The 144,179-nt window shown below is 47.6% G+C and overlaps 1 protein-coding gene across 2 annotated transcripts; it reads right to left on the minus strand.

The window, feature by feature from the left end:
• Positions 1–47,195: 47,195 nt before the first annotated feature.
• Ice1 (interactor of little elongation complex ELL subunit 1) lies at positions 47,196–95,551 on the minus strand. Of its 2 annotated transcripts, XM_042695222.1 has the most exons (19): positions 95,352–95,551; positions 85,066–85,124; positions 84,008–84,042; positions 81,836–81,854; positions 80,636–80,747; positions 78,434–78,510; positions 77,610–77,647; positions 75,043–75,125; positions 74,796–74,835; positions 74,658–74,714; positions 68,932–69,018; positions 65,038–65,438; positions 58,635–63,638; positions 57,371–57,539; positions 54,800–54,960; positions 52,519–52,709; positions 50,511–50,617; positions 49,533–49,631; positions 47,196–47,483 (listed from the first exon to the last, which is right to left on the minus strand). In XM_042695222.1, exons 1-19 carry the CDS (start codon positions 95,433–95,435, stop codon positions 47,290–47,292), a joined length of 7,017 nt encoding a protein of 2,338 aa, XP_042551156.1. In that variant the 5' UTR covers positions 95,436–95,551; the 3' UTR covers positions 47,196–47,289. The 2 variants fall into 2 exon arrangements, with proteins under 2 accessions (XP_042551156.1, XP_042551157.1); XM_042695223.1 differs by lacking the exons at positions 68,932–69,018; positions 74,658–74,714; positions 74,796–74,835; ... (6 more) ...; positions 85,066–85,124; positions 95,352–95,551 and adding an exon at positions 67,551–68,019.
• Between the last annotated feature and the right edge of the window lie 48,628 nt (positions 95,552–144,179).

Consider the following 144,179-nt stretch of genomic DNA (forward strand, 5'->3'; position numbering starts at 1 on the left):
GTTCTCACTTCCTGTGACCTTGAACCCTGCTCAGGGGTGCAGTACACTTGGCATTTTCTTTACCAGGATGGTAAAGAAATGGCGGGCCATCTCCCAAGGAATCTCTAGGTTAAGTCATCTTTAGGTAAAAATGTGGATTCTTCTCGCCATTGTGCTCAGCCTAAAAACCAGTGAGGAGCTGCAATACATGCAGGAATTTGGAAACCGATTCAAGGCCCTCGCTTTGTTACCTCGGCAGTTAACATTTGAACGAGGCCTGGAAAGTCACCCTTCACACAAGGAACGCATTGCAGGGTCAAGTCTGCGCTGGGGCCCCTGGGGTGCTGTGCACCTGTAGAAGAAGGCCCTGGGCATAGGTGGCCTTCGCTACAGCAGAAGGTACCGACCCCATGTGCATGTGGGTCCCCATAGTGACCGAATGGCTCACAACGCTGGGACACAAATGCTGCGGCAATTTCAATAAACATTAGTATGACAAATGTGCAGGAGCCTTATCTCTGAAGGGGCAGTGCAAGAAAAATGGTGAATCCTACATCAGGCTGACGCCTCTGTGTTCCAAGGACATTCAACGCGGTCAACAAAATGACTTGTAGGAGAGACGCCAGGAGCACAGTCCTCCTCTCTGCCTCGATGGAGCCAGCCCAGTCAATGCCCTCATCATCCAGCCTCTCGAGCTCACACCTTGCTCACACCAGCAAGGCAGGCTTCCTGAGAAAGGCGGGCCCAGCAGAGACGATGGAGCATCGTCAACTGACGACATCAAGACTCAAGTGGGGCCTTATCCGTGTAGCTTACACCTTACCCAGGCTCTTCTCAGGGGAGGTCTGGCAGCTTCATTATGGGCGACTTGACATCTGGAGAAGCAGCCAGGAGGTCAATGTCCCAGCACATCTGCAGTCAAGAGTCTCCACCAGCCACAGAGTGAAAGTCATGTCCGAAAGGACAGGAGGAGAGCAAGTCCCCTGCCCACCGGCCTCTGGGGAGTCTAGGGGGGTGGTGTGGTCTTGAGGAGCAGTAGCTTCTGCAGATGGTCCACCGGCAGATGAAGAGCAGCCGTGAGGGCTTCTTCCACCAGCCAGACCACAGGCGGCTGCTGGACCAGAGGCCAGTCCCTCTGGCAAGCTACCTAAGCACCTAACTGTACCCAGGGATCTCCCTGGTCTGGAGCCTCTGAGCCTTCAGGACTGTGAGGGAGGAGGAAGTGTTAAGGAAATTGCTCAGCAGGCCGTGGGTCCCAGCCCACCGCCCTTCGTGGCAGTGCCCAGCTCAGAGTCAGAAGGGGGACAGCCTCTGAAGCTGACCTTCACTGCGCTGGTGCCCGAGACCCAGCACAAAGTCATCACCTCAGCAACCCACGACCCTGCCAACGCTCCCAGTGCCACCCATGCAGTTAGGCCATGTGGGACGTTTGAGTGCATCGGAAATGTTCAAAATCTGCAGCCTTTGAAATGGTGGTGTCAGTCCTCCAAGTTGGGCTGTCCTTCACAGAGCTTGGAGAAAGCATGAAAAGCTGAGATCCATCCTCACCGCCTAACACTCTTTCCCTAACACACGCTGTCTCAGCCTACAGTGTTCCTACCCGCCATCTGCCCAGACCTCAGATGCGGATCCATGCAGGATGCAAGACATGGAAACGACCTTCCTTCCCCTCACGGGAGACCACGGGACTGTAACGCAGGGCTGCCTTGACATTTCACCTTGAGGCGACCTTGGTGCGGTGCCATCTGCAGGCTGGAAGGGGAACTGTGTGCAGCTGCTTGCTTGGAGCAAATGTGGCTTCTTTGTATTCACACCTAAGCACTCTCAATATTCTAATGACGTTTAAATATGCATAATCATTTCTGAGCTAAGCGTTCCACACCTTGTAATCACTTGCATCAACCAGCCCATTTGGGAACTCGCTCCTGGAAGGGGGCATGAGGAGCTGTAAATTTAATTTATTCTCGCATCTGCTGCCATTACCACAGGCCTCCTGGGTTCAGAAACTGTCCGGGACTCATATGTTTCAACGCCTCTTTTTGGTTGTGGCTGTTTTTAATTATAAGCATTTCCGCCAAAATGAATCACTGTTCAAAATTCCAACAGGGAAGCAAATTCTTTTTTTTCTACTCAGCTAAACTGAAGTGAAGCACATTAGGATCAGAAACGCAGAGACCTGAGGGTGATCCATTAGGAGAGAGCAGCCGCGGCTCCCTGCTGTCAGGCACGGCCTGCCCTCAGTGAGGGAGAGGGCGGGACATGCCGACCAGCATGGCCAGCTTCCTCTGAAATGGGCGCAGACCCAGGCTGGCAGAGCCCGCAGCCTATGGCTATCAGTTTCCAGAAACCAAAATACCTCCCACGGACACAAGGCCTGCCTCTTTGCTCACAGAACAAGTGGCCCTTCCTGCTTTCCTCTGCACTGTTCTGCAGTTGGTGTGTCAACAAGTATGCCAGTGCCTAGCATAATTCATGCCCACCTACTCACATACCTCCACCTGCCGCCAGCCACTGTCTGTGGCTGCCACGTGATTTCAGGGCCTTGCAGGACTCTGGAGGTATCATCATGTTTGGACCCTCGAGAATCTCAGTCAAAGGAAAACCAAGGTAGAGGAGAAAACCCATTGTGTGAGCCTTGGGAGGGGATGGAAGATGGCCACCGATAGAGATGTGGCCAGAGGAGTATTTGACAGCAAGCAGTAGAAAAGCATTTTCCAGACAGCAACCAAGACTACAGTCAGGCATGAAAGAAAGCGTTCATGTGTCATCACGCAAGAAGGAACAGGCAGGAGGGGATGCCGACACGAGGACCCCAAATCCAGAGCTGAGTGCTGGGTGAGGGGTGAGCACACACAGCCCTTGTGGAGGTCATGGGAAGGCCGGTGCGGGACAGCGCTGCTGGTGATCAGGGAGAGAACAGTCTTTCCAGAAGGAAGGGGCAGCCGTCGTACCACATGACAGCGCTCAGTAAAATATTTAAATGCAGTATTCTTTACTTGGCATGTTTTTCTTTCATGTGAGATGAAAGAGTCTATTACTGATCAACCAAAGTTCATTAAAAGTAGATGTGTATTCTTCAGAGAAAACCAAAACAGAAAAGGGTTCCCAGGACGCCGCTGTCAACTCACACATTGAGTTTGGCCCGCACTTCATCACTGTGTTTGAACAAGGTGCCGTCCAGCGACTCACTGCCAAAATGGAGTGTGGAAGGGCCCAGCAAGCCCCAAGAGTCTTAAGTGCCCCTTTGTCTCCCCTTAACTTAGGGCATGCTTCCACATGAAGGGACAGTGTGCCCTGGGTGACAGCCACGTGGTCGGGCCACGTGGAACCTGACTCCGTGCCTCGCCCCTCCCCAGTGGAGCACCTTGTGGGATCGGTGCTCTGGGGACTGAGGACACACAGAGCAGTGCAGCCCCAGCTGAGCGTCACTGAACTACGACCACACAAACAAGAGCACGCCGGCAAAAACACAGAGGGCTCCTAAGCGGTGCTGGGCTGCAGGAACTCTTCCGACCCCAGTCAGGGAACCAAAACCAAAGAAGGTGTCTGGGCAGCATCCCCGAAGGCAAGGAAATTCCATCTCCTGACATTGACAGATCGGCTCCACCTTTCATCCTGCTACAGTCCACTGCAGTGCTGTCAGCAGACGGCAAGAGAAGGTCTCAACTCCGTCACCTGTGTTCAACTGCAGCCGTTCACTGAGACCGGGTTCAACTCTACAAATTCTAGTGACCTTTTAAGGGCTGCCTTTAAAAACAACAGCAACAACAACAACAAAACCTTACCCATAACTGCACTGAATCCTTCCCTTGGAAACACCCCATTCCACAGGAGCATGAGCAAGCAAAACCACTAAAACTTTTAGCAAGTGATTCTTGGCCTGCTTTTCTAGGACCCTCTTTCTATTTGCCCAAGAAAATGAGGTGCAGCAATGATTTCATTGGCGTTTAACACACGGGGTGGGTGTTGTAGGCAAGTTTGTCACCGTGCACGCCCTAGCTGAGCTGGAGCCTGACTGAGATGACCTGACTATTTCAGCTCCTCACCAAAGAGGAGGTCAAATGGCATTCGAGGCTCTTCCAGATTCTCTACCTCCTTGCATGTGGAAGAGTCAGTGCAGGCATGCCTACACGCCCATCCTTTTTTCCAGTGGTCCTAGGAGGAGAGGCTATAGAGAAGTCTAGAAAGGAGCCAGAAGACTGACCTGCAGTACCAGTGACAAGATTCCGTTCTATCCGTGAGGAGATCCCACCATACCCACAACAAGATCTTATCATACCCACAAGATCTTATCACACCCTTGACAAGACCCCAGCACTACCACAACAAGATCTTATCATGCCCCAGACTAGAAGTCTTTACTCCAGTGACAAGTGACAAGATCTTATCATACCCAAGACTTTCCCAACTCTCCTACTTGGAGATCTTATCATGCCCACAATGCCCTTGACTGGAACCCTTTACACTTACAAGATCTTATCATACCCTTGACCAGATCCTAGCACACCTACAACAATATTTTATCATACCCTTGACAAGACTTCTAAGATCCAAAAATATCTTGCTGATTAGCCCTTTCCTTTGTGCAAATGTTTTTTGACTTGCCCGAAGGTGAGTATGAGCTGGGAAAGCTTTTATAAGTTCAAGATCCCACTCCACCATGACAGCCCATGACTAAGTCTGGCAGTGTCATGAGGAAGCACCTCCTGTAGCAGTCTGCAGTGAACTGCGGCCTCAGATCTGGAGGGACGGTGTTATAGCAGTCTGCAGTGAACTGCGGCCTCGGATCTGGAGGGACGGTGTTGTAGCTGAGATGCGTACTTGCAATCTCAGGGTAATTCTGTCTTGTTTTTTAATTCTTTCTCTTCACTTCTCACCGTTTTAAAATATATCACACCGTGGGAGTTATAATGTTTTTTGTTTCCTTTCTTGACCCAAAGCTTCTTAAAAAAAAAAAATCCAGTTTCTCTGAAAAGGCAAGAGAAAATGTACTCCTAGTATAAATGGTGTGTCCTTGATGCTCACTCCCCCAGCACAGCCAAGGTGAGAGTCTGGCACCCGAGTGATCAAGTCTCATAGTCATTACTTTTAGAATAGATGTGATGCCACAGTTCAGAATGGCCGAAACCTAGTATAAATGAAATTACTAGCCTTCGAACGGATTCCAGCTGGTAAGCCAGGTCCAGGAAGCATGGAAGGAAGGAGGCTGTCCTCAGCCTAGGAGCCAGCCTTCCTCTCGTCCTCTGTGCTGGAAAGAAGCAATTCCAGGCTGATGCGTCCGTGGAGTCACCTGATCTGCGCGGTGTCATGGAGACCCCGTTTGCCAGTGAGCACAGAGGCTGGGTGCTGAGCAGAGCGAGGGGAAGGCGCAGAGACAGCAACTCCACTGATACGCAGCAGACAAAGGACGATGAAGTCACTTGGTTTGGGGACATATCCTGCAGTTCTGGGCTACCAAAGAGTTTTCTCCCCAGCATCTTTTCACCGAATAGGAGCACTTCAAAAGTCTTCTCTTTATAAACCATAGAGACCTAAGGGGTGCCGGGAAGTGAGTCGTGTAGCTGAATGGAACAACCCCAGTGAGGTTGGGCTGCGCTTGGACGCAGATTTGGGCATGCTTCCTGCTACCTTCCAACCGCATGGGCAGAGAGCGCCAGCGTACACGGGAATCATTTTTGCTGCTGAACCAGTGCTGTGCCAGGGTCCTCGGGGAATTGCTTCTGTCATTCTGAGTGGACGAAGGAGAAGAGCCCTTCGCCTTGCTCAAGCAAATGCTGCCTCTCCAGGTCAGACAGGCACGAAGCTCTTCTTTTCTCCTCTTGTCCTCTCCTCTCATGTTCTTTTTTTTTTTTTTTCCAAATAGGAATACGTGAGAATGGGAGGCAGGAGGATTAGAGAACTGCGGGAACACTTGCTATAACTTCTTGGCCTGATGAGATCGTGGGAAGGAAGGGCAGGAGGACAGATAGAGATAAAATGGATTTTCACTTTTGCTTGCACAGCACTGGTTCTAGCTAAGCCATTCACATCAGGGACATGCAGAGGAAAGGAACCGACAGTTTACAGATACTGCACACCTGTTAAAGGCTATTACACAGAACACACAGAAAGTAGACATCAGGACGGAGGCAAACTGTTCTAGGACCAAACAGGATGAGGACAGCAGGCCAGAAAATGCAATAGAAGGAGCAATCCATCATGAACAAGCACAGAGGTTAAGTAGAAAGATGCAAACGTTTCATTATACTTTGGCTTCACAAGGCACTTAGAGACTCTCTGCTGATCATCTGAGTGTGCTCAGTCAGCGAAGACCCAGCCAGCGGCCTGAGAAAAGTGAGAAGCGCATTGGTGTTAGAAGCTAAACCTCAATCAAGACCTCTGACTCCTGATGTCTCGTTGGTCAAGGCACAAGCAAAGCAAAGGAAAGAAGGAGCACAAAGTAAACCGTGTGGAAGAGCCCAAACATGACTCAAAGCAGAAGGGAGCTGGTAGAATACGTTGGAGCAGAGGCAAACATGGAAACACGGGGGAAAAATTAAACTGGAAAGATTCCAAAGGAGGAAGGCCAGGCCAGGGTGGGGTGGGCGGGAAAGCTGACCTTGTTCTCCAAAGTGAATGTCACCTCTAGCTGGTGGAAGGAACCAGAGCCAAATGTTCAAAAGGAAAATAGCAAACGCAGCCGGGAGGAGGGAAACTCTCAATCAGCCTCAGGATGGCTCTGCAGGAGGCCTGGGCAGAAGCCCCCCTCACCCCTCACCTGCCCTGGTGGGTCCTAAAAGCCAGCAGAGCAGCCTGAAGGCCCGAGTGACTGCCTCTGAGTGTGGGGAAAGCTTCAGTATTTGAGCTAAAAGATTCTGCTGACACAAGCTTTCATCATAGCCTCTCTCTCTCTCTCTCTCTCTGTCTCTCCCTCTCTCTCTCTCTCTCTCTCTCTCTCTCTCTGTCTCTTACCTCTTTGTCAGTTGCCTGCCAAGGGTAGTTTGAAAAGGGGACACAGAAGTTAATAGATATATTTCCACATAGACTCTTTGATTGGCAAGATCTGCTCCCTCCCTCCTCATCTTTGTCTGGGAGTTCTGCATTCAGAAAACATGGTGGTTAGTTTTCCTTAGAGAAATGTTGGCATAGAATTGCTTTTAGTAGCCATTAATCCCTATGACCCCATTCACTCTTCTCTTCCAAGAGGCCAAAACCCAGAAACAGATTTCAGATGAGAGCTTTTTAATAAGCAGTGGCAGAGGGGCCATAGGGGAGGCGGGAGCTCTGAACCGCAATCAGCTGCTCAATCCTCAGATAAGACTGAGGAGGAGGGGTCTAAGGAACAGTGCGTTCACCTAGGCTTCCTGCCACCTAACCGTCACACCTGTAATTCCTTTGTGATGGAGCTCTTCCCTGTTTCCATCCAGCACAGACGTGTGTAGAATAATTGAGTCTGACCCACCGGCTTTCAGAGAGGGATGATTTTGCCTCTCCGGGGAACATTTAGAAGTGTCTGCAGAGGTTTTTGATTTTCCTGAGTGGAGCGATCAAAGCAGCACTATTAACATCTGCCACACAGAGGCCAAGGCTACTGTTAAACCTCCTCTGCGCACAGGAGAGCCCAGGGAGTTACCTGGGCCCAATGTCATTCACAGGGGCAGAGGCTGAGCCCCCTTGTTTAACTGGGAGACTTGAATCAATCAGAACTCAGAACTATCCTACACCACTTCTGAAACAAGAGCCATTTCCCACGGAGATCCTGGGATCCGTCTTCTGAAAGTACAAAATGCCAACGCGGGAGGGATGGTGGGCAGAGAAGTCAGCCACAGTTACAGTGGTGTGGGACAGGGGATCTGCACAGAACACGAGACACGAGGATGGCTGCGTCCCAGGACCTCCGCAGAGTGGATTCACTAGGCCCAATCGCCCCTGTCTCATGGGCCGCAGGATTTGATAGGTCAGCTACAACCTGGCTCACTAACCAACTCCCTGGGATAGGAATGGACCCGAAAGGACGGTGAAAATATAAAGGGCATTCTTTAATCCTGCAAAGAAAGTGGATTCTGGTATGCATTTAGAAGAGTAAGTTGTGGCAAAAGTACCAAAAACTCAACGGCGATTAAAAAAAAAATAGCCACAGGATGACAACAATCTAAAATGTTCACCAATCAGTGGATAGAGAAACACAAAACAAACTGTGTCCATTTAGTGGACACAGCTCATGCCTATAATCCTAGATACTGAGAAGGCTGAGCTCTAAGGATGGTAATTCAAAGCCAGCCCAGGCAGGAAAGTCTGTGAGACTCTTATCTCTAATAAACTACTCAGAAAAAGCCAAAAGTGGCACTGTGCCTCAAGTGCTATCCCTGAGCACATAGGGGCTCAGGGAAAGCTTCCAGGCCCTGAGTTCAAGCCCCAGGACCAGCAAAAAAATACAAATAAGAAGAAAAAAGAACTTGGTGCTTGGTGCACTATGGGAACATAAACAGCCCACTTCCCTTGGAGTGGGTCACACTGTCCTGAACAGACGTACATGGATACGGGTCAGCCAGTCTGGGCAGGGAGCCTGCACACTGGCCAGGATGGTGCCCTTGCGTCCGTGCGTCAGCCGTCTGTGACCCGGTGAGACTGGAAGACAGCTGTGGCCGGGCCACCTCCAGCACAGGCCTCTGTGACCCTCCCGCCAAGCAAGCACCTTCTGCGGATGGCACCCGCAGGGTGGATCCAGCCCTGGGGCCTTACAGAGGCACAGAGGGCAGTAAGAGGTGGCCAAATCCTCACAGCACTCAGCAAAGTGAGCAGCACACAGGATACGTGTCCAGCCCTGAGTTACCTGAGCCAAAACATTCTTCCTACAAAAGGCTTGGCTGAGCTGCGGGATTCTCAGGCCTGGAATGACCAGAAAGCCAAAAGGAAAAACCATTCCAGAAGGAAGCTAGGTTTCTTTTTGTTTGTTTTCTGGTCCTAGGGCTTAAATTCAGGGCCTGGGTGCGTCCCTGAGCTGCTTCTGCTCAAGCCCTCTACCACTTGAGTCACAGTTCCACTTCTGGCTTTTTTAGTCATTTATTGGAGGTAAGAGTCTCATGAACTTTCCTTCCCTGGCTGGCTTTGAACCACAATCCTCAGATCTTAATCCTCCTGAGTACCTGGGATACAGATGCGAACCACCAGGGACTGGCAAAGGAGATAGTTTTAAACAGAAGGAAGGTAGGAAGGAAGTAATAAGTATTTCCCAACAAGAGATGGCAGAGCCCTGAGCTCAGCTTTGTTGATTCACCCACTCACAACATACCAGTGTGTCTTTGTCCTCTATGAAACTTTGATCTTTGAACACATTTTCCCTCTTTTCTGGTGCTGCTAGGAAGGTTCAGGCTTCCAGAATGTTCCAGCTTCTCTCCAAATCCACAATTATAATTACAGGGTGAACTCTCTGACATTATCCACAAGATTTCAAAGGACCATAAAGACATCTGCACACCCAGCTCATCACTGTACTTCCACAATAACCAAAGTATGGAAATGGCACTGACACGTAGCCTACAACTGACAAATGGATCAAGGACACATGAGGTTTCAACAACCGAATTTCATTCACCCATCAGGAAGAGTAATATTATGTCACTTTCCAGGAAACGGATAGGCCCAGAAAGGACCTTACTGGATGAAATGAATCAGGCTTAGAGAGTAAAAGAGCTCATATTTTCTTCATATGTGAAAGGTAGATCTACAACATACACCCACAGTGGGCCTTTGGCAAATATATCTGAGCAAACTTACTGAAGTATGGAATACGCGGGAGGGAGGGAAGGAGGTTCCATGGTGTAACCCCTTAAAACAATCAGCAGCCTCAAGGAATGAATTCCAGAAAGGTGAAACCTGTCTTCCCTGAGGGGGCTGAGGGGCCGAGGGGAGGAGATGGGAGGTGGGGCAGGAGGAAGGTGGGAGAGCACATCCACAGTGTTCAGTGCACGTACGGGATGCAGATGCGGATGCGGAGGAGATGGCGGACCCGGGAGCGGTGGGAAGGGAGATGTGGGGAGGGATGACGGGTCAGGATGCATTGTGCTCGTAAATTCATACATTGGACTGAAATCTCTTTGTACAACCACTTGAATATAATTTAAAAAAAAACAAAGTAAAATGAATGTAGAACAGAAACCCTGAATCACAGAGCCAGGCAGCGGCAGAGACTGGACCAAGCTGTTCTCTGCATCTCAGCCCAGGTGTGCTCAGCGAAGGACAGACGTGGGTCCGAGGCCCCAAGCCAGCGCCTCCCACCATTGTGACCCACGTTCACCTGTGGCTGCTCTGAGCTTGTAGCAGACTGCCTTATTTCCTTGTATAGTTTGAGCAGGATCTGGAAGTCACCACAGCCAACTTGTCGGTTTCCAGGCATAGGGAAAAAGAAAAACATCAGTTTCCATCCTAAGATGATTTTATTTGTTTAAACAGGTTTGGCTTTGTCTTTATTTTTTCTAACAATAACTACTATCCCGTGTCATTATTTCTTTATTTCTTGCCTGTCCTGAACTTAGGGCCTGGGCTCTGTACCTGAGCCTCTTGGTGTTCATGGCGAGTGTTCTTCCACTTGAGTCACACCACCATTTCTGGTTTGTTCTGAGTAGCTTACTGGAGATAAGCGTCTCATGAACTTTCCTGCCTGGACTGGCTTCGAAACACAATCCTCAGATCTCAGCCTCCTGAGTAGCTAGGATGGCAGCTCCATCTGGAGCCTGGCCCATTTATGTATTTTTACTGATAGTTGTATTATCTTCAAGTAGTTGTACAAAGGGGTTACCACTCAACCAATCAGTTTATCAGTACAGTGTGTCATAACGATGTCATCCTTTTGTCCTCCTCATTCGACCCACCCCCTCTCGAGGTTCTTAACTTCATGGGATGTGGAGTGAATTTGATGACTGCTTCCTCTCTCCATTAGTCCCCTTCTCCCCTCGACTCCTCCACAGCTGCAAGTGCAGGATCCTGGCATCCATTTTGTTGAATGTGAGCTCATTTTTCTAAGGAATTACACCATTGGAATTCTCCCCTGCAGATACCATACTTCAGTGAATACTTTTGTGTTTTAATGTTCAAACACAACTGGCGTGGGAGAAGAAAAGCAGCCGACTAGTGCATCAAGATCCGAATAACAAACTGCTTCTTGACTTGTCTGCATACAGCAGCGTGTAGTCCTTCTCTGTGAGTGTGCATGCGCCCTCGTACACACACCTATGCACACCCACACACAGTTTAGAAAGGCACTGCGGTTGGCTGTGCTGGTGGTGAGGGTTCCAGAGACGGGCGCTGGTTTATCAATTCTCCTCATTCTCTCCCTCCACACACCGGGCTCCGGAGGACACAGCGGGAGCTCTGCGCTGTGTGTGTCCTCTGCGCTCCCTTCACCAGAAGATCAAAGCCCTCCAGGACTGGGACTTTCTTCCCAGATAAAGGAATTGCTCTAAGACTCCCCGACGGAGACAGTGGACAGAGGTGCCTTGCAAAGACAGGATGCACAGCTTGGGGCCTGAGAGCCCTTCCCTCCCTCCCGGGGGCCCTCACCCACCCATCTCCAGGCTGGGCCACACAGCAGGCATCATCCCTGGGAAGACTCAGTGGGGTCTACACATAGGTTGGGGAGCCCGGTGACCCAGAATTCCCAGGTCTAGGCAGGGAGAGCCGTGAAGGACCGTGGCCGGGTCATGGTGGGGTTCCTCGTGCATTTGGAGGATGTTCTCATTGTGGCGCTCACGTGTGTGTATGCATGTACACTCAAGCACACATGGACACTCGCGCACAGAGATGGACATAGAGCACACAGCACCCCTGGGAGACAGCCAGCGCTGTGGTAACAAGGCCCTGCAGATTGGGGCCTTGGGCTGCCGCTCCGCTCCGGGCCTTGCTCCAGGAAGCCGGCCAGCTGAGACCCCGCAGTGGAAGGGCAGGTGTGCTTCCTGCTGAGGCCTGTGCCGGAGACGCCGAGCCAGGCCTCCCTCCCAGGCCCTGATTGTGCCGGAGATAATCTGCACCCCCCACCCATGACCGCACACCATCTGTACGGTATTCGCTCACTGTTCACGAGTACCCACATCCGAACCTCTCTGCTGTAAGACAACGGTTAAGTAAGATGAGGACCACCCTAGTCCTCTATCACCTTGGCTTAACCCCATGAATCTGTAGTGACCCTAGGCCCAAACAGGGGTATATTCTGAGGTTTGTGAGACATCATCCACCACACAGTCACTCCCAAAACATATACCAGTGCATGCCTGTACCCAGGCACAAGCGCTCCAGCCTGCCTTCCATTGGCCACGGACCCTGCATCTAATTCTGCACAGCCGTGTGGAGCTCACCAATTACCATCTGCTCCTGATATTACTATTAAACCAGAATCTGAAAACTCTCTGAACTCCAGAAGGCAATCTCCTTCCACATGGAAGGCTTTGAAAGGTGAGTGCATCTCTGTGATGAACAACCTGTTGTCCGGGTCTCTGTGAACAGAAAGATTATCGCTGCCAGTGCCACGACCGAAAACAAGCTTCATCTCACATCAGAGAATTCCAACCGCAGAGAGCAGAGTGAGGCACAATCAGACCCAAAAAGGGATTGGCAGGCCAGCTCCCCTGGAGGGGGCCGGCAGTGCTCTTCCTCTGCTGACCGGCCCTCGCTCCCTTCCACACAGCAGGCCCTCCTCCCCCGGCCTCTTTTTGTCACCATGACAATGAGTACCTGTGAACTCCCATGAGGGAGACCTGCCTTCTCTTGCTCCAAAGGACCATCCTGAGGCACAGGATAGAGAAACTGGAGTTTGACTAGAAAGTGGAGATGCTTTCTAGTATTTTCAAACCCAAAGAATGACAACCTTCTTCTATTTATGACTTTCTTGTCTGACTCCAAAGAGACCAAAAATGGCTGAATGAATGAAAATACATCATCATCATTGTCATCATCATCATCATCATCATCATCATCATCATCATCATCGTTAATTAATGCCTGCCCACAGCCTGCATCTCCTATGCACATGCCCTGGAGAAGGACCATGCCCAGTAATGTCTCCATTTTCCTCTGTGAGCCAAGAGCTCGGGCAAGAGCCTAAGTCTGCTCTCCACTTCAGGTTTCCATGATTGCAAGAGTGACTCACTACCTTCGAGACTGCTTCACACACCGTCATGCTGCACACGTGCTGGCAAACCATCTGTGGAGTGCTTTCAACCATTTTAATAGAATAGCTGGCCCTGGGATTTAGGGAAATTCTTCTAGGGTCCAATAAGACACTGTTGGAGTAATGCTTGCAGAAGGGAAAGATATACTATGCATTTAAAACCAAGCGCTGAACATTTCATGCCACTCTTGGTGTAGATACTGTTCCAAGGATGTGATCTGCTAGCCATGGTGGCCAGACAGGGCAGTGCCTGCCTGTAATCTCGCACCTGGCTGGCTGAGACAGGAGGATTGCAAATCAGAGACCTCTATCTAGATAATGAGATCCACACCAGAGTGGACTGCTTAGTAAGATGTGTCTCAAAATCAAATGAATCTGAGCTATGGAACAATGGGATAATCTGCTTGCACTGAAAACTCTCCTATACACTGCATGTGTATATGCACACATACATGTATGGTCATCTGTATGAAAAAGAGTTCAGGCATTGGTTCAACAGCTGTGGGAGGGCAAGTCTTAGCTGTGAGGACTGGCAGGTGTTTAAGGTTGTTTTGAGTCTGACTCCCAGGTCTGGGGGTGGGGTGGGCATCAGTCTCTGCCCACATTAAGGAGAACAATCTCTAACTAAATCCTTCTGCTTTCATTTCTTTGGTTGATACAACTTTTTGCTAATAAATTTCAAATTGCACACATTCGAGGGCAATGTGTACAATGTGAAATAATTATATTAAGGCCACCAACATGAAGATCACATCAATGCTTAATTTTTTTTCTATTAAGAATCTATTCTATTTAGAATCTCCTCTCTCTAAACTACTTTGAAATACATTGCTACTGGCATTAGATACCTTATTGTGCAATAAACCTCAGTAATTGATTCCTCTTAAAAAGCTAAAACTTTGTGCCTTTTGACCAATAGCTTGTATCATCTTATGCTTTCCTTACCTAGTCTCTGGAGATCAACATCAACTCTACTTCTATGAGTCCAGACTTTTTAGGTTCCATACATCAGTGGGACTATGCAGTTTGTCTATCTGTGGTTGGCTTGTTAATATAATTTATGCCAAATGGCAGAATTTTTATCCTTTTAAAAGTTGAATAGTATTCCATAATGCATATATATAGCATACTTCTGTTCATTCATATGTTAAGGAATACTCAATTTCATATCTTAGCTATTGTGAATAGTGCTAAAGATAAACATAGTACAAATCATTTCCATGATTTCATTTCCATTAGCCACATGCCCAAAAGTGTTCCCCCCCCCCAAATGACTCTATTTTTAATTTGTTGAGGAATCTCTATACTGATCTCCATAATGGCTATGCTAATTTATCTTTCCTTCAGCAGTGGGAAGGATACGGAAGGGGACCCCCCCACCCTCCATTATCCATCTTCTTCTGGTAATAGTTGATCTGACATTTAAGAGGTCATATCTCATTCATGCATATTTTCATTAATGATTTGTGGTGATAAGTATTCTGTTGAGATCGCTACTTCTCATTTGAGAACTAGTATTCAGGGGAGTTTACCTCATTTTTAATTCAGTTACTTGCTTTCTTGTTATTGAGTTGGGTTCCTAACATTGTTTGGTTACTAACTCCTTGCCAAATGTATGGTTTGCAAATAATTCTCTCCCATTCTGTGTGATGTCTCTACCTCATTTAACTGTTTATTCTAATAGGTAGAAGCTTTTGATTTGGCATGATTTTCTTTGTTTATTTTACTTTTTTGGGGGGGGGAGGTCCGGTTGTGGGGCCTGAACTCTGGGCCTGGGCACTGTCCCTCAGCTCTTCAGCTCAAGGCTAGCACTCTACCACTTGAGCCACTTCCAGCTTTTTCTGTTTATGTGGTGCTGAGGAATCAAACCCAGGGCCTCATGCATGCTAGGCAAGAACTCTACCACTGAGCCACCTTCCCAGCCCCTGATTTTGTCATTCTTAAATGCATGCAATGTTACAATTTTGTCCAGTGAAAATTATTAAAAGTTTGTAGGTCGGAATTTCCATTACAATTGAAAAGCAAAGGTCTGATCAGGAATCAGGGGGCCAAATGAGCCCTCAGAAGCCACTGCCCACCACGCACGCACGTCTGCGGCTTTGGATGAGGGTACGAGCCCACCCACGCGAGGCTTCTCCCCGGGCCCTGCGCGCCCGGGCTCTGGAGTGGGAGTGAGCAAAGTGCATTCTGTGAAGGAGAGCCATTGTCTGCGCTCACACCGCTCCCACCCTGGCCTGCTGGGGGAGCTCTTCCGAGTTCCAGAAATGGGGAGGCAACCTGCAGTGCCTTCCTGTGCCAATCTTCCCCAAGCTCTCTGACAGTGCGACCTCGTCTGGGATGTCATAAGCCATGATGGTTCTTCTGATGAAGCCTAGCCTGAGTCCAACCATTCACGCACCTCTAAGCACCTTTGTGTCCCACCCCCGCCCTCGGAACCCCATGGGTCATAGGAGAGGCATTGCATCTCTGCTTCACAGGATGTGAGAGCGTCTCCAAGGGACCGGCCATAGGGTGTGTTTGCCCAAAGAACTGTGTCCAACGAGCGGAGGAAGATGCCAACTAGAACATGGAATCTAGCTAATATTAGTAACCAGCCCCAGGGCTTCACGGTTAGAGGCGAGGTAGGTGCTGAACAGAGGAAGCTCTCTCACCTCACCAACGCTGCCTCCGTCACCATCACCATCTCCGTCACTGCTTCATCACCGTGATGGTCACCGTCACCATCATTCTCCTCTACCCCTGACTGCCATCCATACGTCACCAGCATCAGCACCCAGAACAACCTCTCATCAGTTCTGTTGTGAAATCGGTCCGCTGCTCCTACCTCTTAAGTTCATTTCCCTTCCCTGTGTGCTGCACCTCATGTTTCTAGCGCGCCTTCACCCTAACGTATGCCCAGCCCAGAGGCACCAGGAAAGTCTTCTCTTCTCCTTCATCACCATGGCAAGGGGACAGGACTTCTTGTCCACAGCCATCCACGTGCTTCAGGGTTCTGACAGCCATGGAAAAGCCGGGACGCACGGCTACGTGAGCTGCAGACACAGCCCAGGTGTCTCCGGCCCGAGGGATGGTCTGACCCAGAAGCTGGCTGTCTATGATCTAGAAAGCCCAGCCTGCTCTTGGCTGTAGGGAGCCTTTCTGAAATGCTTCTGCCTTGATGTTCCCAATAAGGTTCATTGTGATGCGTGCCTGGTCCATTTACGAAGAGTCGGGAGATGAAAGGAGAGGAAGCCTCGGTGAACTCTTCAGCTGCTGATTTTAATCAAAGCAAATAAAAAGACAAGTTTTCTATTGAAAGATATATATCCTGGAGGCCTCTAACAGGCTTGGGTTGTATGCACCTTAACCTTACATTCCTTTCAAAAGAGAACATTCTTAAAAAGGAATCTGTATGCTTCTAATTTCACAATAAAGTACTTGAATAGTTCTGTCTTTCTGAATCAGAAAGGAAAGCTACCAGGAAGCCATTAGAACACAGAAAGCACAGCAAGGATTCAGGCTCTGGGAAGGCCGGCTGGGAACACTAGCCCCAAGCCATGGAGAGGTAAACTTGTTTCTATAATATAAACATGCAAGATCCAGGCAATTACCACCATGAGCAGACACAGAATGATGAAGAGCATAGCAACCCCTACTGTGGCTGAGGACAGCCAAACCTTACACTGACCTTCTGCCAGATAAAGCCAGTATCACCCAAGATATCTGGCTCATCATCTTGGAAGTGAGGGGGAAGTTAGCAATCCTGTTTACACAACACGTAAGAAACATGCCCCCTCCAACTGGCTGGTCTTGGGAAGAATCCTACTGCAAACCAACGCATGCCACAGAGGAAGTTCATTCTGTACAGAGGCATCTGGGAGAGAGCCCATTTGTCACGCCGCCAGAGGTGATTGCACTAAGGAAAAGCGTTTTGTTGGGGCTGGGAAGATGGCTCAGTGGTAGAGCCCTTGCCTTGCATGCCTGAGGCCCTGGGTTCGATTCCTCAGCATCACATAAGCAAAAAAAGAAAAAAAGCCGGAAGTGGCGCTGTGGCTCAAGTGGTAGAGCGCTAGCCTTGAGCTGAAGAGCTGAGGGACAGCGCCCAGGCCCAGAGTTCAGGCCCCACGACCGAACTCAAAAAAAAAAAAGAAAAGCGTTTTGTTACTGTGGGCAGGTAGACTACAGGATGGCCCGACAGCCTGGACTACAGGATGGCCCGACAGCCTGGGCTACAGGATGGCCCGACAGCCTGGCCCAGTGGCCAGGAGGATGGCCCTGTATGTCCCTTATGAGACCCATGGTCCCTATCAAGGGGCGTGTGCAGGTAGACTCATGCAGACATCCTGGCCCAGTGACCAGGAGGATGGCCCTGTATGTCCCTTATGAGACCCATGGTCCCTATCAAGGGGCCTGCGCTTCTTGAGGGATCATGACTGCTCTATTTACTGGCAGTGCTAAACCAGGTAGGAGGAAGCCAATGCACAGATGCCTGTCTGACCTCCACAAAAGCGCAGGTGCAGGACTTCCCACCTTGAGACAGCATCGCCTCATGGTCATCAAATGATGTAAGGAAGGGCTCAGTGTATTCCACCTGGCAAGCCCACCCACTGGCTAGTAAAACCCGCGCTCTGAACTCAAATGCTCCTTCAGCCCTTATCCCAGCTGCCCGCCTCTCATCTCGAGGTGTCATTCCGCTTTGTGAATCAATCATGATTTTTCTGTCTTCCTACTAATGGGGACTCCTTGCCTTTACCAGAGCAGTGTTCTGGTCTTGATACGACACGCAAAGAACCAAGCAGTGTCTCTCCCGCATTAAGGTGCCTTCCACTGGCAGTGTGAGTGCGATCAACATTGAAGTAGACTAAAACTAAACGTACGTCTCCTTCCACATCAGACTTCGGTCATACATTTTTTGCTTCAGTCTCATCTCCATGTGCGCATTACTGTCACCGTCTATAGATCTCAGAGCAGCAGAAAACAGGCTTGATAGCTCTGTCCGATGTCAGCCAAGTGACCTGCACAGTCTGCCCCCATTCCATTTCTCCAGATGGGAAACTGAGGCACCACACATCTTCAACCAAAACAGTCAAGGAGGCAGACTTCAGGGAGGTTGAATCCGAGTCACTCTGGGGCCTCTTCACCCAGGAGGTCACACGAACACACTGTAAAGAGAGAGGAAAACCAGCCACGGCCCCAGTTCCTGAGGTCTGCGGCCTCACCTCAAACTGGAAAGCTTTATGGACACTGCATTGGGGCAGCTGGCAACAGTTCTGTCTTACAGATGAGATGATACAGGTTTCGATGCTGTTTCAAAACTGGCTTGTGTGGATGCAGGTCTAACTTTATCATCTCTGATTGTTTCTACCATCCTCAGTCATTTTACTTGTACCAACAATCTCAGTAGTGCCTGAGAAAGTCTTCACCACCCATGGACGAGTGAGCTGAGTGGAAGGGAGGGAAAGAAGGATGGAGGGTGAGGAGAGGAAAGGAGGGAGAGCGGCCAGGGAGATGGAAGAGAGAGGAGCAGGATCCAGGACCTGAGCTTGAAATAAATGGCTTCTTCTAAGGCAAAGAGCAGCGGGAAGAACCGTGACGCCGAGGCTCACACCCAGGTGGGGGAGAAGAAGGGATGGGGCTTGGACGTGGGGGAGGGGCTGGGGACCCGGGGAGAAGAAGGGATGGGGCTTGGACGTGGGGGAGGGGCTGGGGACGCAGGACTGTCGGGATTGGCTGAGACAACAGGATGTGAGAAAGGGGAGACTGATCGGCCGTGGGCTGGAGCAGCTGGGCAGATGGGCTTCAGCTCCTGGGGTAAGGGCGAGGTGGCGGGGTGCCGGGCTGGCCAGGGAGGAACGTTCTGGACATGACTTTGCGATGCCCACCCGACTTAAGGGGCTGTAGAGAAAGTCAGACATAAAATCTAGAGTTTAGGATATCAACCAAGGCTAGAGAAAGGCGTGGGAACCAGTAGTGGAGGAAGAGCTTTGAGAACCCCAGACAGGACAAAGCTGGAGGGTAAAAGCCACCATGCACCAAGGCTGGGAGAGCAGGGAGGAGAGGGAAGTCGTTGGGGGACATGCAGGGAATCCTGGAGGAACACCAACTATGGCTCGGGAAGTGAGCGAAGGGGGCGTTTCGCAAGGAAAGAGCCTGGCTGAGGATCAGCTTAAGAGGAACAAGCTCTGGACCGTCAGAACCAAGCCCTGAGACGCCCTGAAGCCCTCGCAGGACCAGTGGGAGCAGACAAACGCCTGAGCGGAGGCATTTCCAGAACAAAACAGTGGCAGCAGCTGGAGGGAAATGTGGGCTGAAGGGAAGGTCATTTCTGAACAACGCCATAGGCTATGGGATGCTTTTTTGCTGATGGAGATGACCCAACAGGGAATGAAAAAGAGATCATGAAAGGGAGAAAGGGGCCTCACACAGGCAGTGCCCTTGGGAGCCAGAGGGCAGATTCTAAGAACCAGGACAGGGAGCAGGGGCCACGGGCTCTGCTTGTGGTGTGTGGGTCATACAGAATTTGTGCCGAGTCTTTGCTGATTGCTGTCTTCTCTCCATGAAATCAAGGAAGGAAGGAAGGAAGGAAGGAAGGAAGGAAGGAAGGAAGGAAGGAGTAAAAGCTCCTTGGGTGTGGCGTATCATTCCCTGTTTAAAATAAGATAAAAGTGGTTTGTTTTGAAGGTTGGGCCTCCCAGGACCTCTCCTCCTTCCTGCTTTCTGATGCGCCATTTCCTCCTCTCGGGACTCAGATGTTTCAGAGAGCTGTGTTCAGATCTTGCGGATACCACAGGTGTCCTCTGTGGGGAGGGTGGCTCCCAGGCTCAAGGAGTCTCCAATGCAGCCCTGTTCTCCCAGCACCCTGGCCATTGCAGCGTGGGCGTGCTGGGAGCTCTTTGATGGCTTCACGGCAGGCTGCCTTTGCATGGGGCATGCTCAGTGCCTCATGAACTTCCCAGGGAGGCTGCTTGCATGACCTGCGGGTCCTCCATGGGCAGGACTAGTGCATAGAGCAGGCCACATAGATGCTCAGACACCTTAGTGATGGGTGCGCCACGGGGGAGGCATTTGTACTGAGACACAGGACTAGCACAGAGAATTAGCAGTTATTTATTCCTCTTCTAGTTATCTCCTTCCTTTCCCCTTTTGCTGTCTACTTCTGCATGCCAGAAAGGATGTAAAATTTAATTTAATTTTTAAGAATTAACCTAGCAAGTACCTCTCGGGATCCCTCATCCCTCATGTTCTTTGAACATTCCCAGCTCTCATTAAAGCACGCCACATTACTTGGTGACAACTTTCCAAGTGGTTGGGCCGGGATGGGGGGTTTGCAAGACACAAAGCCAGCCTCAAGGCTAAAACTGTTCTCAGGAAACACAAACAACTTAAATTCCAAAGCAAAATAACAGAGTGGCCGGGTGTAATGGCGCAAGCCAGTCTCACAGAGGCTCATTTACTGTCCATCTTCTCGCGGGATCCCTGTGGAGAAGGAGAGCTGGGGTGAGCGTCGCGATGGCTTTGCTCAGAATCACCTGTAGGCTGAGCCACAGTCTAGATCACACATGCGCTTGGCCCTTGGGATTCCACCCATTGGAGGGTGTCGGGAGAGCACAGAGACAGGAAAGGAGAGCTCACCCTGGAACACGCGTAGGGCTCAGAGGGTTCGCAGGTGTGCTCCGGCCCAGGAAGGCCACGAGCGCCAACCTAAAGACTATTTAGCTACAGGGTGACCCATTGTAACAACAGGATGTACAAGACACTAGGTTGAAAACGAACTTCACAACTTCGGGGGGTGGGAGGGAGGAGGTGGAGAGGCGGGGAGGGTGGGGAGGGGAGGGGAAAAGCAAAGGAGGAGGTAACAACGCTCGATAGGAAGTGTACTCATCACTTTACTGTCACCCCTCTGTACAGCATTCTTACAATCAAAATATATATATAAAAGAATATTTTAGCTCTAACCTATTGGCTAACTCCATGCCACTTAAAGGAAATGTGTCTCTAAGGCAAATGTATCTGTCTGCCAAATTCAAGGCACCCCTTGGCATTTGAGGACACTACCAAGGCCGAAGGACAGGACTGCGGGAGTGGATGGACAGAGCGCAAGCACAGGCGGCAGCCCAGCAAGAGTGCAGCCACACCTCTCATTAACCATCACGGTGCTATTACTCTAGAAAGTCCTGTGGGAGGTCAAGACACATCAGTGGTGTTTTCCCTTGTGTCTAAACAACCTCACGGTGCAGGTATTACTAACCCCACTTGGCACTCAAGAAAATGGCAGTAAAGAAAGAAACAGGCTTTGGCCACATTGTTCTCCACTCGTGATTAGCCATTCTTCCCACTTTGACTCAGCTTCTTGTAGTTGGGAGGAAGTCAAGTAGGTAGCCAATAGCCAGGGAACTGTGTCAAAAAAGAGATCAGCCTTACTCTCAAAGAATGGAAACAATACTCCCTGAAAAACAGTAAATGAGTTAACTTTTAACTCATGCTAAAAGTTAAGCCCATATTCAAAGTCCTTTAAACTTTGATAAAACCTGAAAAGTATGAGTTCTCATGAATATAGACTTACTGCATAGTAGAAATGGAACAACACAATTGGGCATCCATGGCTTACTCCTATAATCCAGCTATTTCAGAGGCTGAAGTTGGGCACGAGGAGGATTCTTGTTCAAGGCAAGTCCAAGCAAAGGAGTGAGACACCTCCTCAGTCAAGAGCTGCCATAGAGGCATGCACCTATTATCCCAACTGTAATCAGACGTTGATACAGGTGCATTGTGCCCACGTGTTCATTCAGCCAAGGAACAAGACCTACTCTCAAAAGATAACCACAAAACAAAAACAGGTCTGGAGACTTGACACAGTGGTAGGAGGGTCTGCCTAGCAAGTGTGGAGCACCAGGTTCAACCTCTGACACTTCCAAAAAATAAAAGAAAAAAAGAAATAACATAGTGACTTCTATAAACATAGAAGAGAATATATAAGGTAATAACTTCATGATAGACAACTGCAGCAATTGATCATATCATGTGATCTATGCAGAGCTGTGCTAGCAATACTCTAGCATGGGCTACAGAAGTGTTGCAACTTTGGGGGGGAAGGGAGGGAGGAGTTGAGGAGAGAGGGAAGGGATGGTAGGGGAAAGATAAAGGAAAGTGTAACACTGCTGGATAGGAAATGGATTCATTACCTTGCTCACATAACTGTAACCCCTCTGTACAGTATCTTTACAATATAAAACAATTATATATATGTATATAAAGAATAAAAAAATAAGTGTTGCAAAAATCCAAGACAGCATGTGATGTGTGGCGTTGAAAAAAACACATAAAGAACAGACCATTGGGTGCTGGAAAAATCATTCAATACTTCATGAGTATAAAATTCATGATTTAAATATTTAAAATGTACTCATAAATTCAGAAAGACAAAAAGAGGGAGAGCGAGATAGATGAGTACCTGCTTTGTATCCATGAGTTTCACATCATATGTATAAGTTGTAACAATTTTACATCTACCATGTCACTGTTTTTCTTGTCACTATGTGTTAAAATACAGTATAACAACTCTTTATTATATTAGGCTCCATAACAATCTAAGGGTGATCTGAACTGTGCAGGAAGATGTGCATAGGTTATTTGCAAACACTTGGCCATTTTTATGTGAGGACTTGCGGATCCACACTCCCCCCAGACAGTTTCGCTTTTCAGTTCTGCAACATTGCCCATACCCTGCATATTCAATGTTTTGCCTTGAGTACAGCCTGCATATTATGTGTTGTGTATAGCTATACCTTGCATAGTAAAGCTTGCGTATTGAGTGTACCCTGAACATTATTATGTGGTTTGCATTGAGTATATCCTGCATATTATTTGTTTTCTGTAATCCCAAGATGGATACAAGCAAATCTTATATTTGTGTCCATTTCATGGAACCTTCCTAGGATTGGGTATAATAAGCATCCATAGCGAACCAGTTCATCTCAGGACTCATCATGAGGATTTTTAATTACTACTTATAACTCTTCAAAGACTAAAAGAAAACATTTTCCATAAATGTAGCATGGACACCAAGAGTATGATGGAATTCTGCCTTTAAATGGGAAGCAGCAGCCTCCCCTGTGAGCTGTGCCCTGTCTGGCTGAGGGGTCTGGCTGTAGGGAAGCCCGCGGCCTTGCCCCCTGGTGCGGGGTCTTCTCTCCTCCTCAGTGCGAGTAGGAGAGCACCATGTGGCAGAGGCCCAGGCTGCATGTCCACAGGCTCGGGCTTGTGGACACTCTTAACAGCGAGCCTTCCTCCAATTGCCCCTGGTTACATGCTTCGCTCCCCTCCCCGCTGCGGTGCTGCCGTGAACAGGGCCCACGGTTCTGCACACTCCCCCCCCCTCCCCCACTGAAACACTGGGCCGCTGTGCCTGCTGATGCCCCTCAGTGGGCGTGACCCTTGTGACCTCTGGACCCCTATCACAGCCGCCCGCTGTGGCCCCTGTGTGGTCTCAGACACTGACCTCTCAAGGGTCCCTTTCAACGCTGTGCAGAGAGGGGCTTGAGCCCAAGGTGAGGTGGCACAGGTCCTTGCCCAGCCATCCCCAGGGAGCCACCCAGGCCTAGCCTGGTTCTAGCCCCCAGCCCCAGGACAACCAGCCATTCCAGGCTTCCCAAATTACACCCCAAAACTCCCTCCCATGCTCTGTACAACCTTCTCACCTGCAGAACTCATGCGCATAACAAGTTCTGCTGTGTGTCACTGAGGCCAGACTGCGTGTTGTGCTGCACTGTTCAACCACAGCATCACGTGCATCCAGTTCCACTGCCCAGCCCTTTGTGTCTCCATGGTCCTTAAAGCAAAACCGTCCATCTCACCACCCATAGAATCTGACACTGGTATTTATCTCATAGTAGTTTAGTGCATTTACTTCCATTGTTGAAAACATTTTACACACCTGAGACAATCTGGGGACATTCCGGAACTTTTCCATTATTCCATTATGAATGATGCTATCTTGAATATCTTTGTGTGTAATTTTGTGCTTCAGTTTGGAATTCATTTTGCAGGATGGATTTTCAGAAGTTCAATTACTGGGTTAAAGAGGATTAATGACTTAAGGCTCTTGAGGCATTCACCACATTTATTTTCAAAGAGTTGTAAGAATTCAATTCAAAGGACACCCATAATAGATGAGCAGGCCTGCATTGCTGCAGCCTCTCCAGCTAAATTTAGTTTTGTAATTAAGAAAACTATTAATTTCAAGCATAAAAATCGTAGTTCAATTTATCTCACAAGCATATGTAAATGCAGAATGACAAGAAAGGTAGCTAGAATAATTGGCATATTATAGCACAGGATGACAAAGCAGATGAAGGGAGCTTTCAAAAGAAGAGGGGATGGAGAAAGGGGATGGAAAACTCAGAGACCCTGGCCAGGCTCCAAGATCCTTGGGATAAATGGAACTACCCAAGTTTGAGGGCTGAGACATGCTCAATGTGCCTTACATTAAATGGTTTTGTACGATAGCTAGATCTTGGATTAGCTGAAGTATGAAGACACCAGACAAGATTCAGCAATATGGAAGTTCCGCAAAAGACTAAATATAGAGCTCCCCTATGACCCAGCAATCCCACTCCTGGGCATTTACCCAATGACCACAAACAAGGCCATACTAAAGCTACCACCACAACCATGTTCATTGCAGCATTTTTTACCACAGCTAAGATATGGAACCAACCTAAATGCCCCTCAGTAGATGAATGGATGAAAAAAATATGGAATATATATATATATATATATATGTATGTATTATACACAATGGAGTTCATGCTTCCATTAGAAAGAATATTACCCCATTCATAAAGAAATGGAAAGGCCTGGAAAAAAATGATATTACATGATTTCCCTCATTTATAAGAAGTGGAATATTCTTAACAGGGGATCTCAATAACCCAATTGCTAAGTGCATAGGACCATATATAATGAAGAGTATTAGTTTTAGTTTTAAATTTCTGTACCCTTTGTTTTCTATATGTTTATTTGATCTATGGAAGGGAGAGAGAATCACAGAAACAGTAGGACAAAGGATGAACTTATACAACACTGACACTCACTTGACACTGTGTTGGAAATGAACCTTACCACTTGGGGGAAGGGGATAGGAAGAGGCAAATGGGAGAAAACGAGGGAGGGAGTAACAGTGTTTTAAAAGAAATGTACTCACTACCTTACTTTTGTAACCGTAACCTCCTTGCTCATCTCCTTTACAATAAAGATAAAAGGGGGAAAAAAGATCAAAGAAAACCTTGACTGGTGATGTCATGGTAGTGGAATTTCCTCCTGATTGTCACCTGTGTCAGACACTTGCTGGCGGCTGAGATGTTAGCAAATGACACAGGAAGGATTGACGTGGCTCAGGGAGTCAGACACTCCAGTCTGTAGCTGGCCAGCCCTTGGCTTGAGCTCTGAGGCACGAGCTGGCCGAGCATCAGAGCCGAGGAGGCTGCTCACCGCATTGAGCAGGGAGAGCCGTAGGAAGGGAAGGGGCAGAGCTCACAGTGCCAAGGTGACCCACGTCCTCTAGCCACGCCCCCACCACCTGAAGTGTCCATCATCTCCCAAAATAGTGCCACCACTGGGAGGCCACATATCCAACATGGAGCCATGAGCCTGTGGGGACAGTTACATCACCCAGCCTTGTACTGAGAGGCTCCAGAGACAAGGGGCACTGGGGAAGAGAGAAACACACAAAGGCAAAATATTGGCATGGGCATCAATTCTGCCAAACATATACTCACCTTATTTCCCACAGTATGGAACTTGGCCTCTTCATTTAGGTAAAATGGAATTCCTAGAGATAAGAAAATTCTAGAAGTATTGGAAGCAACATTTCAAAGTTCTTCTTGAGAACCCCCACCCCTCTGAGTATGTGGTGGCCACGGTGCTGCCTGGTCTTGACTTTCTCAGGTACCACAGCCTTGTGCAACACACCTGACATACCTGGGTGTTCTCACAATGTAGATTAACACCTGCTCTACAATGTAGCCCTTAGCTGAACCGGATGGGATCAGCTACCCAGGTTCTCCAAGTGCGGTGTGGACGCAGGACCCACTGAGCCTTCCAAACGCAAGAAGGAGGGAATGGCAGGTCCAATCACTAGTTCCCTACAGACTTCACATTGTGCTGGTCCCAAGGCCCCAGGATTCAGCTCTTCCATCAGCTCAGCTCGAAGATTGCAGTGCCCGGCTCTCCGCCCTCCATCTGCAAGGAAATGTGAACTATTTTCTGTTTGGCCGGAAATTCATGAGCCAACAAGAATTTCTGGTTTAGCCGGGTGCCAGTGGCTCACGCCTATAAGCCTAGCTACTCAGGAGGCTGAAATCTGAAGATCACGGTTCAAAGCCAGCCCGGGCAGGGAAGTCCTTGACACTCCTATCTCCAATAAATCACCAGAAAACTGGAAGTGGCGCTGTAGCTTAAGTGGTAAAGTGCTTGCCTTGAGCTGAAGACCTGAGGGACAGAGCCCAGGCCCAGAGTTCGAGCCCCACGACCAACAAGAAAAAAAGATGGGCTGGGAAGGTGGCTCAGTGGTAGAGCGCTTGCCTTGCATGCCTGAGGCCCTGGGTTTGATTCCTCAGCACCACATAAGCAGAAAAAGAAAAGCCAAAAGTGGTGCTGTGGCTCAAGTGGTAGAGCACTTGCCTTGAGCTGAAGAGCTGAGGGACAATGCCCAAGCTCAGAATTCAAGCCCCACAACCGACAAAAAAAAAAAAAAGAATTTCTGACTTATAGAACAAGCAATGTTGATGCACCCAGTGTCCACAGTCGCTTTCCCAAGATCACTTCCATTTGGGCCCTAGCCTCCAATGCGCACAGACATTTGCTAAGGACTTTGCATCCCTTCAGTACAATCCTCACAAAAAGCTAGCGCTAGTCTTCAATCTGAGACTCCAACCATGGGTCAGTCAATCTGCTGGCTTGCTTGCGGTGCTTGGCGCACCGGGCCAAGAGGAAAAACTATATCTCTCTTTATGTTTGCCTACTGCCTGTGCCCCCAACCACAGCCCGTGACCCGCCTCACGACCCATTACAACCCATGGGCCATTTTATGGGTGCTCCAGGAGCTAGAGACAGTCAACAGACCGTGAAAGAGTCTCCTCTTGTTCTTAATGATTCACCTCAGCCAAGGAAATGGCCTCCCATGTCAGGGGCTCTGCAAAGAAGTGTGCCGAGTTTCCTACCCCGCTTCCAGCCTTGTCTTTTGACACTCATTTGGGAAAGCAATGGTTTCTTTTGCAGACCTCTGGAAGGACAGGCTGAACCTCAGAAAATGTCCACCCAGGGTCAGGGAATCCCCTGGCCCTGGCTCTGGGTCTTTCTCTTCTCACTGCAATTCAGAGGCTGTTGCTCTGCCGGATGAGAAATGTCCTTATTACGTGTGGGAAAAAGCTGCGCAGAGCCGCACTGGGCCGCTGCCCGGCCCTCCCCGCTCTGGGGCGGCAGGGTGCTTCACGGGTGTTTCACGTCACCCCTGCAATGACCTGGGGTGCTGGGAGGTCTCCTGGGATGCAGACGCTGCCCCTCTCGGTGCTCACTGCCTGTGCTTGCCGCTGGCCGCGCGCTCACACCGTCACCGGCTCCCCAACCCCGCCCACAGGCAGTCCAGGGGTCATTTCCATGTCACAGGTGAGGGGGCATGGAGGAGACCTCCGTGAGGTTCCGTTCTGGGTAGGGGATGGTTTCAAACATAGAGACCAAGCCCAGACCCACCCTTTCCTGACAACCGAGGCAGCCTGTGACGAGTGCAAGAAGAAGATCTGAAGGAACCTGACTGTCTCATCTCAGCCTGCTTTACATCACGTTCACCTAAACGGAAGCGTCCAGCGACCCCATGAATCACGCCATGCTGCACTTATAAGCACCTTGCTGCATTTGGAGTCAAGGCTGCAGAAGCATCAAATGTACAGACTGTAGCATGTTGGCCATTAAGCTATCCCACACCATCCTTAAACAGGAACAGTGCCCATCTGATAAATGTTTGTTCTTGGGGGCTGGTGTTGTTTCAGAAATGATTTACAACATATTGATTTTATTATAGCACAGAGAAGTCACTCAATTTTACTGTATTTTGTTTTTGACTTACTGATTCCGCAAGCAGCTTTCCGATCTCAGGAAAACAGGGACGTGAAACGAGACGTTTGCCGCAGGAATCGAGCAGCGGTTTAGCTCCAGAGTCCCTCATCTGCTCCACTCACAGAACAAGGCAGCACCCCAGCCCCGCCTCCGGCCCCTCCTCTTTCAACTGTGCAGAAAATGAGCCATGCTGTGCTTGGAATTGTCATTGGAAAAGTGGGTTTTGACTACTGATCCAGCTCGGATTGCTCTGCTCCTCCCGGCTCAGGTGCTGGCGGGGTGGCAGATGGAGAGGTGTCTCCTGGGAGGTAGTTAGGTCACAGGGGTGCTGCTTCTGGAAGGATTCGTTCCTGAGATAGCAAGTTGCTATCTCTCTGGCTTCCTGTGTGGCCACATGATCTCTCCCAGGCACTCACACTGTGGTCACACCATACCGCAGATCTCCCGTGGCCGTGTGGTCTCTCCCACACACTCACACCGTGGTCACACCATCCACACTCACACCGTGGTCACACCATCCACACTCACACTGTGGTCACACCACCCACACTCACACTGTGGTCACACCATCCACACTCACACTGTCATCACACCACCCACACTCACACCGTGGTCACACCACCCACACTCACACTGTGGTCACACCATCCACACTCACACTGTGGTCACACCATCCACACTCACACTGTGGTCACACCATCCACACTCACACCGTGGTCACACCATCCACACTCACACTGTGGTCACACCACCCACACTCACACTGTGGTCACACCATCCACACTCACACTGTCATCACACCACCCACACTCACACCGTGGTCACACCACCCACACTCACACTGTCGTCACACCACCCACACTCACACCGTGGTCACACCATCCACACTCACACTGTGGTCACACCATCCACACTCACACTGTGGTCACACCATCCACACTCACACTGTTGTCACACCACCCACACTCACACTGTCGTCACACCATCCACACTCACACTGTGGTCACACCATCCACACTCACACTGTGGTCACACCATACCGCAGATCTCCCGTGGCTGTGTGGTCTCTTCCACACACTCCCACCGTGGTCACACCATCCACACTCACACTGTCGTCACACCACTCACACTCACACCGTGGTCACACCATCCACACACTGTGGTCACACCACCCACACTCACACTGTGGTCACACCATCCACACTCACACCGTGGTCACACCATCCACACTCACACCGTGGTCACACCACCCACACTCACACCGTGGTCACACCACCCACACTCACACTGTGGTCACACCACCCACACTCACACCGTGGTCACACCATCCACACTCACACTGTGGTCACACCACCCACACTCACACTGTGGTCACACCATACCGCAGATCTCCTGTGGCCGTGTGATCTCTCCTACACACTCACACTGTGGTCACACCATCCTGCACATCTCCCGTGGCCATGTGGTCTCTCCCACACACTCACACCGTGGTCACACCATCCACACTCACACTGTGGTCACACCATCCACACTCACACCGTGGTCACACCATCCTGCACATCTCCCATGGCCATGTGGTCTCTCCCACACACTCACACCGTGGTCACACCATCCACACTCACACCGTGGTCACACCATCCTGCACATCTCCCGTGGCCATGTGGTCTCTCCCATGCACTCACACTGGTCACACCATCCACACTCACACTGTGGTCACACCATCCACACTCACACCGTGGTCACACCATCCTGCACATCTCCCGTGGCCATGTGGTCTCTCCCCCACACTCACACCGTGGTCACACCATCCACACTCACACTGTGGTCACACCATCCTGCACATCTCCCGTGGCCATGTGGTCTCTCCCATGCACTCACACTGTGGTCACACCATACTGCAGGAGATCTCCATGGGCCCTGACTCCACCTGATCTTGGACTTTAGGCTCTAAGACAGCAAGTTAAGTATGCTATGACATTTTAGAAAGTTACCTGTGCCTAAGTGTTTTGTTATAGCACGAAGGGCAACTATATGGTTCTTGAGAAGTTCTTGGGCAAAAGTCCAGTGTAGCACTCGGGGTTGGCCACAGGGAGAGATGATGGTTCATGGAAGCTCCCTCCCTTAGCCCAGCACTCCAGGTAGCTCACCAGGAGAGCCGGCAGGTAGATGGAGGGAGCCACAGGACTTTGTGCGGATCTGAGGAGCCCAGGGGTGGAGCCAGGCAGCTGAGCGGGAGAAGACCCCAAGGAAGGACAAGAGAGGGCAGGGAAGAATGGGGCCTTTGGCTAGTGCTGGGCCGGTTCAGAACTTGGGCAAGAGAATGAGGGAAGTCATGGCTGGTGTCTCCGGGTGGAGGGGGGCGGGGAGAGGGCAGGGGGAGGCAGGGCTGGCAGCAAATGAGGCAACGTGGCAGGAGACTTTGCACGCGACGTGGTTTCCCCATGGTCATGTGCCATTAGGTTAAACGCGGGCCGCCATTTGTGTGGTGGCTACCGTGTGAGACGCTGGCCTGATCAAAGCACAGGAAGACCAGGCAGAATGGGCCTGAGGCTTCTCTAGATTGACTCCTAGAGAGAGGGGAGGGGAGGGGAGCAGACCGTCCTGGCGGGGCCTGGCCCTCGCCTTTCTTTGCCTCTGACTAGGAAGAAAGGCCAGTGCCAGCCCGGAGCGTGAGCACGGGCCCTCCAGCCCCGAGTGCGGCCCACAAGCAAAGCCCTTAGGTGAGGGCAGCACAGCCTTCTCCCGCTCACCCCAGCTTGCCTCCCTTCTGTGTGTGGGGGAAGGGAGGGCACTGCCGGGGCGGAGAGGCCGTTTAACCTGTTCAGCCAAGAGCCAACCGCAGCCACACACCAGTGTCCCTCCGGGAGGCCATGAAGGGGCAGGGCCGGAGGAGGGCAGCGGGGACCCTGGGCAGGAGTCTGTGCTGGCCTGGCTGGACCGGCGTGAGGCCAGGTGGGTGGACAAAGCCTTCCAAGCCAGTTCCCTGTGGGACAAGGCCCAAGTGAGACTTGCCACCCACGAGACCCTGCCCTCCCGCGGAGGCTGAGCGCACACACACGTGCAAGCACTTGTCATCGTCCTTGAGGAGAAAGAGTCACCTTGTAGCCAAAGAGAAAAACTCCAAACCCCACCAGAGCTGAGACGAAGCGACTGCCGCTTCCGACCCTGTGGCTTACCTCCATTTTTCATGGAGGCGATAATGAGCAGGCACATCGGGAAGAATTATGCGACAAGCCAGGCGACACTCCGTGTGGCGTCTGGACTCAGAAATATGAATGCTGCTGTCCCCAATGTCATCTGAAAGACATCTCATCAATCACTGCAGGGATGTTTCCTTCCAGATAAATGACCTCTCACACTCGGCCACCTGCTTCCCGCCAGGCAGGAGGCTGAAGCCCGGCCCGTGCAGACAAGGACACAGCTCGGGTCTTAGTCTGAGTTCTCCCAGGACCGCAAATGTCCTGAGATCCCTCAGTGGTTCAAGATAGCTGAGAGACAGGCAGAAGGAGAGAATTAGAGATGAACTTTCATCTTGAAGAGGTATATCTTATCATTAGAAAAAAATCTATGAAAGCCGGGCACTGGTGGCTCACGCCTGTCGTCCTAACGACTCAGGAGGCTGAGGTCTGAGGATCACAGTTCAAAGCCAGCCAGGGGCAGGAAAGTCTGTGAGACTCATCTCCAGTAAACCACTCGAAAACCGGAAGTGGCTCAGTGGTAGAGACTCACCTTGAGCTGAAGAGCTGAGGGACAGCGCCAGGCACAGAGTTCAAGCCCTACAACCCACCCCCCCAAAAAATATTTATGAGAATGCATTTTGGCTCCTGAGAAATCTTTCTGCATCCCAAGACTTCAGACAACAAGAGAAGTCTTCCGTTTCCTTCCAGTGAGGCCCAGCGGCCACTCACTGGTGACAGCAGAGGGGACTCGCGATGGAGCCCTAGTCTCTGTGAGTGAGCTCCAGAGACGCTTAGCAACCAGAAGCACAGAGCAGCAACGGGAACTTCCCTCCACTGGGCCAGTACACAGGGAGTGGAATGTGGAGCCTTTGGTAAGTTTCTGGGATCCGCCCTCTGCTTCTGAACCATTCTGACTGCTCCCTGCTTTATTTACCCTTCACTGCCCCCGCCGTTTCCCTTGCTTTCATTCCCCAGCGGGCAGCTCAGTTCCTGGGAAGGATGTCAGAAATACAGCCTCCCTCCATTTCCATCTTTCTCTACTTATAAATAATACATTTGGATGTGCCCAAAAAACAAAACATAGAACAACCGTTTCATCCAGCAATCCACCCTTGGGCATCTACCCAGAAGGTTACAAGTCAGGGTAAAGATATGTGCACTATTTACAATTGCCAAGCTATGGAAATAGCCCAGATGCCCTACAGTGCATGAGTGTGTCGAGAGAGTATGGCACATGTGTGCAATGGAACTTCACTCATTCATCAGAAAGAAGAACATTATGCTACTTGCAGGAAAATGGATGGACCTGGGGGGGGGGGGACCATGCTACATGAAGAAAGTCAGGCTCAGAGAGATGAGCAGCACATGTTTTCTCTCCTATGTAGTAGTTGGATCTAACATACAAGCACACATGAGAATGTATCCAGGGCTATAAGCATGTATTCACAAACAAACAGCCTAAGTGACAATACACTCAGTGTGTATTGTCAGAGTGTCCAGTGGTGCGAGTCCTTTGAACAGCTGACAAACCGTTCAACAAATGTATGTCCCAGGACTCGAGTCAGGTCTGGCGGGGAGGGCACAAGAATGGACACAGGAAGGATGGGCCGATGCTGGTATTCTGCCCTGCGTTATGTAAAAATTGAGCAGCGTAGCCTGAGGGCGGGGATGGGCTGGGGAGGGGTGGGGAAGGCCGGCACGGATGCGGACGCTGCTGCTCATGACCTGACTGCCAGACTGACCCCTTCGTACAACAACTTGAAACAAATATTCAAAAGTGATCCAATTTAACCTTCACGGGCAGAGGTTAAAGCGTAATCATCTTTCTCCCTTTTCCCTCTCCTTTGCCCTCGTCTGCTCTCATGCAATGCTCTAACAAGCTCTTTTGTATTACTATAATAAGGCCCACTTAGACTCATAATAAATATGACCTATTTATTCTAATAGTGACTATGACCCTGCTGATGGCCTTCATTGCTTGCTTCCTTGGGCTGCAGGGTTGGGACTGATATACTTTCTCTTCAGTCTAAGAAAATGCTTGCAGTATTTTTTATGGAAAAATGACCGAAAGAAATCCTCTTAGCTTTCACGCTTTGGAAGCATGTCCACTTGCCTTCTTTGTTTAACCTCTTCATTTGAGATAATAGAAGCTCCCCTTGCAATCACGGGTCACATCCAGTTCCATGCCCTCCTGTACCCATTTTTCTCAATGACAGGCTCTTATGCCATGACGGTGAAATGCCGTAACCGGATGAAGCTGTGGGTGCGATCGGGAGCAGAGCGGTGATGTCACTGCAGGATGGGCCACCTGCATTCCCCTTTGTGCAGCCCAGTGGCCCCTCCCTGCCAGCCACCACACCATGATCTTGGCAACCAATAGTCCGTCTTCCCTTTCTGTCATTTTGCCATCTCTGGAATGAAAATTATACAGGTCGTATTTGAGGATTGGCTTCACTCCATTTTTGAAGGCTATTTTATTTTTCAGGATATGCAAGTTGCTGTGTTTGTGTGTGTGCACGTATGTGTGTGTGCATGTATGTGTGCATGCACGTGTGTGTATGTGTGTGCATGTGTGTGAGCATGAACATGCATGAGCGCTCCTATATGCCTTTTCAGTCCTTTACAGATACCTCTGCTTAGGCCTGGGTTTGAAATAACTTTCTTTTAGTGGGATTTTGCATTTGCCTTTTCAAAGAACTTCCACTCCTGGACTGGAACGACTGTGGCCCAGCTTGTGGGCCCTGGGTCCACGGGCGGCACAAGCCCAGCCTCGTCATGGCTACTGGAGTCCTCAGGGAGATGACCTTGGGTTTGTTTGTTTTGTTTTTTCCTTCTGCTCCAGGAGCAAGGGTGGGAAGGGGGTTAGGCCCGCACCTGTCACCTTCCACCTCCTCCACAGTTTCTTTCCCCAAAGCCATCTCCTGTGCACCCTGTTCTTGTGGGGCAGGTCTGTTGCCTAGGTGACACACCTAATTCTGGTCACAGGCCACATAGCATGGAACAAAATAAGGTATGTCCTATCAGCAAACTGTGCTGGCCAGACACATGACACAGAATTCAGCAGATGGAGGAGGCCTACAAGTGCCCCAGTGTGCAGGGGTGGCAGGTGACGTGCCCTTGCTGCCTGGTACAACCACCCTTGCGCGGTCAGCCTTGTTGGCCAGGCGGGTGGGAAAAACAATATGGCTGCCCTGCAAGGTGACGTGGCTGAGGACCACGTCCAGCCTCCCCACGCCTGAATCTCTCATGTGAGCAGAGGCAGCAGCGGGGATGATGGAACACGCTCCATGTGGGGGCGTGAAGATCGGAACTCCAGCAGGTGACTCTGGGGGTCCAGCCAGCACCTCAGGCCTCTCCCACGCACCCAGCCCACCTGTGCTGCAGCTTCAGAAGTAAGTATGCAAGCATGCTCTGAAAATGATGGAGGTATCGCATGCCCTTGGATTTAAAACAAAACAACCTACTCTTGAGTTCTCTATGGAGCATAGATGCTTAACAGCAAATGAAACCAGTACCCTATGACAGAGTCATCACGGCCATCTGTACGAACTTGAACATTTCAATCAAATCCCTGCTCAGTCCATCTCCAACATGGGGAATGACAACTCAAAGACAAAAGAAAGCAATCAAAACATTCCATTCCAAGAGTGACTACCAACTGTGACCACAAGCCCCAGGACCTGTCACAGCCACGACCTGCCAGAATAACCAAAGGACAAGAGGAACCAGGTTAAATCCCCAAGGCGTTCCTTGGGGACTTGGTATCTCCTAGAGGAAAAGCTTTAAGGCCCCGACAAAAGTCTTTTTTTTTTTAATTTAATTTAATTTTATTTGTGAACATACTGTACAGAGGGGTTACAATTACATGGGCAGGATAATGCGTACATTTCTTACCAAGCATTGCAGCCTCCTCCTTTGTTTACCCTTCACCTCCCTTCCCAGCCTCCCCCCTCCCCCCATTCCCAATCCTTCTCCTTCCCCCCCCTCGACAAAAGTCTTGACTGAAGCCTACAGCGTTTCAGAATTCTCACTGGCACCGCAAACCACCTGCAGAACAACCCTCCTTAGCTCCCTACGTGTGCTGCCATTGCTGCTAATGCCGTCTTTGCCTCTGTGTTGCACCGAGATTCGAGATTCGCACCAGAGGCAGGCCCGGGGAAAAGGTGGCTCTGTGGATCTGGAACACTTGTTTGCCTCTTTTTCTTCCTAAGCCTGTTTGTGCATGCTCTTCTTGGATTCCAGCCACACTGCACAGCGCCTCCTGCTGGGCAGAGCAGGTGGCTCCAGACATGAGCAGAGCAAGAGGTGCTTATCAGTCTCCTTGAGAAACACTTCTGTGAGCTTGGCAAGAATAATTTTAAAAAATCAAGTAGAGGATCCCAGCACAGGGTTTCTACCCTTTAAGATTCCTGTCTTCTTTACTCTCTCTCTCTCTGCTTCCTTGGCTGTGTTGTGGAATTTGAAAACCATCAACAGGACATGATATAAAGCAAATAAATACAACTTGCAAATAATAAAATCCACTCACAGCACACTGTTTTGTTTTCATTTTTTTTACACTCAAGCTGATCAGAAAAAAAGATGAAGATGTAGAAAAGCTGAAAACTTAAAATAGGCTCACAATTTCTGGAAATGTATTCACTCTTGCTTTAGGTTTTGTGGAATGCCAAGGTTTCTATTTAGAAATTAAAGACATGCAAAACTGCATAAAGATCCACAAAACCTATTTCCTCTTCTTCAAAGAAACAACATTCACAAACAAAAAGAGCCATGCGAAGTATTATTCTACATGATTACCACTGTGATAAAGGTTGAATTTTAGACTTCAGAAGTATGAAACAGAAAAGGTCAGGTGGGAGGACTTTAAAAATTCTATTTTCTGCTCCACTGGAGATTTCACCAACAGATTTTTTCAGCACACAAAGAATGGCCCTCACTTACAGAAATGTGGAATGGAGGAGGTTTGGCAACCATTTGCCTCTTCCAATGAAGTCACAGTAAGTGCACATCCAGCCCCTGTGTATTAAATGGGAAGAACTACACAGGATGCTGGGCATTTTCTAAGGCACTTCTCTGCTTTGGGGGCTTTTTGTTGTTGTTTGTTTTGTGCTTGTATGCCAGTCACGGGGGCTTGAACTCTGGGCCTGGGCACTGTTCCTCAGCTCTTTAGCTCAAGGCAAGTGCTCTAGCACTTGAGCCACAGCACCACTTCTGGATTTCTGGTGGTTTATTGGAGATAAGAGTGTCATGGCCTTTCCTGCCCCAGCTGGCTTTGAATAGTGATCCTCAGATCTCAGCCTCCTGACTAGCTAGGATTACAGGAGTAAGCCACCAGTGTCTGGCTCATTTCTCTGTTTTTAAGATTATTTGGTTTTCTCAAGGGATTTCTCTCCAAGGACACTGGGGGCACCAGCAAAAGTCACCATGGGACCCACTTCTGCTTTTCAATATGTTTTCATCTTGGGTTAAGTTTTAGCAGATTCATAAAACCATGAAAATTGTTTGCATTCTGGGGTGTCATGGGGTATTAATACTGGTCCATTGATCTTGAAGTGTAAGATTGTATGGTGCTTGCTTTGTTTAATTTTTAAATCAAGGCCTCTATCATCCTTCTTCAGGAGCTCATTTTTCCCAGGAGGAGGCGGAAGTGCTGGTTCAAGGCACCGGACTGCAGACAGAGGGCCTGGCCTCCCCACAGCGGCGCGCCCACAGTGCCCAGCCTGTCCTTCCCATGCGGGAGCCGTCCCTGCGCACGGCCGTGCTTCTGCAGTTCAGGCCTGGGCCATGGGAACACTTGTGAATATGGCTGCTTTCTGTTGACCACAGTGAGTGCTTCATAGTGTTCAGGGGGGGGGGGCGGGGGGGAATTCCTCCTGTGCCTACGGGAGCCATGGAAGGGTCGGTGGCAGGTGGGGCCTCTGGGTGGAGCACCGAGAGGCAGAGCTCAGGTGTCCACTGCCCACTGTCTCTTAGTGTACACTTTGCTGGGTCAGGGTCTTCCACCAGCTGGACTGGTATGGGAAGTGGGGGAAAGTGTGGGAAGGCAGGCAGGTAAGGGCAGGGGGCAGGTGTGGGCAGGTGTGGGCAGGGGCAGGTGTGGGCAGGCGTGGGCAGGTGTGGGCAGGGGGCAGGTGTGGGCGGTGTGGGCAGGGGGCAGGCGTGGGCAGGTGTGGGCAGGTGTGGGCAGGTGAGGGCAGGGGGCAGGTGTGGGCAGGTGAGGGCAGGGGGCAGGTGTGGGCAGGGGGCAGGTGTGGGCAGGGGGCAGGTGTGGGCAGGGGCAGGTGTGGGCAGGCGTGGGCAGGCGTGGGCAGGGGGCAGGCGTGGGCAGGGGGCAGGCGTGGGCAGGGGGCAGGCGTGGGCAGGTGTGGGCAGGTGTGGGCAGGTGAGGGCAGGGGGCAGGTGTGGGCAGGGGGCAGGTGTGGGCAGGGGGCAGGCGTGGGCAGGTGTGGGCAGGTGTGGGCAGGTGAGGGCAGGGGGCAGGTGTGGGCAGGGGGCAGGTGTGGGCAGGGGGCAGGTGTGGGCAGGTGAGGGCAGGGGGCAGGCGTGGGCAGGTGTGGGCAGGGGGCAGGTGTGGGCAGGGGGCAGGTGTGGGCAGGGGGCAGGCGTGGGCAGGTGTGGGCAGGTGTGGGCAGGTGAGGGCAGGGGGCAGGTGTGGGCAGGTGAGGGCAGGGGGCAGGTGTGGGCAGGGGGCAGGTGTGGGCAGGGGGCAGGTGTGGGCAGGGGCAGGTGTGGGCAGGCGTGGGCAGGTGTGGGCAGGGGGCAGGTGTGGGCAGGGGGCAGGTGTGGGTAGGTGTGGGCAGGGGGCAGGTGTGGGTAGGTGTGGGCAGGTGTGGGCAGGTGTGGGTAGGTGTGGGTAGGTGTGGGCAGGTGAGGGCAGGGGGCAGGTGTGGGCAGGGGGCAGGTGTGGGCAGGGGCAGGTGTGGGCAGGCGTGGGCAGGTGTGGGCAGGGGGCAGGCGTGGGCAGGGGGCAGGTATGGGCAGGTGTGGGCAGGTGTGGGGAGGTGTGGGCAGGTGTGGGTAGGTGTGGGCAGGGACAGGTGTGGGCAGGTGTGGGCAGGGGGCAGGTGTGGGTAGGTATGGGGTAGGGGCAGGTGTGGGCAGGGGTCAGGTGTGGGCAGGTATGGGCAGGTGTGGTCAGGTGTGGGCCGGGGACAGGGGGCAGATGCGGGCAGCAGTGGCTCAGGCAATCACACAGCAGGTACGGCCTCTCATCTCATTCTTGAAATGTTTCCATCTTCATCTTTTATTTCTGAAGCAGTGTCACAGATTCTGAACACGAACGCCAGCACAAAGCCAAGCAGTTGCTTCATCTGACATGCAGCCTTTCCGTCTAGACTGCTGACTCAGCTCTTAGGGACTGCGGGTTTCCCCCCCACACGGGAACCTGGGTGTGCCAGCCTGCTAGCTGGGGGCAGGGGAGCTCGGGCCTTGCACTGTCACTGCCCCCAGGGTGGCAGGGCAGCTGGCCCTCAGTGGGGGAGGAAGAGACGGGGCTCTGACTTCTGCTCAGGGCATCGTCTCTCCACCTGGGCTCTGAGGAGTAAAACATGACTCCCTCATGGGCGGTGTGGCGCCCTGAGCGGAGCACGCAGCAGCCTTGGCCTGTGTGCCGGCAGCTCTTCCCCAGCTTCTGGAGGACAGCGCCCCACGCCAGAGGGACGGACACCAAGACTCGACCTCCTGAAGGCAGAATGCGGTGCCCTGGGCAGGAGTGTGTGGCAGGAGTGTGTGGCAGGAGTGTGTGTGAGGAGTGTGTGGCAGGAGTGTGTGGCAGGAGTGTGTGGCAGGAGTGTGTGGCAGGGGTGTGTGGCAGGAGTGTGTGGGAGGAGTGTGTGGCAGGGGTGTGTGGGAGGAGTGTGTGGGAGGAGTGTGTGGGAGGAGTGTGTGGCAGGGGTGTGTGGGAGGAGTGTGTGGTAGGAGTGTGTGGTAGGAGTGTGTGGGAGGAGTGTGTGGCAGGAGTGTGTGGTAGGAGTGTGTGGTAGGAGTGTGTGGCAGGAGTGTGTGTGAGGAGTGTGTGGGAGGAGTGTGTGGTAGGAGTGTGTGGGAGGAGTGTGTGGTAGGGGTGTGTGGGAGGAGTGTGTGGGAGGAGTGTGTGGGAGGAGTGTGTGGGAGGAGTGTGTGGTAGGAGTGTGTGGCAGGAGTGTGTGGGAGGAGTGTGTGGCAGGAGTGTGTGGTAGGGGTGTGTGGGAGGAGTGTGTGGGAGGAGTGTGTGGCAGGAGTGTGTGGTAGGAGTGTGTGGCAGGGGTGTGTGGCAGGAGTGTGTGGTAGGAGTGTGTGGTAGGAGTGTGTGGTAGGAGTGTGTGGCAGGAGTGTGTGTGAGGAGTGTGTGGCAGGAGTGTGTGGAAGGAGTGTGTGGGAGGAGTGTGTGGGAGGAGTGTGTGGCAGGAGTGTGTGGCAGGTGTGGCAGGAGTGTGTGGCAGGAGTGTGTGGGAGGAGTGTGTGGGAGGAGTGTGGGAGGAGTGTGTGGCAGGAGTGTGTGGCAGGAGTGTGTGGCAGTAGTGTGTGACAGGGGTGTGTGGTAGGAGTGTGTGGGAGGAGTGTGTGGGAGGAGTGTGTGGGAGGAGTGTGTGGTAGGTGTGGCAGGAGTGTGTGGGAGGAGTGTGTGGTAGGTGTGGCAGGAGTGTGTGGGAGGAGTGTGTGGCAGGAGTGTGTGGGAGGAGTGTGTGGTAGGAGTGTGTGGCAGGAGTGTGTGGGAGGAGTGTGTGGGAGGAGTGTGTGGTAGGGGTGTGTGGGAGGAGTGTGTGGGAGGAGTGTGTGGTAGGAGTGTGTGGCAGGAGTGTGTGGGAGGAGTGTGTGGCAGGAGTTTGTGGTAGGAGTGTGTGGGAGGAGTGTGTGGTAGGAGTGTGTGACAGGAGTGTGTGGGAGGAGTGTGTGGCAGGAGTGTGTGGTAGGAGTGTGTGGGAGGAGTGTGTGGGAGGAGTGTGTGGTAGGGGTGTGTGGGAGGAGTGTGTGGCAGGAGTGTGTGGTAGGAGTGTGTGGGAGGAGTGTGTGGTAGGAGTGTGGGAGGAGTGTGTGGCAGGAGTGTGTGACAGGAGTGTGTGGGAGGAGTGTGTGGCAGGAGTGTGTGGTAGGAGTGTGTGGGAGGAGTGTGTGGTAGGGGTGTGTGGGAGGAGTGTGTGGCAGGAGTGTGGTAGGAGTGTGTGGCAGGAGTGTGTGGTAGGAGTGTGTGGGAGGAGTGTGTGGGAGGAGTGTGTGGTAGGGGTGTGTGGGAGGAGTGTGTGGGAGGAGTGTGTGGTAGAAGTGTGTGGGAGGAGTGTGTGGGAGGAGTGTGTGGCAGGAGTTTGTGGTAGGAGTGTGTGGGAGGAGTGTGTGGTAGGAGTGTGTGGGAGGAGTGTGTGGCAGGAGTGTGTGGGAGGAGTGTGTGACAGGAGTGTGTGGGAGGAGTGTGTGGCAGGAGTGTGTGGCAGTAGTGTGTGACAGGGGTGTGTGGTAGGAGTGTGTGGTAGGTGTGGCAGGAGTGTGTGGTAGGAGTGTGTGGGAGGTGTGGCAGGAGTGTGTGGGAGGAGTGTGTGTGAGGAGTGTGTGGCAGGTGTGTGGCAGGAGTGTGTGGTAGGAGTGTGTGGTAGGAGTGTGGGAGGAGTGTGTGGCAGGAGTGTGTGGCAGGAGTGTGTGGCAGGAGTGTGTGGTAGGAGTGTGTGAGGAGTGTGTGGCAGGTGTGGCAGGAGTGTGTGGGAGGAGTGTGTGTGAGGAGTGTGTGGCAGGTGTGTGGTAGGAGTGTGTGGCAGGAGTGTGGCAGGAGTGTGTGGTAGGAGTGTGTGGCAGGAGTGTGGCAGGAGTGTGTGGTAGGAGTGTGTGGTAGGAGTGTGTGGTAGGAGTGTGTGGTAGGAGTGTGGCAGGGGTGTGTGGCAGGAGTGTGTGGCAGGGGTGTGTGACAGGGGTGTGTGGCAGGGGTGTGTGGCAGGGGTGTGTGGGAGGAGTGTGTGGGAGGAGTGTGTGGTAGGAGTGTGTGACAGGAGTGTGTGGGAGGAGTGTGTGGGAGGAGTGTGTGGCAGGAGTGTGTGGTAGGAGTGTGTGGGAGGAGTGTGTGGCAGGAGTGTGTAGTAGGAGTGTGTGGCAGGTGTGCGTGGCAGGTGTGTGTGGTAGGAGTGTGTGGGTAGAGGTGTGGGGAGGGGCAGGTGTGCGTGGCAGGTGTGCGTGGCAGGTGTGCGTGGGCATGTGTGGGTAGAGGTTTGGGGCGGGGCAGGTGTGAGTGGCAGGTGTGCGTGGCAAGTGTGTGTGGGCAGGAGTGCGTGGCAGGTGTGTGTGGCAGGTGTGGATGGCAGGTGTGTGTGGGCAGGAGTGTGTGGGCATGTGTGTGGGTAGGGCTGTGGGGAGGGGCAGGTGTGCGTGGCAGGTGTGTGTGGGTAGAGGTGTGGGGAGGGGCAGGTGTGCGTGGCAGGTGTGTGTGGGCAGGAGTGTGTGGGCAGGTGTGTGTGGGCAGGAGTGTGTGGGCAGGTGTGTGTGGGCATGTGTGTGGGTAGAGGTGTGGGGAGGGGCAGGTGTGCGTGGCAGGTGTGCGTGGGCATGTGTGTGGGTAGAGGTGTGGGGAGGTGCAGGTGTGCGTGGGCAGGAGTGTGTGGGCAGGTGTGCGTGGCAGGTGTGCGTGGCAGGTGTGTGTGGGCAGGAGTGTGTGGGCAGGTGTGTGTGGGCATGTATGTGGGTAGAGGTGTGGGGAGGGGCAGGTGTGTGTGGCAGGTGTGTGTGGGCGGGTGTGCATGGCAGGTGTGCGTGGCAGGTGTGTGTGGGCATGTGTGTGGGTAGAGGTGTGGGGAGGGGCAGGTGTGAGTGGCAGGTGTGTGTGGGCAGGTGTGCGTGGCAGGTGTGCGTGGCAGGTGTGCGTGGCAGGTGTGTGTGGGCAGGAGTGTGTGGGCAGGTGTGCGTGGCAGGTGTGCATGGCAGGTGTGCGTGGCAGGTGTGCGTGGCAGGTGTGCGTGGCAGGTGTGTGTGGGCAGGAGTGTGTGGGCAGGTGTGCATGGCAGGTGTGCGTGGCAGGTGTGCGTGGCAGGTGTGTGGGGGCAGGAGTGTGTGGGTAGAGGTGTGGGGAGGGGCAGGTGTGCGTGGCAGGTGTGCGTGGGCATGTGTGTGGGTAGAGGTGTGGGGAGGGGCAGGTGTGCGTGGCAGGTGTGTGTGGGCAGGAGTGTGTGGGCAGGTGTGCGTGGCAGGTGTGCGTGGCAGGTGTGTGTGGGCAGGAGTGTGTGGGCAGGTGTGTGTGGCAGGTGTGCGTGGCAGGTGTGCGTGGGAGGTGTGTGTGGGCAGGAGTGTGTGGGCAGGTGTGCATGGCAGGTGTGCGTGGCAGGTGTGCGTGGCAGGTGTGCGTGGCAGGTGTGCGTGGCAGGTGTGTGTGGGCAGGAGTGTGTGGGCAGGTGTGCATGGCAGGTGTGCGTGGCAGGTGTGCGTGGCAGGTGTGCGTGGGAGGTGTGTGTGGGCAGGAGTGTGTGGGCAGGTGTGCATGGCAGGTGTGCGTGGCAGGTGTGCGTGGCAGGTGTGCGTGGGAGGTGTGTGTGGGCAGGAGTGTGTGGGCAGGTGTGCATGGCAGGTGTGCGTGGCAGGTGTGCGTGGCAGGTGTGTGTGGGCAGGAGTGTGTGGGCAGGTGTACGTGGCAGATGCGGGAGCAGGGCTGGTGTGCAGCACGTGTTTCAGGACTCACTGGGCTCCAGCGCGTACTCCTGACAGGCTGTGGGGAGCAGTTGCTGGCATCTCTCCTCACGGCACCCCTGCAGAGGCAGGGATGGTAGTGGAGCTGAGCAAGGAAATCAGAGAGGTGGTCCAGGCAGGCTGTGCTTCAGCATGGACACCGGCACCTGGAAAGGGCAGGCGGGCACGGCCTGCTGAGGCCCTGGTGTGGTGTGTGGTTTTCTCAAAAGCAAGAGGACAGGCTCATCCCCACAGCCCAGACCACACCGCCTCTCCCTGGATGTTGCTCACAAGTCTAAGTTGGCCTGCATTACCTGAACTCGGCTGTGCTAGACAAACGGATTTCCCAAACAGCAGCAGCTCTAGTCACAAAGATCTAAAAGATATTAAGATAGAGACTTCCTGGTATAAAAGCAGGCACTCCTCCTAATTCTGTTTGGGGGAGCAAGTCACTTCCCATGTTTCACAATCACGCACACTTTCTTTGAACAAGTGTCAGGCAGAAGGAAGGAAGCAGAAAACATGGTGTGTGTATAAATGGCTTGGCCTGACTTTGCAATCTTCCCGTCCACGTTTAGAACTGCTCGAGACCCGGTCCGTTGTCAGTCTTAGAGAGGAAGGCGGCCACGTTCACGTCACAGGCACACTACGAACCCTTGACAAGACTGCAGGAGAGCGGGCCAGGGCAGGGGCAGGGAGTGTGGGTGCTTGCCTTAGCGGGCAATGGGAATAAAGTGCAGGGTGCCTCCATCACCGCCAGTCACCGCGGGTGCCACTCTGTTTCTGTCGAAACATTTTGCTTTAGGGTTATTAAAAAGTCACCAGAAAAAAAAGGATCAAACAGGAAGAGTATCTGCTTCTGTCTTCTTTTGATGTTCTATCAATCAACCTTCATTTCCCCTGGAAATAAACCAGATGGGCGGGGCTGCAGCACCCCCTGCTGGCCACGAGGCCAACTGCACAGGGTGCCCTGTCAGTTACAAAATCTGGAAGGACACCGGGAGACCAGGAGACAGTTTACGCCACCTTTACAATTAAAACAAGGTCAAATGAAGGAAGGAGACAGCACGAAGTGCGTAGCACAGACAGCCAAGTGTGAGGCTGGCCAGACCTGGCGCTCTGGGTTCCCAGGGCCGGCACCCTGCGTCAGAGGTGTCTCCGTTAAGGTGACTCCGTTTGTGTTCCACACGGCTACCAGGCAGCCATGGTTAGGATAACGCCCACGATCTGCCCAGCCCCTGCCTCTCGTCCCTGTGGCCATCTGCCGGCCCCTGGCCCTCTTCTCTGCGGCAGGCCCAACAGGTCCCAGGCCATCCTGCAGCATTCTCTTGTCTAGAGCCAAGATCAGCAGCTGGAGCGGCCAGCCTGCTCAGACGGGGGCTCACGTCGCCCACAGGCCCCAGTGCACCAGCACCTGTGCGGGCCACAGACCCAACTCGGCCTCCTGCAAGCACCCTTCAACCTCCCCGACTTGTGTTGCTCTTCCACAACACTGTTCTGTGTGGGTACCAGGAACTCCTGTCCACTTAAAGTGCTTCTGCTCCAGAAGCGTGAGCACCATGCACGTCAGTTCACAGCAGGCAAGCAGGGCTGACCACTGGCCAGTGCTCAGAGCCACACGGTGCTGGGCTCCAGACAGCACAAGGCTCCAATGCGTCCACACTGAGGTTACCTGTGAATTGCCTGAGCACACCCCACGTGCGAAGTCCCACCTTGCCTTCCCGTCCCCCTCCTAGAACACTCTGCTTCATCCCCTGGGCGGCCTCCTCTGTGCCCACCCCAGCGCCCGGCGTGGGTGTGGCGCCTGGCTCACTGCTGCGTGCCCTGCCCTCGTCCTCTTCACGCTCCTCAGCACACCTCTGCCAACCACAGGCCAAGCTGCTTCGAGTCAGTTCTCTCCCTCGGTGGACGCAAACACACGCACGCGCGCGTGCGCACACACACACACACAGCCTCACAACCTGTCAACTGCCTAACCTGTGTCCCCATCTCAATAGAACCTGCTTCAGGCACTGATGCCTGGATGTCTCCTCATTTCCACAGCAGATGGAAATCTTGGAACTTGTGATTTTTACAGACCCGCATAGCCTTCCCCAAAGCCAGGAGCTCCCACGGTTCTGCTTTCCTTCCGGCCCTTCCGCTTCTCCTAGGAGGAGCTGTCAGCGCAGGCCATGCCTCGGCTCACCGCTTTGGGGTTCACGCGTTAGCCTGTGCTTGGGCCCTCGTCCAGCAGGGCACTCCTGCAGTACAGGCCAGCCCCCTCCTTTAAGGTCCTGCTGTGTCACACGTGAGGTCCGGGGCTGTTCTCAACAGCGGGCCCCACGCTTCCCTTACTGGATGATGGCCAGTCCACGGTTCTACCCACAGACCACAGACCAGCCACAGCGCCCAGAGAACCCGGCTCTGGGTGAACAGCGCCTCCCTGCCGGGCACCGGGCGCAGACACCTCCATACAGAGACAACAGTGAGGGACACACCGCAGCGTCGGAACAAGAGGGTACAGGGCTTTTATTTTATTATAAAAACACATACAAGAGTTTAAGAAATGAATAAAGACAGGTCAGAATCAGGGCGAGTTATTAAACCATTTTCTATATACAAATACTAAAATTCCCAAGTGGAATATCATCCCACTGAGACACGGCCCAGCGCGGCCCGCACCACGCCCGGGCTGCGGCCGCCCGGCCCGGGAGGCCACCGCCCACCGCCCACCTCTTCCTTCAGCGAGCGCATCCAAGTGAATGTCCGTGAGTGCGGGAGCTGCTCCAGCAGTTCACGCGGAGATCGCGAGAGGACTTCCCAAGCCCGCCCTGGCTGAGAACATGACACTTTTCTGCTAATAAAAGCAAATTTGCTTTTTCCTAGTCATTCACGTGAGCATTAATGCAGTCCACAGCAGCTAAGAACCAAATCATGTTTTCCTACTGCTAAATTCATTATCAAATGACACTTAGTTTTAAGAAGCCACGAATAGGACACTTCCTGCAGCAAAAAAAGGGCTAAGTTCAAGTTTCTTAGTTGGACCAAAACACAGTAACACAACTGACACGTCACAAGACCAGAGCAGCCAGGGCCGGGAGGTGTGGTCGGGCGGTGGTCAGCACTGCTTGCTCTCCTGCTCGGCTCCTCTCTGCCAAGCCAAGAGTCCTGCCCCACTTCCTTCACGAGGTGCTGCGTGGGGCCACAGGGGGAAGGGGAGGCCTCGGTGCTGTGTGGGACTGGTATGGGGGGCCTCGGTGCTACGTGGGACTGGGGTCTGGGGGACCGCGGTGGGGATAACACAGTCGGAATGGCCTCATTGCTGCCTGGCCATGGTCTTGGGGGCCGCGGTGGGGGCAGCACAGTCGGGGTGGCCTTGGTGCTGCATGGGGCCGGGGTCTGGGGGGGAGGTGGTCTCGGTGCTGCGTGGGGCTGGGGGGCCGTGGTGGGGGCAGCACGGTCGGGGGGGGGTAGGGGGAGGTGGCCTTGGTGCTGCGTGGGGCCGGGGTTGGGGGGCCGTGGTGGGGGCAGCACGGTCGGGGGGTGGGGTGGCCTTGGTGCTGCGTGGGGCCGGGGTTGGGGGGGCCGCGGTGGGGGCAGCACTGTCAGGGTGGGGTGGCCTTGGTGCTGCGTGGGGCTGGGGTTGGGGGGCTGCGGTGGGGGCAGCACTGTCAGGATGGGGTGGCCTCGGTGCTGCGTGGGGCTGGGGTTGGGGGGCCGTGGTGGGGGCAGCACTGTCAGGATGGGGTGGCCTCGGTGCTGCGTGGGGCTGGGGTTGGGGGGCTGCGGTGGGGGCAGCACTGTCAGGGTGGGGTGGTCTTGGCGCTGCGTGGGGCTGGGGTTGGGGGGGCGGCGGTGGGGGCAGCACGGTCAGGGTGGGGTGGCCTTGGTGCTGCGTGGGGCCGGGGTTGGGGGGGCCGCGGTGGGGGCAGCACTGTCAGGGTGGGGTGGTCTCAGTGCTGCGTGGGGCCGGGGTTGGGGGGCCGGGGTTGGGGCAGCACTGTCAGGATGGGGTGGCCTCGGTGCTGCGTGGGGCCGGGGTTGGGGGGGCCGTGGTGGGGGCAGCACGGTCGGGGGGGGTGGGATGGCCCGGTGCTGCGTGGGGCCGGGGTTGGGGCAGCACGGTCGGGGGGGTGGGGTGGCCTCGGTGCTGCGTGGGGCCGGGGTTGGGGGGCCGGGGTGGGGGGCAGCACGGTCGGGGGGGGTGGCTGCGGTGGGGATAGCAGGGTCGGGGGGTGGCCTCGGTGCTGCGTGGAGCCGCAGTCTGTATCCGAAGGCAGACTGGTGAGCCTGTGGGGCTCTCCCCGCTCACGGGGTGGCGCGGGGCTCGCCCTCCTGGCCCAGGGCACCCACCTCCTCCAGGTAGCCGAGGAGTGCGGACGGCACGCTGTTAGAGGCCGCTCTGCGCCAGCCTTCCAGGACCTGGGCAATCTGTGCTGGGTTGCTGGGGCTCAGATCGCAAAGGGCGTACACGGCTGCTAGCTGGATGCCCCACGGGATATCTGCAAGGGATTTCCAGTTAATCGTAACACAGCAAGCAAGCACAGGACAGTTTTAATGCCGTCATCTACACACTTCCTACTCCAGCAGTAAATACTAGTGCTAGCCAATTGCAGTTAAAATTTCTGTAAGAGCTGTATACTACTGGCCGAGCTCACAGGGCCTGGCGCAGTGCCCAGAGAACTCAAGAACACGATGCCACCACCGTGCGGCCCTGCGAAATCCCAGGCCAGGCAGGGCTCATGAGCGGGCTCTGGACAAGAGTGCACCCCGCCCCACACTGCCTCGCCACACACCCTGCCCTGCCCACGTTCTGCTCACACCCTTCCTGCACACGCCCTCCCTGCACACACCAGCTCTCCACACACTCCAGCTCCGCACACACCAGCCCTGCCCATGTTCTGCTCACACCACCCTGCACACGCCCTGCCCCTAGACACCCAGTGCACATTCTATGAAATGCTAGTTGACGACTTACAATGTGTCATCACTGTTCTCTTCTAGCACGTTTATTTAGGAGTCATTTAATTAAAATTTACTGAAGCTCAGCTTACTTAATTCAGTCTAGATTACTGAAGAGTGGAGTCTATGCAGCCGTGCAGAAGGGACTGTGCAACAGGGCACACTAAGTGGGTGCCACAGGACCAGGGGCGCGTGGCCACCGAGTGGGCGTGGCCGCGTGCTGTGTACGGCAACTGCTCCAGGCATGCTGTACCCTGGCACACCTGCACATGCACAGCACGGAACTCAGGAGGAAATGTGAAATTCATTTACATTTCATAGAGACCATCATGGATAGCCTAAGGGTAATTTTATCAAATATTTTAATAATTTTATGAGTGGAAGATGTACGCTGGACAATCTCTGCCCGTGGTGATCTATCAGCATCCAGAAACAGATTAGGAAAAAAATTGTAAACTGGGTGTTAAGGATACCCAAACTGTATTAAAATAAACACACAGCACAAAACCTCACCTATCCAAAGGTGAGTTCTGACAATGCAGGCACCGCTCCTGTTCTAATAGCTTCCTCTCCAACTCACAAGCACTGCAAGGAGGGCAGAGCTCCACATGGCCCATGGGCAAAAATGCCCTGGTGAGAACCGAATGCAGGGGTGGGGTGAGGGGACCCACAGCGGGGGTCTGCAGGGGCTGAGCTGAGTGAGGGCTCCGCTGGCAGACACACCTGCGAACTCAGCTCTGGCAGGACACTTCCAGGCTCCTGAACTGAAGCAAGCCGCACGGCCCCTGGGCGTCGGTGTGTGGCGTGCAGACCCTGTCATGCCCAGAAGGCTGCTGGCTCCCTAGCTGTGCGGTGTGTGGTGCCTCCTCCCAAGGGAAATGCCTGCCACAGCAACACAGCAAGTCTGCACCACTGGCAAAAGGACTCGCTAGGCTCTATCCCCTTGAGACTGGGGGAAAAATGGGCCGTACCTGGCCACTGCCCTAAGTCAGGCAGGTGCCTGAGAGAAGCACTCCAGGAGGCTCTTGGTGGTGTCAGGTCCAGTGACATGCTGAATGCTACGGACAAAGATCTCTCAGCCAAGATAAGCTATGCGTCCAGGCCCTGCATAAGATGACGCTTCTAATGTTGAATTCACAACTTCCTACTGACACTCGCTTCTGAGGGTGACTCTGAGCTAAGCTTTGCTAAGGAAAAATGGCCTACCCTCTGGGCTGTGCAGCTGGTTAGCAGGGACGGGAATCCCCGCGGCTCCACTCGGCGTCCCTCACCCCCTCCTCACAGGAAGCAGGCAGCAGTGTCCGTGCCAGGGCACAGCACCTCTGCCCACAGTCAGCAACTGCCAGCAGGAGGCCGTGGAAAGCCAGCACCATGGCCAGAGGACAGACAGGGCAAAGCAGAGGGAGAAAGGGAGGCATGGGCCAGCACAGCGCACGACCGCGCATCCAGAGGCCAAGCCCGGGGCAGAACACATGCAAATATTAACACTGGCTGCGCTGGCTCACGTCCCAGGTACAAGCCAGGAAAGAAGCAGCAGGCTGAAAGAGAGGCTAAGCGACAGGAAAGCAATTTTAATGGAAGAGTTTTACCTTCGTCCTGAGCATGCTGTATGAACGTCCCAATCACAGAGCTAATATTTTTCACCGCAGTTGGAAATCCTTCCTTCAAACCCAATTGGCCTAATCGACCTGGGACAAAGCAAACAACACAAAACAACACATAAAGTCTCTGGTGAAATGCTGGTCAATGTTACCTAGCACTGCAAGTATATGTTTTCTGTTCTGTAACACTGAGCACTGTAGGCCTGCAGAATGATGTCTTCAGTGAGAATAGGCTGTTAAAGAGCATCGTGTGAGACTCAATGATGTGCTGCTTGTCTTCCAGGAGGTGCAGTGGGAAGGGAGAATCACCTGTTTGCACACAGCAAAGCTACTACAAAACAAATTGAATGTGGAGGGCAGTGGCTGCGGCAGGCCGAGTGTGCGGTGGCCGGCATCAAGTTTAGAGCCAACAGCCACCAGTGTGCAATCCAGACACTGGACAACCTGCACAGGGCCCTCGGCTCCCCAGAGTCCTCAGATTGGGACCTGCCTCACACTGGGGTGAGGACTGACACTGCAATATTATATTGCATGCCTGGTGAACCTCGCAACTGATGAGCGTGCAAATGCTTTTCGTGACCTTCTTGACTTCAAATCTGGAGAAACTGAGGCCCACAGTACTTACTTTGTCTGCCCCAAGGAACCAGTCTGGTGCCTGTTAACATACACTCTGAGGGTTGGGATGCAGGCATGGCCAGTAAATATTTAATGACCGTAGCATATATGGCTAATTCCTAATCAAGGATGACCCTGGAAACATGCACATAGTTTATGGTTGAATGCTGTGACAGAGAGCCAGTAAATATGTAATGACCACAGAAATCTGGCTAATTCCTGATCCAGAAGGACCCTGGAAACACCTAGCTGACTCTCATGCTTTTGGCTAATTCCTGATCCAGAAGGACCCTGGAAACACCCAGCTGACTCTCATGCTTTTGGCTAGTTTGCAAAGATGGGATGGCTCACCGATCAGTCTCAGGACGGATGCTATAATGACGTCGGGAGTGAAGGCAATGTTGGCGTGTCCTTTTCTGTATTTTATCCACTTATCCATTACAGGCCACAGCTCCTTACTAGAAAAAGACACGAAAAGAGGTAAGCACATCAAGCAGAACTGTTTTGTTTTTGTTGCTGCTGCTGCTGGTACTGGGCCCTGAAGTCTGAACTCGGGGGTCCCGCGCTGATCAGCCTGCTGGCTCACAGCTGGCGCTGTACTCCATGAGTCGTGCTTTCTGCCGGACAACAGGAGCTGGGAAGCCCAGCTAGCTCTGAACTGCAGTCCTCCAGACTCCCACCTCCCCAGGAGCTGGGAAGCCCAGCTAGCTCTGAACTGCAGTCCTCCAGACTCCCACCTCCCCAGGGGTTAGGCGTGCAGCAGGCACGTTCTCACACGCTGTCCTGAGAGCACGAGGAGACATGCACTCCCGTTCTCCCTATGATAACAGGCACTGGGAGCTCAGATCTTCTCCAGCTTCTCAGGATCTTCGTGCCCACACTGGTTACAGGGGCTACAAATACCTGCGTCTTTACTCTGGTACAGTCCTTATTCTATAGTGTCCCTTACATCACCAAATTAGGAAGAGATGGAATATGGACTCTGAGCCTCCAGTGGACCAGTGGATGTCAGACAAAGTCACAGGTGCTCCAGGGCCAAGCCAGAGGGACCCGAAATGTCCAAACCCAAGCACAACATAGAAGGACAAACTCACTCCCATGACTGACAATCAGGTCCATTCCTCCTTTTATTCTCTTTCTTGCATGGTGTTTATTATAGTTGGAAATGATAAATGCAGACAAAGGAAAAACGAAAAGCAAAGAACTTCCAAAGGATGCTATCTCAGATACAGACTATTGACTGCGACCTTTCCAGGTCAACTGCATGGTGGGGCCTGAGCTGCTGAGCAGAGGCGGGTCTAGCGCTAGGCCCTAATCCTCCACGCTGTCCTCGCTGCTGGTTGGGAGCACTGTGCATAGAGCTTTCTCACATTCTGACGGTGTCGGCTTCTCCCCACTGGGGATGGAAGCCCCATGATTCATGAAAGGACTCAGACGCTCAGCTACTCAGTCAGGAACTGGCCACAGGGTTCTGACACCGACTTACTTAGTAACTGACGATGAAATACTTTTCCATGTAAATGCACAAAAATTCTACTTACAGTTATACATTTTTAACATTAAATACATACATACACTAGATAAGTACATTTAACTCAATCTTATTCTACATGATACAATTCCTACTGATATTTGGATGTCTAATCTGTCCTGGCATTGGATGCCTAGGGTAAAAGAGCATCCTTGTACACAGAAAAATCTTTGCAAAGGCAGTTTCTACAGTTTCCATTCCTCAAGTATTTCAGGGACCTAGTTTATCGACTCTTTACATTTGCAATGATTTTTAATATCACAAACTCCCTTAAACCAGCCTTTCTCAGACAGGGTCCCATAAAAGTATCTGAAGAACAACTGTCCCCACCCTCTCAGAAGCAGCATGTTAGAACTAGTGCTAGAATTACAGATGGACAGAGAACAGCTCACACAGTGGAATCCTGGTGAATCCTGGCTGAATTTGGTCTCAAGTCAAGAGTGGCTAAACTGTAATTTGAAATATTTCTGTTCCTCTGCATGTTTTCAGATTATCGGTATGCTAAGAGAATGCTTTCTTTATTCTACACCCTCCTTTGTGTGGTCACTAGTCTACATGTGGAAGAAGAGTCCCGGTTCCTGAGATCTCTCCTGCTGGGGAGAAGCAGTAACAAAATATAACAAAAAGCAGTGAACAGTACCAAAAACTAAAGCAACTACTTGTGATGACAATGTTCTAGGGCAATTTTATCAACTCTCATTCAAATGAAGTTATCTGCAAATATCTCAACCACCTTGTGTTACAAATAAATACAATCAAAGCACTTAAACATTCAATAGACTACCTTGCAATTAAAACAACGCTTTTTAAGTTAGCAAAACAGGCCACCTTATAATGTTATCATGTGTCCAAATCCATTTCTGATGGCAGCAAAGCAGATCGATGGCAAATATGTATTCCCACGTGTCACCGCTGAGGTCTTCACCGTAGGTCTCGCTGGACTGGAACTCTGTCTTTGGACATAACTGTATGGTCAGCAGCAGCTTCGACACCATGACACTCACATCCACTGGCGCGCTCTAGCAGAAGAAAAGCGAATCATGAAGCGTGGTTCAAAGCCTGAGCCACGCAGCATCCTGTTGGCAACCTCACTGAACACCAATAGGAAGGTTTTGAAAATCTTTCACCATTATCACTAGAGTATTAGTTCTAATCTTAGTTACCAAAAAAAATTCTTACAACTTCCTTTAAATTCTGTTTTCTTTCTGGCACTGGAAATTAGTCTGCCTTTTCTACAAAGCCCTAAAATTGACCCATAATTAAATCTTGCACGCTTCACATTTGCGTGTGGTTGTTGGATACTGCTGCATGTAGATGCAGCGTGAATAGGTGAACTTCCCTGCTGACAGACATCTGGGTTACTGTGGCTCTGCCCATTCCACTACAAGTCTTTTTGGGGACAAAATCTTTACTTCTCTCCAGTAAATAAACACTCATCAATGGAGCAGGCAGGGCCTTCCCACTTCCAGCTCATATTAAACCTGATGTTTAACTATTGTTATGGTATAGATCATTTGATATTAGAATCATGTTTGCAACTAAAAATGTTAGAAGAGAATGTAGTTCAGTGGGCAATATTTGAATATTTAATGAATCCATATCCTACAATCTAAATTTGATCTTTTGCATTCAGAAGTTGATTTAGTGCTTAGAATATTCTGTTGCTTAGTTTGAAGTGTTTTGAGGAATATGTTAAGTTTCTGATTACTTTAAACATCAATCACACCTAAAATACTGAAGTCTAGAAACAGCATTGATCACTGAGAAGAGGGCAATCTGATAAATGTGAGTTAGTCTAACACAAATCAATGGCTACAGTAACTCTGTTACCTTTGAAACTACTACCTGGTATACAACTGGAACATAATTTATGAATTTAAATTCCATTGTAACAGGTTAATAATTTTACAACTTTGAAACTGAGTAGCAATTTAAACCAAGCAGTCATTTCTAAAGTATACTCTGAAGGAGCTTTAACCCCACAGCATAAACTAGGTAGAGAAGTTACTCTGAAAATGCAAACAGAGAGAATTCTTCCAAACATGGCACTGTGAGTTGTGTACTCCTAACCTGAAAAATCTGAAACTCATGCTCATAATGCTCAAAAAGCTTTGGATTCCAGAGCATTCTAGAGTTTCAGAATGGGCAGACTCAATGTATAGTCTGCAAGTATTTCAAAGTAAAACAAAGCAAAACCACGTCATTAATTCTTGGAATTGAATCATCTGGATAGAGAATACTCCCGTAGAGGGACCGTGCACGTGTGGCTGAGTGTCTGTGATGTTGGATATGGAAGGTCCTGTGCAAGTGACCTCTCAAACACTGACTTTACATCCCTAGAAAAGAACACTCCTCTCCCGTTACTAGAAAGCTCTCTCCTCTAAAGAGCTAGAAAACAATCAGAGCTCTCTTCTCCCACGTCTAGAAAAACGATTTGAGCTCTCCTCTCCTGTGCCTAGTAAACAATTTGAGCACTCCTCCTCAAGGCTTACTCCCAGGTCTAGAAAATGATTTAAGCTCTCCCCTCCCAGGTCTAGGAAACAGTTGGAGCTCTCCTTTCCTGGGTCTAGGAAACAATTTCTCTTCTCCTATGTCTAGAAAACGATTTGAAAGCTAAAACCAAAAATTTAATATCGTCAGATTCTCATTAGATAAAATATCCTACTTGGACATATTAGTAACTAAAGAAAAATCAAATAATATAAAGTAATGTGAGAAAAAAAGATTTAGAACACGTTCCATTCAGTAGAAAGATAAATATAAAATATTAGAATAAGAAAAAGCCTACCCATGGAAGAAATGGAGGATATCAACCGTTTCACCTCTCTAAATATTTGTGTAAAAATTAAATAATTCATAGCTCCAACAGCATTTGATTTATATACACTTGTATGTGGATTTCATCAGTCATAAATGAGTGTAAAAAGAAGTTAAATTAAGACAGCTCCATTGTTCTTTCTGGACACAATCATGCTAAAATGGCATTTTATAGGACCTAATATGAAGGACAGCATCTCTAAACTGCCTAGGAATGAATACACAGCTAACACAGCATCATGTAGGTATGGTGTTCAAGCATGGCACTGTAAGAAATAAAAATAAAGCTCACCTTTTCCCAGTTGAGGAAGGCTCTCAAACAGTTGAGAACCTCTCCCTTAGCACGCTGCCTTGCAACCAACTGCATTGCTTTACTAATCACCGACTGAGAAACAAATACATCATGCCACATGTTTGCAATAAACAAAGCCAGTTTCTCAGACTCTGGAAAATCTATGAGAAAGAAAACCGGAGGGTAAAATGACATATGCCCAAGTGAATGAATTTTAAAGCCACAAGTACAATGTATTCATCCCACCAGAGCCTTACAGCTGCCCTGTGGTTAGGGGCATATAAATGGATACTCAGATAAGATCTGACCTCAGCAACCATTTCAAACCTTCTCTCTTATTTCCTCTTGGCCACTTTTTTGAAGTTAACTTTTAAACATGGTATATAAATAAATAGCAGTAGAAGCAAAAGGAAAAAATAAGACAGAAAAGGAAAATATTTTGTCTCCAATCTCCTCAGCCTCAAGATTCTCCCAACTTACCCATGTCACTACAAGAAGCTTCTCTGAATGCAAACGCAGAGGTATGAGTTATAAAGATATTTGATGTAATGAGCAATATATATATATATATATATATATATATGTAATGTGTATATACGTGTATATGTGTGAATATATACATGTGTATATATATTCACATAGATAAAAACATATATATGCCCTATTTGGTCATAAATCCTTGCTAAAAATTAACAAACTATGTATTCTTTTAAGTTTAGAGGTGATGTATTTTGACAAATTAATGAACCCAGGTAACCATCACCACAACTTGCTCTGTCCAACCTTGTTCGTGAGATAACCTCACAGACACGGAGAATCCTTGATTGGCTTATGTCACTATGAGGTCTATGTCTTTTCATTCTCAAACTCTTTTCCATCTGGCTTTTCTACAGCACAATTCCTGAGACTCATTCATGATGTAGCCATTCCTTTACAGCTAAGGATCATCTCCATTGTGTGGGAGGTCACAGTTCAATTTTCCATTCCCCTGCTGATCCACATCTGTTTCCAGTTATGGGCTATACACGGATATGTCTATTTCTATCAGTCATACGCCTAGCACTGGGAGTTTTAGGTCACAAGGTCAACAAATGCCTTTATTTTATAAAAATGACTGAGTTTTCTGATGTCATTGTGAAGACTTTTAGCCGGTTTGTCATGAAGACATGTCTCTTTAATTTTTCTCTGACCTACCTCTTTATCTGTTGGTTTTTAACAGCCTGACTCCATCTGTTGATATTTCTTTCAAAATATTTTGCACACATATTCCCTGCCTAGAATTCTCTCTTCCCTTCTTTACTGCACACTTTCTCTGCATCTTCCCATCACAGAGCAAGTTCTTTGACAAGGAACACTACTACCACTCTGTTCACACTATCAAAGCTACCATCCCAGGTCCAATCATTCACACAGTAGATGGTGCATGGTTACCAACAATTTGCAGAGGGAAACAAGAAGAAGACACATTTGTTTTCTCAGAATGTGCAACCCAGAGAATGAGAGTGAGAAGACAAAATGAATTTTATCATATGACATGGACCAGTTAAGGCCACGAAGACAAATGAGAATACAGGACACAGACTGAGTCGGAGTTATGTGTAGTCATAGAGTGAGCCATGGTAAGGTGGAGGCAAAGAGGAAGAGGATCCCGGCTAGGAATAAGCAGGGATGTGGTTGGGCCCAGATCCCTCTCCACTGCCCAGCACTAGTAAAGCTGGTGAGCTTCTGGGATGTAGCTGTGGCCTTTCAGTCACTGCGAATAGTCACACCTGCATCTGACTTGGCCACCACAAAATTCCACACACTAAGTGTGATGCCCATACTAATGATGTGATGAACAAATCAGTGACTGAAGAAGCAAATATACACGGACTGTCATATATGGTATGAAGTGGCAATTCACAGACACTGATGATCTGTGGCACTGAAGGAGCGGCTCCCGATTCCATTCCTTACAAGAAACAGACGACACAGTACTCCCCGCCGACACCTTCCTTCTGCGCGCCATGACTCCATCTCACAGCTGCTGCATTACCATTGCCTAGCCATTGGAAGAGGAGTCCGGCATTTTACTGCAACTACGGGGGACTTTAAAATACAAAGTAAGAAGCCGGGCGCTGGTGGCTCACGCCTGTAATCCTAGCTACTCAGGAGGCTGAGATCTGAGATCACAGTTCAAAGCCAGCCCGGGCAGGAAAGTCCATGAGACTCATCTCCAATAAACAACTAGAAAACTGGAAGTGGCGCTGTGGCTCAAGTGGTAGAGCACTCGCCTTGAGCTGAAGAGCTGAGGGATAGTGCCCAAGCCAAGTTCAAGCCCCAGGACCGAGAACAAAATAAATAAATAAAATACACAGTTAAGGAAAGATACTGTATTTACAGAGAAGTAGAACTGAATGTGCTGACAATAGGTAATTTTAACTGTTCTGAAAATCTGGTTTAGCAAAGTTAGGTAGAATAGCAAAGCTGTCCTCTAATAGATGTACAATACAACTCTAATAAAAAATAAACAATAAACAGAAGAAAACTACACATAAAAATGGACACAAAAATGTTTTAACCTAAACATACCTTCCTTAAGTAGGCTATAGCAAAACAAGCGAGCTCTTTCCAAGTCTCCAAGCTGCCGGCAAATGCCCACATACACCCTGCAGAGGGCATGGATATAACTGTGGTCTATAGACTTCTTCTGAAGTTTTAGTTCTGAGAGAATGGAGCAAAGCAAGCGTTCTGCTAAATGCTGGATTGGAAGAAGGAAAAAAGCAAAGTACACTGTTATTTATGTCTAGTGTCTCTAAAAATAGCTACGTATCACACAATTAGGCGTCTAAACTTGCACAGGACTAGAAGTACAACAGCAGCAAAGGAGCCACCAGCCCTGGAGGCAATGAGCCCTCCCAGGTCTGTCTGCTCCTTGTGGTGGATCATACAGCAGATGCCCAGGGCACACCCAGACTGCCTTATTGTCATCATTTCCAGGTTCTTGCAAAAAGAATCGGTGTGTTCATTAGGTCCAGTCTACTTCTATTCACATTCTTGCTTCCTAAAATTGTTATACTGCTTACAACATAAGACACTAGGTGATATGTTTAGTGATTAGGAGTATTAAATGAAAAACCTAAGCCAGGCGTCAGTGGCTCACACCTGCAATCCTAGCTACTGAGGGGGCTGACATCTGAAGATTCCAGTTCAAGTCCATGAGATTCTTATCTCCAATAAACTACTCAGAACAAGCCAGAAGTGGCAGTGCAGCTCAAGTGGTAGAGCGCTAGCCTTGAGCACAAAGAGGCTCAGGGACAGAGGCCAGACCCTGAGTTCAAACCCCAGGACTGGCAAAAAAGAAAGAAAACCCTTTCAAATATACAGTTTCCATGTTCTTCTTGCTTTCTGAACACAGGAGTCAAAAACAAACAAAACATATATAGCACAAAGGTCCAGGGATGGGCACTAAGTGCTGGTGACCATCTTCAAAAGGAGATGCTACCTGCTCAGTAACTAGAACCTGAGTAAAGGCTTAGAAGGTCCAGTGAGCAGGGCATGCAGACCACCACAGCCCCCTTCCTCCTGTCCTCACACTCAGCAGTGATAGATGTATTCTGTGACAGCCATTTGAGCATTTTGAGCCTTTACACATGTGCCAGGATCAAACCATTTTAGGGCACAATACTTTTTCCCTGGTAAAAATTTAAGTTAACAGTGGATGCCTCATAGTACTTCAGATCACTGGGGTGACCTCAGGGTCATCTGCACAAGCTGCTGACACCGGACGGGGCTGCCTCTAAGGACGTGCAGTATGAGCATGCGGGGGGGGGGGGGGGGGGGGATAGCCACATACCTTTTTCCTTGTGCTGAACTCAAAGACCACCTCTTTCTCCTGGTCTCTCATCACAGGCTTCTTGGAGATGTTTCCCACGTAGACATGGCTCCTAATGACAGGCAACAGGTCGAAGGACGACTCAGCCACTTTCTTCAGTGCATGCAGGATGGCCTGATCATGGGACTCCACAGTTTCTTTGGGGCTCACAAGCAGCTGTGGAACGGGGCTGCTGGCCAGCACTGAGCTCCTTTCCTCTGCTGTGACCTCGGCCTGTCGGGGGTGTTCCGGGAGGTCCCCCTGGGGCTCTGGCTCTGGGGACTCGCTGTCCAGGCGCAGTCGTTTGGCACTCCTCGGTGCAGATGCTGACAATGTTCTTTTGCTACCTGGGGCCTGCAGAGGTCCCAAGTCTCTCGACCTACCTTGACAACTGTCACCACCAGAGCTACTTCCTGTTTTGACAAAGGCTGTGGATGTGGACGTGATGGCTTTGAGCCCCAGGAGAGCACTGACTCGGCCTGGCAAGGTCTTACCGTCGGCAGATGTTCCTCGAGACAGCTGCATGTTGCCTTTGAGGATGCTGAGGGTCCGGGCCCGGGCAGACAACTCGGGATACATGGTATCAAGGATTTTCACAGAATTCTCCTGTGGCACTGCCACCGCGGCCGGGCCTGGGGCACAGGGTGGGAGTCTTCCAGGCACCGGAAGGGCGTGCTTGGGAGTGGCCGCACAGAACTGCAGAGGAGAGGACAGTATCCTCCCACCGGCTGCTGGAGAAGGAGACGGAGAGGGCTGGGGTGGGGAAGAGCTCAGGGGCTCTTCTGGCCACGGAGACAGCAGAGGCGGCACTGGGATTTCACAGGCCGGGGAAATCTTGCCAAGGGGAGAGGCTGGGGAGGAAGGACTGGGGAGGAGGGGCGAGGGTGCGGGGGCAGCCCGTGGGGGCGTAGCTATCAACGGGGCCAGAAGAGGAGGCAGTGGGGGCCCCACCTCCTGGCGAATCTTGCTCAGAGTGTCCACAGGGCCGTCTGTGGACACAGAGGTATCAGCCTGTGCCAGAACGGGCTGAGTTTGACCTCTCTGACTTTTCATACCACTCTCTCCTGAAAGGGACTGAGGGATGTCGGTGTGAACTTCTCCCTTGCTCACTGAAGTCTTCACTGGCTTGTTGGATGGATCTTTGTTTGAAATTTTGGATCGCGTCTTATTTTTGCCAGATGGCTCTAGTTTTGAGTTATAATACGTATGATCAGATGCCACGTTCTGAGCCTCAAAGGTCTGGTCGTATATTTGAGAACTAATCCATATACTAGGCTTAACAGGTCTATTACGCAAGCGACTTTTATCGAAATTGGCACTCTGGCCGTTGCCTGACACCTCCCCTTGGGCCACTGTAAAGGCACTGCCACTTGGAGGTTCTTGAAACGGAGGGGCTGTGTGACCAGTCTCTGGGGAGGTCTCTGTGGAAGTCATGGAGACAGAGGCAGCTCCCACCTCCTCCTGAGCCTGAGAAGTGTCCGCAGCGGGGGAGGCAGCCGTGCCGCCCGCCGCCCGCTCCACCTCTTTCTCCGTGCCTCCCATCTGATCCTTCTCCAAGTGTGTGTCCGTAACTTCGGAGGTCCCTGCAGACGTGTGGATCTGAAACGTCTCCGACTCATAACCAGAGCTCTGCTCCATCCTGAACTGGGTCACAGAGACAGAGGCGGGGACTAGAGAGTCTGCAGGTGCAGCCAGGCCATCCTTCCCAGCGTCCGCACTCCCGCGCCCGCCCGAGCGGTCCTCAACCTGCTCTTCAGTGACGAGCAGGAACTGCTCTGGAGAACGGGATGTTGAGCCGCTGGCTCCCTCGGAGGGGCCACTCTCTTTCAAACCTTCAGTAGCTGGGCTATTCGCACCTACGGGCGATAAATCACCACTGTCCGCATCATCGCAGTCCTCACAGTTTGTCTGAAGTTCCTGCCCAATCTTGGTGAGAACCTCAGTCAGGGTCTCCAAAGAACACTGGACAAGCTGACTGGGACTTCTTACGGAGCTGTCAACCTTTTCCGATTCAATCCACTCCTCAGAGGTGCCCGGTGTTTCTTCTTCACAAAGCTGCTCCTCACATTTCTCTCCTGAGACTCCACTTTGCTTTAGTTCTTTGCTCATCTCAGTTCCTTTGCTGGAACATTCCGAAACAGAGTCCCCTGAACTACAGTCCTGTAACTGACAACTCTCAAGAAACACAGCAACGTCTGATGTAGAAAGTCTGTCTATGTCAGGAAAAGCACTGATGTTAAAGTCTTGCAGAGCCAAGGTCAGGTGCCCCACATCCACCGCGGGCTGGTGGGCGGGGGCCGCGCCCTCGGTCCCCCCCGCAGTGCTCTGGGCGTCACTGGCTGGCTGCTGCCGTCCGCTGCCCGCCACAGCGTCGCCCTCAAGCTCTCCCTCGCTGCAGCTGAGAGGCTCACTCCCGTCCGTGCTGCTCTCCTCTCCCCGCTCTGGAGTGCCCGGAAGGCTGCTGCTGGGGATGCCCCGCATCTCCTCAGCTGTCCTGAAAGGCACTCCGGAGAGCCCGGTGGCCGTGGGGAGGTGCGGCTGGGGGGAAGCTGGAGGCGCGGGGGACGTCACTCTGGAAAGCTCACAACTCTGCCGCATGGTAGCAGAATCGTTTGCAACAGCCAAAGCACCACCGCCTGGGCTGACTGCATGCCCACAGGGGCTCTCTTCTGCAGGACGGTCCCCTGACCTGGCGGACTCAGTGGGAAGCAGTTCACCACTCTCCACCCCAGAGTGGTCAGGATCTGGGGCAGGCAGAGCCTGTGAGGGCCGAGGTGCCCCGCCCAGCCCCTCCTCACACCCTGCTTCTTCCTTGGAGGAGTCCTGGCTTTGGCAGAGGGGGTCAGGATCTGGGGCAGGCAGAGCCAGTGAGGGCTGCTGTGCCCCGCTTGGACCCTCCCTTGACCCCTCCTCACACCCTGCATCTTCCTTGGAGGAGTCCTGGCTTTGGCAGAGGGGGTCAGGATCTGGGGCAGGCAGAGCCTGTGAGGGCCGAGGTGCCCCGCCCAGCCCCTCCTCACACCCTGCTTCTTCCTTGGAGGAGTCCTGGCTTTGGCAGAGGGGGTCAGGATCTGGGGCAGGTGGAGCCGGTGAGGGCCGCCGTGTCCTGCCCAGAGCCTCCCCTGGCCCCTCCTCGAGCCCTGAGGCTTCCTTGGAGGAGTCCTGGCTTTGGCAGAGGGGGTCAGGATCTGGGGCAGGTGGAGCCGGTGAGGGCCGCGGTGCCTCGCCCAGAGCCTCGCCTGGACCCTCCTTGAGCCCTGCGGCTTCCTTGGAGTCCTGGCTTTGGCAGGGGGCATCCTCAGATGAGAAAGACAATCTCCTACTTGTGGAACAATCAACATTTTCTGCTGGTACGGGACCACCTTGAGAATCAAAATCCAGTTTGCTACAAGACACAGAAAGTTCTGGAGAAGTGCTCCTCTGGGCAGGCCCTTCTTGGACGTTTCCTGTTGTTCTGGCCGGATCCGCAACACACTCCGCCGCAGGCACATCCTCAGCGTGGTTATCACCCTCTTCTGGGGCTGAGGTCAACTCATTCTCACGGTGTCCCACATCCACACTGCCCCTCAGATCCTGCTCGGGACTTGCCCGTCCCATGGTGACCAACGCTGGGCTGAGCAGTAAAGAAGCAGGACTGGCATTTTCTCTTGGCAGCTCAAGTGTGGTTGAAGATGCCCCATTCTGTGAGGCTGTCACGGCCTTCTCTAGCTGATGGCTAGACTTTTGTTCACGTTCTGAGGTAGCACTTGGACTTTCTTCACCGCCTCTCCTTACTGAATCATTGTGGTGCCACGAAGTGCTCTGATCACAACCACGGTCCCTCTCGCTCAAGCCAGACTCAGAACCTGTGGAAGGCAAAGCCGACTTAGGATCTCGGCTTTCACTCTGTCCACCATTTGTCATCTTCCTAAACACTGATTGAGAAAGTGAGATTCTGGTCGTGTCTTTTGCCATGTTTGCACCTGCTGTCTGCCTGCTCCTCAGATTTCTAAACGTCAGTGACTCTAGTCCTGGGCTCAAAGAACGTAAGCGGCTCCCCGGGTTGCTTCCCTGCTGAGAGGGCTCTGGTGGCTCGGACTGCGCAAGTAACAGGTTTCGAGTTGGTAGTGTTTGTTCTGAATGAGGCAGTTGGGTGGGCATTGTTTTATTTAGCATATCTGCGATGTTAACATACTGTAGCTTCGAGGGCTGAGGGTGACTGAAATTAGACACTGACATCGAGGTCGAGGAAGACTTTGCGCCACCGTCCTGTCCCACTGGACCCAGCCCGTCGCCTGGGTCGTCATCCTCGGATTCCGATGATTCTGAAGTGGATTCTTGATCATCTTCCCTTTCCTTTGCCGTTTCTCTAGGTGTCTTTGGAAAAGAGCCACAACCTGTGACACCTGATGTGGAAGGAAACTCATCAGCAAGCGTGTACCTGATAAACTCTGAGTGGGGTGATCCTATCTTTTTCGATGACGAGGCTTTCTCATCAGAGCCAATGAGTTCATTCAGAGGCCTCTTGCCAAGGGGCATGAAATACAAACCGGACTTCCCAGCCTCGGCATCCCGGCCTCCTGACAGCCCGCCAGACAACTTTTCAACCGACAGGCTCCTGGAGGGACCGGGAAGCACTTGCTCAGCTTGCACAGACCTCCTCCTCTCCCCGAGCCCCTCATCTGCCAGTCGACCTCTGCAACTCAAGAAGTCTGGTGGCACCGTCCAGCGTGTTTCCTGAGCAAAAGTAGATGTGGCTGAAGCTTCTCCCAGGGGTGCTGCTAATGTCTTACACCCAACCGTTTTCACTTCATTTACTGCGAACTTATTTAGAACTTGGACAGTTTCTTTTGATTTGGGCTTCTCCTCCCAGGTACCATTTCCTTTATTTTTTCTGGCTAGGCCAAAACAAGCCTGTGAGTCAGCTGTGTCATCATCTTCAGCAGAATCTTCATGTGAGACAAACTCATTATCACTGGAATCTGTGTACTCTCCAAAGTAGGTTTCCTTAAAACATAAATTATGTGAATTACACACCTGTTCAACAACCAAACATGACAATCAGCATCAATTACATGTGTATGTATATATGTGGGTCTGTGTCCCCTGGAGAATTCTGTAAATCACCCAAGGAGTGCAGCCTAGGCTCTGGGATCTTCCAACAGGCAATGTCTGGATCTCTAGTGTGATCCCACCCCACCCTCTCTGTAAAGAAGCCCAGAAATCCCCAGACACCCACCCACTCTCATCGTCCTCACATAATAAATGTCCTCCTCCTGAACCCTGTTCTACTTAGGACCGAAGGTGTGCCTGAAGATCACATGGAAAGGGTTACCTATCAACTGTTGCTCATCTGACCACTAACGTTCTCAAACTACAAGTACACTATATACTAAATTCGACCTTGGCCATGGTCCTTCCTGCTTTCTGAGTATCCTTCTGGCTCTACTCAGGCACCCTGCAAGGTGACTAAACAGAAACAATCAAATGAACATCTCACAGTCTATGCCTTTGGACTCATCTAGGATTTCCCACTGCGCTGAAGATAAAATGTTAACTCCTTATGAAGAGACCCAGGACCCTTCTAGGATGGCCTGCATGAATACTTCCCCGGTGCCTGATGGCCCCAGGTCTAATAGCTCCTGGAGAAATACTCATAACTCTTAAAGTGCAGTGAGGAGGCTCTCTCTTCCAGAAGCACCCTCTCCCCACCGGCCTCCATTCGGGAAGAGGCCTCCTCCCCTGCAGTGCCTCCCAGTCCCATAGGGCTCGAATGCAGTGCTGCCATGATCCACACCCTTCCTCCCCATCCTTTACACAACCATCCTGGCACTGCATTCTTTGTTGCCTCCCCGCCCCAGCCCCGTGCCTAGCTTGATGTCTAACAGATATATGAGCTATATCCCAAATTTATCTGACCCTTCAGCTAAAAGCTCTGCAAATCTGCTTCATCAAGACTGCTCCCCTGAGAAATACCTATCACAAATTTAAAAAAATGTGAATTTGAATGAAAGTGAAGAATTCAGCTACTAGAGGCCAATGACACATAGGCTATACCTGGGGCTTCTTCTAACACTGACCTCTATGCCTGCAAATCTGTGCTCACTTCACTTTTTACCTATTACCACTGCTTGGCACTAGGGATAAAGCCAAGGACACAGTGTTCTTACAAAAAACTTGTAAGACAGTTGTGGTTAAGAACAAATAAAAATGCAAACACAAAACAAAACAAAAAGACATACTATACGTGCTGACCAGTGCGCACTAGATGTTTTTTTAACTTCTTACATTGTGGTCTAGTAAGATTGGCTGAGATGAATAACTGCCTCGGTCCACTATATTCCCTCGGAGGACCACAGATGGAAGACAGACACCTAATGAACTTAAATTCAGAGGACTGACTCACAGGTGCCAGCAAGGAAGGCAAGGGGCGCAGGTGGTTTGTGGAGGACGTCAGAGGAGGAGAGGGCACTGGAGACACAAGAGGAAGAGGAAGTCTGAAGAAGTCAATTGCAGCTTGAAGATCTTCATCAAACAATGGAGCATGGGCAGAAGCGCCAGCCCTGTCCTCTTCATCAGGACTCCGCATTAACACCTCGTTAGGAGCACGGCCAGGACCAAGCCCAGCTCCAAAGGGCCTCTGCTTTGCCACACTTTCACAGGGAGCGAAGCTTTCTTCCACCTCCATGGACAGTTCTGCCTGGCACGTTTGCACACCCGAGGCCCTGGAGGGACTCCCTTGTGATGGAGACGGTGTGTCATCCTCCCTAGATGTTGTGAAGCTACTGTCATCCTGGCCATGTTTTTCTGGGGCAGGAGAACGGAGATACATAGATATTAAATACTCATCATATCAAGAAAACTTTTTTTTTTTAAAAGAAACATACTAACAATTCAAAGTGCTTGCAATATTTGGTCCTAATCAGCTGAAATGTTTTTTGAAAAGGCAATTGATCCGTTTCTAAAACTATCCCATAGCGTCACAGAAGTTGACTGACGACAAGGGCAGACGGGCTGACGAGACCACATTCCTCACCACGCAGTGGGTAAGGGCCTTGCCAACTCATTCAGGCTCTACATGGAATTTTCCGTTCAACAGGAAAATGTGACAGGGAATCCATTCTGTGCACACAAGCTGAGATACTACCTTCTCTCTCAAGTCACCCAGTATCTCGCCTGTCCGTGATCATTTCTGCACAACAGTGAGCCCATCACATGATAAGGCAACACAAAGGTTACTAGAGAAGCTTTTTAGGAATCTGACTTTGGTAATGATTATCTGCAAAGATTTGTGGGTCCCTGCAAATCTTCATGAATCTCTGCTTACATTGTAAAGTGTTTTAAGAGTATTTTATAGAACAACAGAGCTCTCTGGAAACATGGGGTTATAAGGCTAATATTCATGGAATATTAAAAGAAGATTCAATTTAAGACAGAAAACATCTTGCAGTGCCAAACATGAGCACTCCACACAGAATGGAGTGTACCAAGGGGCATAGGATCTACCCTTAAGATGACCACCATCACCAACCAAACATGGAGAGAACTGAACTGTAAGGTACAGAATAATTATCTGAGCAACAACATTGATATACACAAATAGATAAAAGAACAAATAATGATTGGAGGACCAACAACATTTCCTTATGTAAGAATTCTAGTAAATAAATGAAGAAAAAAATGACACGTATAAAAATCACTACTGGACAAATACTCGAGCAGCAATCGTGGCAGTAAGATCCACTTAGGAATTCTTGATTCGGTGGTGGCAGTCTAATAATGCACATCCACACTCCTGCAGCTCAGTGCCCTGAGCACAGGGAGACACTCCCACTGAGGTCCGGCATGCCAAAACCATCAGCTTTCTATAAAGTACACACTACGAGGTCAGAGACATGAACAGTGACGAAAGCAAACTGTCAGCCACTGAGCAGGAAATGAAAGCAAGATGATTCCAGGCTACGACTGGACTCCCGAAGGGGAGAGGACTTGAGTGGGAAAACCTGTGCAAATCACAAGAGCTCTAGAGTTCAGTTCACAAGATTATACCAAATACTCCAGCTTTGATCTCTGGTAATGGAAAATCCGAGTTGAGATGGTAAAGGGATTCTCTACACTGATCTGTAACTCTTCTGATATGATCACAACATTTAGAAAAACATATGCATGTGTGTGTGAGTGCGCGTGCGCGTGTGTGTACTTTTAGAAGCACTGGGGCTGAATTCAGGGCCTTGTTCTTACTGATTTGCTGTTCCGCTACATTCCCAGTCCTTGCGTTTCTGATTATTCTGTAGATAGATTCTAGAAACTTCTCTACTATGCCAGCCACAAGCTGTGATTCTCTGGTTTTCAGCCTTCTGAGTAGTTACGATTACAAGTGATCCACCAGTGCATGGAGGAAAAAATAATATATTTTAAGATATAAGAAGACTCTAAACTTGCCATGTTTTTCCTTCTACCTTGGGAAAGATAACAGAATAGACATATCCTTAAAAGGGTGTTTTTAAATGAAAACATCAGATTATTAAATGAAGAAACTCACTTCACTAACATATTAAAAGTGTAAAGTGTATCAAATATGATTACTTATTAGTACAGAAGGCTGAAAAGAATCCCTAGGCAGCCCCGGCCTAACTAGATATGTTTTAAACTCCAGAGACTAACTTAGGACTTGCAGCTTTCACCTGTCTGCTGTCAAGATTATTATTCAGAAAGCGAATTGAGAGAAATTGATTCAAAAGAGCCACACGGAGAGAGCCTCTGTACATCAGCAAGTTCTGAATCCAGTAAAAAGAATCGGCAACTTGCCCATTACCATTCTGGACAAAACTGTCTACAGAAACCTAGGAGGAGAGTCAGATGCACATTTGTATCACTTAGCTCTATTAATCAGAACTTAAGAAATAAAATAATAAAAACCTGATTACAATCACTTTAATCTTCCACAAGTCAGCTACTTTCTTCCCTTTTTTAGGAAGGGCTATTACTTATTTCCAAATCTGAAATCCTGAGTAGATTGAGAACATGGCAGAATGTCTCCAGGACATCTTTCTGCAAATAAAGAGTTGAGAGGAACTCATAAATGGTCAGAAATAAGCTTTCTAGTGGATCAATCTCATGAAATGATTTAAAAACACAGTGCACCCTTCCATCTTGTACATATACCTGCCAGACACACCTGGTCGTTGCCCAGATTTTCCGAATGTTCTTTGATGAAAGATACTAAAAATTAAAAGTTAAATGTATCTTCTGGTAGTCAATCATAATCAAGGGAAGAAACTGTGTATAAACAAGAGCACTCATTCATTTATTTCAGTCTTTCATTGTTAAGATTCATGGAATATTAAAAAACCAAAAGCAGCCCGGCACTGGTGGCTCACCTCTGTAATTCTAGCTACTCAGGAGGCTGAGATCTGAGGATCACGGTTCAAAGCCAGCCCGGGCAGGAAAGTCCGTGAGACTCTTATCTCCAATAAAACCACTAGAAAACCGGAAGTGGCGCTGTGGCTCAAGCGGTAGAGCGCTAGCCTTGAGCTGAAGAGCTGAGGGACAGCGCCCAAGTCCAGAGTTCAAGCCCCACGACTGACCAAAAAAAAAACAACAAAAACCCAAAAGCACAGGGGGTAAGGGTGGTACTGGGGTTGAACTCACAGGGCTTGCTCCTACTAGGTCAGTGGTCTACTTCTTGAGCTATTTTTTAACCCTTTTACTGGTTAGTTTTGAAACAAGGTCTCACTTTCTGTCCAGGCTGTGTAGACCACAATCCTCCCATTAACATGAACACTTTCTGCCATGGCTACAATTCCAATTATGCGTTCACATGTTCAACTGTATTTTGCTTCCATTACCTCCCTTCTTTTTTTTAAATTAAGTACTGCAGTTTACACTCAGGGCCTCAAGTTTGCTAGACAGGCATTCTACCACTTGATCACTTCTGCTAGTCTTATTTTATGGATTAATTTTTAGGTAAACAACTGTTTGCCCAGGTCAGCTGGACTGGGATCCTATTTGTGCTTCCTCATGGAGGTGGGATAATAGGTGTTTGCCACTGTGCCTGGCCACTGGTTGAGACAGAGTCTCACAGTCTTTTGAGCCAGGACTAGCCCCAGACTGTGATCTCTCAATCCCTGCCTCCGGTACCTAGCCTTTTCTCTTGAAATACCCGTCTTGCAATTTTTCTCCCCCTGGCTATGCTGGCACCACTACCTTCTCAATGTCCCACATGGCTGGGACTTCAGGACTGAACCTTTGCACCTGGCTTGTGAACTTCCCCATTTCTGTGTAAGTAAGCCCATCTCACCTGGAGTGTGCCTGCCGATGTCACCGGGGAGCCTGTGTGCTGTGTTCACACACAGCCAGAGTTCCTTCAGGAGCAGTTTTACTTTTCCTGTGAAAGAGCAACATATTAACATCATGCCAACTGGGTGAACTCATCTGGGTCCAAATACATTCCTGTGAAACAGCATTAATAGGGACTCACCAAACTCAGTCATTGTGTACAAGTAGCTTATAACTGGTAGAAACATCTACAATGCTTTTGTTTAAAAAAAATCACTAAATATTGGTTTTCTTATATCTTGGAGGAGGTGGGTAGGCATAAGACTTGATCCAATCTACTTGTTGAAGATTCTGCATTGCACAAATAAATTCTTAGCCCATGCATTTCCTGCAGAGAGCTCTGAGACAGACAGAGACAGAGACAAGTCCGTGGTACAGCAATGTAAGAGTCTGGGGCTGCAGATACGCCACACGAACGGCAGAGAAGGGTCCCATGGATGGAAAGGCTACAGATCACGGCCATGCTGTAGGGAAACGGGTTGGGAAGAGGGGTCAGGGACTGTCGTAGCGACCCATGGATTCTGGGGAGCATGGGCCAGAACGTGTGTATGTAGGAGCAGGTGCGTAAGTATAGACACACACACACACACACGTGCGAAAACAAACAGAAGCACATGCTTTCATACATAAAACCTTTCAAATCTGTATCCATCTTCAAAGGTGTCTATTTTCCTAAAATAGGAAGAGCCACGATTCAAGCTGAAAGGTCACTAGAAGTACAACACGACTGCCCTAATGAAATTAGTCTAAGATTATAAGTCAAGCTTTTAAATTTAGTTAGTACACAAATTCCAAACATACCTTCAAAACCAGAAAATACTCATAAAAATATACATAACAACATCTTATGGTAAAGTATGCATAGAAAAGCAACCAAACTAATTAAAATTCAACTAAAAATAAATTAAGTATTAGGTAATTTCAGACCATGTCAAGGTTTAAAGTTCCTTAAGCTTAAGTTTCTAAATTTGAACATTTGTTGAAAGCAGCAAAAGTTTTCAGCCAGTTCAGAGACGAAAAGACTAATCTCTTACACCAAAATAATTATTCCCAGGAATCAATTACAGGTTTTGAGATAGTCTTACTTAAAATGGCAAACTAAGTCGCTCCAAAAGTGAAGTCCACAGAAAGGGGATAGGAAACACGGGGACACAGTTACTGAATGAGTCTAAGCAGCCTCTCCTGTTGCGCAGTCCACCTGGCATTTCTGTGTGTGAGGTTCCAAGACTTTGAATTCCAAAATTCCACGATTGAGCAGCTTATCTACATCGTGATTTAACCTACCCAAAGCTTCCAAACACTGTAATCCCTTTTGCTTAAATGACCTGACCAGGATCCCTGCTTATTATGTATACCCAAAGCAGCAAACAGGGAACCTTAAAAAAAAAGAAAAAAAGTTACTTTTCCATTCTCATGGAGACTAATAACCAGCCTTATGCCTTCTAAAAGACCACCCACTCGTTACATCTAGTCTGACGCCCCCACACCAAGCTATCCATCCCGGACACAGCAAACAAACAAACAAAAACAAACCCTGAATGGGTTCAGTACTTGGTTGTGAAGGTAAAACCTCAGTCAACCACTATCATACAACTTTTAACTTCTTTTAAAGCTTCCATTATCAACATTTAAGGCACTTATGATTACTTCGGGGCCTTTCCTCTCCACTGCACTATCAACTTCCATATCAATTACACATTTGTTTAGTGATGAAAGATGTATAACTATGGTATGAAAGCAAGAGGCCCAGCTGAGTTTTTTCCTCTTATTATTCTGAATCTCTATTCTCCTGATAAATCTTCACCAACTGTTTGCCCTTCTACTGGGATTTCCAGTGAGACTATCTTGTCACAGCTATGTTCAGGCAAGAGGGGCATCTAATACTGTGGGGAATACTGTGAGGAAATGTAATACTGTGTTCAGGTCTTCCTTTTGCACCTTCAGCACATTTTGGCTTTCCTCCTAGGGGCACTGCAAGCTGTCTGGGCCTTCTCCTAGAAACTTAATGCTCCAATAATCACTGGAGAATGGTCATGTCTGAAACGGCATGCGGTACACAGGCATGCACATAGGAAACACATGTGCTGTGGCACATCTGATGCTGTTTCCAGCGGAGTCTTTTGGGCGGAATGAATAATGGCGACTTGGCCTCTGACTTGGTATTTGCAGTGCCTAAGCATGCATTTACGCATAAAGGATGGCAGTAACTAAAACCGTCCCTGCCTTGTTTCTGAGAGCAAGCCCTCATCATTCTCAAGGTTACACTCTTTCATCTCATCACATCATTATTTCTTAGTTAGAAACAGGTGTTGAACTGAGACAAACAATACTCTTTGAATCAGTTCTCATGTTCCTGAGAATAATCACAATTCGTATTTTAAATGCAATTTAATCACTTTATATTTTAAATAGTTCATGCTTAGGTGTTATAACAGAGGGGTCTGAAAAAGGTAGCTGCACATCACTCTCATTTTCTGTAACATGACTTAGAACTTCTGCAGCTGTACCAGAGTGGCCCTCGTTTGGTTTTGCTGCGGTGTTGGGAGGCTAAGGAAACAGAATGAACACATTCCAAGTTTTCTTCTTAAGTTCTAAACCAGTAAACGAATACTGAAGAAAGGCTTCAGAACAATCCCCCATAAATCACATGATCTATTACAGCATCAGAACTTTATTCTTACAAAATTTTCTTCTGAGTTATTTTCTGTTCAAAATCCAACAACTATTCTGAGTCTATGTGGACATGTTCTAGATTAACAGCCTGTGTCATCTGAAGGTGGCGTTTGTAGGGTGGCTGGCGTGGGAATCTCTGGGAGTGCTCTGGGGCCACCAGGCTAGCACCACGGCTCAGCACTGCTGCCAGAGGACTGGAAAGATGCTGCACAGTCTCGCAGCTTTGCTTTCCTACCTCCCTCACTTAGGGAAGTAGAGAGGAGGGTTTTATTATTACCTCATCATATTTGAGATTTTTGTTGTACATTAGGCAAAAATTATAAGCATTTGAAAACATCTTAAAGATTTCATTTCTAAACACGTCCCAGGCAACTATGGATCCAGTTCTAGCTCTTATTTCTTCTAAAAACACTGGCATTCTTTGTGAAGAAATGGTCCATTTTCACCCTCGGATGATCAAGAGGTTTTGTTTGGCATGGTTTCATATGCTTCGTTCATGAATTGTAACTTTCAACCTCAACATTCTCTTTGAGATGACCTGTACTCTCTTCACCAACAAATGCTCATCTGAGATCAGAGGACATCATCCTCTAAAACCCAGAGCACAAATTTGGGAGGGACACAGATTGGGATGAAGAGAGAGAACGATACCCACCAAATTAATGTTGTAATCAATGGGATGACAGATACCAAAACCAAGTTGCCCTCACATTTTCCATATACCTTCTCTGTCCATGTAAAGGTGTGTCTGGGCTTGAAAATCACTAAGAGTGTGATGTGCCTTCCTGTTCTCACTTTACCACTGCTGGAATATCCTGACCTACTCTTCCCCAGTCCTGCTGCTTCACTTGGTTTTAGGTCATGTCACAGGTAAGTACAGAAGAAAAAGAACTTGTGGGACATACTCTCACCTTTTAATCAGTCATCTGGGAACTGCTGCTGTGCTGCCCTGCCCACACCTGCCCCTGACCCGGAAGTGCTAGTGTGCTGCCCTGCCCACACTGCCCCCTGACCCGGAAGTGCTGCTGTGCTGCCCTGCCCACATCTGCCCTGACCCGCAAGTGTTGCTGTGCTGCCCTGAAGACATCTGCCCCCTGACCCGGAAGTGCTGCTGTCCTGCCCTACATACCTGCCCCAAACTGGAAGTGCTGGTGTGCTGCCCTGCCCACATCTGCCCTGACCAGGAAGTGCTGGTGTGCTGCCCTGCCCACACCTGCCCCTGACCAGGAAGTGCTGGTGTGCTGCCCTGCCCACACCTGCCCCTGACCTGGAAGTGCTGGTGTGCTGCCCTGCCCACATCTGCCCCTGACCTGGAAGTGCTGGTGTGCTGCCCTGCACACATCTGTCCCTGACCTGGAAGTGCTGGTGTGCTGCCCTGCATACACCAGCTATCTGACCTGGGACCTTGCTTGGTGAGGGGTGCCACTTTCTTTGCACTACCTGATTTCTATCTTCCTCATTAATTTCCTCTACTGATGGCTCGCTTGGAACTATCCAGGAAAGCTGCTTACTTATTTGAAAGTTTCTCTATAGGTAGGCTGAGCTTGTATAATGATTTCCCTGCCTGAGTCTTCCCAGTGCTGGGATTATAGGTGGTCACCATCTTGTCATCTGGAGAGTGATTTGTTATTTGGGTCATTTTTCTTGGGATTTGAAAGGAAAGTCAACTCAATACTCCTCAGTGCCAAATTTGCTCATTTCTTTCAAAGTCAAGCAGTAACAGGAAAAAGCATTAAGGAGACAGTTTAGAGTTGAGAATTAAATGTGTCAGGTCTAGAGCTGACTTCATGTATTTATTTTCTTGAAAAAATCAAATATACAAGACAATATTCAAGCCATCATCATTCATTTCACTTGAGACACCAAGTTCATTGAAAACAAGAAAGGCAGAATATAAGGATAAAGAATAGCTACCTGGGGGAGGTAGAGGACCCTGCTTTAAACAGTGAGACCTAAAGCAATTCTGCTGCTCTTGTGAGAAAAGCTAAGCTAACTGTGGACTGCTATCTGGAAAGTGAAGTACTACCAAAGGTCCTCTTCCTCCAGGGACCGCAGATTGTCAGCCTCCCTTCCTACAGACACTAAAAAGATGGCTGTGGTACGACCATCAGTGTCAGTGGCACGACGATACCAGTGCCTCACCTCGAGGAGTGTGAACTAGCCAAAGTCCTAATCCAAGAAAAACACAAGCTTATTTTAATCTCAATTAAGAAAAACTATCTCTCTAAATTCAAGGAGGAAAAAAAGGGCAACTAACTTCTCAAGATATACTACATACTTGGGCCAAAAAACACTTAAGGGTTTTAATCGTATATGCTTGAAAAAAAGCACTGTCTTAGCTAGGTGAAAATATCATCATTTGCTAGTGAAGCATTTCAATTTTGTGCCCCTAAAAGAAATTCAAGTTCATAATTACCATTTCTAAAGTGGAAAGCAAAAAAAGCAAATGGCCAAGGGTCAAACAAGCACCAAATGAAGGCCACAGTCTCCCACTGTGATCCGTAAGGATCTCCAAGTACCCACACGGTCACTGTCATTCAATAACAGGAGAGTACTTACTTCCCTGGCTCCAAGATTTCTAGTTTATTTTTCTCAGACCTCCCTAGAACTTTTAAAATACACTGCAGGCCTTTGATTCTAGTTTTCCTGACTTTTAACATTGCTTATAAATTAGGCATTGAGGAAATTTGATTTAAATTAGTGTAATAAAATGTAACCTACAGAGACAATCTATTCTTATTGAAAGGTCTGAAAGTTATCTCTACTTTTCCTTTCCCAAACAAACTACGTTCTTTTGTGAACTCTTTAGTTCACTGTAATAATAATACAGTGAATTTCTGTGTTTGTGTGTGTATATAAAATAAAACGCACATGAAATTAGCACACAAAAGCATATACGACTTCATCTAACATGAAAGATCTATTGAACTCTGGCATTTTCACAGTCATGCGAAAGAGCAACACACAGACTCCAAAACCACTAAATGTAGCAAATAAAAGTTCAAATATACTCACTCTTATCTATGCTTCCATATGAATCACTTGAAATTTGTGTTCCAATATGTCTCAACCCTACAAACGTGGAGGAAAATAGTTTAAAAAACACTGCGGAATGAAACAGAAATGTTTAGTGAGCTTTGAAGGAATACTTACCCTTTTCATTTTTCTGTTTAGAAAACTCGTCAAGCCTTTCCTGTGGGAGAAGGAGGAAACAGAGGCTGAATGTTTAATTCTGGACAGCTGAGTACAGACATGGGCCCAAACACAAGCCAGGTGCACCTCAGCAGGTCGCCGGGACTGTGGCAATGAACAGCAGCCTGGCTCTGGCATTCACAACATAGAGCAACTCCAGGAGGACAGAGGACAGAATTTCACTGGTGGGCGCTGGTTTATGTAATACCTGGGTCTTCTTAAATTCCTTCTCCAGGATCTTCTTTTCAATTCTTAGTTGCTTGAAGTCTTGAGTTTGCTTGATAGCAGCCTCTGTATTTAAAAAGTGCATTAGGCAACAGGAAAATAAAGTGGTAACTTTACTACAGGGTTAATGGACTACTCAAAATCTATTCTACAAACTTCTCTCATTCCCTCCCCCCCACAGCTCAGTTCTGGGGCCTGAACCCAGGGCCTTGAACTTGCAAGACAGGCACTCTACCACTTCAGGCAAGCCTCCAGTCCCTTTTAGAAACTCTTGGCTATTTCTGAGATAAGGTCTCTTTATGCCTAGGCAACCTGGGTGCATTCTTCCTTCCTGTCCTTCCCTGTATTGCTAAGGACTGCAAGTATTTCACTAAAGTTAAATGTAGGAAAGCCTTTTGTTTTACATAAAACTGTGTATTAATTATGATATTGAGGGAGACCATATTTTTTTCCCCCAAACCAACCAAAGCAATTTCAATCCCTCCCACTCATAAGAAACCACATTTAAGGGGAAGATGGTGTTTCATCTCTGGGTTTTCTGAATTCAACAACCAGCAATAATCTCGGATGTTAGAATAGCAATCGGGTCCCAGGATTAGTTAGTTAGACCCAATCACACTAACTGGTAATCAGGAGACAACCTTCTTAATGCTACTGTAGCTATTGCTACCTATTCCTGGAATTCCCTGCCTCGTGCTTTGATTAGAGATGGACTCATTAAGTACTTTTATCGTCTGGATCATTAGCAAACTGTGTATTCCAATTGTGGTCCCAAGTGCCAGAGTGTGCACACTTCCAAGAATCTGATCCGTGCCAACTTCACATAGGGGTCTGTTCAGATACAAAGCTGGGGAAACGGAGACCCCAGTGCTGCAGTAACTCACTCCTCTAATGTGCAAGTATTTGTTGGACAACAATTATTAGGCCATATCATCTTCTGGGAAAAAATATGTTATGTGAAAAACAAAGGCTACATTTTGCTTCATAGAACAGCTCTTCTCCAAGGTGCACAGGCATTACGGGTTTCTAACAGTATTTCCTTAAAAACAAACCTGCACATACAAGCAGAAGGCAAGACCTAGAGCACTGGAATGTTGCTCTTTATGTCTTCTGTCCATGTCTGTGCAAGGATGATGTTGGAACATTTCTAGAGTTGCAGTCTAACATATATCTGACCCTAGATAAATGAGTGGCTGGGAATGCTTTCAGGAATGACCCCTCTGTAGAGCCTACCCCAACCACTCTGAAGCCCACGCTCCACACTACAGACGCCATGTCTGGAGCTGGGCACAATTAACGTGAGGCAGATGAGGTAACTGCTGAGGTCCACGGGAATTAAAGGAAGACGCATGCACAGTGGGAATGCCAACCCCACCTCCTGCTACTGGATGTTCTGTCCAGGTGCAACCACACCGTGACTGATGGCAAATAAAAAGCAAACAAAACAACTTTGAGTCTGTGAACTGAGGATGAGGTAGATTTCTGGGGTCCTTCTACACTCTGCCTACTTGTTGAGGCTAGAAGCCCCTAGCAAAAGGTTGTGAAGGGGGAGAAGATGGGATATCAGACAACTCCCAATAAAAAACAATCATAAAAAGTTCTCTACCGGTGTCTTTGACACTAAAAGTAGTCATTTTTTATACTAAAAATAATACTCTTTCTAGTATCATTTACTAAGAAAATATGAAGTTCTCAATATGATTCAATCCAAGTTAAACCATTTTCAATAATTCCTGCTTTTCCCCTCTGTGGTACTCACACTCACCAGGCAAGCACACTACTGCTCAGATCCTTTTTCACACTAATTATTTCATTATCTGTGTGTGCGTGCACACATGCGTGCTGGTACTCAGGGCTCTGGTTCTCACTCAGCTTTCTGCTAACAGCTGAAGTTCTACCACAGGAGCCACCGCTCCATCTCCAGTTTTGTGCTAGTTAACTGGATAGCAGAATCTCATGGATTTTCCTGCTGAGACCAGCTCCAAACCATGATCCTCAGCTCTCAGCCTCCTGTGTAGTTCACAGGCACAAAACACTACTGTCCAGCTTGCCCCAGTTCTATTTGAAATACGGTCTCAGTTCCTGCCCAGGCATGCTCCTGAACTATATTCCCCTTTTTTTTTCATTCCCCACAAAAGCTAAGACAACAGGAGTGTATCACTCTATCTTTTGATAAGATAGTCTCACAGTTATGCCCAGGCTGGCCTAGAACCCTGATCTTCCTGATCTCAACCTCCCAAGCAGAGTCACAGGCACGAGCCCCTGGTACTCAGATAATTACTGCTTTTTTAATAGCATAAGAATTGTCTGTTACTCTTCTGAGAACAATAACCTTTCTGAGACTATCTTCCATCTCCATGTACTGATCTGACAACAGAGAACAGAGGAATGTACATACCTGCTTCCTCACAGATTCTTGGATACAGTTGTGCAGGTCTGTATCATCAAAATCCACAAACTCAACCATTTGGGCAAGCTCTACAACCTTTGTCACCAAGGATTTGTATGGCCAAGGGTTTTCATTTACCCAGTAGGAATAGTGCTACTTACCTTCCAGCTTCTTCACTTTAGCTTCTAGCTTCTTCTTCCTAGTAATCAAGTGTTATAAGTTAAATGGCAAACAAAGCATAACAAAAACATGTACTATAATTCTTAATTCTAATTAGGAAGATTTGTATAACAAAATTTTAGTCACAATTGGCATCACATGTGACTGCCTAGCATTGCCATCAAGTCTTTGGAGAGCAGAATAAGCCAAGACAGAATGCTGTACAACACTGTGCCATTTTGAGGGCACAATTTCTAAAATGGCTTTAAAACATTCCTTCAGCATATGAAATGTGCACTATATGGATCTACCCCAGGCTTTGCCAGAAACACATCTGTGACAGCCCCACAAGCTCGGTCATCTGTTCAAGATGGATTTCTGAGCTCAGGGAAGTCAGGTAACTCACTAAGAAAGAACTGCATTACTGTCCCATTACCTCATAGTAAACTGTGTGTGTATAGCTTGAGGTCTGCCACATAAATAATGTGAACATGATATCAAATCTCAAAACAAGGAGAAGATGCTCTCCATAGCCCTTTCATTCCTGGTAACAAAGTTACCCATCCCACAGATGCGCTCTTGTAACAGATGACATCTGTTACATAGCAGCACACAGGAAGGGGCCCAGAACTGTGTTTTACATTCTTTAACATAGGTCTGACTCATGTCCTTGGGTGGAAATTAAAGGTGTAAGATTAGTTTAGGGTCACACAGTTCATTATGGTCAACAGAACTAAAGACAGAGAAAAAGAAGAAATACTATTGGTTATAGGTTATCTTGTTTCAAAAATGAAACTAGTTATATAGTAATTTAAAAATTACTTACTGGGCATCGCTTTTTAAGCATTCTTCTTTCACACGAGCATATTCCTGGTGAGAAGCCTGATATAACTTTAGAGAACTCTTAAAAAAAAAAATATTGTCCAAGTTAAAGTCACTGACCTTGATAAGCTGTTTTATTAGTATAAAATTAACTAAAGAAATACCTATTTGGCAAGAAACCAAAGTACAACTTACTGAACATTTTCATGAATGTAACCAGATTCGTGACAGATGAATCTAACATAATGTATAATATAACCAAACACAGCTATAAAACTTAAAACAATATACTATTTTAAGTCAATTTGAAACTGTCATTATAATTGGTATGAGTATCAAATAATTCACACTTTTACCATTACCAATTAAAATTCAATATAACCTGAAGAAAGAGCATAGAATTAGTGGTCAGAACTAACACTATGGAACTGGAAAATCATTAAGTGCAAATGTGTGGGTCCACAGCTGGATGGGCCCACAGGCTGGGAAAGCCCCTGCTGGTAAGCCTCAGAGGACAGCCGAGGTTACTCGTAGCACGCACTGGACTACTATCTAACCTCAACAATTTATCACCCACATGCGGTGTATGACATTTTGACAGGATGACTTATTCTTTCAAAGACGCTCTCACTGAGAGCCTAATTAGGGTTTATCATTGAATCACTGAAGTCTTCCTCAACGTTCACATTTTCTCTCTACTATTGCTAAAGAGCTTATATGAAGGACGGATAGAACTGAAAGTCATGATCATTTCAGTTCAACTTTTACTGCATAATCCAACAAACCAAGTCTGTCTATGATAATAAGAAAACAAGCCAGGTGCCGGTGGCTCATGCCTATAATCCCAGCTATTCAGGAGGCTGAGATGTGAGGATCACGGTTCAAAAACAGCATGGGCAAAGAAAGTCTATGAGACTCTTGTGTCCAATAAACTATGCAGAAAAAAGTCAGAAGCAGAGTTGTGGCTCAAGGGATAGAATGCTAGACTTGAGCACAAAGAGGCTCAGGGACAGCACCTAAGCCCTGAGGTTCAAGCTCTAGAACTGGCAAACAACTGTTTGGGTACACAAGACTTCAAACTGATAATAGCCAATGTGAGGAAGACCAGGAAGTCCAAATACTTTGTGGAAAGCCCAACAGAGCAGGCTGGGAGGCACGAGTTGGGCTAGGCAAGCTAAGTAAGTAACCTTTCTGTGCAAATCCTACCCCTACGATTTCACAGTTATCTAGGAAAGCAATGAACTCCCTTCGAAGAGTTCTATAAAACAGAGGTGAAGAATCGTTCTTCTGCTAAGGACTTTTGGATATTTACATCGTTCTTGGCCATATAAAGCTGCCAATATGGGCAGACGATCACAGCAGAAAACTTGTCTGTCCTATCAGTTATCAAGTGATTGTGCATGCTTTTCACAGGCCGTGGGACAAACGTTCCCAACCTGGACACAGAAGAAAGTCAGTCAAAACTGATACAGAAAAAGCAACTGCACAGCACGTTAACCTCTTTTCCAGGCACTAAATACTGGAAAGAAAAATAACCTTATTTATTACAGAATAAATTTATCAAAATTTTATAGGCAAAGTAGTGTCTTCACCCAATACCACCTATCGAAAAAAATCAATGAAAGGACATGACATGAACTTAACTTGAGCACTTACCTATAATAGCAAGGGATATGTTATTTAAAGACTCGTATTTTTGTGCTTTTCATGGACAATGAGAAACTATAAAGGATCAAATAAACTAATTGTTTAAAACATTGGTTCATGAATGAGGACAGTAGTTCCTCAAAGGACATTTGTAGTTAGGTTAGAGCAAAGACTCTGATGTTTCACTACCAGACCAGAATTACTGAAGGAATCAAATGCATTCTACACTGTCAAATACCATCACTCTCTACCTCTATTGTCTGGAGTTTTGTTTGGTATTTCCCATGTAAGGCAAGGAAAATGTGACAAAAGGCATAAAACATCACAGCTACTAATCCTCCCCCAAACTATGGTCCCAGTATTAGAGAGCTAATAATCACTGTCAAGCCAATTATCAACTCCTCCCAGGTTCCCTACACACAGTGATAGAGTTAGAGAGTTCTAATGAACACTTATCTCCTTTGTTAACATGTTAAAAGCCCCTGTGATTCAATTCCAGTGTGTGTGGAGTGACTCTCATTTACTGATAATAGACTCTTAAGAAAACGATGCCTGGTACCTTCTTCTCTTCTAGCTCTGCTTTCAATGACCCCAACTCTTCCTGGCATTTCTGCAGAGGAGAAATCTTCTGGAGCATCTGCTCCACTTGGTGATGCAAAGTACTGTTCTCTCTACAAATGGACAACACAGTATTAACACCCCTTATGTGAAAGTCCCCACAGTGAGTTATTAAAAATATACACTGGTATGCTGATGCCTCAAGGTTTGATGGCTCAAACCTTTAATCCTAGCTAGTTAGGGGGCCAAGATATAATTGCCAATCTAAGAAATTCTGCCAGAGCAAAAAAACCCCATGAGACTCTCATTTCTAATTAACCAACAAAAACAAAACAAAACAAAACAACCTAAGTAGAGCTATGGCTCAAGTGATAAAGTACCACCCTGTGTAACAAAACTAAGGATCAGCACCTACATCCTGGGTTCAAGCCCTACTTCTGGCACCAAAAACAAACAACAATAACAACAACAAAAAATACACACACACGCACGCACGCACGCACGCAATGTGAGATTAACAACTTGGAACAAAAAAGAATTAAAATTTTTTCTTTTGAAATTCATTCCTTCTACTTACATTAAAAAATTTCTTCATGATTTTAGTTCTTCTACATAATAGACTAAGCAAATCAAAAAGCATCCTGAAAACAAATACCATATCTCACCATGTGCTGGTGACACCCTGAAGACTGCTAATGACCTGGTAATGTCAACACTGAACTTCATCGCTTTATGATATAATTAGGATTCAGCCAGGTACAATTCTGCTTGGAGTATAACCACATTCTACCTTATTCTAAGTAATAAATGTAATCAGAGTATAAAACATTGCCAAAATCTGACTGGAACTTGTGGCTCAAGTGGCATAACATTTATCTGGCAAGCATGATAAAGTCTTGAGTTCAATCCCCACTATCATTAAATAAATAAATAAACATCAAACCTTTGATCCATGTAGATAATAGTAATGAGAGTAAAGCTTCGTTAAAGTAGCAATGCAATAACTACAAGTTATTGAGAAGTAAAACACAGGCTGTAATTTAAGCCCTAAGTAACAAATTCATTGGAATGGTATAACAAAAACAACATTGACGCTATGAAGATTTCATTAAAGCCCATTTAAACATTTGGCCTGACATGTCTACTTTTAACTAAGAACTCAAACAGGGGCATCATCCATTATGAAGATAAGGTCACTCACCTTCGAGCAAACTGCAGCTGTAAAACTTGTTAAAGAAAACTTGAAGAAATTTATCTCCTGATACTTGTTTGGAATAAAATTTGTTTTACTACTTTAATAATCTATGTTTATATTCATACAGGAAAGATCACAAAGGTCGACTCTATTTGAGATTCTATCTTGCCACCCGAAGTAAAGATATCTATTTGAACAAATAGAAGACTGGGTTAAAATTACACTATAAGACAAATCAATCTGCAGCTAGAAGACAGATGACTGATAGATCTCCCCAAAAACCTGAACTTCATTTCTCAAGCAGTACAAAAATAACACCTGTGCAAAGGGGTCATGCTCTTACAAAAAAGCATGTACACCTACACTTAATGAACATTAGAAAGGAAATACAAACAGAACATAGAATCTATATCAGCTATCATTTTATAATTTCTGCAATCTGGTAACCTTATTTTCCCATATCATGAGTCTCAAATATTCTAAAATACCTAAACATAATTCTTGTCTTTCATTTTTAAGCATTCAAATTTATATAACAGTAAAGAAAATCATGTTTATGAAAACATCCCCACAGCTTTCTATTTTACAATGTAAGCTCAAAGCTAAGAAGCACATTTTTGTTTTTCAGTAATTACTGTAGTTTTGCAGAATAAAAGTTCAATACTTCCTGCCCTTTAGAAAGGAGTAATAAATAAAATGGTTAGAATTATACAGAGTTGAAATAATGTTAATTGCCATAGTAAACTCACTGAAAAACCTATCCGTACTTCAGTAGCAAAGGAATCAAATCAGATGAGAAAGCCATACTGAACTGCAGCACGAGCACCACACTGTAGGCCACAGCACTGCATTTTGAGGTCTAACTAATACCTATGTGGGCCAATGCCAAAGCTATCTAAACAAATAAATATTTATATGCTGACACTAGCCCCATACATCAAATCACAGAACAAATTTCTATAATTCAAAACTAATATGAAGACTGTATCTGCTTAGAATTATTCTAATTTTCATTTTAGCATTTGGTAGAAAAAGACTACAAGAGTAAACCAACATTTTCCTTACTAGATTTGTGAATAATTAACTCAAAATGTTTACACCATTTTTCCCCAATGACATAATGAACACATGCTCTCCTAAAATTTGACCAGTCAATCAATTTTCCTGTTTAGTTATCTAAACGTAGTTGTAACATGCTGCATAATTTTACAACTGAAGCTATGAGTCCTGTAATAGCATGCATTTGTACTTAAATTACTGCTATTTTAACAAATAAAACATAAAATTAATAATGATTTCTATTTTTCAAATAACTCCAGATACTAAAAGTAAATCTGGGCAATGATATGATTTTATTATTCTGCCCATGCAAATTAGATATGGCATGATCACACTTAAGTAACTGGTGGTCACGTGTAAGTTCAGACATGCCAGAGGGACTGTTGGAGCAAGCTTCCAGTCACTGACAAGGAGACCAGGATTCCACTGTCAGGACAGTATGGAGACCACGCTGGATCTGCAGGAATCTCTACAGTCAAACAGAGATGTCTATTTTGATGGAGAGATTTCAAATCAAGGGTTACCACCAAAATATATGGGAGGATCATCTGTATGCACTTGAGTAACTATTTGCCTAGAGCTGACTTTCCTGCAGGCATTCTCCCAATGCTATGTCTCAAAGCCCAAACAGTATCTGGTAAGTATACAGGAACTGTCTTATCAACATAAAATCACATCATTTCTATAATTTTGGGCATATGCATTTGTTCTCTGCAAGTCACAGAAATAATTAAGTCAATTTCCCACACTTTAAGTGTCCTCACAGTATACACTGTGCATATTCAACACAAATACTCAGCAAGACCCAATGCAGCAACAACGATTCCTAGAGCTAAACACACATTGTGAGATGGCACACTCTCAGCACCAGTGAGACATGTTCTTAAAAAGCTCCTGAGATACAGTAAAGAAACAAAGGAGACTGTATGCTTTCCTCCTGTGAGGATTTATTAATCACAATGACTGGTTGTCTAATGTGAGAAGGTTCTTTACTTGGGCAGATAAACAGTAATAAATATGGCCTCTAAAAATGACGGACAGACAAGCTTCATAGCTCTTTTAATTATTATACATTTGCACACTCGCAAAATACAAAAGAAAAAGCCAGTGAAAGGATATCATCACACTTCTTCTGATATTCTGTTAACAAATTACTGTAACCAAGAAAAGAAGAATTAGGATACTTTGTTATACAGAGCATATACTATGTTAAAATCACGCTTCAAATATGTATCACAATCCTCAAAAGCAGTGAAATGACATTATGAGCTTCCAATGTAAAATCCCTTTCATCTATGTTGGTCAATCATGAGACTATTACCTAATTCCAATGATAAACAAATCTAACATTATAGCTGTAACATACTGTGAGCAAGTTTGGGGAGATAGCTTAAAGTTTCAGGCTGTATTCCTAGCTACTACTTGGAAGGCCAAGACTGGGGGACTGCAGTTCCAGGTCAGCCCAGGCATACATGTGGGAGGCTGAAATCAAGGGGGTTACCATTCCAGGCCAGCTTGGGCAGAAAGGTTCATGAGACTCCCATCTCAGTGGAAGAAGCTGGGCATGGTGGTGTGCACCTGTGATCTCAGCTACAATAGGAGTGAAAAATAAGAGGAACAAGGTCCTGCACAACCTTAGACAAGGAAGCAAGTGTGCACGGGGCACACGTCTGTCATCCTAGCTACTCAGGAGGCTGAGATCGGAGGATCTCAGCTCAAAGCCAGCCCAGGCAGTCCGAGAGACTCTTATCACCAATTAACCACCAGAAAACCGGAAGTGGCGCTGTGGCTCAAGTGGTAGAGCTCTCATCTTGAGCTGAAGAGCTGAGGGACAGCGCCCAGGCCCAGAGTTCAAGCCCTACAACTGATCAAAAAGAAAAAGGTGTAAAAAGGACGAAGACCTGTGGCTCAACAGAAGAGCACTTCCCAGGCAGCATGAGACCTGCAGTACAAACCCCATACTGCCAACAAAGAAAAAACCAACTTAGCAAAATTAACTTACTACTAACTCGAAACTAACAAAAGCACCAAAAAGTTCAGATGCTAATGCGACTCCACAGACACCACAGGAATTAAGTCCTCACAGCACCACCAGGCCCGTCCCAAATGCCCCAACCACCACCCAGTCAGTTGGCCAAGTTCACAATATTCTGCCAAACACACACACATATACTTACTCCGTATTGATTATTTTTTGTTTCAAGGTAATTAATGCTTCAACATATTCATTTAAATTCTGAAAGAAAAAAGCTTCAGTTAGTTGTGTTACTATCACAGGTAACTGTTTTGCTTAAGTTAACATTATGTGTTATAAACACCAAAATAAACCAACTTCTTTTTTGGGGGGGTAGGGGGGAGGGTCTGGTCGTGGGGCCTGAACTCTGGGCCTGGGTGCTGTCCCTCAGCTCTTCAGCTCAAGGCTAGCGCTCTACCACTTGAGCCACAACGCCACTTCCAGCTTTTTTCTTTTTGCTCATGTGGTACTAAGGAATCGAACCCAGGGCCTCATGCATGCAAGGCAAGCGCTCTACCACTGAGCCAACTTCCCAGCCCCATAAACTTCTTATTCATACTTTACATACACATATCTGTAGCCTATGGTCTCCTCCTCAGCCTCCACATGAAAATGCTAACACTCCTTTTACAGTAACAATAAAGATACTTCCATAATGAATGCTGTATCAGTAGTCAATATATAGTGACTAGAACATCACCATTAACCACCAGTCTTTACCCTGCACTGTTTCTGAAAGGATTGTGACTACCCCAAATGCCAGAGACTATTAAAAAGCAACAAAATAGTCAAAATTAAATAGCATAGGACCAGCTGGGTGCCAGTGGCTCCCACCTGTAATGCTATCCACTCAGGAGGCTGAGATCTGAGGATTGTGGTTTGAAGACAGCTACAGCAGGAAAGTCTGTGAGATTTTTTTTTTTTGGTCTGGTCGTGGGGCCTGAACTCTGGGCCTGGGTGCTGTCCCTCAGCTTTTCAGCTCAAGGCTAGCGCTCTACCACTTGAGCCACAGTGCCACTTCCGGCTTTTTTCTTTTTTACTTATGTGGTGCTGAGGAATCAAACCCAGGGCCTCATGCATGCAAGGCAAGTGCTCTACCACTGAGCCACCTTCCCAGGCCCAGTCTGTGAGATTCTTATCTTCAATTAACCACCAAAAAGCTGGAAGTGGAGCTGTGGTTCAAAGTGGTAAAGTACCAACCTTGAGCAAAAAAAGCTCAGGGACAGCACCAAGGCCCCAAGACAGGAAAAAAGAAAAAAAAAAAAAAAGAAAGAAAAAGCATGCGGCCAAGATTCACTTTATAAAAGGATATATAAAACCTTTAGGTGCCAACCACAAATTCAATGCTCAATTATTACTTTCAAATTTAAAAATGAAAACATTGTTATACTGTTCAAATGGTCCTAAGATTTAAAACCAATTTTTTTCTTTTAACGTAAGCCTTTAATGTATCCTTTTCTACCTGTATATATTTCAGTAATAATATTTTTAAATGCAGCTAATTAGCTTCTTCATATGTAATACAAATAATCATCCCTTTATACCATCCAGACTGCCCCGTATTCACTGAGAATCTCAAAAAGGTCTTTCTAGAAAAGCCAGCTGTTTTTTTTGTTTTGTTTTGTTTTTTGGGTCCGGTTGTGGGGCCTGAACTCTGGGCCTGGGTGCTGTCCCTCAGCTCTTCAGCTCAAGGCTAGCGCTCTACCACTTGAGCCACAGAGCCACTTCCGGCTTTTTTCCTTTTGCTTATGTGGTGCTGAGGAATCAAACCCAGGGCCTCAGGCATGCAAGGCACGCTCTACCACTGAGCCATCTTCCCAGCCCCAAGCCAGCTGTTTTGATGGTTTCACTTATGGTAGTCCACATTCAGTCAGTGGGACAGAAGCAGCAATACTGTGCACTTAAATGGTCCAGTAGTTACAACGGCATGTTCACGTACGACGGCGACGGCCATGCTCTGTAGTTTCACTGGCTTGTCAGTAAGAAAGATCAGGCATGGGCTACAGGCCAGAAAGCTGAGCGAGGCCCTCCTGGGCCCTCCCCGCCTACAGACAACCACTCTGTTCCCACCATCTTTCCAAGGGGTCACACTCCATTTGGCAGCTCTTGCCGAGGTACACTGAGTGCTGTCAGGCTCTCCTGCATAGGGATGACAGTCCCTCCACCCCCACAGAGGCAGGCCAGCCTCACCCGAAGCACCTGCGTTCCCACGTTCTGGTCAGGGGCATTTAAGAGGGTTTAACTAATGCTAACAAGGATCTTGAGAAATCTCAGTATTCACTGCTGCACATTCATATTTTTCTCGTAGTAAGAGCCTGTTAATGTATGTATCATGTGCTCAACTGATGTTTCCTCTTACAAGCTACAACATAGGGTGGGCAGTAGAGTCTCAAAGGTTACAAATCTGTATGTGCTGCCAACTGATCATTAACATAGACTCACATGCACACAGAAGTTCTAAAACACAGAGATGAATGACTTTTGTGTTAAGCCTTAGTTCCCTGAATCATATTTACAAGGTTCTCTCCCACCCCCAAAGGATAAAAGAATTCTTCTGCGTCATTTGAGCATTTTTAGGTCTTTCTTAAATATGTGTATCTCTAAGTCCACTAGAATTTATTCTTGGGTATACCATAATGAATACTCTAAAAATATAAATCAGAAAGGCAACAAATGAACTATTCAGTTGTATTACTGTATTTAGCATTCCACATTTAACCTAACGCATGCAAGATAAATCCTATGTAGATTACAGTAATAAAATTTAAATATTGTCAGGCCTTTATAATTTCAAGGTAAATACAGATTTCTTAAATTACACACCAAACCACAAACCACAAACATAATGTATTTTATAAGCAACATCAAAATTTTATATCTACCTGGGTACCAGTTATTCATGCCTGTAATCCTAGCTACTCAGGAGGCTGAGATTTGAGGATCTTTGAAAGCAGCCCAGGCATGAAATCCATGAAACTCTCATCTCTAATTAAACTACCAGAAAACCAGAAGTGGTTCTGTGACTCAAACTGGTAGAGCACTAGCCTTGAGCAAAAGAGCTCATACTCAGTGTGCAGACCCTGAGCTCAAGCCCCACGAACAACAAAAACAACAACAACAACAAATAATTATATCTACGTGGCACGGAACACTATACAATTGCTAACAAAAGCATGGCAGTCGAAACAGTCATTCATAAGAAGAACACACAAAGAATTCCTAACATATAGACAGATCATACTAATCAGTTATAAGAAATGAAGAATACAGACTGCAAATTCGGAAATGAAGAATCCAGAATGGACAACAGGCACATCAAAAGGTCTTCTACCCTCCTGGCATCAGGAAGTGTAAATTCCACTAACGAAGGTCCATGCCCCACCCACCGTACTACACTGCAATAAAGATTCACATCCCATCCACTACATTATCCATCTTTCATCTACTATACTGAACCAGAATAAAAACTCTGGTACTGATGTGAGGGAGAAAACCCCTGTACAAGAGCTGTAGTAACTGAAATCAAAATATATAAAATGCTGTTTACCTATTTTCAATCCTGAATTCTCTGTGTAAGTTTTCTACGACTCTGCTTCAGATAACTTGTTTCTACCCCTTCCACAAAACTACCTTTGTGCTGTTTCTATTACATTTCATTTCCCAATTTGTTTTTACTGCTATGCAGGGGTATTATATATCTTTATATATACTGCTTGTTAATTACACTAGGCTTGCTCATTGTATAAAAATGCCACTTATTAATAGATACAAGGAGCTAAACAGAGTATGTGCAACACAATTCTTACAACATTTAATAATTTATCTGCAGATTCCCTTAGAAGTTCCATGTGAATAGTTGTAACAGCCGCCCACAATGACGGCTTTATGGTTCATCTGTTAGTCCTGGTCTTCCTGAATGGAAAGAGCACTCAATGAATAGCAAGTGAGACTTCCTTGTCTTAAATTACAATTTGCTCTGTTCCATGTTTTTGGTTAATATTCCTTCAACATGTCATGAAACTTCTATACATAGTCTCCTAAAAAGATTTGGATATGCATAAGTAACAAATTTTCCTAAATTAATTTGTTTCTATTTAGTTTAAATGCGTTTTTCTTCCGCCTTTTATTTCATGAGTTGCAGTGTATTGTAACAAATTTTCTAATGGTAAAGCAGCTTTACATTCCTGGAATAAAAACAACTAAATGCTACATTAATTCTGTTTACATACCCTGCTAGATTTAGTCTCCCAATATCCTACTGAAGCGGTTTCTCCAATCTAGTTCAGAGGGAGCCTTTCTGTCTTTTTTTTTTGTACTATGTCCAGTATTTCTAATAATATACAAGGCTCATAAAATCAGATGCCTCTTCCTTATTCAAAAAGTCTAATGATAAAGTAAACCACAAATATATCTGTGATGAATAATAGTTTATTAGGTAGAGAACTGTTGGGTTACTATGTGCTCCTGGCTGAAGAACGTGCCCCCCACCCAAGACATACTGAAGTCCTGACCACTAGCGGCTCTCTGTTTTGACAGTGCACAGACTTTGCTTTATTCCCTAAACAATAAAGTACAGCAACTACTTACAGGTTATTTGTGTTGTGTCAGGTGCTAACTTATCTAGAGATGATTTAAAGAATAGAATAGTCTGTGTGCACATGATAAGCAAATATGCCTTACATTACTTTACGTGAGAGACTTGAACATCAAGATGTTGGTATCCAGGAGCAATTTGGGAACCAGTTTGCTATACAAATAGGAATATCTAGAGAGGCAGGAGGAGATTCGCAACCTGAGCACTGGTGATGCTCTGGGCTGGAAGGACAGCCGCTGAGGGCATCCCTGACCTCTGAGCACACTCCTGCTCGAGCATCGAAGTGTGTGAGCCCAGCAACGAGCATTCTGAGAGTACTCAACTGAGAAAGGCCAGCGTGCAAGGTAAACCACAGGCTGCCACTTCCAAACTCGAAAATCTGGACAGCTCCCTCCCCCTATTCGTTCCCTAGCTCCCAGTGCAATGTGGTTTATGGTGCATACCTGCTTCCTCTCTGCGATGCTACAGGACCAGTACAAGACCAGCCATGCTGAATCTCTGTGGAGTTTCCCTGCTGGACTCCGCTGGGAGACGCTGTAGCACATGCAGTGTGTGGGGTGTGTCTTCCCTCGGCTAGCTTGGTTGGTAGTCTTCCCCTGCAGTAAGCCACGCCCAGGACTTTTACCAGGCACTAATAACTGAGCCCCAGGGAATCACTGGGACTGGGTGTCACCCCTGGCCGCCAGCACAATGTGACGCCATAGCATCTCCAGGTCTCAGCAAAGGTCTCCTGAGGAATGCTAAGGCTGTACAGCATGAACTTTCACAAACATAAAAGGCAAAGATGAAGGGAGACTGAAGAGCCAAGACAAGGAAATGTGGTGTGTTCCTGACAGGAGTTGCAACCAGGAAGGAAAAGAGCCATTCTTGGTCCAGGCAGCAAATACAAACGATGCCGGCAAGGGTAGAGCTGCTCTACTGGTGCCAGCAGCAGCAGCAGCAGCAGCACGTAGGCAATCGCAGGCACTCAGTTCCAGGGTGAGGAAGCCCGTCCTGGACCTCTTCCTTTGTCCCTCGTCTGTAGTGAACTCTTCCTTCCCCTGGTCCTCTGTACAGCCTGCGGCCTCAGCCAACAGTACTCTCCCTCCTCCAGTGACCTGCAAAGTGCGCCCTTGCCCTCAGAGCTTGCTTCATGAAGCCCTGGGCAGGCCGCACTCATCCCACGCAGGGGCCCAAGGATGGGCTCCCTGGGGATCTCCTACCAAAACTGACTCCATTACACTTAACCTGAGGGTGCTTTTCCTCTCTGACTCCAACTAGAATGAGCTCTGTGCTGCTTCTGCTCAAGACTGTGCATCAGACCCCACGCCAGGAGCAAGTACATCATTGATTGGTAAATGAATTACAATTCTGTAAGCATTCCTTGCCACAGAACAATGTGTACATCAATATGAAGTGGACCCTGAGATGGGGCTCAAGCTGGTATGATTCCATTTTGAGCTTTGCCTTTGTTTTACGGATTTTAGACTCTATTTTTTAGGGTGGTGACTAAAAGCCTTTAAACAACGTTCAAACTAGAAAAACCACCTTAATCACAGGGCCACATCTTGGCTCCAACAGGCCTAGTTCCCAGAATGAAAAAAATGCACCTGGTCCCCCTCTCCTTCACAACCTAACTCACCCTTGATTGTTCAGTTAAAGACTGACCAAGAAAGTAGATAGGTTGTAATCTTGCTCAACTGGCAATACCACCCGCTTACTGTAAACCTGCTTTTTGCCCACCAAATTCGCATGCCAATTCAAACCAAAATGATAGGATAGTTTAACAACTAGTATAAGACAGACTGTAACTCCATTGGCCACCTGCGTGTGGCCTAACATGATTATGCAATCCTTTGTGTGTGGTTGGTCACCTGCGTGTGGCCAGGCTTGACCACATGGATTTTGCCTTTAAAAACCCTAGCTTGTGGGCCATCCAGGGTCACAGTATCAGCTCCCCAGCCTGTGCTGCGACCCTGGCCGGTCAGGGTAGGAACCTTCTCAATAAAGTTGCTTCTTTGTTAACAACTTTGTTGCGGTGGGCTCTGTCACTCTGGAGGACTTGGTGGGCTTGCCTGCCTGAGTAGGGGTCTTCCTACTACAAATAGGTCTGGGGGAAAATATATTTCAGGTTCCAAGCAGTGAAGCTTCAACTTCTATCTGTGGCCAATGTGAGCCAAGCACAAGGCTATCCAAATTATAAGCTCAATTTTGTCCCAGGTCGGTTAAACACGCAACTGACTAAATCTAATCTAGTTCAAGAGCGCAAGAGCTTCAAACTCTCATCTGGCTTCCTAAGAGTGTGGCTGATTTGCACTAAAGAGAAGTTGGCAAACCAGGGCTCTCAAAAGCAGAAAAAAGTGACCTGATAGGTGATCCACTTAAGACTTAATATGTATACAATCATCAGGCCACACTGGTTTACAGGACTGAAGAAGTGTGGCAACCCACGTGGACTTCGATGACGAAACACTGCCGCCCCGGAAAGTGTGCACAGGAGATGAGGAGATAGAGAAAACTACATTAGAAAGATATGCACAATAAACGCAAGCACTACGTTCAGATACAGTTCTGCAGGAAGCAAAATTCTCAGCAAAGCCGACTACTGAAACAATAAAAGAATAGACATGAAGGGAAGCTTTTCAGTGCAAGCAAATGAGGTCAATTCAGAAACTTAAGTCCTTAGAATGAAGTACCCCTGACACGGACGGCCCATCAATTTTTTGCCAGACCATTTCAGTTTAGTAGAACCAATGCTAGGGTTTCTCTCTCATGCAAAAGTTTAATACAGGTATAAAATACAATCCCTGCTGTGGCAATAGACAGCAGATGCAGAAATAGCTTTCCTAAAAGTGATTATCTAACTAACTAATTGTTTCTTCTTTCATTTTTATTCTTTTCAATACTGGGTGGCTCTATAATGTATTCCCGGCTTGTTTACCTTTGCTTTTCTCTTTCTCCACGTCCACCTTCAAGGGCTACTCATTAGCTAGGTGGTTCTCAGTTTAGCTAACACAATATATTCCTTCATTCTTCTTCCTCCTACTTCCAACTCCCAGTAAAACTCTCCCAATAAATGTCTCCATCGAAACTGGCTTCCTCTATACTTCCTTACAAGTAGAATAGACCATCTAAAGGACCCAGTACTCCACAAAGAATAAATGAAAAAAATGGCTGAAAATCCAGGTCCTAATGTCATTCCTAAACATCAGTCCTATATCTCTAACACACCTTCTGACTTGTCTTGCTTTTCCTTTCGCCTTCTACTACAGTTCTCAAGGTCATTCATATTTTAAGTCTCTACCCCTTCCATTTTCCAAAAACCAGAGTTATCTTCACTTTCTCCTATTCAGAACCACTGTTTACTTCATTCTCATTTCCATCCGCCTTCAACTAATTTGGGCTTTTATTACACTAGAATGTATTGGCAAAACAATTTATCTCAGTTGTATACTCCTCCAGCTCAGCCTCAACACCAAGCACTGTAAAGCTCCATCACTCAAGAAAACTGACAGAAGTACAAAACTTCATAGTGGCCACCACTCAACGTTCTCTGTCATCGGAAGGCACCTATTCTTCCAGTCTCATGTGTCATACAGTTAAGGAGTATGCTGGAGACATCACTCACAATGGCTACCCCTTTCCACTAAAAAGACATTCCAGTTCCAGGCAAACAGAAACCAACATACAACCCAAAGTCTAATCTAGAGGGGCGATCTGCACACTAAGGCCCTCTTAACTGTTACAAAGTTTTAATGGAACACAGACACACAGACTATTTTATATATTGCCTATGACTGTTTTCACACTTCTGTAGCAGAACTGAGTAAACCGAGTACAAGTCCTCAAAGCCTAAATACTTATTATGATCCTGTACCATACAGAATGTTTTACATACTCTGGATGTAACTAAAACATGACTTCATCAATTGCTGTTTTGAGAACCAACAGTGGCATGATGGTAAGAAAGAAAATCAATGCGAAGATCTCTAGGTAACAGGTAAGAGGGGTTCTGACCATGGGGTAAAAAGTGAAAATGGTGGTAAGTGGGGAGATGTGGGGGGAGAGAACGGAGGACTCCAGAGAAGCAACAGTAAAAGCAGGCTGCCAGGGAAAAGAGGCAGTAAGGGTGGCATCCAGTTTCAGGCTAACCATCCTGAGGGACATCACTTTTAACAAAATGCTGGTAGACATGTTCATGAAGGAAAATCAACCCAAGACTGAAAAACACACTTCACATCCACTGTCTTCCAGCAAAACACCTCCAATGGCTCATCATCCCATTCCAAAAGCCAGTCACACCCTCACATAACCAGCCCTGCTCTTACACTTATAATCTCACAAAACCCAAACATCCATGCTCTCCAGACCTGCTGGCCTTCTTGGTCTTCCCAAGGAACTGGGCAAGCACTACTCCATCAGCGCTGCATACTTGAGACTTCCAGTGACAGGGTTTTTCTCCCAATACTCTAACAGAGCACATTCTCTCACCCCACAGCTCAATGTTAGCTTTCCTAGGACTGCTGAAATTCCAACAGCCACTGCCCTTTTTCTTACCCGTGCATGCCCTCTTTTTCTTGTCTGTTTATCACTGATATATTTACTATCTTCTAACATTAACTTCTTTGTCACCCCACCTATGAGAAATGATGCTCCAAGAGATCGAGAATCTTCTAGGCCTAACAGCAGGGGATCAATATTTGCTGAATGAATAAATTAATAAATATGACTCGAGATTCAGAAGATTTTCACCTATGTTTCTGAGAGGTATTAAGGTATTGAGGATAAGATCGCTACACAAGGCAGCCTAACTAAGGCAATGAACCGACTCTTGGGTTTGTTCTACCCAGAGTGCCAGCGTTGAGCCCTCAATCTCCTGCTCCTAACCATTTGTAAATATGTGTGGAGTCACTTGAGACACTGCACTTAAAATAAAAGCCACACTTCCCATGATGGCCATCTAGTCTGTGACTCTTTCTACCCTCTCCTCTGCTCGTGCCACACAGACCAAGTTCTTCTAGTCAAAGGGACCCCTGCCCTCCTCACCACCTCAGTCTTTCCACCTGTTAATCCCCCTTCCCAGAAGGTTCATTCCGCACCTGCTAGGGCATTCAGCAATGATCAGCAGCAATTCACTCCAACATCTGACTGTCACTGCCTCCGAGACTCGGCACCTGACCACCCCCGCCAAGAGGCAAGACCACCATCCCAACATCCTCTTATATTTCCTTCCCAAACACCATAAAGGTCTTCCTTATGAAAGGTGATGTCCACCTGCTTCACCACAATGTTCACCGTGAAGACAGTGTGAAGGAGGCTCCGCCTTCAGACAGCTAGCTGGGGGCGTCGCTGGAAATAAGTACTGGGGGCTGTTCCCACTGCTCCCTGAGGATCTGCAGCTAGACTGCCAATCCGGTGTAAAGAATAAACAATCCACGCCGCTGCTGTTACAAACTATACCTCCAGATGCTTCTGATTCTTTTAGTCCTGCAATTAACGAGTCAGTTAGCTTTATAAATTAAGTTTGGGATTATACGCCGGACTGCGGTTCCAAACGTGGAACCAGACAATCCACGCACGCCACCTAATACCCTGCCTGCGAACAGCACACATTCAGGAGGGGGCCGGCGGTGCACGGCCTTCTCAGAAGGGCAAATCTCCTCGGCCCTCCACCTGTCACTCGCCGGCCCCGAAAGCCCTGGGGCTGGGTCGGGACACCAGGGCCCCCGGATCGTGCGCGTCCCGCCCCCTCCCACCCCGCAAGGCCGCATCCCGGGGAACGAATTCCGGATGCAAAGCCCAAGCAAGGCCTCGGGAACGGTCCCCACAACGACGCGGGGGAGCGCGGGCGGGCGCCGGCGCGGGGACGCGCGTACCTGCTGCAGAGAGGCGCAGCCCTGGCACTGCGCGAGGTCGGCCGCCGTCCCGGGCGCCGCCGAGTGGGTCTCGCCCGGCATCATGGTGCCGCCCTGGGCCCGGGGCACGCGCGCCTCAGAGACCCACGGCGTCCGCCCTGCTCCGCCGCTGCTGGTGCCGCCGCCGGGGCCGCCGCCTGCCGGGCCGCTCCCCGCCGGCGCCGGGCGGGTCCATCCGTGCACGGACGTCCCCGTGGAGACGACGAGGCGCCCCGCGGGCCGCAAGCTCCGCCAGCACCCGGGAGAAACGCGACCCGGCGGCCCCCGGCGCGACGCGCCCCGGCTAGGACCCCGCCCCGCCCCGGCCGGCCCCGCCCCTCGCCGGGCGCGGGGCTGCCCGGCCCAGTGCCTGCACAGAAGACGCGGGGCGCCTCGAGGCGCGGCGGAAAGACGCCGGAAAACACAGACGGCCAGGGACAGTAGAGGCACCACACGTTCAGCCCCTCGCCGAAGGTGGCTCCTTTATGGACGGCTCACCGCGAGACAGGCTCTGAATAGACACCTAAGGGGCCCGGCCGTGAATGGGGTGACTCGCGATGACGTCAGAGGCGCCGGCCGGAGCGGGAGCACCCCCTCCCCCGGGCGGGGCAGGAACGCGCACGGTTTACAACCGCGTAACGCGCCCCGAGTGCGGCGGGGCCGGGTGAGGGGCGGCAGGGTGGCCGGGACGGAGGGGAGGACGGGGACGGAGGGGGCGCCGGCCCGGGCGCGGAGCTGCTCCGCGGCCTGCGCTGGTGGTGGTTGTGCGCCTGCGCCCGGGCTCGCCGTTGCCGCGTGTCCAGCTGTCATCCGGTCCCCAGCCCGGCTCGCGGTCCGCACCGGACCCCGCCTGCAGCCCGGGCCGGCGCCGCGTCCCCGCCACCCGCCCACCCGCCGGCAAAGGGAGGCCGGGTTCCCTCGGTGGGTGAAAGGCTTCAGGCCCGGACACGCCCGAGATTGGGTCTTCCTCAGGCCTGTCCTCACAGCTGGACCAGTTCGGAATAACCACACCTTATCCCCACCCACAGTTGCACGGGACACCTGTGGCTGCCCGGTCCTTTAAACCATTCGACGGGAGCCTGAAAATGTCAACTGCGCCTCCAGATCGCACCAGGCTTTTCCATCTGGAAACAGACCAGACAAAATCCAGGGCTACAGATACGAAGCAAAACCTTTCTGAATATGTGCACTAGGCATTAGAACTCAATGACAGGCAAAGGTCATAGAAATTTGGCGGAGTGAATTTTGCAAAAACCAGAATGTTGCAGCAAAGCTTTGGGGGGTGGTTTTTGTGAAGGCTTGGTACATGAGACTGAGAATAGCTTCCGGTGTAAATAACTATAGGGTTGGAAATTGTGAGGACACGTGGATACATTGTGTCATGCCCTAAGACCTGTGAAAGGCTGAACTAAAAAGTAATACACTAGTTTACTCCATAGAGGAACTTACAAAGCTGAGCACTTAAGACTATTATGCGAATCTATTGGCTGCTTTTAGTCAGATTTACAGTGAGACTTGAATTGATAATAATGATAATAACAATCAAAATAGAAAGATTTGGAAACTTGGCAGCTTTGCCAGGGAAATGAAAAGGCTTGTTCATGAGAGGAGGAAGGAGGCCTTGCCCCACTACGAACAAAGTGGCCTTCAGGGACAGAGCGTTTTTAGAGACCAAGCTGACCACTTTTGAACTCAGTGCCTAGCGCCGCCTCAGCATTTCTCTGGCTGCTTTCATCTGACAAAGCGCAGCTACAACCATAGTTCAAGTGTAAAGCTCACAAGGAAGCGCCCCTGGGCTCCACGGCAGATAGAACACAAAAGTGGCAGGGTCACTGCAGTTTCCACCCACCCTGACTGCAAAAGAAAGCCTAGGAGCCAGGCAAACATTTGCCACAGCATCAAAGTACCCTTAGCTGCAAATGCACAGTGGAGCCAGAAAGGTTGGCAACCAGCTTTCCAGCATCTGCCACAGAGAGCTGCGGTCTGTCAAAAGGATCTGAAGAGAGCAGCTTCTGGGCTTTAAACTTGCACCTCTCAGAGCAGTGCTCCATGCAGCATCTAGGAGCACTGTCCCCACCAGGAGGAGGCCAGACATTAACCCTAAAAGTTAATGTCTGCCCTTGATTTGGGCTGATTGCTTTTTTCTGATTCTCAGTTTCTTTCTCCCCTCTGAAACAGCAGAGTTAGTGCTGTGTCTGTGCTGCTGTTGTATCTTGGACAGAGGTAACCTGGTTTTGACTTTTTGAGGACTCTGCACCAGAAAGCATTACCCAGAGAACAAGGCTTTGACCTTGAATCAATTCTGAACCATGTTGCGATGCTGGGGCTTTTTGTTTGGAGTGACTGTATGCTGCTACGGTAACCCAATGTGGGGGGAAGTTGGGGAATCTGCTGTCGTTTAAATATGGTTTGTCACTTCCAAAGCTCCTATTAGGGTTTCATCCCCATCCATCTCTAAGTATTTGGAGAGTGGGCATCTAACCTGACTCTGGCGCTTAGCGTGTTTGGGTGCTTTTGAGAAGTGGTTAGGGTTCAATGAGGTCAACAGGCTTGGACCCCATGGGATGAATACGGTAAGTATTAATGGCTTGACAGGAATGGGGGAGGAGAAAGATGGGGGGGGTGCACACGCGTGTACACACACACACACACCTTCCTCTTTTTGTCTTCCACTGCCCTGTGCTGCCCTGGGACCCTGCCTGCAGGTGTAACCTGTGGGCCTTGGACCTTCAGAACACAAGTCGAATGTTACCTCTTTATAGGACCTTACCCAGTTGTGGCATTGTGTTCTTAGCAACCCAAAATAGCTTAAGACACATCCTCAGGGGGAAGGATGCAAAAACACTTTTTTCTGTCGAACTGCCAAGAGAAGTGCTGTAATCCCGAGGAATGGACTTATGGGTTCCCATTCCCCGTCAAGTCTCAACACCTGAAAGTGTTTCCCTCTGCACTCCACTCCCGCGCTGTCCCCGGGCACTTGTAACCTGGGGAAATGAAGTCTTTGAACATAGTGAGGAGACATTTGGTTAAGTTTAGAAATACAGGATTCCACTGAGGTGGCCAATAGTCTATGAACTGGGAAAAACTCTAAATGGAATGTTTCTTATTCCTCTACATGCATTTACAAAAGACTATCTTTCTTTCCCTCAAGACATGTCTTAATGATAGTTTTGGTGCAGTCACCAAGATGTATTGTACTCATTAACATACATGTTGTTGAACCTCTTTTGTACAACTGAAGATAATACAAAGGAAATTAGGTGATCCCTGATTGGATTGATTTCCAGCCCTGTGGGTGTAATGCTAACATTTAGCCACCAGATGGTAATGTTTCCCTGTGTGTTTTAGAACAATACTCATGTTTGGTACACATCAGATCCAGCTTAGAAGGGCACTAGGGGCCTCTGGGACATCAATGCTCCAATGGAGTGCATTTTGTAGGAACCTCTTTGTAGTCTGCCTGTGCACAGTCCACCAGCGTACCCCCTCTGCAGCTCCTGTCCACCCACCCACCCCCTTTCTGCAATGATGCCTGGAGTTGTGGCCAGGGGGCAGCAGTTTGCTCCTACCTCCACGCTTCCCCTCCAACTGGTGTGAAGCCAGAGGGAGAGGGGGATGCCTGTCCCCGGAACACCCATTTCACTCAGAAAGCCGGAGGAGACGAATAGAGTTTGAGTACAATTCAAAACTACGTATTTAAATTTAAAGATCTGTGGTGCTGCACAGCCCACTCTCTTCACGGGAAAATAGACCCACACAGCTTTGGGATGGAGAGATATGTGACCAATGGTAATATCTTGCTGCAGAAGAATCTTCCTGTGGCCCTCAGGTGGAGAAGGGACTGGGAAGGGTATGCTCAGAGCTGCCCCAGGCTGAGGTGGAGGTGGGCAAAATAGAAGGGAGTTCTGGGCAAGGGTGCAGGTGCTAGTCTGTGCCCTATGTCCAGTCCTAAAGAAGAAGGTGAGGAAGGAACCTACAGCCAATAAGAGTCCACAAGTGACTCACTTGCCTGTACTTGCACAGGAGACCAGAGGACACCAGGACACTGGTGCCTGAGACTGGGGATTGGGTCTCCACACTGTGGGATGAGCCACTTCATTACTGCCCTGGGGGTCATTGAGAACTGTTCTATGTGGGCCGGTGAGCGGGACCTTTCCATGGACCCAAAGAACAGCCAAGAGGAAGAAAGGCCGGCAGTTGAACTGCTGCACAGTGACAACGGAAAGTGGAAGGCTGGAACTATGCATCTTCCATGTAGTCTCTCCGAGAACCACCAAGCTACAGAAGCTCAAAGACGTCTGGAACAGTCCCTACTGGCAGCCCAGCAACCAGGGGACTCTCCACGGAGACAGACACAGGAGGGAGGCGGAAGCCATGAGCCTTAGCTTGAACTCTGAGGCCTTTCCCCTGTGTGAGGTCTTACAATGGAAGCAAAGCTGCCGCACTTGGCCTGAAACTGCACATATGCGTATGCAGTCACAAAGAACATCCAGGAACCCCTAGTTGCAGTGTGAGGTCTGCCTGCCTTTGTTCTCACATTGCTTCAACCATTTTGACTGTTGTACTTGTCTTGCCCTATGGTTCCTCTTGTCTACGAATCAGAAAAAGGCCACTTTATCTTCAACTGTATCCTTCCATCATAAAACTGTAACGCATTCAGCTGCCTGCTCTCCCTGTTTTACTAAAACTGTCATTTCTGAACCCAATAACCGATCATCCAGTCTTCTCTTTCTAATTATTTTTAAAAATTGTTATGTGATGTACAGGTGGTGTAAGAGGGGTTACAGTCAGGAGGAAGGAGCACACTCCTTTTTGGACAATGTCAGCCCTTCCCTTGTTCTCTCCCAGTTTGTCCCTCCCATCTCCACCCACAAGTCGTACAGTTCATTTTCAGCATAGTGTCTACTGAGTACCACTGCTGCCTTTAGTCTTCTCTTGTGAATCACAGTTTCATGCCCTTCCAAGAGCCCTGCCTCTCCCATTTATACCACCCTACACTACCAGTGAAACTCCTAGCCCTCTCCTCTCCTACCCCTGTTTTCCCCATCCCTTAATCTCTCTCGCTGAACACCTAGGAACCAGACTACCTGAATATCACCTGGGTTTTTTCGTTGTTGTTGTTCTGTTTTATTTGTTGTGGTTTCTTGTTTTTCATTTTTCTGTTTTCTGCCTCTGTTTACCTTATTAATCTGTTTACCTGATTAATCTGTTTACCTTTCTCCTGTTTTTCCTCTTTGTTTCCTTTTAATTCTTTTTTCTTATTTGACAATCCGTGGCTTCGGTCTCACATCTATTTGTGAGTGCTTACATACTTGCTCATTTCTCCCAAGCGTATCTCCAATGTACCCTGACCCCATAAAATTTGAACTATTTCTTTCTTTCTTCAGCTTGCTTACCTCACCCAGCTTCCCATTAACCTCTTCTCTAAAACTTACCTTCCATTCCTTCACACACACGCACACACACATACACACACACACACACACACACACATACACACACGAAAATGTCTTGAATTATTCTAACAGGACTGTCCCCTCAGCATCCTCACTATGCTTCCTCTGGTTAAAGAACACAAAGATATCCCTTAAATCCACAATTTATCTAAGAAGATCACAACAGGAGCAGTAGCTCTTCTTTAGAACTTAACCTCAGCACAAGACTGTAGTGTACCGTCTACAATAATCTTTGGAACCAAGCTTTCTCACCCGGAGTATAAAAAAAGTCCTGCACAGTATCTTGAGCACTGAAAATGAAAAACTCAACTGATGAGCACACTCCCAGCATACACAAGACCCGAACCAAGCTGCAGAGTCACCCACTAAGAGCATTCAGGAGAATGAAACCGCCACACACTCTGGATAGGTAAATCCCAGAAAAAACTTCATGAAATTCATGAACAAATAAGACAGCATGCCACAAAAACTAAACCAGTAATGTCATAAGGAAGGATGTGAGAGTGAACATGAAGGAGAAATGTCCAGATAACAAGCTCATTAGAGTCATGACAAGAATTGCCAATGAAATAAAGGAACAGATATTTTTAAAACTAGATTAATTCCAAGAAAAGTTAAACAAGAGAAATCAAATGAACTTCTCAAACTCCTTCATGAAATAAAAAAGGCCCACTACCAAACTCATTCTATGAAACAAGTATTATCCTCATCCCAAAACCGAACACAAATGCTACAAAGAAAATTATATAATAATACAAAGAACAATACAAAGAAAATTATATAATAATAAATCAATCTCACTGATGACTATTGGTACAAAAATTCTTAATAATATACTTGCAAATATAATTCAGTAACACATCAACAAAATTGTACACCACAATCAAGTTGGTTTTAGGCATGCAAGAGTGGTTTGACCTACGCAAATCAATAAATGTAATGTATTACCTAAACAGGACTCAGAACAAAACACAAGATCATCTCAATGGATGCAGATGATGCCTCTGATACAATTCAATCTTTTATAATAAAAGCTCTGAGGAAACTAGGAATAAAGGGGACATACAAAAACTTCATAAAGCACAACGAACATATACCTGATGTTACATTAAATGAGGAAAACCTGCAATCATTTACTTTACATTCAAGAATGAGACAAGGATGTCCACTCCCCTCATTCACAGTCAACATTATGCCAGAGCTCCTTGTCAGAGCAACCGAGCAGGAGAAAGAAATAAAAAGAAATTCTATTAGAGAAAGAAGTCAAACTATCCCTATTTTCTAATGACCCAATCCTGTGTTTAACAAACCCTCTAGATGTGACAAATACATTGGGAAAAGAAGCTGTGGAACTAGAGCGCATCATACAAAGTGATACAAACCAATCTCAAAATACAAAATATTTTATATTTTTACTTGCATATGAAATCTAGAGTTAAAAGTCATACATATTCATAAAGCTTTACATAGTTATAAGTATGCAGATATGTATATATGTTAATATATACATATGAATATGCATTTATATACATGCATATAAATAGACATCCATATGTAGGTATACATATACTTTTTTCATGCATATAATTAATTTCTTATATGTTTAAATTTTGAAAATGAATCAAGAGAATATTCAGGAGGAGGAGAGATGAGAATGGAAGAGAGGAAGGTAAGTAACTTTGTATTACATTGCAAGTATAGTTGAACAGCATACAGAAACTTAAAAGCTGATGGTCAATAGGGGAATGAGAAGAACAGAAATAGACTCTAGTTGAGTGGGAACAAGCAGACAGTGTGTGCCTGAGTGCGGGATAAACAGGTTTAATGCTGACAAACTAGATTATTTGCAACTATGAAAACCAAACAAGGAAATCTGGCGGGGAAGGAGGGAGCTATATTTCGAGAAGGGGACGGAGCATGGTAAAGGGGGTGAGATCGGTTGGAAGACAGTATAAATGTGTGACAATGTGCCAATGAACCCTCCTTGAATATGTAGTATAAGTTAAGAAAAATCTATAATAAAAACTAAAAAAGGAATGAGAATTGCAGCAATCAATTTCTAATTGTGTGAAAGGTAATAAATTAAGTTCCCTTTTCTTTTTCTCCTTCTAGTTTATACAATGTAGATTAGCATTGAGTAACATCTCACTTTATTCTTCAGGATGTAAAGGATGATTTAATTAACTATTTATCCTTAAGTAGTGATTATGATCTGAAAGAATGGATCTAGAGGTGGAGCTGCTGACTGAAGGGACGTTAGATGGAATTGCTCACGAAGAACACATCCATGCTGGACAACTGCGTTTATCACGAACAGTTGGGGCACATCTGGGTCAATTAACCTCTTTGAGTGGCTCAATGCCCACCGTCCAGTCTTGCTTCTTCCCAAGGTACCTTCCCAGAGAGCCACATCGGAGACAGCAGCCCTCCCCCGTTGGGGGTGCTGTGGACAACGGGAGCTTCAGAGCAGAAGCTTTCCTTCCTGCAGCTCTACCAGGCAGAAGGGAGGGGGCCCTGGCCCTGAGAACAGGTCCCCTGTGGGCATGGGGTCCTGCAGCCCTGCTCCAGCATCAAGATTCCTCACAGACACCTGCAGAGGCCATTTCGGATGTGGGCCTCACCTGACACTTCGGTGGTGGCCTCAAGAAGACTCGCCTACTGCTTTGGAAGAGGTCTTCAGCCCCTCAGAAAGGCCCCCAGGATCAGCCTAGTGCCCAGCAAAGAGGCCTCCTCTCCATCAGCCTGTGGCCCTCCTCCTGCACCTGGCTCCTTCAGGCCTCATCTTAACAGGCTGCTCATCTAGCTGAACCCCTTCACACCCATGCTGTCTCCACACCTCCCTTCACCGGCTTTGAAGAGCGGTGACACATTCATTCTCTTCCAACTGGTAAGAGAGGCAGACAGATGAAAACCTCTGTCACTAAGCTCACCTAGAAGACAAGAATGGGTTCCACGTGCTACCTTTTCATTTCCCTTGTGTCTTTGAAGCTTTCTTCCCTACAGGTACATTAAAGCAGCCCTCAGTCCCCAACCATGCTATCGGTGCCCTTGAGTTCTGTCTTCATTCTGCGCATCTGCACACAGTATGACTGTCTCTCTCATCTCACCTGCACACCCCACCTCAACCTTCCTGTGCAAGCCTAACATTTCCATCATTTGTCCCTCGTTTATCTGACTCAGAATCCTTGCTCTTTCCTAGTAACTCATACAGGACTCAGCATAGGACAGATCATGAACTTCATCTCATGCTGTATTGTGCTAGCTCTTGGATTTTTTTCGTATGTCTTACACTGCTCTACTCTCTTTAACGTGTCAGCCATAAATCCTGAGAAACACATTGTCACAGTGTCTGCCATAAGTGTACTTCACACCAATTTGCAAAGCGGGTTTAATCCACAATCAATTCACTGACATGATTACTTGGGAAAAATGGATGGGAAACATAGTGCATGCAATGAACCCAGGAGGGCGTTGTGGAATACTTGAAGTTCTACTGTCAGCACAGATAGGTATGTCTTGTGTGTATGAAAATATTGCCCACTGCTGTTTCAGATTTTCTTCCCCAACATGGGATTCATGTGTTGACTCACTGAACAGGAATTCTGAGAAGTTCAGTGGGTGTTCATGAAGCACCTTGTTTTCCAAAGATAAATGGCAACCTGAAGAGTAGAGTTTAATTTTCTCTGTGAACAACTATGTTTAACTCATGGATTTAAAATTTGACAAAAGCAAAAGGAATCCTATAAATTTTAAACCTGACAAATATGATCTACTATCCTCTAACCAAGTGGTACTAATTTAGTAAAGGAAAAAAATCGTTGTTCCTGCCAGAGTTTATGTTTTTAATTCACTTATCTAAAAGTCTTCGCTGTGGGTTTTTTTTTGGAGGGGAAATTCCTGTTTTACAGTAGATTTGATGAAACTCCCATGTGTTGTAGCAGGATTTCCTCATCTAAACATTGCCTCCGGGAAAACTGAGGCTTAAGTGAGAATTCACCCATTCCTGACCAACTTGCATTCACTGGGCAGTGTGGACTAGGTGTACTCCTGCTCAGGTCTTGCCCTGGCGATGGAGGGGGTGTGCTCTGCCCCTTCACCCAGGTGTTCAAATCCTAGCCAGGCAAGCCCAGCAAAGGATATGCTGCCTGCTCTGAAGATACCTATCTATATATCTGAGTCTCTAGCCATATATCTCTATCTATAGATATATAGATACATATTTCTGGTCATATAATCATTATGTACAATTTTAATTGTTTTTTAACTTATCAGTATGTCCTAACCATGAACGTGTGTCTGTACCAGTGATGGCACAGTTCTTTTCTGAGGACTCGTGCTTCCCATTTTCTTTTGTTATTTTTTCCAAGACAGTCTTGTTTTTTGCCTTGGATTTCACTCTTTCTGTGTATGCTTCCACCATAGCTGAGATGCAAGCCATATGCCACTACGACCATCATTTTCTGTTAAGATTGGGTTTCATATTCCAGCAGCTCCGGCCCCCATCCTTATTCCCTTCCCCCACTAGCCTCCAACCATAATCCCTCAGATGTCATGCTTCTGGGTAGCTTAGAGTTCAGGTGTGAGTCCCAAACCCTGTGGTGCCATAGTTCCTAGTTGAGAAGCACAGCACCCCAGTTTCCACACAGGACCTCTATGTGGGGCCTGTGTGTGGAAGCCGGGCTCCTCAGCTTCCATGGTGTGGGTATTTGGTCAGATTCTTCTCTATGAGGAGCAGAGAATGATTATCAGAATCATCTCGGCTCACCCCTAACCCCAGAGGAAGTGTCACTATTACCACTATCTCCAATATCAAGTGTCTCTGGCTATCGCCTTGATTAGAACCAGTGATATAATTTCTTCTCCTTTTCTTTGAAAAAAAAAAACACTTTTAGAGATGGAAGGGATTGGGATCATTGGTTCAAGACCAACCTCAGGCAAAATGTTGGAGGCCCCATCTCAATCACTAAGTCTGGCGTGGTGGTACACACTGGTTATCTCTCCAGCTCCACTACAGGAGCGTGGCTGAGGCCTTCCCCGGGCTGAAACTTGAGACTACCTGAAAACATAGCTGGAGTAAGGAAGAGGATGAACACTTGCCTGGCAGGTGAGAGACGCTGAGTTCAAACCTCAGAAGCCTCTCGAAAAGTTACTTAAACGTCCTTATATTCTCCTTCGTAAGGAATTGCAGCCGGAGAGGAGATTCTCAGCAGCCTTCACGCAGTAAACAACCGTGGCTCTGAAGAGCCAGTGCCCTCACTTTACAAGGCTTCGGAATGCTTGCAAAATTCCTAAGTAGCCTTATTTTTAAAAGCTAAAGGCACGCCTTTCACAGGAACACGTAGTGAGCACACGTGTGAGATGTATCAATCTCCTGCACTGATAAGCAGCAGGCTCTCAGCTGACCCAGAGGGCCGCAAACTCACACCAGGAGTCCTGGAAGGAGCAGAGGAGGCGGCCATGCTGCAGAAGGTGCCAGAGCCCTTGGACTGGACTCGGGAGCTTCCTTTTTTAAAACACGTAAGTTTTTTTATTGTGAAAATACTGTACAGAGGGGTTTCAGCTACACGAGCAAGGTAGTGAGTACATTTCCTTTCAAGCATTGTTGCCTCTTCCTTTGTTTTTCCCCTACCCTCGCTTCCCTCCCACCTCCACAACTACTCCCCGCCCCCCCATATTGTTCATTTTTCAACATAGTGTCTTGTATATCTCATTGTTACAATGGGTCCGAAGCTTTCTAAGGCTATCAGATGATAACTTTGCCTTGCCACCAGACATGAGCCATTTGCATTGCTATTACCCTTCTCCACCTTAACCTGGACCCACACAGGTTTCTAATTTCTCCTACTCAGTAGAAAGCAATGAGGGAAACCACAGGCACCTTCCACCTGCCTCCAAGTTGTGATCTTTTTCTTATACTGTCCTCTAAGTATTTGTGAAATCCGCCCTCCCTTCCACTGACAAACTGTAATCCAACCAGCCCCCAAATATCTCATTGTGCCCATTTATTTCATTATCTGAGGTGGCAGATATATTTTCACAGATTTATTGGGCATTTGTGTTATAATTTGCTTTTGTTATTCAGGTCATTTGTCCATTTTCCTTCTAAGAATTCAGCCTTCCCTCGTTCATATAAGAATAATTCAAAGCCAAGTGCTGGTGGTTCACACCTATAGATTTAGTGACTCAGGAGGCTGAGATCTAAGGATCATAGTTCAAAGCCAGCCAGGCATAAAAGTCCATGAGGCTCTTCTCTCCAATTAACCACCAAAACATGGAACTGGAACAGTGGCTCAAGTGATAGAGTGCTAGTCTTGAGCAAAAAGCTAAGGGAAAATACTCAGGACCTGAGTATAAGACTAGGATCAATGCACAAATGCGCGCGCGCTCTCTCTCTCTCTCTTACATACACACACACAAATACTTCAAGTCATTTGTCTTTTATGAATATTGCAAGTATTTTCTTCTAAAATTTCTTTGACTTTTAAAGCATGTTTTTCTTTAATATGGAAATTTATATGTAGCATAAATCATCAGCTCCATCACCATTTCCTTTTATGGCTTCACTTCTGGGATTAGATAGAAATGTTCTTTCTCAGCCCCAGGACTAAATATTTATGTATGCTTTTTCCTACTATATTAGAGGTTTTATTTTCTATCTAGATTTGTATTGCATTTGAAATTCATTTAAAATAAGATGAGAGCAAGTGATATAACTTTTCTCCCCAAAGAGTCAGCCAGTTCTCTTGCTATCAGTTCTTGCATAATTCATCTTTGATGTCATTGCTGCTTACATGTGAAGTCTCTGAGCCTTGCTGAACTGTCTCATGTATTCCCTGGATTTGGCTGGTGCCTTGGCTCAAAGCCACTGCGTGTAAATTACTCTTGATTTATAATATACTTCTTTATCTGATAGAACAAGTCTTTTTAAAAATGTCTTTTATTTGCAAGTGGATAGACTTTATTTTTAGAGACTTTAGGTAAGTAAAATTGTGCTGCTACCAGGGCTCGAACTCAGGACATTTCACACTAGCTCAATTTTCTTGTTTATGGAGCTAGTACTCTACCATTTGAGCCATATCTCCAGTCCAGAATTTTGCTAGTTATAGGAGATAGATTCTCTTCATACTTTTCTACACAGGGCAGGTTCTAATCACGATCTTCCAGGTCTCAGCCTCATGAGTAGCTAGACTGTAGGTGTGAAGCACCGGAGCCCGTTTTTGTGTATTGTATTTTTAGGGACAGTGCATTTTCTTTCTCAGGTGAAGTACTTCCCTACCAGAAAGCTATTTTGACATCTCAGTGAACATTCTGAGGGGGTGAGCTTCCCTCTGGGCACTGAGCGGTCGGACCCCCATCTTGGGTATGAAAGCCCACTGGGGCTCAGTTCCCTCTGCCTGAGAGTGTGCAGGCCCAGGGCCAGAGGTGGTGTCCTAACGCGGGCTGAGAGTCTGACCGCTAGACAGCCTGCCGCGACTCATCAGCCCAGGGGATAGCGGGGCCAGTCCCTTGCCAAACTTTGTCCACTTTTTCTAGCCACTAAACACGTTTTGTCACTGTGGGCTCATGGGTCCCCATGACTGCACAGCGTGGGGAGGGGGAACCGCTCTCGGGTGGATGGGTGGGGCAATGCAGAGTGAGCACTGGGCAGAACTCTCCCCGTCAGGAGCCTCTGGACCTTGACGCTGCTGACTTCCTGACAGTCGGAGAACCGGAAGTTCATGGTACTGCACAACAAGAGGCAGCAATGGACATTTTAGAGCAGCTGCAGCTAGGGAAAGGCTATTAATACTATTGGGAAGAAGAGACAACGTAACTCCAACAGTGACAATGAAAGAAATGGCAATGAATATTGCTCACCACCCATGAGAATGTGGTTACCTTCGATGCCGGTGCCAGCGTCCATGTTGACAGGTGAGTTCTGTGCATTTCTTTGAGGACTACCTCATCATGCACCAGTGAGGAGTGAAGGACGGCGGTCATCTCTCTAGTCTGACTTAGGATTTGGGCTCTGAGGACACTGATGGCAGGCCGCTGTGGGATGATGGGACTGGCTCAGGAAGTGTGACCTGCTGGTTCTAAACGTGTGTTGCTAGTCTTGCCTTGCTGTGGAAAAGTTACCACAAGCTTGACAGCTAGGTGTCAGCTCCCCGCAGTCTTTAGGTCAGATGACTGGGCACAGTGAAGCTCGGCTTTCTGCTCCGAGGCTCACACAGGGGAAAGCAGCGTGCTGCTGCACTTCCTTCCTTCCCAGAGGCTCAAGTGGAGACCCTGTTCAGCATCTACAGGTGCTGATGGCATTCAGTTCTTTGCAACTGTAGGGGTGAAAGCCCCAACAACGCAAGACACCACATTCCTCTCTGTGAATCTCCTCCCTGCTTTGAGGTCAGCCCCAGAGGACATCCCTCACATCCAGTCTCTCCCTTTAGGAAAAGCCCTGGTGCATTGCAGGGCTCACTCAATGGCTGGGCTTTTCTCTTGAACTCAACTTACCTTTCACCTTCGTTCCATCGGCAAGATTCCTTCACAGCAATGCTTCCATGGCATTTGACTGCCAGGTGTTGGTGGCTCATGTCACCAAGATCTGAGGATTGTGGTTCAAAGCCAGCCTGCGCATGAAAGTCTGTGAGGCTTTTTATCTCCAGTGAACCACCAAAAAGCTGCAGGTGGGGCTGTGGCTCAAGAGGTAGAGCCCTACAGTGCCCAGGCCCTGAGTTCAAGCTGCAAGACCAGTCCCTTCCCCCACCAATAGCATGTGACTGAATGACCCAGGAACAACTTGAGCAGACTAGGGAAGGGAAGAAGGGGAGGGAGGGATGTCTCCAGAGCTGTCTGTCATGCCATGCCCCTCCCACATTAATTCTTATATGTGATGCACACCAGGACAGCGCTGCATTAGCCTTTCTTATGCTCTTGAGGTGGTCCATGTGGGATTGGTTGATCTTAGCTTGAGTTTGTACAGCACACCCAAACCCCAGAGAGCCTCCAGAGAGCCTGTGGCACACCAGGTGGAAACTTCTCCATACCTGCGCTGCGTGCTTCCCTGATGCCCACCCCAGTGGGTCTAGAATCTGCAGAGGAATGGAAGGTGGGATTGGTGTGAACGGTTTGAAGGGTCTCCTTTACTTTCTGCAAGTGTCCACAGTTCATATAATGCTCAATCCGTGCGTGGCAATGAAAAAATGAGCAGCAATTCCGCTGCTCAAAGACCGTTCTCTTTTCTTCTCCCCAAGCCCTAAGTGGGACTATTTTTGACTTGGCTGTGACATCCCTGTGTCAGGCCATGGTGGCCCCCTCGGTGCCTCTCGCTGAACATTCTGGAGTCTTCACTGCAAGTGTGCAAAAGCCATTGGGTTCGTAAAGTTTATAGCGAGGCCCTCGCCAGTGAGAAACTCGAGCCAAACCAGACTCCTTGGGGTCATTGACTGGCTGGATGTGGTTGCTCTGCGTCCAGGCAGCCCGTGAGGAAGGCACTGAAGGGTTCTAAGACCTGTCCAGCACAGCTTCATGCACACGCCTCTCTGCTTGGCCAGTCAGGTACCCACGCTGGATTAGTGGCAGCTGCAATTTCCCACTTCCACGGGACACAAACGGAAGAGAGGAGGCCCATGGTATCATCCTTCCGCCAGGAGCGGGCTTCCCTGCCCGGCTCCCCTCAGAGCCCTGATGTCATGGATAAAACCCAAACCAAGAAGTGGGGCCCAGGCTCATGTTCTCAAGCAAACCCATGCTAATATCATTAAGCCACCTGGTTTTCATTTCCAGCCACTTCCCAGCTGTCCATTTAGGGATATTTAAAGCCAAATCCATTCATTCTTTCCACTCCTTCCTGGTGACTGGGTCGGTTTAATGACTGTCCTGTGAGAAGGAGGAGGGGATACAGGTCAGGAATGACCAGAGTGATGAGAAAGAAGGATTACAAGTTGGAAGAGAACAGCGAGATAGTAAAAGTATAATTGAAAACATCGTATTTGTACAATTACCATGGCGTGGCTTGCTTCACGGGGAATCTAAATGAATCTCATAGCAGATAGTCCATTGTGAGAAATAAAACCTAAGAAGATCCGGGGGACACTGCAGCGTTTCTCACCAACTTCTGTGTACCTGGGAAAGAGACAGTGAGTTCTCTCCAAGTTCTTGAGTGAACTCTCAGCCCTCGGAAGTGCACAGGTCCAGTACCGGCTGCGAGGCCCGCAGGTCCATCACTGGACTCCTCCTCTATTCTGAGATGGAGAAAAAAACTGGCGTGTTTCTGTTGTGCTTCTATTTGCCTGGTGTCCTCATGTTGACAGACCGTAAGTCTCAGGGAGAAGGTGGGGGGTGGCGGTGGTGAAGGTCAGCTTTCCTGGACCTGTCCTGGTCTGCTTCAGCCCACTGAACCACGCTGGGGTATCTGGAACATTTCTTCCCAGTATGCACATAGCAATCTGTAAGCTGCGCCCTGTTCTAAACTAGACCCCTTGTCCCCAGACCCTTCTCTGAGAGGCATCATGCTTCTTTAATGCCCCCCAGAGGTGTAATCTGATGCCAACACTGCCTCACCCCTCTTTGCTCCCCGGATCTGCCCAGACCACTGGATGCCCCCCTCAGCCAGCCTTCTTGCCACCCAGTGCCAATACTCCCCTAGGTGCCACAGGAAGAGCCTTTAAATCTAAGAAATGTGATGCTGAGTCCCTGTGTCCCATGATGCTTAAAAGTAAAGTGCTGTGACCAGGAATTCTAGGCCAAAAGTTCCACCCTAGAGCACCCAAACTGTCAGTCTAGCCGCTCACCCCAACACCCCAAATAAAGAGATGAGTAGAGGAGACACTGCAGGAGGAGAAGGGAGCACTTTGCCCATCTTCAGGGGACAGACATGGGCTTTAGAGTTGAGGAGAAAATTGGGATGGGAGTGGGACGTTGGCATAATTATTAAACAGCTCCTGTCACGGATATAGCATGGACGTCAAAGGTGTGGCCCAGGTGGTACTCTTCCCAGGGTTCTCAGACATTTGCTGGGCATGGTAAGAAAGCCACATGGCCGGCGGTGTAGCTTCAACCCTTGTGACAAGATACTATAGGTCAGTCTTTCCTGATTCCAAGGTGGTCACAAGGTGACTGGGGAGAGCTGGACAAAACCTGATACAAAAGGGAGGCAGAGATTTCAAGCCTTTCTCCTGCTTTTGGACGACACTTCGACATCGACAGGCTCAAGGGAGAAGTCCACACTTAAAACAACCTGTCACTACGCTCTGATTCCAATCCCTGTCACCTGCCTCTGCTCATGCCCAACTCTTCTTCCTGCTGCTGTCCAGAGCCCTGGGCCCCTTTCTGGGGGGCTGAGGAAGCACATGGGGCCCTTTTCCCAGCGGGGCTCCTCCAGACCCTGAGCCTAGTGCCACTACTTCCTCCAGACCAGCACATAGGCACAGGAAGCTGTTCCAATGCACTTCTCCAGATCCACAGAGAGGCACCCAGGGGAGGCCCCCGGAATCAGACCACAGAGGGGGGCCCAGGGAGGCCCCCGGAATCAGGCCACAGAGGGGGGCCCAGGGGAGGCCCCCGGAATCAGACCACAGAGGGGGACCCAGGGGAGGCCCCCGGAATCAGACCACAGAGGGGGGCCCAGGGGAGGCCCCCGGAATCAGGCCACAGAGGGGGGCCCAGGGGAGGCCCCTGGAATCAGTCCACAGAGGCACCATCAGGCCTGTTCCTTAGATGTGTAGAAAAATAAAAAAAGGGCATAAGTAATTTCCCTAGTGTTTCAGACCAAGAAGAAAGCAAGATGCCACGTGTAGAAATTTAGATACAAAATAAGTCACTTAAAACCCAGCCAAAATGCTCTGATGCTCAACCGCACGGCCCACCCAGCCGAGCTCCCCACGCGGCCACGTGTGGCCAGGGGCTCCCTTGGGGCAGACATTCATTCAGCATTTTTGTCTTTGCCAATAGTTCTTTCTCCCAGTGCTAGTGCTAGGGCATGTGTTAGAGATGTGCCATCTTCTCCAGGGAGCTCACAGTCTGCCAGGAAGGATGATGGGTGCACCCAGCTAAGTGTGTCTCAGAAGAGATCGGCACGCACGCTACAGGAGGCTACAGCTGCTTGTCCCTGCACCCAGCCCTCGGGATGAGCAGGAGTTATCAGGTAAAGAGATGAACATGGAAGACCCTGTTAGCAGCAGGAGAAGTAAAGTTACAAAGAATGTAGCTCACGCTTGGTCTCTCTCCTGTTCTTTGTGCACTTTGTCTAAAAGAAGCTACTCTCATTCTTTGATGAGACTGGAAGATTGGGAGTTACTTGGCATACAAGTAGTTAATTAGAGTTCACAAAATAGATATGATAAGAATGCATGAGGTTCTGTCTGAGCCATTTGTCTTGCTATAACAAAGTACCTGAGGCTGAGAAATTTATACAGGACAGACATTGATTTGCTCACAGCTTTGTGGTTGAAAACCCAAGTTCTGTGTCTTCTGTTTCCAAGATGGAGTTTGGTTTCTATGTCCTTCATGAGACCTTCCCTGGTGGGTGGGATGGAAGGGCTAATGTACTCGGATTAATTTCCTCAGTTCCCTGACGGTTGCTGGTGGAGAAGTGAAACAGTATCTCCACAGCCTCCAAGAAGCACCCAAAGTAGAATCATGGGTAATCCGATGGGAATTTCCAAGGAGCTGTGTAAGGGTCCCTGATGACGGAGAGGAGGGAGGTGACAGGATGCAAGTATTTCTTGGAGTCCATTGATGGAAGGAAAAGACAGGGTGTGGAAAGAAGACTCCAGAGATCAAGAGTGAGAAGGAACAGTTTTGCAGCCAGCACATAGACACATCTGTGCTGCCCACAAGACAAACAGTGACCATGTGGCCCCGTCCTCCAGGTTACACCGCCTCCTGGCACAGGCTGCGAGGCTGTGTCTCACCTCTCAGCCACCGCGGATGTCCCTGCCCTGGCTCCTCACACCGGAGACAGCACCGTCAGTGAGCTTCATGTTGAATAAATGTTGGCAGCCACGTCGGGCTTAACTGGATATGAATGTCAGAGCTGCTTTGGATGGTTTTCTTCAAGTGTTGAACAACAATAGACCAAGGCAAGCTTCCTGGTACCTGAACCTGAATCAAAGTCACATTTTTTCTGATGCGTATTTCATTTGGTTTTGGCAGAGGGTCTGTGTTTTTCTTGGGTTTTACATCATTTATGATGTTGCATGGAAACACTCTAACAAAACATCATCTATAATCAAACGAGGCTCACAGAAGAAGGAGGTGCATGCCAATTCCGACTAATCTAAGCCTTTATGGGAATAGCTATTTGCTAAGAATGATTAGCCAAACATCTGTGTCAACACTTTTGGAGCTGCAGATAGAGATGCTGTTAATCACCGCATGTACAGTGATATTTCTAGCTCCACAGGGGGGAAAATGTTCGACCACAAGCAAACCTCTCCGCTAAGCTCTTTTTGGTAAGCTCCACTCTCCTAATTCATTACAATAACTAAGGGCATGCAGATTTGCATGACATGTGTGTATGTATGCAATTGTGCATGTTTGAACTTGAGAGTTTTGCCTTGATTCACCCTCATATTTGTAATAAAATTACTTCTGGTTACTAAGATATCAAACTCCAGAGTCGTCTTAGAAAGAAATAATTTTCTTTGCTCCATGATACCTAAGCATATGGTCCCAGCAATCTTTCTAAACCCACGCATTGCCGAGTATTTGCCGGGTTGAAAAGAGGTGTATTTATGCTTCATGGGTGATTGATGTGGCTGAGGATAAATTTCAATAACTGAATCCACTGTAAAACATTTCGTCCAGCAGTCAACATCTGCATTGAATTGTTCGATGCAAACGTGACGTCTTGAGCTTGTTGGGAGGAACATGCCTCTCCTGGTATTCACCAAGACAGAGTTGCCACAGGCCAGCCCACTCTCCTAAGACACACTTTTGCTGGGCTGAGGGGAAACGAGGATTCTGTTTTCTCTTCTGAATGGAGATGTGCCCCTTTGCTGCAGATTGCCTTTGGCTGATCTTCTATGTTCATTTGCGATGTTGCTTTGTATCGTCTGTCCCCAGAGTGAATAGTGTACATGAAATGAGACCTGCATTCATTGATGGCCAGATTATTTGCTCCGATTTAGAAACCACTGTAAGATGTAGCTGATTAAAACCAAGACACTACTTATAACCTGGGGCCAGGCTGAGGCTTCTGACTGTTTTTCCTGCCCTGGTGAGCTTGATGCAAATGGGGCATTTCAATTATATCTGCATCAACCAAAGGGGCCCATTGATGTTGGGATAAGCAGCTGTCCTGGCCTGTCTCTGTTTGATCAGCTGTGTCCTCCTCCTCCTCCTTCTCTTCCTCCTTGGTGGGCACACGGGGCTTCCCGAGCTCTCTGAGGAGGCCAACATGAAATCCCTGAGTCATCAGATCCACTAGAGACAAATTCCTGGAGTTTAATAAAATGAAATTTCCAATCAATTGACTTTGTCTTCTTGAATAGCTGTCCCTATTGAATTTGGATCCTTCTTAAGACCCCAAACTGTGGGATATAGGAGCAAAAAGGATGGAAATAGCCTGAATCTCAGATTCCTGTATTCTTTGCATGAATGAAGGGAATAAAATAGAGGAGTGAACTTGCTCAAAGTATACTGCATTCATCTCTGGAACCATCACCACAAACCCTCTGTCCTATTACTGTGTGCTCATAAACAAAACCTGCTGACTTCAGACTCGTTCTGGACAAGCAGTCTTATCTATTCTGTTTCCTTCAGTCTGTCTCTTTGCCATACAGTACCCTGCCTGCAAGGCAGGCTGGGTAAACAGATTGAATATGCCAAGATACACATCTGCATATGTCTACGTGCACATCTGCGTATGTCCAGCCCCTTTCCTCACTAGATATGGCTGAGGCCCACACGCTTCCAGCAGGAGAATGCACTCACTGCCCCACACCTCAAACGCATGCCCACTTTGGCCCAGTCTTCTGGATTTCCCACGACTGTGCTCTTTAAAGAGCCTGGGATTGTTCTAGTTTGGGTAAATTAAACCAGGACAGTGATTTCTCATCCTAGGGCTTTACCAAGAAGCCTAAAACCGACAGGAAATAAAATGGCTATTTTTTTAAGAAAAAAGACTCTATTGAAAGATTGGAAAACTTAAAGTGCAAGACAATTCTGTCTAGTTTAGTAAGCCCAGATCTTCTCCTGGGCCGTCTATAACATCATAAGAGTTCCTCAGCCCTCACAAGTCAGGTTCCTTCCTCAGAAGCTCAATTCAATAAATCTTCCTAGAGGCAGATATATGTACAGAAATCCACTCTTAACCAGGCTATCATAATTCAATGACGTTAAATGGAAAATTCCAGAAATAAGTCATTCATTTCAAACTCTGCGCCATTATGAGAAGCATGACGAAAGCCTGTGGCATCCTACCATGTCTCTCCAGGGACATAACTCTTCCTTGTGCTCAGCATAGTTCCAGGTTACACAGCCCCAGCTGCTAGTCCCTTGCCAGCTGTATTGGTCATTAGATCCACTGTCTTCATGTCTCAGTTCTTGCATCCAAGCAAGTAACACTCATTTATATCACAGTGGCTCTGCAGTGTAGGAATGGCCAGGCAGGTAATTCAGGTGTGACAGAGTGCTTCCTTCAAGTGAACAGCCACATGCTCTCCACTTAATAAAGTAAGAAAAATACCAGATGCTGAGGTGTCCACTGGGGGTCTTGGAACGTACTTCCTTAAAATAAAGGTGCGGGGACTGTTCTTGGCACCAGTTTATAATGATGTAGCTGCAGACATGCTCACATGCACAAAGTGGGAGTCCCATTGAGGAAAACGAGGGAAGGCCTTTCCATCAACACCCCCAACCATGTCATCAAATCACTCGAGCCCGTTGGTCTCTTTGCTCCTGGGCTTGCAGGCTGGCGGTAGGGAATGTGTCACAGGGGAACACCTCAATAATTCTCTCTTATACTGAGTTAGAAAGACAGGGTGGTGGCTGAGCTCTGCGTGGACTCATGCCTCCCCCTGACCCAAGGCTGCCCATGGATCTGGGACATGTGTCTCAAGTGTCTTGCAAGTACCTGAACTTGGTGAACTTTTAGACTACAGACGAAATGAGCCACTGAACTCGGTGGACTAAATGCTATTATTTCTACATTCCTTACTTTTGAAAGTACAGTGTCGTGCAGTTAGACTGGGGGCATAAGACAATCCAGTGTTCATTTTTATCATACAAGTGTGCTAGTCACAACTTATAGACAGAGCCCACAAATGAACTGATGTGGCCCAATAGTTGTTAACACTCCAAGGCAATTTTGCATTAAGGTCTACTTTGTTAGGATGGAAATATATAATAAAATCTTATTTATTTGAGTGCAAAATGAGAATTACTTTTTGTGTCTACAAACTGAGCACTGAGACTTTAGGCAAAAGGGAAGGCAACAGATAAAAAAATGCAGGCACACGAGTAAGTTAAAATCAAACTCAACCATTTAAAGTTACTTCCATCAATAGTGATTTGCATACCTGTTATCATTAAACATGTCATGAAGGAAGATTTACCTGGGCTGTAGTCATTTTTAGATGAATTTATACGCTTGAAATTGACCTAGCAATTGTAGACGAGTCACTCTTGTGAGTAGGTGCTTTCCACTGTGGGATTTGGTCTAGTGACTTTCTGAGAATTCAAGTTCTTAGAAAAGTACCTTTGACGCTCTATCGTCTAGGCTCATTTGTAGAGGAACTGAGGCAATAAGACTGTCAGATACGTCATCAAAGTCATCACAAAGTCATCACAGCATGTGTGTGTGTGTGTGTGTGTGTGTGTGTGTGTGTGTGTGTGTGCCACACAGCAGTGTCATATGGGTGACAAGAGTGAGGGAGAATCGAGTTCCATTGGAGAAACATGCCCTGTTTTATTTGCTTCATTAGCCAATTTATGTAGAATATGCCTATTTTACAGGCATTAGTTTCAAGCTTTGGGACTTAATTGAGGAATTTCTAAGACAGTGAATTGGAGTAAATGAAAATTATGACTTTTCACATAGCTCTCTATATTGTCTACTTTTGACTGAATTACATATTCTTATATAGTGATTGATATCCAGTCATTAAATTTCTCATTCTAGTTGGAATATTCAGGTTTTTTTGAATTTTCAGTTTAGATTTGGTTGAAAGAAATATGAGATAAAGAAAAATGAGTAAGGTGGGGCGGGGGGAGGCTGGGAAGGGAGGTGAAGGGTAAACAAAGGAGGAGGCTGCAATGCTTGGTAAGAAATGTACACATTATCCTGCCCATGTAATTGTAACCCCTCTGTACAGTATGTTCACAAATAAAATAAAAAAAAGTCAGAAAAATTAACGTAAGTAAAATTCACTTAAGTTAAAATAAACTGCATTTTTCTAAAATTTAAATATGAAAATATATATTGTTTTGATAAAAAAAATAAAATAAAAAGAAAAATGAGTAAAATTTCCATTGCATCTTTTTCTGGGGATATTGTTTGAAATTTTTGTCTCAAAAGAACAAGAAAAAGGATCCTTTCAATACCACCTTGATGACATTTTTCCTTTGGTATTGGGGTTTGAATTGAGGGCCTGGCATTTGCTTGGTAGGCATTCTACCACTTGAGCCACACCTGCAACACTGAATTTTTTTGTATTATCCAAAAATAAGTAGAAAAGTGTGTCTAAAATGAACTCAGGAGTTTTTCAGATTCTTTGCTTTCAGATTCTTTTCTGTAACACTGTCCAGAGGAGAAAACAATGACAGGAGGTAGGAGAGGAAAAGCAGAGAGGGAATCAACTAGCTTCACAATTAATGACTTAGCTACAACTGGAGGACTAGGCTCAGGAGATAGGAACCAGAGGAATGGAAGGCACTCCCAGGCAACACGATTCATCAAAGCTCAAAGAAGCCTGTGGCGGGCAGTGGGGTGAGCTGGTCTCCACTCCCACCAAGAAAAATGAGATCAATTTGAGGAGAGGAGGCTACATCCCACTAATTCCTTCCGGCACATAACCAAAGATTTGAGGACTTAAAGAAATCCTGTTGCCCACTCTCCTTTGGACAGAAGTGTCCGCCTCTTTTCTGCTGAGTGTTTCTCGAAGGCACTGCCTTCTCTCCATGTGGTTGAGTTCTCAGACCGTCTCCTCCATTTCTTTCTCCTCCCAAGGAGAGGATGACCTCCATCTCCTCATGCTGTCTCTCCAAGGTGTGGTTCACAGCTCCCCCTCTGCTCCCTAAAACAGTGACCCCCCTTCCTGTACCCTCAGGCCCTCTTGGGCCACCCCACCTCGAGGTGAGCGCCCCATGGCAGCTGGACGGGCCAGCTCCTAGCTGGGGAGATTAGGTCACCGACGCTTGTCTACACAGCTGCGTGTCTGGCAGGGCCCAGGAACTACTAATCCCATCCTTGGTGATGGAACCAATCCACTTTCCAGGCATGCTCCTACTCCTAGAAACATGACCCATTCATAATAAAGTCCAAACACAGTGACCTCACCCGACTGTAACCCAGCACCCACTTCCAAATGCCTTTCTGTAGGTTCTGTCAGTTGCGTGGAGCGGCGTGGTGGTGGGAGGGCTGCTGCAGGGACCGGTGCGGGGATCGGGTGAGGCCGGGGTCACCAGGCTGGCTGTGTGTGGTGGGCAGGCCTCCGCTGACGGGTTGGTGTGGGGCCTCCTGGCAGCCTTGGGTTGGCTATTCTTCTTGTGGCAGTAGACACACCTAACTTGGAATCTGAAGGGTGAAGCAGGCTGTGTAGATTAGGTCCACAAAGAAAACTGTCAAAGGCAAGCACAAGAGAGAGTTGGGGATTAGGTAATTGGGAGGGACAGAGGTTAGTCCATGACTGGATGCCCAGCCCTCCCGTGGTCACCAGCAGCCGTGGCTTGGCTGAAGTTGACATTGTTGTAAGGTAAATCATCCCAGAAGCCACATTTTAAAATATAGAATACTAGAGTCTTTATTATACAGTTAGCAGTCTGCAGGCTGCCCATTGTTACAAAGGCCTGCAGCACGCAAATACACATAATATCGCTAGGAAAGAAGAAAGAAATAACAAAACAATACCAACAAGCCAACTCAGCTCCAATGGAGAGCTGAATTGGGACTCCATGATGACTGGAGACAAGCTAGGAGACAGAACACAGGACAGGATCACAGAGACACACGTGGCATGGAGTCCCGTGGCTAGGCTGGTCCTGGCCTAAATAGTTGGTGCAGGGCGCAGATCCTCAGGAAATTGCCAGTCCCAGGTACTGGACTGACTGATTCAGTAACCTATCAGCCAGGAGCCTGCCCCTGTCTCCAGGGGTCTGGGCACACCCATTACCTAGAAGGCAGATGATGGGGGTGAGGGGAGTGAGGCGCATGAGGATTTCCTTCCCCCAGCATGAAGACAAGATGCCAGACCCTACCATTCACCATGTGGTCAATATGGCGCTGGCCAGACTTGACCTCTGACTTCAACATGAGGTCAAGGCCAAGTTGTCAAAGTACAGTAAGTCTGCTCGAACACAAATTCAGCCATGGGACAGCAGAGTTGGAAGCAAATCTGAAACCAGCCTAAGATGCATGAATGAACCTGGGCACCCTAGGACCCCCCTCCCTCAGGCCATGGGCGGAGAGGGTAAGAGGGAGAGAGCTGCTCCTTCTCGACTCTTGAAACGCTTCGTGGCTATTACTCAAGACACTTCATCAGAGACACTGTCCAGGTTTGTATTGTTGGAAACTTCACCTTTCAGTGTCACTTAAAGAAAAGTCCCTCATTTGTGGCATTTGAGAACAGGGAGTGAACAGGAAGTGAAGAAACCATGGAGGTATCTGAAGCACCAAGGGCCGGGTGAGTTGGGTCTTAGACTTTCCTGGCCTCCCATCACTGCCTACTTGGCCAGAGAAGAAGTCCTGTTCTTTCATGAACCTAGATCCATGACCTTTTGCCTAATTCCAGATCCAAGCCAGCAAGCCATGTCTTCTCCAGGATGTTGAAACTGAAATTTTCTGGAGGCAGAAGGCAGCAATGTAATCTAGGGGCGTGGAGCCTTGCTCCTAGCATTGGAGTTCACTGTGTCCCGGGCAAAGAAGCAAAGCTGCAGCATGCAGCATGCAATCTGAGTAAGTCCAAGCATAATCTGCATGCGAGGTCAAAGCTCCTGGGGTGCGGAAACATGCCTCCTTTCCAGGCCGGCTGAGGAGCTCTCTCCTGGAGTCTGTCAGCTGACTCATCAACAATTTCTACAGGCACATTTAAACTGAGATTTCTGTCTCCATTTAACTGGTAACCTTCCAAAAGTTCTAAATCCTTCTAGGATTAAAGTAACCTGCTAGAGGTCAGTTCTCCTGTCCCAGACATGAGAGGAGCAATGGACATGGCCAAGGACATGCAAGGACATGGCAAAGCTGGAGAATTAGTGAACTTGGGGAGATAGATTTTATTCCCAGAAGCTGTTTCAAGAGGAGATAAGAGACCTCAATATAGAACAGTTTAATTCTGCTTGCTACAAGAAAAAGTGGGAATTTATGCTCAAGATAGGAGGGTTGGGGCTGTGAAGAGAGGAATTCTGAGAGCCAGGAGTCCAGGGAGACTGACTAAGCCAGTCTGACCAGATTCTAGCTCAAGACACACACAGCCACCAGACATCCACAGTGGGGGGGGGGGGGGGGCGATGATGAGCCTGATTAGATGTTTAGGGCAATCAGAGGTGGGGAGGGTGGACTCTGCTTAGACCAAGCACGCTTGTCTCTAAAACGAGGATGCCCAGACAATTCCAAACTCCAAAAGTCATAGTCTAGTTGAAAAATATACCTGAAGTGGAGCTCAGTAAGAGAAGGGATGTATCAGTGTGAAACATCCTGTGGTCTAAGAAAGAAGTGCTACAGAGAGGAATAAAGACGCGGGTCCCGGGACAGAGTCACAGCCAGAAGGACCCACTGACTAAATCTGGACAAGGAGAATTCTGAAAGAATTAAGGCTGGTAATGAATGATTGGAAGCAAAGTCTGCAAATCTATGTCAATTATAATGAAAAGTAGATTAAAGGCTGGGGCAGGAGGAAGCCCAGCTCTGCTGTGGGGCATGCCAGGTTGGGCTGTTAGAGGTGTTGGGTGTTTGAGGAGGAGAAGGCCTGGTCCACAGCCATCACAGCAAAGAGAGGCTCAGGCCGGAATCCCAGAGGGAAAGACACTCTCCCCACTCAGCGTTAGAACAGATGGAGGCTGCGTGATGGGCTGTCCAAAGTGCCTTCGCTTCCCATGAGATTCTTACTGGAAGATAGAGAAAAGCTGCTAGTACGAAATGTGGAGAAATCGAACAAGACATTGACAAGCTAATAAAACTCAGACTCACCGAGGGGAAGACCAGCTCTTGTGCCCAGAGAATGAGATCCCTCCATAGAGAGAACAGATCACTTCTGCAGGAGAGAAGCAGGCACATGCGCTCTGAGAGCATGCTTCATTTCACAAGGAAAGGCCAGTCCTTCCCAAATGTCACCACTACAATAGACACGCGCACACACGTGCACGCGTGCACGCACACACACACATACACAAAACCCAAGACTGTTTCAGAAGTAATAATTTAAAAAGGCATAATTGGAAGTAATGCATGATCCTAGACTACACCTGACGTACAAAGGGGAAATGGTCTAAAAGTCCTGACACAGGACAAAACTAGAATCCAGACACTGGGTGAGAGAGTTGTGCTAATGTGAAGTTACTGACCGTCAGTAGCCTGAATCTCATACATTCTGCTTTGCCTGTGCACACACTCCTATTCAGTTCATAAGCTTGGCATAGTAAACAATGAACAATGATAAATAAGAATAGCTATACTCTAGATACATGACAGAATATATGTTTCTAGGAGTAAAGGAATATGCTGTGTCCACACAATTCTCAAGTAACTTGAAACAAACGTACACATATGCATAATTACATACATGACTATAGTTATACCCAGCAGTCCTGCTCTGTCTGCAATTATACTATTGTCCTCACTTTTAGCTACCTGAGCTCAACTGTGGTATGAAAATAACTAATATTAACATAAATTCCAAGAGAGAGGGGCCAAGGAGAGGAGAGAAGGAGGGAGGGAGGGAGGAAAGGAGAAAGAAAGGAAGGAAGAAAGAGAAGGGAAGGAGGAAGGGAGGAAGAGAAGAGGGAGGGAGAGAGATAGATAGAACATATATACCTAACTTATAACATATTTTTTGTAATTTTTTTTTTTTTTGCCAGTTGTGGGGCCTGAACTCTGGGCCTCGGTGCTGTCCCTTAGCTCTTCAGCTCAAGACTAGCACTCTACCACTTGAGCTATAGCGCCATTTCCAGCTTTTTCTGCTTATGTGGTGCTGAGGAATCGAACCCAGGGCCTCATGCATGCAAGGCAAGCACTCTACCACTGAGCCACCTTCCCAGCCCTTTGTAATTGTTTTATTGTAAGATTGTAACTCATTGTTATTATTTTTAACCACTTACTATGCCTAACTTATACACACCAAAAGCAGGCCACAGAGACACAGCATGCTGTGAGGTTTTGACCTTCCTTAAAGGTCTGGTAGTATATCTTCTGTGGATCTGCACATAAATTTGCAGACATAATATTGCAAGATTACACACATCAGTTAGCACAGTTGTTATCTTTATACTCATGGAGAAGCAAAATCCATGAAGGTACCAATAATAGACTCTGAGCAAAAACTACACTGATGTTCTGATTTCTTAATTATTTCTACCACTGTCCCCTAAGAGGGAAATTGGTTTCACGGAAAATATAAAACTAAAGGAAAATAAAGGGCAACAAAAATTAGTGAGCCAACCGAGAACAAAGTCCATGTAGACGAGAGAAAGTCACATTGATCTGGTGTTAATGAGATTGCACACAAGCTCAAGCAGTCTCCCATGCAAGCTGTAGGTCATGCTTGCGCAGGAGAGCCACATGCTAGTCTTGGCTTTTGGCTTATTTTTCAGGTCTGGTTGCTCTCCATCTTTTCCCCAGGCTGGCCTGGAACCAGTATCTTCCCACCTCTGATCTCAAGTAGCTGGGATTACACGTGTACACTGCAATGCCTAGTCGACTCTTAACAAACATGAGAGTTTACAAAATGGCAGCTGGTTTTGATGGAAAATAACTTACACTGGAGACACTCATCTCCCTGCTTGTCAGCCACATCCTGAAAAACGCCAGAACTGCCCTTGATGCCCAACAAGCTAACCCATCTCCCCTCACCTTTCCCCTCCCCAAACACAGCCCGTAGCCATGCTAGAGACAACCTGCAAACTGGGGCCACACTGTTTGTGGACAGGATGCAGTTACCCCTCCCTTTCCTGTAACTCCAGATTAGATTGCTCTTCCATCCCACCTCCATCTCTGCACAGAGCCTCCCTTGTTCCCGTCCTGCCCCCCAGCACCTGCCCCTGACTTCGCTCTCTGCCTCGGAAGAGACGTGAGTAGTAAGGGAGTTGTGGTGTGCTTCCCCACGCACTCTGTCCTCATTGTTCAGCCTGATAAAAACCTGTCCTTCTGTGAGTTTGTCTTTCTGATCTTTCCTTTATTCATACTCCTGGCCCTCGAAATTTTCCTTAATGGTTCCTTACATTTGATGCTGAAGCCTAGGGCTGGAAACCCAGGTACCTGAAATCTTCCTTCCAGCTTCATGCCACGGAAGGGCTGTGAATGACCTCACAAGAGAGTCGGCGAGAAAGTTGACCCCTTGGGAGGAAAGGAATTACATTCCATCTTATCTCTGGGTAAATTTTGGAGAAGGGACCTCTGTACAGAAGTGACCTCTGACCTCTGCAGAGGTCACCATGCTGCAGAGGTCAAAGGGGACGGGTGTGTCTGCAGCTGTGGATGCCCTATGCTCCGCTCCGGCTGTTGCTATGTCTGAACTGGGAGCAGCAGCGCTCTCGGTCAGGACTATTCCATTTCGACTTTTCCCTGACAGGGACAATAGATTTAACCCCAAGAAAAGAACAGATCCCAGTACTCGCTGGTGTCAAGGGAAAGTTGTCCACTCAGTTCCTTCAGACCCAGCCTGTGACCTCTGTCCTTCCGTGGACTTTCACGTTCATCTTTACCAGTGGCACAGGCTGGCCCCAGGCTGCACACTTTTCTGCCTTCCTGGTATTGGGTTACTTTCTTCTTTTCAGGATGTTCATTCCAATGAGCCTCCAAGGTGAAAAGAATCCAGCTGTGTGCCAGCCTTAGGGCTGGGTTCTCCAGTGACCGCGGGAATGCTGCAAACAAAAAACAGCAGGATGTTTTATTTGATCTGGACCGGGTTAGTTAAGTATTTCAGGATGTTGGAATCAAAAGACACTTCAAATTCAATGAAGGCCTTACAGAGTGACCAACGGGGTGGGTGTAATTCTGTCCAGCATTAGCCTGACATCAACTGGAAGGAAACCACAGCTAAAAGCTAAAGCCTCAGATGGAAGAGGAAGGAGAAACATTATCCAGAGTCTTGGGCCTAATGGCTTCAGCAATCTTCATTTTCAAGCGAGCAATGGGATGCAGAGATCAGCACATATCTGAAGACCTTCATGGTTAACAGGCCGCTCCTGCATCCATCCTTCCCACTCTTCATTGCAATGTGCAGAGCTCAGAGCGGTGCTTGGATTTCCACCTACCAGGCTGAAGGAACAATGGCAGCTCTCAAAGCAGGGGCCTTGGGCCAGCAGCCTAAGCCCATGGGAGCCATTTTGAGATCACACATTACTGGACCCCACTCAGACCTGTTGGATCTGAGCTGAGTGGCATCATAAGGCCCAAGTCTAGCTCTTCTCCGCTTGTAAGTTTGAGACTCACGGGGTACATCTCCTTTCCTCTGGAATGCCAAGGGCTCCCGGAGGAAGGGTTGACCCAGTTGATCACTCAACAGGACTTCAGGTGAATCAAATCAAATGATTGGCCTCATGAATAACTTCAAGAAATCAAAAGATTCCTCAGTTTTCATTTCTTCCTTATTGCCTGTTGTTTTTTTTTTTCAGAATTACACCAAACTAGATTTTCATAATATAAAGGAACTCTCAACTTCTCTGCACAACAATCACACCACTCAGAAAAGTCTGTTGGTCATTCTCAAAAACCAGGCCAGTGAGATCTGAGTTGCTGCACATGAGAGCATCTTCTCTGTGCGGAGGTGCGCCTCACAGGACTCCAGGTCAGGAGACAATCTGACACAGGTTCCCGGTCTCAGGTGGCAATGATAGGGTATCTCCTCCCTCCCCTTTTCATGATCCCAGATAGTCATGTTCTTTCCCCAATGTCTTTGCTTTACACAGAACGAAAGGCTGGAGTCAGTTTCAGGAAAGCATATGGCAGGAGGCTGGGTTTTATTTGGGGTTTGAGTTTGGGTTTTGGCTCCAAGGCATGACAACAAGCCAAGCCACGCTTCACTGCCAGGCTTGGATGAGAGCTTGACCAGGATGGCTACAGATGGCCTGGTGTGTGTAGCGTTGTTGCTGAATCAGCAAATCTAGGATGTTGGGGCACTGAATCTTTACAACAAAGCCAGGAAGAAAGCTGAAGGGAGAGGAGAGAATTGTCACCAGCCATCTCCCCACGCCTGGGCTTCCAGCCTGGGCAGTCTATAAGTGATCATTAACAATGAAACCTTAACTTATCCTTGTCAAGAATTGAACTATTCCTCCAAATGGGTTCTGGGTGTATGTGTCTGTGTTTGAAGAACAAAATGGAAATTAAATGGAGGAGAATTACATATCAATCTTCCTGGCCATGGGAAATGTGTGCGACCATAGGAGAAGAAATGCATTTATGTAAGTGACAGGAGGAGAATGCTGTCTAACTTCACAAATTGTTTGAATTCCCTTTTCCAGGAAGGCAGGAAACCGGCTTATCTCTCCTTCCTGACTCTGGTACTCCTTGGTCTGAGGGTTCTATTGTCTGTTTCCTGGACACTCATGTCTTGGAAAGAAAGTGATTAGAAAGTAGTATGTCTCCTTCAGAAAAAAATGCCAAAAGCTAAATGCAATCCTAAATCTTTCTGTCATCATTTCATGCTATTATTATTATATTGCCATTCAAGGTTTAAAAAATCTACATCATTCTTGGGGCTGAAGGGCTGGCTCAGACAAAAGAGCTAGAAGGATTGAAGATGGGATATTGGACATGGTTGTCTCTCCAATATTCTACAATGATAAGGTGATTCTTGATCTACTTAAATACGTGTCCCTGTGGCTTTGGCTCTTACTAACACTTCCAAAGCACCCGTGGTTTCAATCTATCAGACCTTCTCTGGCACCCTTAGGAAGGGGTGCACTTGGTATAAAAAGCACAGCCTTAAAACATCCATCATATACACATGGTCCCCAAAGTGCTACATCGTATAAAGCAGTAAGGTTGAAGGTTGACGTGCTGGTCAGTGCTGGTGACTTCATGTGACCAGCCGTCCTCCTGGTCCAGTGGTGAGGGTCCTGGGCGAAGCTGGCTGTGTCCCCTGAGGGGACATTCACGCAGGCTGCCTCAGCACACAGAATGAGCTCACTGTCACAACTGGCCTGTCAAATCACATCAGTGTTTAAATGTCACCTGGAAACATTCAAGTATCTAGAATATTCTCTCTATGTGCTGTTTTTATCCTCTCTCAGAAACACTGGAAGATTGAGATACATTGTTATCTGGGCGCTGGTGGCTCAGAGTTCAAGTCCCAGGACCAGCACAGAGAAAAAATTTGCATTGTCTCTATAGTTTAATTCTGTATGCTTTACCCAATTTTTTCTGAATATGGATATTCCCTGAGAGCCTTCATCTGCCTAGAGTCATACTCAGACAAGGCTTCCAACGGCAGCTAATGCTGTCTATTTCTTTTAAGAATATAGCAGGATGAGAACACTTGGTCTGTGATTTATGCCTATGTAGTTGAGGCTGGTTTATTTTGCTTCTAGGTATGAGGACATTCCAGTCCAAAATGTGTCTGTTTTATGATCCAAAGCTGTTTACAATTTAAAGAATATCAGTGGGAATAGTTCACTGCATTTCATCAAAGAATGTTACCATCCTTCTTCAAAGGTTCCAGAAGGAAGGGTGGGAATGCTTTCTGTAGCAAATCCTCCCCAGCTTCAAACATAAGGTGGCAAAGTTCATCTTTTTAAAGGTAAATGGCTTTGTATACCTAAGGGTTGGTTATGTATATATTGTGTTCCTTGAATGTTAAATAGGACCTTCTGATCTTCATCTATTTCTAAGAGACTGTAGAAACACACACATGTACAAGTGTTGCCATACTTCCTATTTCATTATTAAGGGATTTGCTTTGTTAAAGTGCACACTTAATCCAAGTATCTTACAAATAAATTACAATGTCTGCACATTAGCATTAAAACATTTGGTAACACTGAATTTAATTTATCACTACATGAATTTGGTGTTATGATTTCTAAAAATGTAGAAGCTATGTTTTGGGTTCAAATTTCTGGTTATCATCATATTAAAATGAAATTATTTTCTAGCAACATTAATTTTTAATATGACCATCCATCTGTCCATGATGTGTATGTTTTCACATGAGAATTCTGGGTGTTCCTTGTAGGATATAAGTCCAAATGTGTACACTTCACCTTCTTTTCTTCTCTAAGAAAGATGATTTTGGAAACAATGTAGAATTAGAAGCCAGGAGGAACTCTTGGGAACTGCTGGAAGACTCTCTGGTATCTTGGGACAGAAACCTTTGGGACTAGTATCGTAATGGGAATACAGGTAGGTAGGTTAACTGCAGCTTCCAGCAGTTGGACTCTTAGACTTGGGACCTAATCTAGGAAGAAGTGATCCTGGCTGGAACCCTGTACATGGGCTGTGAAGAACCATCCATAGTCTCTGCAGACTAGGAGACTACCACAGCAATTTGTACTATGGAACAAGTGTGGGTTTTCTATGAAAGAACAAATTTTCATCAATGGCAAGAGCAAATGGAAAAATTATAAACTACCCAACATTATTGTTATTCATGGTCAAAGTCGAACTGGAGGACAATAGTATGTAGTCCATGGGCAAGACTGTGTGATCAGCACAATAATCAGCAATCATATAAAGCAAATTATTTTCCCAAGCTAAAACAAGAAAGCAACTCAGTCTGAGACCTAAGTCCAATGTTAAATACACATGTTCACCCTACAGAGGAGCATGTCAGTGGTTAATGTTAGTTACTGTTCCTTCCCACAAATTTAAAAGACCTATTATTAAATGGCTTACATATTTCTAGGCTTTGTTAGAAAAGCATCCTCTAAAGTAACCACAGCTCAAAAGTAAATTTTAAATAGCCAAGAGTGTGGTTTTCTTAGAGAGATATTGGACATATTTAGATTTATAGAACCATTTTCAAATCTGATGATTCCTATCCTGTGACAGATGGCAGGTGCTTTAGCTGCTGGTGTGTCTCAGCACAGGGGCAACTATGCAAGACCGTGTTTATTTGTTGAAGACTTAAGAGGCTCTCTAGACCATTGGGATGGTCATGATCTCACAAAGGGTTCGATCAAATAGGAGCGGAGTGTTAGAGTAATCCAAAATCAATGTTTGGAATAGGATAAAGGAAGCTCAAAAATGCAACAGAACACAAGTCCCTTGGCTTATTCATTAAGATGTTTAGGTGGGGGGACAATAGGAAGATGTTTATTCTGCATGGGGTTGGATTTCCTTTCTTTTGACAATGAAGCCCTGGCATTGGAGGAGGCCATCCCTGCTTTGATCTATACCAATCTCTGACCAAATTCTTGTTGGTCTTTAGGGGGAGCCCGTGGTTCCTGTCTTCTTCCTCTTCACTAGCCCACAATGATGGGTGCTGTGCTCAGAAGGCAACTGTGTCATTTGGGGTGATTAACTGGGTTTATACCCTGGTGTGGAATCATGTTCAGCCCCATTGTGAGCCCACTGAACAGGGTCACCCAAACCTCGGTGTGCCTGATGTTTCTAGATCAAACAGACCACCTCAGATGACCACATGGCTCTCCTTCTCCAAGTGGGGAATGTCCTGAAACTTGGGAGCAGTTAGACACCCTCTGCATCTGAGAGCTAATGTTTGGTGCTTGGATGATGTTAGGCAATTCTGCTTCTCTGTCTCAGATGAAGATGTCCACCCAGTTCCTCACAGGAATTGTTAGAAAATTCAGCGAGAAAGTGCACATAAGGCACTGTTTCCAGAGCTATGCAGGAGCAATTTGTAATACGACAAGTACAAGTTACTCCAACAAATGCTAAATACTGGGAAGATATTTACATGTGAAAAATGCTTCTTATACAAAAAGGATCTCAGAATGGACCATGAACCTAAATATATAACCCAACACTACAACACTCTAGAAGAAAACTTGAGGAAATAGCTGTCGCCGTGGGTTAGATACAGTACCAACAACACAACTCAGTAAACTTAAAATGACAAATTGAGCTACATTGAAATTTCAGTCCTGTTCTGTGAAAGATGGCCCAACCAAATAAAAAATTATGGCTACAGAGAGAAATGAAATATTTACAAATCCTGTGTGTGTTAAGGAACTTTTATTTTCATTTTTAATTTTTTTCTGATCCGTTGTATTATGATTTGTAGTAGTATCTTTAAGCAGTTGTACAACGCAAGTGCCATTTAACAAAACAGTGATGAACACAATGCATCCTGATCAGTGTCACCCCTTTCAACCTTCTCACCCCCCTTTGACCCACCCCTTCTCTTACTTTTCTTAATTTTGCAGCATATACAAAGAATTCTCTTCCCCTCCCACTTCATTGGTTTACCTGTCTCCCTTTGTCCCCACCCTCTCTTGGAAGTTTCCATTTCCTGGTGCTGATTTTGTGGGGCTTTGACCTAGTCTTTCTAAAACATTATACTTTTTAGCTCTCTGTAGAGCCTATTATACATCAGATCATTCATTTTTAACCACTTCCATAATCCTCAATGTGTTTACTTATATATTTTTAGGCACATTCTATCTACCACAAATGAGGGAAATCATGCAGCACTTGTTTCTCTGGGATTGACTTACTTCACTTAGTATAATTTTTTTCTAAGACTTTTCATTTCCTTACTAATGATAAGATAATATTCTTTCTAATGGATGACTAAATTCCACTGTGTATCTATACCACATTTTCTTAATCTATTCATCCACTGTGGGGCATCTGGGCTCATTCCATATCTTGGCTAGAGTGAATAGTGCTGCAACAAACATGGTTGTGCTGGTGGCTTTACTGCCTTCTGGTTTGTAATCTTTCAGATTACAAGAGTGGAATTGCTAGATCATTGGGTAATTCTATATTTATTTGTTTATTTATTTTTCTGGTCATGGGCTTGAACTCAGGGTCTGAGAGCTGTCCCTGAACCTCTGTGCTCAAGGCTAGCACTTTACCACTTGAGAAACAGCATCACTTCTGGTTGTTTTCTGAGTAGTTCATTGGAGATAAGAGTCTCACAGACTTTTCTGCCTAGGCTTTCTTGAACCATGATCCTCAGGTCTCAGCCTCCTGAATAGCTAGTATTACAGGCATGAGCCACTGGGGCCCAGTTTTATGAGGAACCTCCATACTGCTTTCCAGAATGGTTGAACAAGTTTACATTCCCACCAATAGTGTATGAGAGTTCTCTTTTGGTCACATGTTCACCAGTATCTGGTATTGTTTGTTTTCTTAATAAAAATGATTCTAACTGAGGTGAGGTAAAATCACAATGTTGTTTTAATTTTCATTTCCCTTATGGCCAGAGATGTTGAGCATTTCTTCATATATGTATTGGCCATTTTTACTTCTTCTTTAAGTCATTAGTCCATTTATTAATTGGGTTGCTGTTTTTTTGAGGGTTTAATTTTTGAGGGTTTAGTTTTTTGGGCTCTAAGTATATTCTGGATATTAGGCCCCTGTCTGATGTATAGCTGGCAGAAATCTTTTGCCATTCTGTGGGCTTTCTGCTTACAATTTTTAGTTATGACCTGTGCTATGCAGAAACTTTTAAACTTAATGCAGTCCCATTTAACAAGTCCTTCTTTGATTTGTTGTGTTTCTGAATCTTTATTAGAAAGTTTTGACCTGTGCCAGTAGCTCTAGTGTTTCTCCTAATCCCTTCTGTAATAGTTTCCTGGTTTCTGGTCTTATATTGAACTCTGTTACATGAAGCTGTAGTAAGGAATATAGATTGGTACTGGCACAAAAATGAAATGAAATAAAACACTCAGAAGGGAACCCAGAGACCTATACTCTCTAATGTTCAGTAAGTGAACCAAAAATATAGTCTAGAAGAAAGACAGTGTCATCAACAAATAGTGCAGACAAAGCTGGATATCCATATGCAGAAAACTAAAACCACATAGATCCTCATAAATCACCTTGCACCAGCATCAATTAAAAATGGATTAAAGACCTTTATATAGAACTGGAAACCATGGTAAGGAACTTTTAATCTGGATATATCTAAGACTCACCTGAGTAAAATCATTTAACAATTTTTAGTCTTGGTCGGATTGTTTATGAATCATACCCTTATGTTCTCACCCTATGCATACTTGAGAGTAGAAAAACTTGTAAAGAACATTCTTTTCATAAACTTAAATTATGAAGCAGCTGGGACATCTCCTCCTCCTGTGCTGTCAAACATATCCCTGGAGAGTAGCATACCATGCTTGTCAGACTTGGCTCTGGACTAGACAGAGGTGAGACTCAGCAACATGGGGACAGCATGCAGATGACACAGAATGTATCAGCCTATCTTGTATAGAATTCTAAAGATGGCAATCTAAGAACTACACTTCAACGTGACAATTTAAAAAATGTTTTAGATACTAGAATCCACGTTTCCTGACACATATACACAAAGAGCCCTTAGGCCAAAGCTGTGTTGATGCCTCATTACAGATTCCAGCCCCTCCATCCCAAAGCAGCTCCTTGCTATCTTGCCTTCCCAGGGAAAGCATAGGGAATCTCCTGGCCCCTCCTCTTCCTCTAGAGATTTCCATGTCTAGTAGCTGCTCTGAGAGTTTACCTTGCAAATGGAGGAAGAGTCTGAGCACTCCAAATATGGCAGTCACAAAATAGGTTTCAAAAGAAAATGTGTGAAACATTTAGTAATAATCATTTCCAGTTGGTGGGTTCATGAGGCTCTTGCTTTTTCTTCTTCATTTTCCTTCCCAAATTTACCCATGAGAATACATGACATTTTTATAATTCCAGGAAAGTGGTGCAGGCTGGATCCCATCCCTCTGAGTTTCCTCCTGAAGGACAGTGTCAGAGCAGAGGCCAGGCTACAGCAGGCTGAAGTGCTGCACAGAATGGCGCTGTGGGGTCGCTCCATTACAGTTCAGCTCTGTTCTATGCACAGGCTGGTTTTACATTAAAATTTCCCTAGGAGTATATTTTCTTTTTCTTTTTTGATACATTTTCTTAATTGGGACGCCAAATAGACTTTTCTGTCTTCAGAAAAGTCCATTCCAGTTTTTGGTTTTCTATTAAATCGTGCATACTGCTAATTAATTAAGCTGCTTGAGGACACCTGGTCCAGAAGGAAACATGGTTTGTATGTTACTGTGGTGGTGATTGTGTGCATATGAGTGTTTGCACTCATGTTTATCAGAAAAGAACTTAAAGCTCAGTACTATTAAAGCTAGGAGCTTCATATTCCCAATAGATGGGTTCTTCCTGTGAAAAGTCCTGCTCATTTGCACCTGCATCCTTTGAGGTAGCTTGGCAAGCAGACCTGATGATGGAGCCAGAGAACTGAGTTCCCCTTAGTACCCAGAAGAGCTAAGTTCCAAGGGAGGTCATGTGACCTCACTGAGTCTTGACCTTAGATTAAAGAGGAGGCAGAAACATGCTATTTCATCCAAGTTGTTGGCCATCTCTGAGGCTCATGTGAGTAAATGTGAATAAAATCCCATTTCATGTGACTAAAATCATTTTCATGTTAGGAAACACATACATATACCCCTGTAATAGTACATTTGTGGTGGAACAGAATTGTAATTTGTACAATGGCTCATCTCTTTATGGTTGAGTCTCTAGTGGATGATTTTAATGTACATACATCAGGACCTCAGAGCATTGTGAAGAAAATTTAAACATGGTGTTCCCAACCTAACGCCTCTCAGAGTCCAATGTTGTTCTCTGTGAATTTTATTGTGTGTTTATTAGAGAAGATGTTGGCCATGATGTAGAGGAACAACTTGTCTTTTCTCTCACATCAATGTTTTGATTTCCATAGCAACCAAGGAGGGGTATTCCTCAGGTGAATGACACACAGCAAGTCCAACATCTGCTCTTTCTGTGAATGTATCTCCCCAAAGTCCAAACCACTGCACATCAACTGTGCCTTGCTTCCTTGGCCACATTTTCAGCAAGGAAGGAGCCAGCCCTTGGGGAATTCTGCAGAATGAGTGTGGTACATCTGTCTTTCCTGATACAGTATTTCCCAAAGGGAGAGAAGCATTCACCATCTGAAGGGAACAATGCCTTGTGAACTCCGGCAAGTACTGAATGAAGCATTGGGGCATTGTCATGGGCAGTAGAGAACAGGGACAGCTCAATCTTTCTATTGCTTTGTGGTCCTTGCTTATCTATTCTTCAGGCCTGACTTTCCAGCCTCGCATCAGCAGAGCTGTTAAATGCACAAATACTGCTCATGCTACACTGCAGGGTGAAAGAGATCTAAGACATTTACAGCTAAATATCATACCTACCCAGAATGTGCATTTATCATTCTGCTTGTCAATCATTGCAGCTTGTCGCTAGGATCTTAGAACATAGTGCCTGAGACAGCTTAGGAGATCTGGGAATCCACACATGGCACAAATAGAGAAAAATCGTCCATGAAGGCATTTGTAAGCTTCTTGGGCACAGTAGCATGGTTGGTAGTTTCTCTGTAAACTCCAAAGCCACTGGAAAACTTGGGAAGGAGTCACAATTCCCTTGAGATGGCAGAAAACCCCAAAGGAGACATCTCTCCTAATGTTCTGCCCACTACATCCCCAACACTGTCCCTTCTCTAGCTCTAACTCCTGCTCATCTTTTTCCCTAACCCCAAACTCCAGGGCTTGCCCAAATCAAGAGCCTATGACCCTGGCCAGAGTCCCAGGATCATGAACCACTGATTTATCTTCCGATCTTTCTTCTTTTTCAAATTCATACAACAGAACTTGACTCTATGTTATTTTCTTTTTAATGCCTCCACATTTTCTCCAGCAGCAGCTTTTTAGTGTTGAGTTGCGTATAAACTTACAAAGGTTTCTCCTGTGGGACCTCTGCCCGAGACCAGGGTCAGCCTCGGGTGAGGCTATGCAGGAGTGCCTGGTCTTCAAGCCTGCACATCACGTGACCATGATGAAGACCTGGGTTCATGACAGGTATGTGGAACATGGCAGTGGGGACAGAGCTTGTGTTCTGGTGAAGGGACAAAGACACAAGATAGCAAGAGTGTCAGTCTTGCTTTTCCATCCCCATTTATCTGCCCTGGCTTAAACTTCTTTGCTTTTTAGTTTCTTCCCTAGCGTTAATGGGTTGGAATTTTTGAGCTCTCAATGGTTTCATTTGCACAACATTGGCTCTTCCCAAACAGAGTTTATTCAGTATCAATTCTAAGTAAATTGCACCCCACGAATTCCACTCGTTTTTAGCATACTATCATAGCCTTTTTTTTTTTTTTAGTCTATGGTGGGACTTGAACTTTGGGCCTAGGCACTATCTCTCAGCTCTTCAGCTCAAGGCGAGCACTCTACTACTTGAACAATAGTGCCACTTCAGGTTTTCTGAGTGGTTTATTGGTGGGGGGGTGGTGGTGGTAAGAGTCTCATGCCTTTCCTGCCTGGGCTGGCTTTGAACTGTGATCCTCAGATCTCAGATCTCGGCCTCCTGAGTAGCTAGGATTATAGGTGTGAGCCACCGGTGGTTCATAGCCTTATTTTCTAAATTTATTATTATTATTAATATTACTGTGTGTGTGTGGTATTTAGGAGATAAGTATTTGTTGTTGTTTCAGTGTCCCTGGCAGCTTCTCATACAGCTGAATTTTAGCTTAGACATGTGATGCCTAATTGTTGCTTAAGCTGTCCTTTAAAAAAGACTGGTTGTGCTACGTGGTGCATGTGCATGTGTTCCTGGGAGATTTCCCTTCACCGAAGGCTTGAAGGATGCCCAGTCCTGGAGAAGACAGTCCAGACCCAGGGAGCACCTCTTGTTCTGGACAGCTTTGTCCATCAGCCCTTTCTCTCCACCACCATGGTCTGCCTCCCACGCCTCCCTTCCTTACATACACAGCCCAGAGTCAAGGGGACTCACTTCCCCAGACCTCACTGACCTCGCCCTCTCTCCTGACAGGCCAGGCACTTCGAGGGCTTTCCTAGAGAGAGCTGGCACTCACGCTCCACTGTCCCTCCCCTTCTGGCAGGGCTAGTCTATGCTTGCTGTTCATCATGTCTACCTACAATACTGAGAATCATTTGAGGTGTGTGTGTGTGTGTGTGTGTGTGTGTGTGTGTGTGTGTGTGTGTGTGTGTGTGTGTGTGTGTGTGTGTGTGTGTGTATGTTGCCCAGGCTGGCTATAATGCTTGGGGAATGCATGTGAGTGGGTATGGGAAAGATTTGTGCACAGGAAAATTTGTGTGTGAAATGTTCTGTGTTGTATACGTGTGTGTGCATGTGTGCTTGTGTGGGAATGTACAGCAAAAGGGGCGATGGAGACACTGGAGGTTTCTCTGGGAGATGAGGAAACTATACCATGCTATATGCACTCACACCTCTCTCTCTCTCTCTCTCTCTGCCAGTCCTGGGGGTTGAACTCAGGGCCTGGGCTCTGTCCCTGAGCCTCTCTGTGCTCAAAGCTGGTGCTCTACCACTTGAGCCACAGCACCACTTCCAGCTCTTTCTGTTAATGTGGTACTGAGGAATCCATCCCAGGGCTTCATGCATGCTAGGCAAGCACTCTACCACTGAGCCACATTCCCAGCCCCACACTTCTCTTGTGTTTGGTAGTTGTATAATATTTAAGGAAATATAAATGTGTCACAGCCAGGACACTTAGCATTTCTCAGATCTGATTTCAGTAAAGAAGATAGGAGGAATGGGAATGAAACCAGATTCTTTGAGAGCAAGGTCTTGATGTCATGTCCAGCCTTGCATTGGCTTGCATTAACTCCCTGTATTAACTTTTCCTCTTTTTTTTTTAAAGTTCAAAGCCTTGCCAAACTTCTCAGATTACTCAGATGGGGTTCAAACATACCCAGAACCGGTCTACCTGAGTCTGACTTTAGCAAAATAGAAAGAGCGCTCACTACAATGCTGTGAATAGACCCGGCTCTGAGCTCTCTGCCCTGCCAGGGCAGTAGAAATGATCTCCATGGAGATTTCAACAGAAACCCCTACAAATATGTCCGCTGCCTGCCTGGGTGCAGCAGCCCCTGATGGCTACCTCCCGCCTGGGAGCAGGGCTGCGGACGTCCTGAGCTTGGCTGCACTCCCTCAGCCTGGAGGGTACTCCACAGGAATCCCGTGGATGGAGCGCTGTGCTGCCCCTCCCCCGACTACTGTGGTGTGTTTCAACAGTGATTCAGCAGCAAATGGTATCGTATTTCTGGTATCCCAAACCCCCTCAATTACTGAGAATGCAACAGTTGTTGCATTCTCTTCCTCCTCTTCCTCCTTCTTCAAGTATTTGTACAAAGGAGTTGCCATTTAAGAAAGCAGTTTATGAACTCAGTGCATCTTGATCAATGTCATCCCTTTCCACATTCTCACCCGCCCCACCCTCCCTACCCTTTCCCTCGCTCTTCCTGATTTAGTAGGCTAGGCATTGAATTATTGCCTGAATTCTCCCTCCCCACCTTCATTCATCCAACCCTCTCCCCTTTCAAGTACCTTTATTCTGGTGTTTATGTTTTTGACCTTTGGCTTCCCTTAAATCTACCTTGTTTCAGTTAATACATTTCGTACACTTGCATGCCATCAGTTTATTTACTTGTAAGGTTTACACTAAACCTGGCTTCCACATACAAAGGAAAACACGCATCTTTTTTCTCTATGGGCCTGACTTATCTCACTTCACGTACATTTTCCAGGTCTTTCCACTTCTTTACAGAGAGGACAATAACATTCTTTCTAATGGATGAGTAAAACTCCAGTGTGTATACATACCACATTTTCTTGATCCATTCATCCACTGGGGACATCTAGGCTGATTCTCTATCTAGGCTTTGGTGACTGGGGCTGCAATGAACATGGCTGTGCTGGTGGTTTTACTGTTTCCTGGTTTGTGATTTTTTTTGGATAAATGTCCATTGGAAATCTCTGGATCACAGAGTAATTCTGTTTCGCTTTTTAAGGAACCGCTATACTGCTTTCCAGAGTGGCTGAATGTGCTTACCTTCCCACCAAAGCGGATTAGGGTTCCCTTTTGACCTTGTCCTCACCAGCAGCTGTTTTTATTTGTTTTCTTGATTGAGGACATTCTAACTGGGGTGAGGTAGAATATCAGTGTTGTTTAGATTTGCATTTCCTCTATGGCCAGAAGAGGTAAGGACAGCCAATTGACACATGAAGTAATGTTCCACAGTTCTTTCTGAATGCCTAATTTACTTTTATTTTATAGTGATGAGTCACGTTTCCATTCTGCTTATTTTCCTGCAGAACTAAAACGCAGGGCTTCATCTCCCGGAGCATGGAGGAAGCAGCACGTGTCCCCCTGGTCCTGGCACCACAGCAGAGCCCGCCCTGGCTCTTTTGCTTTTCTGCCCTCATCTGGTTTTTCCCAGATGTCTTTGGCCGTTAATGTCACCATCCTGTGTTTATTATTATAAAGGCCCTCAAAGTCTTTGCTGATCTACATGGGCTTACATAAATAGACAGCACTTTGTTGTAGAAAATAAAAGATTATTAATTCTTCTAAAGCCTTTCAAAGAATGCTGTGCACCCTATGGGCCCTCCAAGGAGTGTTCAAGAGAGCGCCATGGCTGTAACACCTGCATGCTTATTTTAATATATTCTAGGGCACACACGTTCAAATACACATGCTTAGATTTCACTGACTGTATGACCCCATGGCTAGTCCTCAGAAGACAAGGTCTAAATAGTACCAACTTAAATCTTAAAAAGGTGAAAAGGTTGGAGTTGTGACTAATGATAGGTTACTTGTCTACCATGGACAAGGCTCTAGGTCTGATACTAGGCTTGAAAAAAGTTAAGTGGAGGCGAGGTAAAATACGTACATATGTGTGTGTGTGTATTCAGGACATGATCCGCTCATGAGGAGGCTCAGGGTGGCCATGACCACGAAAGGCTTGGAAGCTGAGCGCTGTGGTAACGAGTGTCCCCAAACCTAAAGGTGTCTGCAGCCAGGCAGAAGTTGTTCCCCGTTCTGTGCTCTCGCCTAAAGCACATTTCAAGAGACCAAGATGGCACCTCCTACTGACTAAAGACATGCAGATATAAACTACTACATTCCTAATAACAGAGACTCCCAACACACAAAGTAAAGTTCCCCCAAATAGACGGCCATGCGGAGGTCTGATGTGAAGAGAGGGAAAGGCGCCCTGGCTTTGCCTTGCCAGCTCCACATGGAATGGGATGACAATGCATGCTAAAACCAAGGTTGGAAACCGCCACGTGGGGAGCTGTTGATGGAGTAGTAAGCTGGCCTTCATATCACAGAGGCCTTGGAAGCGGAGAGGTTAGTGCCCCTGCCATCCTCCAGGGGCTGAGACCCTGGTGGTTTTCTTATCAAGGAAGATACATCTTATGTTTTCAGAAGGCTGGCCGGAGGGACTTCAGCAGAAAGGACTTTCCCTTTTGGTTGGAGCCACTAGACTTGCTGTGGCTGGCTTGGATGGAAACGGAGTGGCTGCTTCGCCTCTGAGCTGTGACTTCATGTGCACATCGAGCCAGACCCTTGATTTTCAGGTCACAGGTCACCTTGCTGCCCTCAGCGGTGGGCACGGGTGGCCTTATCTGCTCCTGATCTCAGCGAGCGTGGTGCCCATGGCTCTGTCTTATTTGATGTTCCTTCAGCCATTGTGGATGAGGGGTGAATGAGTACTGTCTGTGTACGACTTCTAGAACTGGAAGTATAAAAGCGTGTTGAGTTAAGCTCTCAAGTCTATGATCATCTGCTACAGTACCCCCAGAAAGCCAAACCAGGAGGGCTTCTTTGGGGGCACTTGTCATAGGAGATGGAGATGCAGATTAGTCGCTGTGGACAGAGCTGGGCCAAGCACAGACTAGAAAATGGAGATGGTCTATTTGTCAACGCTGAGTCACCCTGGCCCAAAGCCCTTTGCTCTAAACTTTGAGGATGCATTTGTGTGGATCCCGTGATGGCGGTAACCCAGGAGTAGACAGGGGACGTGAAGTCATCATCTTCAGGGACTCCCCATAGAGTACACAGCGCAGGGGGAAGCCTTCCTTTCTCCAAGTGCATTCTTTCACAGGGGCTGCTTTCCAAAACGCAGCCTCCTTCCGGGCCTAGCAGACAGAGGTCGCTGATCTCCTGGGGGGGAGGGGGGTGCACTGACGAGTCTGTCATTAGTTCCTGAATCGCTGGGAATGACGGGGTTGAAATGAGCACACTGGTCACTTGCAGTAGCCACCACGCATCTCCCTCTCCCTGTTCTGAGGCCTTTGGGGCTTCAGTACTAGAGAGATAAGGAGATTAAACCAGGCAGAGGGAGTCCAGAGTGACTGCACCCTGTGCAAGTCCACAGTGAGCACTGTACAGCCTGGTATAAGAATTTGCCATTAGGGTCTCCTAACGTAGCATCATGAGCCTCGCCAGAGACTGTGTTTCAATTCTGTGGCCCAAAAATGAAGCGGGAATATCCTCTACTAGGTCAGCTCATATGACTGAAAAAGGAGTCGTTCAGTGCGGGCACACACACACACACACACACACACACACACACACACACACACACACTTCTGAAGGGTTTCAGTGACTGAAGTTAAATTCTGTGGCTATTTCACACTTAGAGCTCATCAGGGATGGGTGAAGGAGTGGTGGCCTCTGCAGCTAAGGGGTCACAAGTTGCTACCTCCAGGGCCCTATCTCGTACACAGATGTGTGGTGTATTGAGGCTGAGAACAGAGTATCATGAACTGGGTGGCAAAAGCAACCACCGTTTATCATTCCCAGGTGCTGTGTATCCCGTGCCTGGTGAGGGACTGCGTTGGGGGGCTCAGAGGCCTCAGGGCCTCTCCTCCTGTTGGCCATCACTTGCCAGCTAAGGGGTCTGTATGCCTCTCCGGCACCCCTTTATAAGGGCCCCAAGAGCAGCTCCAGGACTCCCCTTTCATGACCCATCCCCTTCCGATGGCCCTGCCACCCAGTGCCATTCTGCTGGGTTTAGGATTCCATCTGGATTGGAGGATGGATTCCATCTACAGCAATCACCAGGCTCTGCTGGCCTAGGACTATTTTAGGAAAGGATTTTGAGTGGTTTTAACTAAGCGACAAAAGCTCTGATGCTGGCCTCTCCAGAGCTGGTTCTCTGCACTCTGCTCACTCTCTGTGCTCACTGTCCTCCTGAAATGCTACACGTGGTGTAGGGTCAGAGGAGTATTTAAGCCCTGCTCAGTTTGCAATGATAATTTTTCTGTTTAAGAAGCCTGGAGGGCTGAGGTGCAGGCACAATGGGTTAGCTGTGTAGAGGACTATCAGTGTTGGGAGCGGTTTACTATCCCAACGTCTAGTAGAGGACACTTGAACTTGATGTGTGGGTTAAATATATAGACAAATTGGCTTTGTGTAGTTTGACATAGAATTTTTTGAAACAAAAGTTTACTGACCTAAAAGGGTGTGTTTTTGGGGGGGGAGGTGTCAATTGTGGGGCTTGAACTCAGAGCCTGGGTGTTGTCCCTGAGCTTTTTTGCTCAATGGTAGGGTTCTACCACTTTGATCCACAGCACCACTCCCAGTTTTCTGGTGTTTAATTAGAGATAAGAATATCATGGACTTTTCTGCCTGGTCAGCGATCTCAGCCTCCTGAGTAGCTAGGAGGAGAGGTGTGAGCCACCAGCACCCCATTCATAGGAGGTTTTTAAACTAGTAAAGATGTTTGAGAGTTCCTGAGTTTTTCCTTGTGCACTTTCCTTTTGAACACATTTTGAGTGGCAACACTGTCTTTTCCAAAACTTATTGTCTACACCCCAAAGTGTTTTCTGGAGCTACACTGAGGCCTAGTTGGGTGCACCCAGTGTGTATAAATGAGGAAGGTGTCATCCCTGGTGACTGCATGTACCTGCACTGTCAGCAGAACTGCTTGATGCTTGCATGATGCTGGATGGGTGTGGGCAACTCCGCCTGGGCTGAAGAGGACACCAACAGACTGCCTGCAATTCCTCCAGCAACGTGCACCGCAGCACTGCAGAGCACCAGACGCTGGGACAGCAAGTACCTGAGAACTGAGGAGCACCAGGAAAAGGGGTCAGCAAAAACACCGGGGGTTTCACCAGAGACACTGTCGTGGGAGCATCAAGAAATAGAGTTAGGACCAGGAACCAACAGTGATCATAGTTTCTTTTATTTAAGATGCTTGGCTGTAAAATGAGCTGCTTTGGCTGAGAGGATTACTAGGCTAGAAGTGTTAAAAGAGAAAAATGTATACATAAATACTAATATTAAATAAAAACAAGAACAGTGTTCACTTGGCTTTTTTTGGGGGGGGGTCCAGTTGTGGGGCCTGAACTCTGGGCCTGGCTGTCCCTCAGCTCTTCAGCTCAAGGCTAGCGCTCTACCACTTGGGCCACAGCGCCACTTCCGGCTTTTTTCTTTTTGCTTATGTGGTGCTGAGGAATTGAACCTAGGGCCTCATGCATGCAAGGCAAGTATCTACCACTGAGCCACCTTCCCAGCCCCAGCCTTTTTTCTTTAGTATCACAGTGTTGAGTCTTAGACTTAAAAAAAAAAATCAGTCCTGATTTTCTTCTGAGTGTTTTTTCATGTGAAGTTATCTCCCCTAAATGGCCACATGATGGTGACGCGGCCTCATTACATCTTCTGGATTCAAACTAAATCCTTTGTGCAATTAGTTAGCTTGCCTTGAACCCATGACCCTTGCTCTGTTTCTGGGGGTTGAGTGGGCAGCAGTAACAAAACAGCCAGACTTCCTTCCTTCCTGGAGCTTCCGCTCTCATGTGGGATGAAAATGAACATGGCAGAAGTGGCGCTGTGACTCCAGTGGTAGAGCGCTCTCCTTGAGCTGAAGAGCTGAGGGACAGCACCCAGACCCAGAGTTCAAGCCTCATGACAAAGAAAAAGAAAGAGAGAGAGAGAGAGAGAGAGAGAGAGAGAGAGAGAGAACAAACATGGAAAGGGCAGTGTACAGCTCAGCACCTGGGCTATCAGAGTGAGGTCTCACTCAAAGGCCAGACTCAGAAACTATGAATTTATCCTGAGTTGTTTGTACCCTTGACTTTCAACTTACTATTCAATTGACTTTAGGTTAATTACTGATCATTTTAATTTAATTGTACTGTTTCGTAAATCAAAGTGCTATTACTATTTTCTGAGTTCTGGATTCATGTTTGTAAATACTTAATGGTTTGGTTCCTTATTAGTGGTCTGTTATCAGAAATTTAATATTCCACTGATAGTTTAAGTGGCTCAAGTATCAAATCACAGTCAAGAATATGCTTCAAACTAGAGGAAATATGTCTGTGATAAATTTTCTTCGTTGTTTACTGCCAAGAGGGACTGGGGATATTTTTCTTCAGCTATTTTGGGAGCATTTGCTCTTGTCTGCTTGCATACCCTGAGCAAAACCTTTTACCAGTATCTATCTGGTACAAAGGTCACGCACATTTTACTTTTGAGTTATCTGAGAGATTATGGTCATGATTTCGACCAAAATGTGGAGTGGAGAATCCTTATAAACACCACCTTCTAGGAAAGTGTTTATCATTCAGGTTATCTGAAATTGCTAGGAAATGCCTAGGTGTGGGAACCATAGGGTAGTTCATGGGGGGGGGGGGAGAGACAGGGGGAGAGAGCGTAAGATGAAAAAATCTTTCATCTTTCCACACTAAGTGACTAAGTGTACCAAACGCTTTACAATATTTGCCAGTGACTGCATTATAACTGTAGTTTCTGGGCTGATTGCTGAATGAACTTGAGACATTGCTGTTGGTGTGAGTGTGTGCACGTGTTCACATGCTCATGCATGCAAGTGTATCAGGGTGTGTAAACAGTCTCCTCTTTCCCTTCAGACATGAATAGAGGAAGGGCAGGGGGCCTGGTGAAGCTCACAGGGTGATTACACCCCAGGAACTAGCTGTAACAGCCAAGCCCCTCGGGCTTGGCAGCCCAAACGCAAACCAAACACACCCCAGGAGTCACCATGTATTAATGAGAAACTCTGGCCTCGGGGGTGGCTGTGATAAAATCTGTGAAAATGGGAAGTTTTAAGGATGTTG

Source organism: Dipodomys spectabilis, unplaced genomic scaffold, assembly GCF_019054845.1.
Source record: "Dipodomys spectabilis isolate Male_0828 unplaced genomic scaffold, ASM1905484v1 ptg000179l, whole genome shotgun sequence".
NCBI classification, from domain to species: Eukaryota; Metazoa; Chordata; class Mammalia; order Rodentia; family Heteromyidae; genus Dipodomys; species Dipodomys spectabilis.

What these genes read in the sequence shown, in the direction of transcription:
- Ice1 (XM_042695222.1), bottom strand. Translation starts at nt 95,435, where the DNA reads ATGATGCCGGGCGAGACCCACTCGGCGGCGCCCGGGACGGCGGCCGAC. An exon ending in TAAAGTGAAGAAGCTGGAAG is followed by an intron (nt 75,126 to 77,609) that starts GTAAGTAGCACT and finishes TTTTAAATACAG; the next exon opens with AGGCTGCTATCAAGCAAACT. An exon ending in CATCGGCAGGCACACTCCAG is followed by an intron (nt 65,439 to 68,931) that starts GTGAGATGGGCT and finishes CTCCTGCCCCAG; the next exon opens with AAAAACATGGCCAGGATGAC.